The following is a 144,179-nucleotide window of genomic DNA, read 5'->3' as shown; positions in this document are numbered from 1 at the left end:
GGGAGTGCTCAGCATCTCTCAGAATTAGACAATAAAATCGTATCTATTTTTCTGGAGTCAATTACCTTGTAGATAAATTACATTTTGCCATGTTTTTCTATCCTAGGGTGAAAAAAAAAACAAAGATAGGAACAATAGGAACATAACTATCCCAGTCAAAAATCCCCAAATTACTGCCCTCCCATCCTAGAAAAGAAATAGTGTCAAATTAATAATTGATCATGCTTTGAAGGGAAGCATTCAAGAGACAAGGTCATGGCTCAGAGAAGCAATTTAAAAAAGCATTAGTACTTTTTAAGTAAATACATGATTGTAAAGAGAGGATGATCTCAGAAACCAGGCTAGAGACTGACTGTGACTGATCCATCAAGAGATCATTCTGCATAAAATAAAAGCTTAAATCAAAAGAGCATAATAGCCCCTGTTTAATTAATTAATTGGTATGCTCTGTGTATGAAAAATCACAGTGCTCTCTGGTCTTTCAGAAGAGGTGCAGCACTGAATCAATGGAAAAAATAGCAGTTTCAAAATCATTATAGGATATTAACCATTAGCAAAATTGAAGTATTTGTGCTTTAACAGCCTATCCAGGAGAAACTTGTTTGTCTCAATAAACATAGAAATGAGATAATTAAAAGATCTTCCTAACACTAATTCATATGTTGCTATTGAAACTCTTTTTGGATAAATGCCAACCAACCTAGGGAGACAGCCATTACCAGGGTGGAGTTGCATCCTTCTGTTTACATTGTCTAGCTTGTAGTTCAAAACATTCTTTTGAAAAGACAGGCAGAGCCTGGATTTCAGATTAAATCATGTACATCTAAGCATGTGAATGTGACTTAAAAACAAGGCAGCACACTTCCCCCCACCATTTTAGTCGCAAATTTCTCCTAATTCAGGAAATGATTTGCTTCTACAATGCTCAGTTTTGGAGAGCATAAGAACATGTAGTTGTTGTCAGATTTGGTTGCTGGATAATAGGGAAGCAAAATACACACAAAGAAAAATTTAAGAATACTCACAGATTTTTGTTTGACATGTTATATGGGTAACCCCGCTCTTCATAGGAAAATCATTTAGATATACCTGTCCATTAACATAGGTGATATTAAAAACAACCTGAAAGACAGACAGACAGACAAAATGAACGTATGCTTCTTATGCCCCTATGCTACAATTCTGTTTGCAGAGGAACACACTTAATACCGACTGAAGTCACACAAAACAATGTATTCTCATCCACAGGCAGAGCTTGTTTCACTGCATATTAATTCATTGAATAAATAGAAAGACTTGACAAACCTGCCCTTTGTGAAATTCTCCATTGGTTTTCAGCATCAATACATTGACTCTGATTGTTTCCTGGAAAACAATAATGGAGAGAGATGTAAAGTTTTGTAAGAAAATGCATAAGCCATTGCAAGCTACAAGCAACTTTGACACTCTATACTGACATAGAGACTGTGTAATACAATTGAGCACATTCCTAGACTATCTAGCAAACGGAGGAATACGCTTACTTCTTCTACGTAAGGTTTTTCTTTCCCCCTTTTAATAGATTAGTGAGAAAGAATGATTGCTGCTTTCTCTTAAGCAAAAGTATAATTTTAAAAATAAAGGTAAAAAGTAAAAACAAAGCAAAATGCTCAGGAAAATGTTATACAGTAATAGAGTGGAAACAGAATCTCTCGAATCAGCTGAAACAGAACAGACTTAATACAAGATGTTGTCAGATTCTCTACCTCTGTAAGGTACAAAAATGTTATCTAAAGGTTTGTTAAGTGTTCCACTTAAATTACATTTCACTTGAAGACTTAAGACATAATGGTAGCCTACTCTAAGCAAAATTCAGTTTTCTCAGTCTCAGCAGTAATCCTCATCCTTTTCTTTGGTTATCATTCCCAAATTATGCCACACAGGGCTCATCCAAACAGCTAATAGGGATTTACTTCCTGTTTTCAAACCCCAGTTGCTGTAATTTATTGCTTCTTCTATGAATGTTCGAGCGATGTCTTCTCTTTTGTCATTCTGTCCTCTCATTTCATCCTTGTAATTTCAGGGGCTCTTTTGCAGATGGGCCCTTAAATTTCCAAACTTGCCCCTGACAAAACCCATATACAAAATAACCTCTCTTGGAAACAGACAAAAGTAATGATTGCCACACTACTTTCCTGAGCCACCTCTTCAACAGCAATGGCAAACTCCCTCTTTGCCTTTTGGGAGCCTTAAAGGATTCTGTCTTCGTTTTCCACTGGAGGACTAGTCTCCAATATTTTCAGCATCTTTTTTAGCTCTATGTTTGTGTCACAGTTTTACACCTCACAGCTAAAAAGTAACACTTGTCTTCATAGAAAGTTGAATTTGCCAAGACTTGAAAAACAAACAAATAAAAAACCGACACACAATTCCCACCCCCACTCCAAGGTTTTTGATCGTCATTTTTAGAAAACAATGAATTCTACGAGGAATAAAATACATGAAATATAGAGCACCCAACACAATATAGTCACAGATAATGAACAGAGCTCTGAAGCACACCTGTAATACAAAAAATTCCTTACAACAACTGGCACTGATTCATTTGCCCAGGACTATCACAAACTGAAAAACATTCAAATATGATTCAAACAACATTCAGCAGGAATCAGGCTTTAGCGTGGTTTATAGTGTGGTTTATAGCGTGGTTTAAAATCCAGTACAGATAGCCTTTTGTTTGGAAATTACTCAACACTGATATTTCACCTACATATGTAAGTTAGTTGGAAAAGTCTTTGGCCATTGAGACTGAAAAGGCAAATCTCTTCCCAATGATTTTTCTAGGAAATGTTTATATTGACTTTTCTCCAAAACTCAAATCTTAGCCATTGAAAGTAAAGGAAAATCATCAGTTTAGTCAGATAACTGGAAGTCTATTACTGAAAATATAAATCAGATTAATAGAAAGATCACAGGATCCATTCTGTTATTTCTGTTATCTATAATTTCTTCAAACCAAATATTTTTTTAAAAATCCCCCAAACACTTAGCTCTTTATCTAGCACTCAGAGTTGTACTTCTTTTACAGCCTCACATTGCACAACAGATTACTAAATCTTTGTGTCAAGACTTCCTACGTTTTTCTATCTACTGAGAATTAAAAGGGCCTCAAGGATGGATTTTCCAGAAGTCTTAATCTTCCTTCAGTTTTTAAAGCTTCAAAGGAAATTTGAGCTCCTTTATGCAGAAAACATTTTGCAATCTTTTTTTCCAGCATCTCCAATGTGACTCACTGAAATTATAAGAAAAAGGAAGTGACTGATAGCCAATAACTAGTAAAAAAAAAAAAAAAGGATAATTTCCCACACAATTTTTTAAAAAGGAAATGCTGTGTTTGAAAATGAATGGGGGAAAAATGAATATGCTTACTATTGAGCATTAAAGGTACAAACTGAACTATATGTGATGGGGAGGTTTAAGACAGTTTTCAATTCTGTTATGACTTAATGTCCAAAAGCACAGTCATGAATTAAGGTATACAGGTAATATGCACTTGAAGAGCATTATGAGAGTGATGAAGAAATTAAAACATTTCAGTGGATCATTTCTATGCTGTCAAAGTTACAAAAAATAGATCATAGCACACAGACAGTTAAGACACCTGAGCTGATACAACAGTTTGCTGCTCCTGCCACCAAAAGACACAGAACAGCTCTCCCCTCTCCCCCACATCATCCTTCCCTCTCATTTGTGCCAGGAGTCAGTGAGCCAATTTAGCTCATTAAATTGGCAGGAAATCATTCATTTTATTCCTGGTCTATTTTTCTGTCAGTTCAACAAGCAAAGAAGAGTCAAGCAAGCACCAAAGACAGTGCAAGGGATGGGATGCAAGTATGCAGCTGGGAGGAGGGAGCAGGTCTACTCATTTTGGCAGCTACAAGCTGTTGGATTGGCTCTGCTGTATGGCCTACCATCCTCCCAATATCTCCTCTGATCAGAGCTAAGATGATAGTGCATCTCCTAAACTGCACAGGTTCATAAAACTGCTCACTAAATCAGAGAAATGTTTAGTATTTCAGTACAGCTGTTACGCCATGACCCTTGCTATTCTGTGTTCATAGGCAATGGAGAGCTCAAATTCTTGCCATTCTTGTGATCCTCACTTAGTTCACATTCAGATCTGACAAGTTCTTCTACTGATGACTTACCATATTCTGTACTGCCATCATGCCATGTCCAAATTTGTCAGGCTAGAAGCATTTGCTCCTGATCAATCATATGTTCTTGTTTTGCCTCTTCACTAAGCAGTCTCACAAGACTGTTGCCAACTTTGCTAAGAAACACTCCAAATAGATAACAAAGTTTTGGTGCTGTCAGGTAATCAAGTTTAAATTGTTCTTGCTCTGAATATACTCAGACTGATACAAAAACATCTCAAGGTCCCATAAAATCAGTAGGCTGGAAAGGACCTCAGTGTATAATCTAGTCCTGCTTGTCCAGAGGCAGAACCAACTATAGCTATCATTCCTGACAGATGTTCATTCGACTTGTTCTTAAAGCTCTCTAGTGATGTTCAAAAACTTCATACTCCCCTCAACTACTTACTGTAGTGCTCAAATATCTTTATTATTAAAAAGTTTTCCTTAATATCTAACCTGAACCATCCATGCTGTAATTTAGGTTGTTCATTACTCTTTGCAACATCTTCCTATGAAAAATAAGTGTCATCTTCAACCATTCAGTCTTCCCAATTTTATGTTAATGCTCCAAGCTAACTTTTTCTTGAAGGTCAGCTCCTCACTGCTGTCTACCATAGCTTCCCACTGGTCTTTCCTGAAATGCCGCACCTAAAACTCAATAGGGTTTGCTGTGACCTAACTACTATGGCCAATCTTCCTGACCCTATAAGCCCCATACTCAAATCTACATAACCACAAGACGCATACCAAACATACTGAAAAGTGGGGCAGGAGAGCCAGGGATCATCCCAGATGGCTCATTTTCATCCACAGCAGAGGATGTATGATACACAGCATTCCCTCTGCTAACAAAATCCCATTTGGTACCATCTTGATATCTGCTCAAGAACCATGTGTTGTTAATGCTCGTTGAACTGGGTGGAAAACAGACTGGGCAGGCCAACAAACCTTGAATCATGCTTTCCTGATGAGATGACTGAACTGAAAATCATCCTTCTTAGAACTTCAGTCATAACTCAAATACACATATGAAACCATCTCCATCTAACCATCTTTCCACTCTAGAGGTTAAAACTCACAATCTTATGAAACACCCTTTAATTTCAACAGAGGAAACATTTCTGTTACCATAATAAGATTCTCTACTTAGAAAAAACAGATTTGCTTTACAGATACCTCTTACAGCTATATGCCTCAGTACTAAGAAAAGCAAATAAGAAACTCCACGATTCATTTAGTGTATCAAGAAAATGTTAGGCCAGTCCTGTACAAATGAAGTCACCAGGAGCCAGACCTGGGCCCTATGCTTTAATCCATAATATTGCACTGCCAAGTTCTGGAGAAGCCTGAACTAAGAGTATAAAACTTACTGTTTATAGCTTACAATACACTTTTGAGCATTAATATCATCTTAAATTACAAAACTGCATGAAATTTAGATGAACCTTAAGATGTCCTGAATTCATCAATATTCACTAAAACCAGCCCCATAATTATTAATGCTGAGAAAGCAGATTTTTCTCCTGAGTTTTCCTAAGATTTGTCATCAGCATTGCTCCAGCAATGCTATTTACAGCTGTAATAGCCACAGTACGTGTAAAGAGGACAGCACTTCTACCACAACTGTATGACATTCTCGTCTAGGAAAGGGGACTGTAATAATAGTGTGGCAATATACCTTCCAGAATTTTTGTGAACTAATGAATTTTTGTGAACCTGAATCAATAAAGAGATGCAAATGCTGAGCATTTTCTAATGCCTTCTCTTTCACCTTGGGCTACAATGGGACCCAGGAGCATAAGTGGGGCAGTACAACTACAGTGGCAGAAGAGCAAAATGGGGAAAAGATGGCAGCAAGAAATACAAAGCATCTAACATGACTTAAAGGGGAATATTTACTAATTATCTTAGAGACTCTCCCTAACAACGCCGCGCAAATAAAGCTACAGGGCACATTCACCTAATTCTAGCCTTTTATGAAAAACGCCATGCAAGACAAAGTTGTTGAGTCTAATCATGCAGGAAACTCAAATGGATCTGTCTACAGAATCAGGGGACAGGAAAACTTCTTCCACAGGCAGCAGGTACTTGATGCAATGCGTCAATGTGTCTCTCTCTCTACAGTTCCTATCAGTACAGGATAACTGTTAAATCCTGAACAACTGCATTAGTCACATAAACCCCATCTACCAATTCAGCCACTACCAGCCAGCCCACTTAAAGCGCAGCTGTTCTCTATTGATGTTCTCTGAACAAGGCTTTTTCTGCGCTAGAAGGCTTGTGGGAAGTGCAGCAGGCAGCACTAGGAACAGATGGCATGATGCCTTACAAGATGGCCAGCTGTACAGAGAACTGGAAGGTCTACAATTCTCTCACAGCAGCTATGCAGACCCAATTGGGATATCCTGTTTGCAACAGGAAAATATAAAGGCCAAAGGCAGCTGCCAAACAGATAAGAAATAGTCAAAACTAATGTCTGTTTCTAAATTTGAAGAGATTCTGGGAAAGAATCTCTTTGTTAAAACGAACAAACAAAAAAAGCTACCATCGAAACTTGTATCACTTGAGTCTTGTCTGACCTAGTACGTACGTGGAAAATTGGCTCCAAAAAAGTCTAAGGTTGTGATCTGTGCCTCTTATAATTCTTCAGTCAGATTCAGAATATAGCTATGTTGTAGCATGAGCCTTCACTGTAATCAAACATAACTAGATTAAGAAATAATCATGGCAGCATCCTTGATAGGTTTGCAGGACAGTAATTACATTCCATCATATTTTACAAATTTTTAGTAAAAAATCTTCCCTAGCAAGGTTTGGCATTATTTGGCAGTATTTGCTTAAGTAACTAAAGCCAAACTAGCCTTGTTAATGCATCAATCTAACACAACGATGCTTTTGCTTTACTTTTATTTCCTGAACAAGCATATTCATATTCCTTCCTTGCTTTACAATGATTCTTAATAAAATACTGCTTATGCCCGAGGTATGCTAGAATTAATCACCTATGCTTTCTCTCTATTAAGTCATCTCACATTATGAATATTTTATCAGGAGTTTTAAAGGCAAATACTTAGTTTCACAACAGGAGATGGTTACATCACACTGCTTTTATTTAATCAAATATACATGGAAAGATTATGTGAAATCTTTCAAGTATAAGGTTCAGAACATGCACCAGGCTGTTAATAGAGAAACTGGCATAAAGCTATGAAAAAAATATTTCAATATGTCATTATTAACAGGTTTCTTCTCTGATTAAAATACATGACACCCACTGCATATGTATTCAAAGACTTGAGGTAGTGAAGACTACATTTTCTGTTGTGAAACAATCCAGCCTACACAGATGTTTCTTGCAACAAATAAATAATCTGAAAACAATGTTTTTCAGGCAACTAAATTAAAAAGAAATCTTGCAGGTGAGTAAAACATTTAGAAAGAAAACAGTTAAACCTATGTTATCAAAATGCAATGGAGTAAACAAACTTCACAGCACTCAATTCACTGTTCTTTTAGCCAGTTCCTATCAGCACAAATGTAAAACCCCAAATCTAATGCCTGACCTAGTATCAGAAAAATGTTGTTTCAATGCAAAGGTCAGCTCTCTTGTTGCATCGTTCCCTATATTTTTTTACTTCATCTAATATTAATCAATCTGTAACCCAGTTTTACGTATCCATATTTCACAAGGAGAAAGAAAAACCAAAACACATGCTAATGCTTAAAAAAAAGTCTCTATTTCAAAATGGCTTATTTAAGAAATGACAAGCATTGCACAACAATGGAGGCGTTCACATTCCAGAGCTTAACAAAAGCTTTTCAGATATAAAGAATTACATACACGTTATTCTAGTGTTTCAAGGTTGTTCTCAGCCCTTCCATTACAGTTTCTCTCTACCACCATAGCCTTTAACTTGGAGGGAAACTTCAGTATCATATACAAGTATTACAAAATGTGAAGCTATCAGTAGTATTCTGCCAGTATTATAGAATACACAATCACAGTATCCATCAAAGCAAAGCTAAAAACGGTGATTTTCTAAGAACAGGCAGCATCAACAAGTCTGCAGTCCCAAACCATTCTGAGGAAAGCTCATGTGCACCCCATTGCCATCCTTCGTTGAGCTCATGGTGTCTGAGTTTGACAGCACAGACACAGTTCCTGCTCTGCCTATTCCTGCTGCCAAGGCCCTTCCATTCCTGCCAGGCTGCCATTAATCAGTTCGTGTTCAGACATGAGCAATTCTTCTACTCAAAGCTCTCTTGAGACGTGCTGTTCCTTCTACATCAAAAATGATCCTGTATTTACTAAAATGAGTGCACAAGGAAACATAAGTTGGATTTTTTTTTGAGATTAAAAAAATATATTAACACCATATGTTCTCTTTTTGACTCTTAAGTGCTTTTCTGTGCATTACTCATACCACTATACTATCTTACCTATGACATTATATAGCAAAAAAGGTGCAGGCGCTCCCAGACTAGCAAAAGCTGTACTGATCAACACCTAAGCAGTGCAGCACAATTGGATGGTCTCAAACCAACCAACAGCATGGCTATGCACAAAAGGCATCTCAGCCCAGTTTGTAAGTCAGGTCTTACTAGCACTCTACAATTGTAGCTCTCCTATTTCTGACCGCAAGCTGGTTGCACACAACCAGCTCAGGCATCTCTGCACCACGCTCACTCACACTTTCCGATCCAAAGACAGCATGGGCAGATGTGCCTTCACATCTTATATGCCTGCCAGCTGTGATAGCTTCCACACTAAAACCTCACCTTAATAATGTTAAAGTGTGATAGTTTCTGGTAACAAGGTACGCAACAGTATAGATCTACATTCCATTGTTATTTTACGTGTCCTCTTGGTAAATTCAAGATAGCATTCCCTCTCTCAGAAGGGGGTAAGCAGAGTACCTGAGTACTTGGACACAGCCTTCTCTGCTCTCTTGAAGTCAGGCCTGACTTCAAGTATGGATGTAATTTTGTGGGTATTTAAAGATCTAGATCACAATTTTGAAATAAGAGTTCCTGATGCTAAGCCCACCTCCTTCAAATATCCAAAAAGAGAAGCAAAAACCAGGAAGTAAGCCCAGAAATCCTTTGCAGCACGGGATGTGTCAGGGCTGGGCCTGTGGCGGGCTTTCTTCGACAGGCTTTATTTTCACACACAAAAAAAAAAAAAAAAAAAAAAAAAAAAACTTGGGAGAGAGTCATAATAAATTCACTTGCACAACAGAAATTTTGAATTGACTGCACAAGTGACTACAAACCCTCTTACCTCTTTGTGATTTCACACTTTGAAGTTCATGACTTTTATAATTAGAGCATGTATATTATGATTTAAGCACAGGTACAAGAAGTACCCAATCCTTTTTCGTAATTCGAGAGGTCAAAACTCACCACCATCTCAGCACATCTTTTTATGCTCACAGAGAGCACCTCTAAATAGAAGAAAAAACTCCATTCTGCTCTTTAAAAAGCAAAACAAATTTGATTTAATACTAATCTTATTAAGATACAGCGTAGGTAGTGAAATAGGAAAAGAGACAGCACTATGCCTCATAATGTTCCAAAACCTTTCGTTGGTCCAACAAATTTTGTTGGTTCGAGTACAGAAATCATTAGGAGCAGATGTGGACTTAATAGTGCATATTTCTATAGCACAGAACCATAAAGATGTGGACAGACACATGTATAAAATATAAAGTAAATACACCCACATTAGATTGAAATACTAACAACTTCTCTTTTTTTTTTCCTCTCAACCTGTCGTGTACTTATTTCAGCATATCAAATCCTCTTGTAAACTATTAAAGGAGGAGGTGGAAACATTACATGGATAGTAAACTAGTTCGTGGCAGATGTGTAATTTTGATTTGCTGTACCATTTTTATACATTTTACCCTGAAAGGTATTTGAACAGCAGCACGAGGACTGCAGGTAGAGGTAACAGACCTTAACAAGTGCTACAGCTGGGAAAAGATCCTCACGCTCCACACACCCCCTTCGGGGCCACCACCTTCGCCTCCTTTTCCCAGCTGTGTCAGTGGCTCCCAAAGGCACTACCGCCTCCGCCACTTCAGCCCACGGCACGGCCGAGGCAATGAGGGCCACCCCCAGCACCCCGGAAGAGGCCGGCTCGCCCCTCCGAGGGGACCTCGCCCCGCCACCCCAACGGCCGCCCCAACCGCCCCAACGGCCGCGCGCCCCCGGCCCCTCCCCCCCGCCGGGTACCTGGCCGAGCGGCCGCGGGCTGGCGGGGCCCAGCAGCCCCGCGACGACCGGGGGCAGCATCAGCAGCAGCAACCGCCCGCACGGCCCCAGCGCCGCCTCCATCTTGCGACCCGGGAATTAAAACAAAGTGAAACATCAACAAGCGGCCGCGGCGACAAGAGGCGGGGCCGGCGGCGGCAGCGGGGAGGGAAGAAGCGGGGGGAAGGAGGGAGCCGGGCGGCGGCAGCGGGCCGCCAGCTGGGGGCGGGGGGTCGCGGCCCCGCGGGCGGGGCGGGCCGGGCCGGGGCGCCCGGCGGCTCTGTGCCAGCCCGGCACCATCCACAGGGCGCCCTGTGCCGCGGCGCCTCCTCCGCTGTCAGCTGAGGAGAAAGGGGCGGCCCCGGCTGCCGCACCCAGTTTGTCCTGTAGAAAGGGCCTTTCCTTTAGAAAGGGACTTTTGCCATTTTGTCCACTTCCGCCTCTTAATGGCAAAAGTGGAAGGCAAATGTCAACTCTGAATTTTTTTTTTTTTTTTTTTTTTAAAGGAAGGAGGGAAATTCTGTGAGAGAAACGGCCAAATTTGCGGCTTCCCGTGACTACTGCTCGAGGAAGGCAGGTGGCGTTCAGCCACAAGCTGCCTGTGGCAGGACGGCCGCAGGCGCCGGGGCTCCCGTGGCACCGGTACCCACAAACGAAGGAAGGAATGAAGATGTGAACAGCTAGAGTTCCCCAGTCGAGAGAAGAGAAAACTAAAGGAAACTTAAGAACAGCAGTCAAAAAAAAGCAAAAAGTCTCTGACAAAAAGGAAGCAGCCTGTATCTCTAGATCCTTGGTAGATATGAAGATAAATAGCACTATCTTTATGTAGAAAGATTGAGGTTATCTATTCGATTTTTTTAAAAAAACATTCTAATGTAATGGTAAGGACGGCAAACATTTTAGGAGTTTGTCTAGCGAGGCTGTAATACCACCAGGGCAGGGCAATCAACTACCTGTCCCGTTGAAGCAACCTATAGCCCAATTTTATATTGTTCTATGACTTAAGCTTTGTTGATGTTATGAAATATAATCATAAAAAAAACAGAAAGTGAATATTTTATGCGCTCTCTGCATTCATGAAACACTGGTTTAAACATTGGCACAAGCCAGAAAGCATTGGAAAATGATGCCTCAGAGGATCAGAAAATATCTTGCTGTTTTTCTGTGTCTGAAATATTTCCACCCTGGAGAACTGTTTGGGCTATTTATTTTAGGGTAGGGGGACATGTAGGGTAATCTCCAAATAAACTGCTAAACAAATAAAATGTTGATGTTGTATACTGTGCTGATTTATGTGAAAACCTCCTATATTTCATCACTAAATATTACCAGTCATTAGTTCTATTTTAGAGATTAGAAAAAATTTAGTACAAGTTGGTTAACTGAATTGCCCATAATCACACAAGTCAGTAATGGATGAAGGAATGAAAACACAAGCATCTTAATTTCCACTACTTTTTTTTTTTTTTTTTAATAATATTTAGTTTCTCTTTGACCTGTCCTAGACCTGTGGGATTTTACTCTATCATATCTACTGTATATGATAGACTAAAAGAAATCGGTAAAGGGCCTGCTCACTGTGCAGTCTCATGAGGCAGAAAACTACTTGGTAAGTCAGCTCCCCAACAATATGTTTTACTGAATCTCATAAGGGTCACACAAGTGTCTTGAGGGATAGAGTGGCTGCTATAAGAATGCAACTCTTCTTGGTACTTGCAGTCATTTGCATATGCTCGTGGGAGGACATTTAAATTACATACATTCCTAGCTGTTCGTTGCTCTCTATTCATAAATCAGAGATTGCAGATTGTGTCCCAACAGGACTGCTGAATCCTAGATAAGCAGAGCAATATCACAGTGTTTTCAAAATGTATGAGAAGCATTATTGTGCTATTGGATATATAAAAATACAGGAAAACAGAATTTATAAATACTGCAAATTATAAGCTGCGCTTCAGTTGACATCAAGGAATTAAGCCTCCCCCCACCCTGCCTCGCACCCCAGAAGTGGAATAGACAAATGCTTGTTCCTTTCTGAATGTCTTTGAATGCTTCAGTCTATAAATTTCCTGGCAGAATACATATCAAATGTTTTCCTTCTATGTTTTTCTTTTGTCTATGCTTTTTCTCCCAATCTTTTGCAACTCCTTTTCTTCTGGTATCAGTCCCTTTATTTTTAATCTGCTGAATGTTAATTAAAATTGCAAAAAATATGCATTAAAAATGCTTCTAACATACTTCTCACTTCCCCCCCTCAAATTTCCAAGTCTCCACTTGTCAAAACAGTTTAAATATTTAATGCAAATGGTAAAATTCCTACCTATGACTACCGTTGTTTTTAATTTGATTCCTTCTGTTTCTCCCCTGCCTATCACAAGTGACCTGTTCTCAGGTAATTCAGCAAGTACTCAGTGCTGGGACAGACTAGGAGCATAACAGAACTTTCCCTTTTGTCTGGGGCGCATGCCTTTTACATTCCTCTCATCTAGTGAATGTGCCCTGAAGTTTGTAACTATTAAAATGTGTAACATTTTGAAATATTCAGTACTGAGATTGACTACTGCTTGAGCTGCTGAGTATGCCAAAAGTGCTGTATTTCAGTGGTTTTATATTTAAATTGAGAGTGATGTTCCTGACTTTTTTAAGTGATCACACCCATTTTTCTCTGAACCTTCGTTACAGCTCTGGGTTATTAGAAGGCAAAAGCTGGTAAAAAGGATTAGAGAATTATGGTTTTATTTCTTTTATGAATAAAAGTAGCTATAAAAGGCCTGGCCTAAGCAAGTGTAAGGCTTTCTTAATAAAATGCAAAGCAAGAGTTCTTGAAGTTGCAAGTAAATAGTTAAACTTCAGCCTGTACAGTCCTCTATAAGACAGGTAGTGTTTAGCTCCTTCCGAAACTTTCAGAGTAATAAATGTGATGTTTGCTGTACTGCTTTATTCTATCAATAACTGCTATGCAGAATGTCTTAAAAACAGCCTTGGATCAATTCAGTATTGATGTACAGTGTGGAAATAAGCTCACACAAGCAATACAACAATGCAAAACACAAAACAGCTTTGAAAACTAGCACATTAAGGATGCAGAATATGTCTTCCTACAGTGTGACTCCTGATCCAAGAACCAGCACATTATGTTTACAGAACCCATCAAACAAGATAGTGATTAATAGAAAAGTAGGTAAACTGCCTGCCTGGGTATTTTTAAGAGTCCAGTTATATAACACAGTAATCTGACTTTGCTGCTTCTTAAAGAAAAGATCCTGCTCTTACCAACCCAAGTGCATCTCTTTGTACCCCTAGTTGTGCACTTCTGTGCACCCCTCCCCTTTCACTGGTTCCCTTTTACTGTACTGTGAGGCAATTCGTGGCACTAATCTGGCAGAAAATTAATTCGGCAATAATAAAAAGTCTTCTGCCAGATTAGTGACTGGAATTAACTCATTGTGCAACGAGTACAAGAGCTTGTTGCAGAAAAGAAATGAGGATTGTGCAGCCTGACGGGGAAGTTATTTGCACAGCAGGAGAAGCTGGGGGGGGGGGAGCAGGATCACCTCTTTCAAAGGCCAGGAGCTGGGAGAGTCAGCTCTATCACGTACACCCACAACATGCTGCGACCTAAATCAACAGGGAGTAAACTGCAGGAGCAGTATCACGTGCGGGAGCACGGTATCTCTCCGTAGCCCCTGAGTTTGCGAGGGGAGGTACGCCTGGGCGCTTGCTCGCCCGGAGGCAGACTGCAGCACGGCAGCAGCAGGGCCGGCCCGCCCAGGGCAGCGCAGCCGCTTCTCCCTGCGGCGATCCCCAGGCGCTCCGCGGCGGTCCCGGCGCGCCTCCCGGGCCGCCCCGCCGCCATCTCCTCCTCCGCGCCGGCAGGGGGCGGTGCAGCGGCGGCGGCGGCCCGCGCCCCGCCGCGAGGGGAGGGGAGGGGAGGGGAGGGGCGGCGGCCATGGCGGTGCTGCTGGAGACCACGCTGGGCGACCTGGTCATCGACCTGTACACGGAGGAGCGTCCCCGCGGTAGGGGCGGGCAGGGCTGAGCGGGCCCGGGGCGGTGCGCTGCGCTGCGCTGCGCTGCGCTCTGGCCCGCGCAGGGGAAAGCCCCGCGTGAAGCCGCAGGCGGGACGAGCTGGCTGCTCCCTCCGCCGCCCTTTCCTGTGCCGGCGAGCAGGCAGGCAGGCAGGCTCGTTTGGCGGCCCGCACGGCGGCCAGACCCGCGAGGGCCCGCGGCGTATTCCCTCCCCGTGGAGAAGGGGAACGTGTCTGGAGCGGCCCCAACCGCCGCCAGCCGCCCGGCGGCGCGCGGGCCGTTGCGCTCCCGCAACGGCCGCCGCAGCGCGTCGCGCCCAGCTCGGCCTTGTCACCTAGCTTGCCCCAATTTCCCGTCTAGCTGCGGATGCTCTTTCTTAAAAATCAGAGTGAAAATCTGGTGGTTTCGATTAAAAACACACGCTCTTGCCCACCCTGCGTTTTGACACGTTGTATAGGGACCACAGTGGTGGAACTAGATCCAAAGGAGTACCAGCGTTTCTGTTGCCATAACCGTCTCCATGGGTAGTTCACATATCCGTGTTTGGATTATGAAGTACCTCTTTTTTGTTTGGTGGTTTTTTTTTTTTTTTTTTTTTTTTTTTTAAAAAAACTAAAGGCAGTACACAGTTTTATTCTGAAAATGAGTAAATGCAATATATTCAAAACTGAAAGGCAATAATGACCTGTTGTTTTAGGTGTTTAGAATGAGAATGGGGAGAAGAAATGTGCAATTCTGTAGAACAAGCAGTCTTTAGGGTTCTCTGAATTGGAGAAAGACTTTATAAGAGGAAGAAATGTTACCTTCCCTTACAGCATCTCTGAGACAGATTTATAGATCATATGTTGATGAACTCCAGCACAGCCTACTCAGAAAACTCCTTTGTAAACATTTAATTGTATATCTGTTTTATCTAGGGGTTTCTTTAGTAAATGTCAGTATGGTTTCTTACAGCTTGTTTGAATTTTCTGAAGCTCTGCAAAATCAAGTATTACAACTATTGCCTTATTTATAATGTACAGGTGAGTGCTTAAGGTTATGTATATATATTTTTTGGTTTAAATTTATAATCAGGAAATCAGTATCTTGTGTGTTCTGCTTTGTGATAGAGGGATTTTATTATACAAACTGGTGACCCCATGGGAACTGGCCGTGGAGGGGAATCCGTATTTTGGTGAGTAAAGCATGTTTGTGTTATGTAACTGACAGAGAAGTCATACAGGAGAATAAGGCTCCCACTTCGGTTGTTTTCGGCTATTTCTTGGCGGACTTACTGATGGGAAGTAAAAATATTGATGCAAAAGCTTCTTCAGCTTTTCTAGCAATATACCTTTAATTCTTACACAGTCTTTGGCTCTCACAGTTTAGCGGGAGAGGGGCAGTATGCCATCTCTGACATTGGAAGTGAAAATATAGAAAGTTGTACATTGTTTTTCTGTTTATTTACAGGTTTGGTTTGGTTTTGTAAGATAAGTGTCATAGCTGACTGCTTTGTGGAAGGCAAAACACTCTCAATTTATTACTTTTGCTTTTTGTCACAAAATGTATTTAATTGTGAGGGAGAGAAACTGAGAAGCTGTGTTTAAATTCCTTTGTACGCAAGAGAATAACTTTGTTGCCCTAGATACTGAGTTCATTTTATCAAGCACTAGGCAATGCAGTGTATAGAGATCAGTAGCTCAGGTTGGACACTTTCATTAAGTCAGGTCTGGCATAACATTGTAAATGTAAAACCTTGGACGCATGGAACCATGGTGATCATGGAAGTAGTTTAATTGTGATAAAAGCAAGTGCAGGCCTGGCTAAGTAAACCAGGTAGGTCTGTCTCTGCACAAGGGGTAGCTCAAGTTTATTTTCATATTCTGTTCTATTACAAGAATAGTTTTAGTCATCTTCTGAGGCTCATTGGTATGGCAGGTAGGGAAGTATGGTGTTCCAAAAGAGTCACAGATTCTGTTTTACTGCTAGTATGGAGAATGACAACATAACTTTTCTACCTTTTCGTTACCACTGAGTTTAGCAGGAATGGAAATCTCACTTCTGCCACACAGAAAACTGATACAGGCAAACTTTAATTGGAATTCTCTCTTCGTAGATGCTTATACATTTTTAGCAAAATGGCTTTAAAATACACAGTTCATTAAATTTGGACAAATGTGTGTGTTGGTCATGCCTCTGTTAATTATGAAGTGAGACAAAATGAGTTGAGATCAGGATCAGACTTCAAGAACTAAAACCAACTTGTCCTATTCTGTATATTTTAGATTACTATGTGAAGCCCTGTGCACATGATGAACTTATTATGCATAGATTTAATGGTATTCAATTTCTTTTCAAAGAGACACTTGCAGTGTAAGTTATTTCTCTTCTTTTACACTATAGATTAGTTTATTTTGACAGAACCTACTCATCAAAATACGTATTTGCCTCTTGTCTTAGAAAACTGTTAGTTATATACTGCACTAAAAAAAAAGGACACACCCACCCCAACACCCGTCTATGAAATTCTAGAGACCTCAGAGGAAATTCTGGTTTTGTTTGTAATATAAGGTAAAGTATATAAAGGTACCAGTCTATAAAATTGTGCATGGATGCAATATAAATTCAGTTTTTATTCCAATACCAATGTCAGAAAATTTTAAATGTTTTGTTTACTGTTTTGCAGCACTTGTTTATCTGTCAATTGTTAAAAATTATTTTGCCTTGTAACATATTTATTATATATGTTTTCAGTAAACTATATGGTGATCAAGCTAGATTTTTTGAGGCAGAAAAAGTGCCAAGAATTAAGCACAAGAAAAAGGGAACCGTGTCAATGGTGAACAATGGCAATGATCAGCATGGATCACAGGTCAGCATGCAGTGTTGGAAGGCCTTGGTACAAATATGAGTAACTAAAATGGAAACTCCATAGATTTACAAAAGAGGAATGACAGTGTCTTTTCAATAACATCATCTTGTGTTGTGCTCACAGGCATGTACTTAAAAAGAAGGCTGTAGATAAATAGTTTATAGAGAGTTCCAGGTGCCAATAAGTATTTGATTACAGACATGGAAAAAAGTTAAAAAGCTCAAGTTAAAATTCTGTCCTAAATTTTATTAATTGTATTTGTTAGAATTCTCCCCTCTTTACTTTTTTTCCTTTGTTTCTTTATTTCTGTTAACACCTTTCTGTGATTTTGCTTATCTATGGAAAAGTCAGGAAAAGCACCTGTAGTTAAATGAAAATGAACCATAGATTTTTTTTTTTAATATCTTGTTATCATATCATCTCAATGTGGAAACCAACATCATACCACTTTCCTCTGTATGATTCCATAAAAGCGTGCCTTGACTGGTACAATGTACGTTTAAGGTTTTATCCCTGTACTGTTGCAGAATAATTTTTAAAAGTGTTGGTCTCTAGCATCAGGTGCACATAGCCTTCACTGTAGGGGTATTTAAAGCAGCTAGCCTCATAGAATGATGATATTTCTAAATGATTATTTTAAATGCATTGTCCTTTTATATATATAAATACCTCACATATGATATCAAGTATGTTTGAATTTAAAGAAGTTTTTTGTCTTCCATGATCAAAGGGAAGATTTTTAAAAAAGCCCGTGTTTGTTTCCAGCTAGAACTTGTAAAGTATGGAATTAATTTTGTTGCTTCTCTACGTTGTACTTGGAAAATTGATTGTTTGAGGGTTTTTGGGGAGGCTCTGATAATGTTTGTATTTATGTCTCAGAATGCAGCTGGCTTGTATGCATGTAGGCATATGGGAATGCAGTTCCCAGAAACATTAGTGCAGCTTCTTTCTTTGGAAACAAAAATCCCATTAAAGAATTATGTAGAGCTGTCTTACAAGCATAATGTAGGCTGGTTTGATGTAAACTACACTAACCAGTCTTAATTGTGTCACGGATAACAAGGAGCGAGGTATTTCCAATGAGATTGTAAAGTGTGGAGATACAATGGTTATGATCTATTATTCTTGCACATCTGCTTCTCCATCCCTAACTCATTACCAAGTGTCCTCCATTCTTAATTTACTGCCAAGTGTTAAATTGATAGGAATTTTTGTGTGAATCCATTGGATTCACATGTTCAGATGGTATGAATTTTCAAAGCTTCGCTGGGAAAGTGTAAGCTGCTCTCATTGAGTGGGTCTAAAGAGGAGGTAGAACACTGTATTTGTATTAGAGTACATTTCAGTTCAAGCTGAAATAAGTCAATGCTACTAGGGTCCTCTTCTCCTCTCTGGCATTAGCACTTGCCTTGACCCATCAGTGAGTTAGGCTGAGCAGTGAATCTGTAGAAAACTTCGGGAGAGGAAGGTTTGTGGTAACATGGGAAGGGAGGTCTGAGCTCATCTTGCAGCTGCCGAGAGGAATAGCTTTCCTCTTTCTGTCCCCTGCCTTTCACCAGCTGCGGTGCTTGTCACATCCTTTCCTGATCTTAGTCAGCTCACCTACCTGGCAGATTATAATGATCTGCTTTTCTCCCTGCTGCTCTTGTTTTCTACTATATTACTGAGTTGAGTCTGTTCACAGAAGAGTCCAATTAGCTTGAGCTTATGCAAACTTGTGAGGGACAGTGAGAGAGACTCCCCTTCCGAGGCAGCGTCTGTGAACTGTAGGTTGGCTTACCCTGTTATCACAGCTGATGGGAGAAGTCTAATCTTCTCCAACAGAAGTCAGGAAGAGATTTTTCCCGTTGGTTTTAATGACAGCAGTATCTTTGCTAAAGTAAAACTCAAGGCCTGAATTTTACTATTTACTCTTCTTATTTTTATCTTCTGTTGTAGTTTCTTATTACTACAGGGGAAAACCTGGATTATCTTGATGGTGTGCATACTGTATTTGGAGAAGTAACAGAAGGCATGGATGTGTTGAAGACAATTAATGAAACCTTTGTGGATAAGGATTTTTTTCCATATCAAGATATCAGGTATGACTGCATTAAATATCTCTGTTTCAAGAGCATATTATAATTTGACAAATTCATTAATCATTTTGGAAACTGAATTAATATATCAGTGTCTGATGACTAGCACAAAGTCTGCGTACTCTTTTATTTCCCAGTATTATTGATAAAATGGTGTATGATTCTATCTTAGGAGAACTTGGGTCTTCTTCTGAAAGTAACTTATATTAATTGATATCAGACTTCTATAATAAAGTTGTGAGCCTAAATCTGTACCTTTGTGTGTACATAAGCCTGTGTATTCAAATGGGCTCTGTATCTTCATAATCTTTCTGACCTATATGAGCTTGCAGGAACAGGGATAGAATTATTGTCCAGCCTGAATTACAAGCTAGTATGACCAAAATAATTGCTGTAGTTCTCTATGCCATTTTGTTATATTTTCTGGGATGGGGAGTTAGATGAAAGCAATGAGTGAAATTATTACTTCATATTAAATTTCATTAGATTATGTGTTAGTCTAGAAATAGCTATATAAAAATAAGCAACTAATAAAAACTAGCCTTTTATCTTATGGAAGCCTTTGTATGTGCCTGTATTGGCTTTCCAGAAGCATCAATATTAGTATTTACAAGCATGCAGTATGTTTGGCCATGTGGGGAGTAACTGAGGATCAGCAGGGCTGGTTTACTGTTATTGTGTAAAAGACAAGTTTTGTCTATGCATGTCTGATACTGGTCCTAATTCTGCTTTCTATTAGGATAAATCATACGGTAATTTTAGATGATCCGTTTGAAGATCCACCTGGCTTGTCTATTCCTGATCGTTCACCAGAACCTACTAAGGAACAGCTAGATGTGAGTGTTTTTGATAGCTTCTTGGAGAAAACTTAGCAAAAAGAACTAAATAAACAGGTGCTTGTTAATGGCCATCACAGACTTACTCAAAACAAGAATCCTGTCTTTAATTCCTTATCAATGAAATCCGTATTCTAAAGGAACTCTACGTTTTTTAGTGCAGTGTTAAAATGTTTTGTGTTATTTGGGGCTATTACTGTTCTTATTCAAATGCAGCTGTTCAATCTTTGAGGAAAAGAATAAAAAAAGACTTAGGTGCTCTCCCTGGTGAGAGGTGCACCTGTGGTGCAGTTAGGTTGGAAAGCCATATTTTACTTTTCTAATTACAGAACAGTAAAGCTGTCATTCAGAATGTTAACCTTTTGGCCTTAACTATTTTTCTGTATGTTCTTCTGGAAGAATCCAAAATTACTTTATTTTTTTAATACGAATTTTTTAGAGTATTTCTCATTTAAGAGAAATAGCAATAATTTGTGTTTCCAGTGTAAGTAATTCTTTGAATTACATCTGCAAGTATACATGGTGTTGTGGCTTATTTGTTCAGCCAGAATGAGTTGCTAAAAATCTATTTGTAATTATTCTGAACTTACTCATTGTACGTAGTTATGGAAGCTGCCGTGTGAAATTACCTCCTTGTATGGGAACAGCTATTTCAGTGAGTGAATAAATTGACTAGATAGTTCTTTTTTTTAAAAAAATAATAGATAATAGTTATTTATAAGATTGGACTAGAGCTTTCTTGGTACATCTGCACTCTAGTTAATCTCTAATGTACCCCTAGACCCATTAAACTGTGTAAGGAATTTAATAACCCACAGCCAACTGGGCAAACATTTTAATGCTTTACACTTATTCCCTTCCCCCTGCCCTTGTCTGAGGATATGGCTTTTGATGTAGAAATACTTGTAAGTAAGGTAGTGCTATGGAGATGCTGATGAGGAGAAAGACTTAACCCTGAAGTACTGCCTGGATGTGGCCATGTAAAAATAAAATTATTATTGTAATGTCCTCTGTTTAGTGTTTGAGTCTTATCAGACAACAGACTTTCACAGCATTTCTTATTTTCATTTCTTGGGCGAGCTGTCTAGAGCAGAAATTAGTTGACACTTGTGGTGGCATGTTAAGTATGAGATGGGAGTGTAAAAAAATTGAGAATAATGGAATGTAGTTCAAATCAATGGTGCCTGAAATTCACGAGGATGGTGTCTTTTCTTTCTCTTCTATTCTGTTTTTCTATTGTCCATTTTTGTCTATTTCTTTCTCTTCTATTTTCTTTTCTCTTCTTTCTGTTCTTCAGAATAGAAACCCATGATACAATGTCAAAGCAATTTTCATGCCTGGGGTAGGGGAGAAAATAGAGAAAGATTTGGAAACTCAAAGAAATTTTTTGGCTGTGACTGAGTATTATCCTTTCCCCCCCCCCCAATATTTTCAGAGTGGCAGAATAGGGGCGGATGAAGAAATCGATGACTTGAAAGGACGGTCTGCAGAGGAAATAGAAGAATTTCAGGCAGAAAAAGAAGCAAAAACTCGTGCCATTCTTCTGGAAATGGTGAACATCTCTATATTTACTTTTTAGATGTTATTTTTGTGTTTGTACATGTATTTGCATGTTATATATTAACATATCTAGAAGGATGCATACTTTAGCAGTTCAAGACAAGTGTTATCTTACCTAATGATGTCATGGCTCAGAATCTGTGCTATTTAATGTTTGTGATATAATGAAAAGAATTAGCATGAGCACTTGATCTTTGTTGTTGGGAGATTGTTTTATGATAAAAACAGTGACATTTTCAAAGCCAGGATTAAAAATAGACCTGTGGAGGCTTTATAAAACTTAATAGAAATGCATTTGTTTATAAAACCAACATATATAATATGCTACTGAATTAAGGTTTGGCATGTGCAGGAGAGTTGAGCTAACTTTAGATAGCTTTTTTCCCAGTATAAGTAGTTACACTGATATTGTATTATTCATATATATACATACATACATACATATATATACATATATATATATGTATATATATGTAATGTCTGTCTTCCTTCTGAAGGAATTGACATTGATTTGACATTGGTTAACATTGTGCTGTTCCTTCCAGTAGTGAAATGTTTGGTAGCTTCCAGCAGTTTTAAAATACATGCAGCAAAAAAAAAAAAAAAAAAAGTACAGGTTTCAAAGTCCACTAAAAAACCAAAAATGTTAAGCTTCTTGAAAGATGAATGAATCTGTCACGTTTCTGTAGAGTTACCAAATTCAAGTGGGTGGTAAGCAGTTCTGTGTAAGGTGTACTCTCAAGGTGATTCCAGAATGTGGTCACAGTGTTGCAGAAGATCTGCATGTGTGGACACTTGCTTTGCAGCACCAGTTTGACTTCTGATCTTCTGATCACAGGATAAAGTTAAGGTTGCAGAAAAATGTGAGTGGGTTATGTGACACTTCAGTCATTTTCAGTGAGTATTTCTGGGTAGTATGCAACAGGGAGCAGTGTTATATAAGCTGGAGACAATGAAAAAAATAGTAAACCATTAATTTTACTGCTAAACTAGTTGTTTCACCGTCTTTTGTCAAAACAGTAAATGTCTCTGAAAATACCATGTGCTTAAAATCCTATATATGCTCTTTTGCTGGAATCCATTTTCTCACTTGTGTTATTTTGCTTCTTTCCAATATGAAATTAACGTATGTTACCTTTTTATTAGCATATTAGCCAAAAGATTGAGACAAATTGATACCACTTGTCCTTTATTTGGGTTTCATAAAGAAGTGCTAATGTTTCACACCAGGTCTGTTATGTATGTCCTCTTAAATGTAGCCTGCTAGTTCAGGATGGGGATTTTTACCAGAGAATACAAACATCAGTTTTATATCTTACAAATAAAAATTGTCTCCTAGTCGGCATGAATGCTTTCTGCCTTCTGTGTATCCCTGAACAATGTTATGTGATTGTAACTTCTCAACCTTATCAAGCTGGAATAAGCTAAAATTCAGGATAGCTGTTGACAGTTCAAGGAAGCATGGATTTTCTTTAAGTAGAGGTAGGCACTGAGGAACAGGTGCAGCACATTTTTATTTTTAGAGAGACAGAATATCTGTTCATTGCAGGAAAGTATGCAAACAATTATGAAGTGTTTTCTGTGACTGTAAAAATTGGTCATTCACTTAATTTTATTCATTCTAGTGTCTCCAAAAGTACCTTTATTTTCACCTTTTGCTCTAACAAAAAAAGACTAAGCTTTACAGCAATTAGAACCAAGTATTACTATTTTATGAACAGAGAAAGTAAAGTAGAAAATAATTTGTGACTATCTTGAAATCAGTGATGGAATTGTATTAGGTGCTAAAGGAAATACCTTTTTTTTTGACCTTGGAGTGGGAAAAATATTTTGTTAATTTCTACTATTTTGTGATAGGAATGTATCTGAGGCTATCCAAAAGACACCTTGCCAATGTGTTTTTGGCAATAAAACTTAGAAAACTTTATGCAGAAGTGAAGTGGTGCCACTTTATGTATGCCACAGGTGGGAGACTTACCAGATGCAGAGGTTAAGCCACCAGAAAATGTACTGTTTGTTTGTAAACTGAATCCTGTGACCACAGATGAAGACCTAGAGATAATATTTTCGCGATTTGGTCCCATTAAAAGGTAATTATTTTAACCTAAAAAAAGAAATTTTCTATGTTGAAACTGAACTTGATTTCTATTGGTTTGTTTAGGTGTGGCTGCTGAGCAGTATTCTGGTGTGTCTGGAAAATTATCCCCTGCCCACATGTATTTACAAGATCACAACAGTGGTAACTGTTGAAGTCAGTCAGCTAGCTAAGTGTTGTGTCTGCAGCAGTAGCTGTAAATGAAAGTCTAGGGAAGCGTATGAAGAGGAAAAGCATCTACAATACTCTTCACAGCTCTCCTTTTCTCTCCCTTCTTCCAGTTGTTTCCAGCTCAAAGACTTCATGAGCTAGGTATGGTCTCTGGGAATTTTTCTTCTATGAGAATTTATCAATAGATAAATTAGATGAATGATAGAAGCTTCTAGCATCCAGAACACTCACTGTTAAGATGTTCCCTGTGCCTGCTTCCTCTTCTTGTTTTGAACTTGGTTCCTGGTAGTTTCAGTTGATTTCCCTCAATTCTGATATCAAAAGACAAACACCACTCTATCATATACCCTGAAATTGTCTTTTTTTCTGAATAAGGGCAGTGGCTTACATAATCAAGCTCTGTGGAGATTTTTTTGTATACGTTTGTTTCATTTTCTTAACCTTTTCCTGGTGTTCTGTGTTCATTGTGAGATGAGAGGACCAGAGCAGCACACAATATTAAAGGAGTTACAGATTTAAATGGCATCTTGGTATCTGCTTTGTTCTCAACTCCTAATTTAAAGTTCTAGGAATAATTAAAAGTTTTTTAATCTGCATTGTTATCAAAATGATATTTTCATAAAACTTTTATGAATTTTAGACTCTTACTCTTGAATGGTAACTGCCAGCTCAGAATCTGTTGGTTCACATGCGCAGTTAAGGTTTTTTCATTTGCTACTTTACTGCACAATTGGTCCTCTAACAGCTTTCTGCAAGTTTTCTCACTCTTTACCATCTTTAACAAGATTATCTTTCCTTTCTCAGTGAGAACTGGCTATTTACTCTTACTTTCTTTCATGTGTTTTCTTATCGATGCAGAGATCTTTCTTATGTTATGGCTGTTTAGTTTCCCTAAAAGCCTTTGGTGCAGGAGTTTATTAGAATTTCTGGAGATTTTCAACAGACTGCATCAAATGGATCACCATTAAGCATAACCATACTGACCCTTTGAAAGAACTCCAGTTAAGTTTTACATGGCAGGACTGCTCAGTGCAAAACTGTCTTGACCTTAATAAGTCCTGTTTATTCAGGTGCCCGCTAACTGTTCTGTGTTGATTTTTCTACCAAGTTGTGAAGTGAACGCAATAGGAATACAGGCCTGTAGACTCTCAAATCCTTCACTAGATTTGTTGAGGGTGAGGGATTTGACATTTTATTTGCCATCCTCCTGTCCTCCATCCTAGTATCATAAGCAAGAAGTTATATCAGAATTAGTGATTCTGTTTCATTTTTGAGTTTCTTTAGAGCTCTGGGATTTGTTCTGGATGTCCTAGAGATTTTTTTGCACTTTTTTTTCTTTTTTTTTTTTTTTTTGTCTATTGGTTTGTTCAATAACCTCTTCTACAGTTACTGCAGTTTCAGACAGATTCTCTGAAGGATTCCCCCGAAAAGGGTAGCAGCGCAGGATTCTTTGAGCTTCTTCCTCAGTAATGACTAATGCAAAAAATTCATGATGCTTCTTTGAATAGGCTTGTCGTCTTTTTTTATCTTGATCATCAGTTGTTCTGTGTATTAGGTCCTAATATGCTAGATGCTCAGTACACATGGGGAAGGTTGAAGTTTCACATTAATACTGCATTTCTTGCTGTTGTTGTCTGTTTGACCTCCCTCAACATAGTGCAGTCAGAATTATCATGTTACATGAAGTTTGGTAATACTGAGGCAATACTGTCACTTCTATTTTGTGTCTGCTGGTCCAGTACTGTAGGATTCTTGGTTTTGCCCAGTGAACTGCCTGGTAAGAAGGTGGATGCTAAGGAGGTGCCTGCCAAGGAGAGAAGTTTGTCATGTGATGCCTGTTTAAACTTTAATGAAGATGACTGAAATACCAGAATGTGAAGTTTGTTAGGTCTTGCATTAATGAAGTGCAAAAAAAAAAAAAAAAAAAACAAAAAAAAAAAAAAAACAAAAAAAAAAAAACAGGAACGCTGGAAACCAAATCATTAATCAGAAATTCATCCCCAGTTCTACAGTCCATGTTAATCACCTATGAATAAGTGCAATTACTACTCACTCAAGTGATCTCACGTCTGTTTTATTTCTGTACAGAGACTACCCAGGTCATTAGATGTCTCAGGATCAAGTATTAATAATACCTTTGAGGTATTTTCTACTGGTTTTTTTCTGCTGTTACACTCTTGTTCAAACAATTCTTGCTATCCTGCATTTTTTTTTTGGAGCCAAAAGCACTGACATTTTCATTTTATGCCAATTTTTCAGCTGTGAAGTAATCCGAGACTGGAAGACTGGTGAATCTCTTTGTTATGCTTTCATTGAGTTTGAAAAGGTACAAGTATTAGGCATACTACTGGTTTTAGCAATGCTGTCTATGGTTTTTAGGAATCTAGATTCAGCTTATAGAAGTTCATTTGCAATTTACTTCCATTAGGGAAGAACAATGAAATCTTCAAATGTGGGATGGTTAATGTTTTTGCTTAGTGACTTAGTCACAGAAGTTGCTGGTCATAAATCAGGTAGATGTTTAAGTAAAATAAATATATGCATAAGTTGTACTGGAATTAGTGGAGTGGAACAGGTTCCCCCCCCCCCCACCCCCACCGCAAGCACTTCAGGATTTTTGGACAGCTAAAGAAGGGATTGATAAGAGAAAAAGGAGGCAGGCTCCATAAAGAGATCAGGGAGTATAAAAGAAGGTAGATAGGGCACAGTAATGTAGACATCTATATGAACTTAAATGATCTGCGCTTTATAAATGTACTACTTTTAGAATATAATTGATGGTACAAATTCTCTTGAGAGTACATAGCTTCTTGTCTAGGTTTGCTAGTCTCTAATCTATGAGGAAAACTAGAAAAAGTGAAAGTTTGAGATTACTTTTCATTAACGTACTTGTGTACTTAAAATGGAGCTTGCATTAAACTATTGTCCTTTTTTCCTGTGTTTCAGTGCATCTGTTTGTCAAACACATTATAGCTGGATTGACAAATTATTAAAGTAGAAAAATGTAGAAATTAAATTTGAAATACTTACTTTGGGACAAAACACAAAGTCTTTTCTTTTTAATGGCATAGAGTAAGAACTGCTGTGATACAGGCAATTTTAGAAAAAAGTTTTATGGAATGTAAATTTAGAAAATTATGCCATTAAGCAGTTGAATCTGGATTTGAGCTCTTTAATGAATATTCCTATGAAATACTCATGACTCAAATTTTTCTGGAAATGTCAACATCAGGAGGAAGATTGCGAGAAAGCCTACTTCAAAATGGATAATGTGCTAATAGATGACAGGCGGATACATGTGGATTTTAGCCAGTCTGTTGCAAAGATTAAGTGGAAAGGAAAAGGTAGGTACACTTCTCATCCTTTGATTCTTTGGCCCTCATAATTTAATAAGCCGTGACTTCTGAACTATGGGTGTTACATAAACAGAAGCAATTATTATAAGCTTACATCATCTCTTCTTTAGGGGTATAAATTTTCCTGGCAATGTAAAACACCAGAGCCCCAAGGTTGCTAGCTTTTCTTTGCATTTGTTCCGTAAGAAAGAGAAGAAGAGTTTACTGCTGTTATAATTTCATTACATTACTATGGGCTGCTCTTTTACCAGATCTATTTTTGCAAGTAAATCATTTGTTCCTGTCTCAAGCTTTAAAAGTGATCTTTTTATATATTATTTACTAGCAACATAAAATGGCAGTGTGTTGTTCATGTCTAGCTTCTTTTCATTACTCACTGCATGACAGTTGTATTCAGAAGAAACTGAATATTCAGGACAAAGATTCCTTCTCCTCCCCCTCTCCCCTGCCATCTCCTATGGGTCGAGCATGTTGCTTAGCAGGCTGTATGCTATAAAATCCACCTCCAAATGTTAGAGGATATTTTGGGAGGAGAAGGACAATAGGATAGGTGGGCACATTGTTTTTTCAGTTTGAGATTTGAGGAGAAAATGGACTGGAAGAGGTGACTGCATGCTGCAGTGATGATGTTCTAGTGTGTCTTCATTTAGGAATGCAAGCAGCCTTCAGCCGTCTGCAGACGGTTTCCCTGGATTTGATACCAGCTACAGACACTTAGATGCTAGAATTTGCCCTGCACAGCACTGAGCTAATGCTGTGATCTGTACCATGCTATGCAATGCATCCTGTATTAATTGTATAAATGGAATTATTTTCTTTATCTGGGATAACTTAAGCCTGTATTGTTATAAATATTGGAAAGCTAACTGTATTGTTACTTTGTTGTGCTTACCTGGCACAAAAAAATTACCTAGGGGAAGTATTGTTCTTCCCTGTACAGTAGCTGTTTGCTCCTCACCTTGCTACTTAATACTGCAGTTTAACCGTCACCATTAGATGGCAGCAGGTTGTTACAGAATAGTATATTAATCAGTGAGCTCATATTTTCAAGTGAACATATGGAAAATGAAATCTATCATACCTCTCTTTAAATCAAGACAAGCATTTTTGATAGCTTAAGAATTCACATAGAAAACTATGGCTGTCTCAGAAGTTTCCCTTAGAGCGGCCCAGAGCAAAAACTCATTTAATAATGAAAATAAACTGTAGACATTCACAGTAACAGAATTTTGAGTAGCTTAACGTAGGACCTACAATCAAAGTAAGACAAAAACAGTTGTGATCAGTGTGATCCTGTTCCTGCTTTGTCTGCACTGGGCATGAGTGAGGAGAAAGTCAGCTTGTTTAATGTGACTGCAAACAGAGAAAGACAGAGTGATGCGACTTTCCTTTTTCTCTGTTACCCAAATGTTAATGTTTCTGGAACTGTATCCTTCTATGACTCCCTCTGAGGTTAAGAAGAGCCCTTCAATTTATAAGTAAAACTTGCTGATAGGTATGGTATTTTCATTGCTTTTTGAGATGGAATGAAATTGAATTTATTTTTCTCTGGACAGGTGGGCAGTATACCAAGGATGATTTCAAAGAGTATGAAAAGGAACGTGGCAAACCTTCAAAACTTGCTCTGAAAGAGAAGGTAAAACCAAGGCAAGAGTATCCTTTTCTGGTCAGAGGTGTGTTTTACTCCAAGTAGAGTTTGTGAAAACAGCCTAGAAAAGACTTCTTACTTTTAAAGCTTGCCAAATGGATGTGTTTGGGATCTGCTGCAAAAAGTCAGACTAAATCAGTGACTAAATCATGCTATGTGATCCTACTTGGCCTGTGGTGGTTTTGAGAGAAGAGAAAGCTGTAACATGTTCCAGGGTGCACAGGTTTTTAGAAAGGTGAGTTGTGGCCTGACTGTCCTGTTTGACAGGACAGAATTAAGTTATTTTAGCACATCTGATATTTTCAATGTGTACTATCTTGTTCTGACTGAATTGCATACCCAGTAAGTCTGGGTAAACCATCATGTTTGATAAATGGGTACTTGTTTGCTTCATGAATGTTTGTATTCTGATATTTATTGATATCAAGTAATAGGTCTGTCCTTAACTAACACTATCAGTGCCAAGTATGACCTTGTGCTGAATGAGGAAACAGAAGAATCTGAAACAAGTCATTCACACTTGGCTAAAAAACAAAAGAAGAAAAAGCACCACCACTCTGAAGATGAAGAGGATGACAAGAGAACCAAAAAATCTAAGGTATTCATCTCTTCTTGCATTAGTGATTTAAACTTCATACCAGTTCATTGTTCTGATATTAAGACACATCAGAAAAAACAATCTAATTTTGAACTGAGAACCTTGTATGCAAAGTCCTGTAAAATACAACAATTGTAAATGTACAAAAGGCTGGTGTCATTGTCTTATTGTGGAAGAGGTTGTCCAAATCTTCCTGGACTTTTGAAGCTTGGTGCATCTGACTGGCCTTTTGTTGAAACATCCTGAAGAGACAATGTAGTGTCTCATAAAGTAGGAGATCTTCAGCACTTTGAACCTGTTGTTCACATGTTTCCAGTCATAAACCAGGAGTTAATCGTATTTCATGACTGGAAAGTATTTTTCATTTGCTTGCCAGAACCATGTGTGCTGGCCCTCTCCAGTGTCAAATCAGAAACACAGTTTACTTGTATTATATGTTTATTTTTTTGCTAGAAATTTTGGAAGTGCTTGTGTAAAATCTGCATGCAGTTTGGTTGCATCTGTATTATTGAAACATACAGCGTATAGGATTGGGGCTGTGAGGGAGATCAGCAGAAAGCAGTAGTTTTGTCATTCATTTCTTCCATTGCAGCCTGTTAGGTCAGGGTTTTCAAGTTCCTGTGAACCTGAGATAGTCAAGATGTTGATATTTTATGGGAATAGAATTCCTCCAGTGATAAAGTGGAAGCTTAACTACTGTTGAAACTTGAGCATTAGGGAGAACCAAGCTAAGCAGGAAGGAAAAAAAATCCAGTATTTTAATGATACAAGCCTTGGTTATGGACGAGAATAAAACTGTCTTCTGACAGCTTTCCAGAAACTGATAAGGTTCCAGCTGCACTAAAAATCTTCTTGGTATTAGCTTTGAGTGCTGCTTTCAGCACTGAATACAGAGTGATCAACAGTGATTCTGTTGTTCCATTTCATCGCTTCTTGCAGTGATGCTAAAAACCAACTTCCCATGCACAGTAACAACTATTTTTGTTTCAGTGCCACCAGTGAGCCCTGTTGCTTGTTTATGATGTAATTCTTGTTGATGCTCAAAGTACTGTTGTTGCTTGTAAAGTGGTTCAGATGTGAACGTTTAGGTGGAAGAAGAATACCTGTTCAGGTAGTTAAAGTCTGCATCATAGCACATATGTGCAAGATGTCTGAATTAAGGAGGTTTGAAACTTTCTTCTGTCTTTCTGGCTGCTTGACGTTGCAGTTTTTTAACATTCTTACAGCAGGTACTTCTGGGTGTAGTCTCTGTTCTTAATGATTCAGAATTCCGCATGTGGAACTGAATTGTCCTCTTTTATCAGCAGAGAACACTTATATTATTCAGATGTCTCTTCCTCTGTAGGTGATATAAGAAGTGCTGGCAGCAAGAGGCTGTTATCCTCTGTATGTTCTAGTCATTACAAGGGGACTGTGAGACACATTAGCAGTGGATTTCATGTTGCAAAAAAAACTAGAACATTCATCTAGATCCTGGAAAAATCACCAAGAGAGTATTTCCTAGTGCCTGACTATGCTCCCTTTTTGTACGTTTTACTATTTAATCACCTTTTCCTCTTGGGACTTGTGCCTGTCATTTACTGTTGGTGTATTCTGGTATGTTCCTCTTTTCTGCTTCTTTACTCTCTTACTCACCTTTACATGTTCCAGGGTAAATGGAACTTTTTTCTCTTTATGCCCAAGATCACAGGTGGAGACTTACTTCTCTTCTCTAATGATGAGCAGCCAAGCTCCCTCTTGGAACCGGCAAAAGAAATATCTAAGAAGAATCTTTCTCAGCTTCTGCACTTGCACATTCTCATGAGTTTGTGGTAGCAGTATGTACTCAGTTTGGGTTAGGGAACTAGTAAGTGACTTGGCATGACCCTTGCCAGATGAAATCTGCAGGCAACTTAGCTGCCAAGTCCTGACTAGCGTTTATAAAAATCAATTGATCAGTCTCGCTCTGTCACTCTCAGGATTTATAATTTGGTCAGAATCTGGGGAGCTCTTATGGGAATCTTAGAAGGAGACATGCCTTGAGGCAGGGTATGTTCAGTGTGAATGCTGAAGTCATCACAAAGCATAATTGAATGGAAACTTTCTGATGAAAGGCAGCATTTTTAGCGGAGGCCAAGTGTTCCCCTTTTAATATTTTCAAAATAGTGTTATTTGATATAAAAACTTTAAAACAACATCAAAACCCACTGCAGTTACCAAAGGCCACCCTGGCTATGCTTCGTAGCTGAACTTCCATCCTTAGTCCATTGCATGGCAGAGTTCTTAGCTAACAGAGAACAAAGTCTTAAAATGGGAAGTTCTGGCAACTGAAACCGCAGTTGGTACTACCTGCTTCAGCTATGACTGAAGAAAAGGGGGTTTTATTCTCCAAACAGTTTCCATGATGTGGAGTTGTTTTTCTGTTCTCTTACTGTTTTATTTTTTCTTCAGTATATTTTGACTCATTCTTTTGTTAGTCTGACATCAATTTCCTGACTCTTCAGCCTCTGTGTTGAAGTTTAAGAATTTATTTTTGACTCTTGTGCTGCTTGACTTGATTCCAGAGAGTAGAGAAGAGCTAGGGTGTTGTGACTTGCTTTTAGTGGGTAACAGGATGTGGGTCTGGAGCAAGAGGCTGCACTACAGTGTAAGTTTCTGAATTGGATTTGCCAGAATATTTTGAATACTAGTCGTGCAGCTCTTTGAAATCTGTATTATGACATTTTTCCCGTTCTAGTTCTGTATTTTGGTTCCCTGGATTTTCCTAAGATAACTGAATTTTTAGAGGGGTATAGCTTTTCCAGGGGGCTTTTGTTAGTCTTAGGGTCTTGCTGACTTTGGGTTTTCTGTAGTTAGTTTTTGGCGCATATATATATGTACATATAGATAGATAGATATATGCCAAAATCATTGAATACATATATATGTATATGCATATATATGTATATTCTTCTGTTTTGAATCTCCTGTTCTCACTGCTTATTGGACACTGTTCTCTTTACGTTGAAGGTCATATTGATCAAAACCCTCCTCCTGAAAAGACTGTCTATTTGTTTGCTCCTTTAAACCTTTAACTAGCGTGTTCAGTGTATGTAGAGGTGGTGTATTCATTCCACTTGTGTAGTGGTGGTACTTCTACCTGATTTGCAGCAGTTGTGCACCTGCAAGTGCTTTTTAAAAAGTAACTGCTTTTCGCTAAGCCAGCCGTGAACTTTCAGAGAACTGTCTTACCCCCTTCTCTTATTCCTCCTGTGTGTTCACCAGCACAGTGCTGGATTAAGAATTGAGGTGATCATCAATTATTCATTAACTGGTAAGAAGCAGTGATTCTGGACTGAAAAATCAGAACTTTAGCATTGAGAGAGAACCTATTTTCAAGTAGGGATCTTCCTCTTCCAATGGGAAATAGCATGTTTCTGACCCAGGGCATAAGAGATTCAATTTCATTACTGTACTCAGCAGTGGGAGAAATTTTTGGTTATGTAGATAAATATCAAATCTATGATTTTTTTTGTGTTTGGTCCTAGGAGTTTGTTTGCTTATCTGACTGTAGTATTTGGGTATTTCTTCACTGTGAGAGTGACAGAGCACTGGAACAGGTTGCACAAAGAGGTTGTGGAGTCTCCACCACTGCTGAAGATATTCAAGGCCTGCCTGGATGCAGGGGGTTGGACTAGATGATCTCCAGGGGTCCCTTCCAACCTTAATGGTTGGAATGGTTCTATGGTTCGTGTTTGGTCTTTGGAGACCTCTGGCAATCTTGATAATCTCTGCTTTTTTGGTTAAAAGCTCTATTTGGAGTAGGATTTTCACACTTCTTTTGAATAAATAAAACTTGCTTGTTTGTGCATGCAGTGTGTTTCAGCTATGCAAATGGGAGTGCAAATGCCACAAGTATATTTAGAAAAACAAGAATTTTATCTGAAGCTGAGGAAGAAATACTATATAATTTAATGCAGATGAAGTTCATAGTGATTTCTATGCATTTAATAGAGTTTTTGTTAAAACACTCCCAAAGATGGTATGTATCTATTAGGGCATATAGTGATACCAAGCTTTAAAGTGATTGTACATTCAAAATGAAACTGTCTGATGGATTCTGAATAGCAAGCTGGACATGAATCTTTCTGTAGGATCTGAAGCCCTCTATTTTGTGTCTATATAACATCTTAGTTGAATGATAAAATATTTTTTAGCAGTGCTTAAAAATGTTGGGAGTTCATGCACGTTAAAGCTCAGTGATGTGTATTAAGAAAATAATATTGAAATCTTTTTGGTTCCTTGACTGTCCAGATGGAATGGCAACTTTTTAAATGGTCCTTTTAAACGATATTTTTACTTCTTAAACTGCAATGACACTGTGGCCTATATGAGTGTTGGTGTCTCCACATAGTCATTCTAGTATGCACTATATCATAGTGAAACATCACACTGGAACAAGATTATCTGAGCTATTAAGCTGTCTTTCCTTCATTTGTTAATGCACTGTCTCATTAGTTTTGTACCACTGAACTATTGCATTAAGTATGTTTTCTACTAGCAGCAACATCTTTATTACATGATCTTAATTTCTCTCCAGAGTAAACCCATTCTGCTCTGACACATTTAGTCAGTCTTCTGCATTACCCTTTTGTCTGTAACTGCATATCCATCCAATTCCTTTAACAGGATGCAGATCGAAAATATGAAGGAGAACACTGTAGAGAGAAGAAAAAGAGTGAGAAGAAAGACAGGCATCGTAGTCGCAGCCGATCTGAAGAGAGACATTACACTTCCAGCAAACATAAAGACAAATACAAAGAAGATTTCCGAGTAAGAGACTGGGATAAAAAGACAGACAGAAGCAGAAGTCCTAAGAAATCAAAAGACAAAGAGAGGTCCAAGTATAGCTGAAAGAGGAGGAAAAGATGCAGAGGGGAGCTACAGCACTGTTTTTTCCTGCATTTCCAATGTGCTGTCAGATGAATGTGTGAGTGCTGGATCAAAACAGTTACATTCTATTAGTAGTGTGGCCTTATGACTATGAATGCCCAGTGTACAACTGTTGAAGGAATGCTTGATTCTCAAATGATCATCTCAATAAAGTATTTCATGTTGGTGAAATGGTTTGAGTCTTTGATAAGGAACATCATCATCTAAAGCTTTTTGGAAATGTGAGCATACATGATCAAGTGAATTGTCCTTTTCCACTGAAAGAATTGCAGGGCATACATCCTGTCTACGAAGAGGTGTTGAGATTCCCCGTTACATCACATATATCCTCTAGCACTTTTCAGATGATATGGTAAAAAGTGTGATGGAAGAATTGGGGGGGCAGAAATGTCTTGTGCAGACTTGCTCCAAAAAGTTGGCTGATACCATTTGTACACGAATACTCAATTACATAGTAATTTAAATAGCATTATTGTATGTACATACATTTTAAGAATGTGTATGGTCTCTTTCTCTCCAGAGGAGGATAGGAGATCTTTTTACATTGATATGAGGGGAGGGGAGGCTGAGGAAGAACAGTATTTGTTTTCTCCTCCATGAAGCCTATTGCTACTTGAAGGCAGTCTGATTTAGTGAAAGAATTTAATTTTTCTTCTGTGATGGTATTTTTGCTGTAGTATTGCTGTAGTGTCTGGTTCTGTTGTAGAAATATTTCAGTGAAGTTTTAGAGCTTGATACCAGTCATTTGGAACTTGGTCTGCAGTACAATGACTAAATCTAAAATGCTAGGCAGCCAGAAGAGTCACTACCAAATTACTCGGCCTTTGTCAGCCAGTAGCAGTTCCACTTGACTTGGCTAGTATGTTTCAATGGATTGTCTGTAGAGGTTGAACTTCTGATTAAGATCTCTCTTCTACAGGAAGGCTAGTGCTAAAGGAACAAAAGAAGCTGTTTGCCCCATGGCAGAAAACTCTGACCAAGCAGGTCAAGCTAGGTGCCTGGAATATTCAGACTAGAACTGAGCAAGGACACTTCAGGGCATTGTGTACAGGAATGCACTTTTCTGAAATCTCTTACCTGTCTGGTTTTTTAAAGATTAAGTATACCTGACTTAAGAAGCTGCCTTTGCTGAATTTCTCTTTTCTAATTTTTGTGTGCTTTAGATCATGGAATTAGAAATTCAGAATTTCCATAACTAGATCCTGAGGAAATGATTATATGCCACTGGGGACTAGCAAAGGCCTGGACATTGCTTGGAGAGTCTGAGCAAGAGTTCAGAGCCCCTCTCCTGGAAGGAGAATAAACAGGAAACCTGTTCTTGGGAGCATGTTGGGGAGATGTGGGGCTGAGGACAGCTTGTTCCCATCGTTAAGATTTCTGCCTTTAATTCAGGCATAAGAAGACTTCTGAAGAACTGTGCTGTTCCAGGACGTGATGCATTTGGGGTAGTAGTATTGAGGCAACAGGCTTTCTCTAGCACTTCCTGCTTTTAGTCTACTTTGTTAAAGAAATAAGGTTTGTGTTGTCATATTGTCATCACTTCTTCTTTTTCACAGCATATTTTTATCATGTAGAAAACCTTGACCCAATTTGACAAGGGGGAGGAGGCACTAAAACTATTAAATTCTTCTTGATTTTATGAAAATGCAGTCATAGAAAGAAGAAATTTCCACCCTGAGAGGAAGCTGGATTTTGCTGAGCACCAGAAAATCATCTTGCAGGGGACATGATAGTAATTACTCAACTGCATGGAGAGTTTAGTACCTGTGGTACATATGGAACTTCTTGGTATTTAAAAAGACACACACCATATTCTTGGCATATGTGCTTACTTCTCAGTAGCAAAAATGACTTCTTTTCTTGCATCCTTTAATTCTTTGGCCCTGCTTTCCTAAGAGTTTGGTCAAAGAGGCCTTTGGATAGAAGGCAGTGTGCAGATTTTTACGAAGTCTTATAATCACAGCATAAAAAATGGAAGTAAATAGTTACTTCTGCATTATTGGCCAAATAGTCTTCAGAATAAAGGATTAAAAAATAAGTACATTCAAAAGGACTCAAATCAGTTTTTCAGTATGTCTCAGTGTTGTTAAAAATACACCCAGTATCTTCTGGTTGATGAAATTATCTGTTTTGTTTTTAAGCAGAAACTTCAAAATGTGGATGTTCAGAAAATTAGTTGACAGCTTAGAAGTTCCCTATTTGGAGGTGAGTAATTAATTTTAGGTACTGCTAAATGAGACTGAATTTCTGAATACTCTGCTCACACTGTGCAGGGGCTGTAGTTCACCTGGTCCACGTAGGAAGTACTGAGCATTCTGTGTTAGATGGGAGTTACTGCCACAGTCATCGGAAGTTAGGGTTGTGTATATGTGGTACTTCTGGAAATGACAAGTACTAACTGTATGGTCAGCTGAAACCACAAACATTTCATGTTATTCCTGCCCTAGCAGAGGTGGCTGTTCTAAGAGACCTTTTTATTATTATCCAGGAGTTGGAGAGTTGAGTTACTTTATTCTACTGACAGTTCTCACTTCCCTACCCTCATTTCCTTTTCGTCAGTGCTATCTCCAACCTCAGCTTCAGTATTGACCTTTGGTGCTTGTGGTAGTAAAAACAAACAAACAAACAAACAAAAAAAAAAAACTTAAACCCTTCCTCTATAACATACAACATTAAAAACGTCAGAGCAGAAACTTTAGCTTCTCTCCCTCATCTTAGCTGAAATCTGTTTGAAGGGAAATTCTTCATATGCTTTAGGCCCTCAGTTCAGAGGTTAGAGGCTTAAGGCAACTCCTTACAATTTTCTGTTGAATTCACTTATCTGTAACAACTTAAAAATATGGTGTAGATTTTGTATACTGTTGCAATACATGGAAAAGAGGAAGATAGAAACCTAATTTTCAGTGATGCATTGTGTTTCCTTTTGTCTTCTGTACCGCTCTGTAGGCTTGAGATGTATTTTACTAAAACCATATTATTAATGAGCACTGGTATTAAGGCACTAAAAGCAAATGAGAAAAAGCAGGGTTTTGCAATAGAAATCTCTATTTCTGTGGACATAATGCAAGTCTGTAGAAGTGGCACAAGGATTGTACACGAGTGGTATTCCAGTATGGATGACATAGTAAGAGGTTATCCACAAACATTCATGATATTCCTACCTTCATTTTGGTGTGTGCTTTGCCTGCTTGTTGTTGGCCTTATTGTTGATGACTTTGTGTTTTACTTCATTCAAAGATAACTGGCATGTTTATGAACCTGCTTGAGCATTAACGCAGGTCTTGGTTTGTGTGGGTTAGGGAGCTGCTGACAGATCACATAAGCTCTCTTCATCAAAATCCCATTTTGGAGCAGTGACTTCTTACCTTGCTCTTCATTTGAGGTGTGTGCCGTGAGTAGCTCTGCATAGTCCCATGCACTGATGCAAGCATGTGCCTTCATGCCTGGTTCTGGGCTACCAAGAATCTTTACTCTCTGATGATAAATCCATACTGTTTTTTTTTCCCCCCACTTGACCAAAAAAAGAGCCATTAGTAACTTGGACAGGCATTTTTAATTGCACCACTAAGAAGTGATACTCAGAACTTTCAAGAAGTTAGAAGCATTTCTGAGTCTGTTGTTGTTCTCCTCATTTTTGTTCGTCTCCTCCTCCTCAAGGCTGATGACTCATTATTCAGGATCTAAAACAGGTATATTATTGAAAATGGGATCACAATTTTTGCTTCTAAACTTTTTAGAGCATGGAAATATCTCTTCTGTTAATCACGTATTACATACAGAGGGATAGTAAAACCGATTTGAAAAATGTTAATTGCAGTGAGGTTTATGTAAATACTTGGTTAACATTTTTGTGTAAAACTTTTGGTCTAGTTACTTTCAGAACATGCCATTTCTCAGTTATCAAGATGGTATGCTTTTGGTTAAATGTGGTAGTTATGTTAAAAGGCGACAAAAAACCTTTTAAGATTTAGGTCTTTCAAGCATATGATAAATCACTGAAGCTGAAAGTTGATTCCAAGAGCTTTCTAAAATCTTAGGCTGAACGGTAGTAAACTTTTGAACTTAAAACTTGTTTGGGACTTTCTGGTTGTGAAAGGTACTTTCTACAGAAACTTGATGGAAAACACTTGAGTAATAGCAGTATCTTTTTGTATAAAAGGCAGAGGAAAAATAGGTATTAGGCAAAAATAAGATGAGTTCCTGCTATGTTGGATCTTAACATGGGATTGTAATTTTCCAAGAAGTAAAAGAACTTGCCATTGCCCGTACTGGTCGAACAGATGACTCTTAACAACTGCTGTTACATCCTCAGGACAGATACTCTGTAATTCACTGCAAGACTTGAGGATTTCAGAAGCAGTAATGTGGTAGAGGAAAATAGATGTTTTAGCTGCATTCAGGTTTACAGTTGCAGTTTTCTGAGGTGAAGACTAACCTATACTCTGACAACACAGAGAAGACATCACTTGTTTATGATTTTTCTATTCTTTTGCTTTTCTTTGTTCTGTCACCATATGTAGTGTTTACTAATATGTTTTTTGGGGCAAGGAGGAAAAGCAGTCTTTTGAAAAAAAATTTTTTATTTTTGAAAATACCTTTTTGAAAGATGCTGTCTATGCAACAACCTGAATATAGCATAGTCTGTCAGCAACTGATCCAGCAGTCTAAAAGTGCCACTAAGTTAGTGTAAATTTTGAGGGTGAATATTTGCCCCCAACAAGTGAAAATCTCCACTCTCTCCGGCAGAGAGAGAATTTCACCTTCAGCAAATGTCTTTGCTTTGCCTAATGTGTAAAAATCATATTTAAAATTGGGAGGGTAGCTTCTACTGGATAGCAATGTTTTCTTGTTCTAGTGAGGGCTAACCAAGAGATTAAATTGTGGGTGTCTGGCATGAAGGTCTGAGCCAAGCCTCACTGAAAGCACCTGCCCAAGGTCTATAGTGGGAAGTGTCAGTTTATGGAGCTCTTTAAAGTACTTCTGGCAAAGGAACAGCATTTAGTTAAGTGCTTGCTTTATCCTGGCTGTCTTCTGCTAGTTAGGGACAAAGAATTTTTACTGCAATACTACAGCTACTGTATTTGTTTGATTTTTCCCAGCAGATGAGGAAGACAGTGATAATACTTTTTTCTGTTGTAATGCAATAAATGGATGTTTCCTTTAGCAAAGCAAATAACCCGCTGGTGTGTGTACACCAAAACACCTGTGGTGTTCCACACAACCAGTTTCAAGCAAACTTTTTTTTCCATACTGAGGTCTAGCACAGTCAGGGAAGTGGTATTGCACAGACAACCTACATAAATGGTATGCTTCTTCTACAGCATGCAGGAGCAGCCACATACAAGGCTATTTTGCTTTGAGGTTGGCAATAACTAAATTTTCACCAGAAAGAATTGTTTCACGACACAATAAATTCTCAAATTTAAGCTCAACATAGGAACATTCATTAGTGTGAGGGTATTCCCCTTTCCAACTCTATCTATTTCCCTATTGAACAGAACAATATCACCAAGAAGCAATAAATCTTTGCACTGGAAGAACTCAGTGTGGTTGTCACTGCAAGGAAGCACAGCAAAGAAAGGAAGTGTCTTTGAAACCACATCCCTGGTCTCTCAGTGTTTATCTGTGCTGGTAAGCAAAAGGGTTAGAGATTTTTGCTTTTAAAAAATTAAATATGATTCTTTATTTTGCATGGTCTACTGTCTCTTACTAGTGAATGCTTAAATAAAAGGCACTTAACAGATTATTTTTTTTCCCAGGAAGAGAGTGTAAAGGTCTTCCAGGTTGGCTACTGTTTGAGTAATGTTGAAATCTTGTACTCATGGCTTTTTACAATAGCTTAACTTAGTTGTTTGTTAAAAACGAAAGGTGAGTGCAAAATTCTCTTACCTGATTTTCTTCTTGTTTCTTTTAATAAGCTCTAGTTTGTTCTTATTTTTGTAACAGAGGAGAACATTCCTCAGAGAAGATGGAGTTAAAATGATACTATGCAATTTCATATACTTTGCTTGGCCTTCCTGTGTTATAAATAACTCAGCAGCTTTCTCTTTCTTTTACAGTAGTACTTCTTAGTGTTGGTCTTGCAATGAGATATTTGACATTCTCTAAGTTAAGAACTGAGCAAAGACAATCCTTTTCCTTTGTGTAGGACAGTGGAGTCAAAGGCAGTAGATATTCTACTGTTATAGCTGTTATGGGCAGTAGAAAACTAACAAGTTTGTTTAGTTTTGGCCTTAGAAATATTTTCCCATTTTTGTATCTAGTAACTGCCAATCCTGGATCAGAACAAGTTTTGTGCTGCTCGTAGAAGCAGCAGTATGCAGGATATATCAGGTTGTGCAACGAGGGTGAGGTTGCTTGCTGGGATTCACCCACTTCTATGGTTGAAACAGTATGCCATGGCAAAGGCTCTTTCAAGGTTTTTTTTGTTTGTTTGTTTTTTCCATCCAGGGAGGAATTTTTGGCTGGAAAAGAGCAGGCCCCTGCTCCGATAAGAGTCCTTGTGATAGTGACAGAGGTGCTTTTACTTTCTTCTGCAGTGCTGTACCTCTATCATCTGAAGCACCGCATGCAAAAGGCAGTACTCCAAGCCGAGCTGTCTGCTGCATCTTAAGTGTCCCAGAGGTTGACTCCACCTTGATTCTTGAACCCTCTCCTCTACCTCCAGGTGGATTTGGGTCATTTGTTTGTTTGCAGCAACCTAATGAACAAGCAGAAGAAAACCTTAGGTTTCTATTGGGAAACACCTGTCAGTGTTTACTGTGGACAGGCTGCATCTCTCTGAAGGACAGTCTTTTAATTAAGAGGCACCAATAAGTTAAGTCATTTTTTTTTTGTTAGATATTTTACTGTGATCTTGCAGAGCAGGTCCTCCCAGATGTGGATGTGTTTGAGGTTTTGCAATGTTGGGTGCTAACCAAAATGTTGATTTATTTATTTATTTTTCAGGGCCAAGAATTTACCAGGCCTGGGGTGGGGGTGGGGGGAAGGGGGAAAAAGGAGGGAGCTGAAATAATTTGGTAAAACATCCTTGCAGGAAACCTTTCACCTGCCCCAGAATACGTTTTTTGACTGCCCAGCACTGTGGATTTCTGCCAGAAGAGATTTGGCTAGTTGTTGCCAGTGACTTGAAATAGAGTTGGAATCTCTGTTTCTGTTCTTTTTCCCCCTTTTGAAAAATGAAGTGAAAGTTTGTCAACCTGGACAGTTAAATGAAAGATCAGTCAGCCAAATGAGGAAGTAATACCTTCCTGCAGAATGAGTTCTAACCTGCTCACTGTACTTGTTTGCTTTTAGTTGACATCACCTTGTCATAAAGTCTCTAAATACAGACTGACTTCCTTGTGAGCACAGCACTACTCTGAATTCAGCTTCTGGCGTGCTAGTGGTGGGACGATATTGCTGGGACTCAGAAATAGCAGCTGTCAAGTAACGTGCAGAGCAAGTGGGACTGCCTGTGAGTACAGCCCTCCGTGGTGTTTGCTTCTATTATTTCAGCAAGTGCAGCAGGAAAGGAACGGAACGAAAAGGTAGTTCAGTTTTCATCCATCAGGACGATAAATCACTAGTCTGTTATAAAGACATTATGTTCATCTCTGTAATTTGTAAATGTAAAAATTCCTATTTATCTGAAAGTGCAGTAACCCAATTTATTTCAGAGAAAAAGCTCCTGGAAAAGCTCAAATGAACTTGTAGACTCAACTGATTGGGGACCTGGCTCTGGGGGACAAAGGAGGAAGAGGCAGCACAGATTGAAGTTACAAAGGGGAATGTTGCCATGGCATGGAGCCATGGAGCCTGTGCTCCTGTCCTTACTCCATGTGCACATCTGATTCAGAGGAGACCTAAACCTTCTCTGCCTTGACCCACACCAGGTCTTGCCTCACAGTTTCAGAAATGGAGCAGGAGCTGCCTCCCTGGCTGGTCCCCTCTCCATGCGTGAGCATTGAGGAAATCCTATTTCCCCTCAGTCAAGTTGATCCTTATTTACAGTTCTGTGGCATGAGGTAGTTGGAGGTGTTGCTCAAACAGGTGCCCTGAAGGGATCTGCTCCTGCCCCTACTGCTACAGATGGAGTATGTAGCTGGTGGAAAGACCGGGCAAAACCCATTTTCTAAAATAGTTTTAGCAGAAGGTTTAGAATATAACCAATAGTTGTTTGGAAAGCTTTTACAAAATTTTTAAATCATTATTTTCCAAATTTGTCAAAAGATGAAAAAGACAAAAGACCTTGACAAATCTCATAACTTCTTGGTCAATATTTTTTATACCTAAAGTGTTAAGATTGAGATAGTATTTTTGTAAACATACCACTAAAGATGTTCCTTCTAGCTGTGCTTGTGTATGTGAGCAGGGACACAACATTATAGAAACAGTACTGGTTTTTAAGCTAGAACATAGGAACGCATGATTACCTGTGGATAAATTTAGGCTGGAAGTGAGAAGACTTTGATTATTAGAGGTGGAAAAACAAGAGCAGCTTCCCAGTAGAGTTATCTGGTGGAGGAGGAGCAGAAGTAGGGGAGGAAATGCAGGTAGTTTAAAAATGAAGCTTGTAAGATTTATAAATGGGATTTTACAACTTCTACTGAACTCTGTGCCACACAGTTTTTCCTCCTGTCATATGTTTTTATACTTGTTGTAAGCAACCAATGACCTGTTGGACTTGCTCACTCTGATTGTTTACTAAAGCGTAAGTTAATATCTTTATTATCATTTACTTCTGCCTGTATAAGGGAGACCTCAGTGTTAGCTGTAAACAAGACTTTTCAGCTCAGACTTTCAAACTTGTTCTTTCTGTGGTAAAACTCTGCAGTCACAGTATTGCTCATTTTTAGTACTTGGCCAAGCTGTGCCAGTGGTTAACTTTACAGAGCTAAAGGCTGCTGCTGAAGGCTGATACTCCATGGTGCAAACCCCAGGTCTCAGGGCAGAGCTCAGTGTTTTCTGTGCACTGCCCCCGCTCAGCGACCTGAAGGGGCCCGTTGCTTGCACAGAGGGTCCCAAGCCTCACAAAAGAGTGCCTCTGACCATCGGAGGAAAGGATGCAGGCACAGACTGCATGTTCGAGGCTTTCTGGAGTGGAGCTGGCCCTGGATCAGAAAACCCATTCTGGTGAGCCACCTCCATTCAGCAAACGTTCGTGTGTAGTTGAGTTCTTCGGAAAGGGGCTGTTTGCTGCACAGTGAGAGGCCCACTCTCACAGAAGGTGGCCTTTCCACCTTCTATGGCTAGAAATCTGGTAAAATACTGAAGAATTAAATTGCATGTGCTTTCCTTTTAAATCCAGGACAAACTTACACACAATGCAACATCATACTAATATGGGAGAGTGAGCAGAAAAAAATGACTTAAAAAATAATAGTAATGACTTTTTAAATTACACATTCAATATTTTCTTCTAGACCTGAGGACAGATAGTCATTTCAGTTTTTCATTTACAATATTTTATTTACAGTATTTTATTAAATAATCTAGACAAAAAAGAGTTCTAGTAGTACATGTCGACTGAAATGTTTAGAGCTACTGACTTAACACCTGAAAGTAGGGTTTGCTACATTGCTAGCCCAGCTATAACAGTTTGAGCTTTTTTCAGATACAAAAATACTAATATGTTTCGGTTCAGTGACTTGTTATTTGAGAGCTAAGAAATCAATTAAATACTGGAAAAAACAGCAAAACTCATTTTCATCTTCAATCCATGAATTAAAAATAAGAACTAGACGTGAAAGAAAAAAAATACAACTTATGGATAACACAGTGTGTGGGGAAAACAGGTCAACTGACTATTGTTTAGAGGCAAAAATGCACATAGTAACTGCTTTTATGTATATGGCATAATCAAGATAGCTTTATTTTATTGATGCTATTCATTGTTTTTAATTGAGTTCCAAATTTCTTCTACAGAAAATAGCTTGAAGCTACAAGCTTATGTAGAAAAGCAAAGGTTTGAAGTAATAGGTAGGGTTATTAACTAATAATCGGGTTTTCCTGTTATTGGTTAAACAAACGTTAATTAGCTGAAGCCAACATAGATTTCCTCTGCCTCGCACTTTCCCTGGGATGGGGATTCTTACTGCCGTGGGGAGAAGCTGCATTTGTGTTCTCCCGTCTTCTCATTTCTAGTCCACTCGTGTCTTCCTCAAGGCCATTGCAGCCTCTGAGCACCTGGGGTGGCCCAGTGCTGGGAAGGGCAGGGATCAGAGCTGGCGGGAGAGAAGGAAGAAGTGGCGGATGAGCGCTAGAGAGGAGAGGATAAGAAAGATGCATGTGGGGCTGCCTGGCAGGGGGAGCATATGAATGGAGTGTGGTTGTGGCTTTGGGCTTGTAATGAAGGTGATTTGTTTTGTCAGTTAATTCTATTTTATATACTGGTTATTAATAAGGCTATTGACTTTGGCTTGTGCTATCATACAGTCTAAACCACAACAGAGGGAACCGCGGAGAGACTGCAGCAGCCCCAGAGTCACTTTGTTGGCAGGGATGGCCCCGGGAGGGGGGTTTTACAAGGTCCTCCAACGCTGTAGGTGGGGGAGCCTCAGGAGCTGGGGCTGGCTGCCTGGCATAGCACTTCACAGCTTGCTGCACCTTCTTCCTTGAGCAACTTGGACTTTACTGGTGAGCCATCCACACTAGTCTCACAGTTCCCACTGTGGATGGAGCAGCAGGGAGGAGAAGCAGGCCACACTAGTTTTTTACACATGGGTGTGTGTACCAGCCCTAGCTTTAATCCAGGTATAGCTCTAAAAATTGCAGAGAAGATATGAGAGAAGCTTTGGTGCAAGCATGCTAACCATGTCTGAAAATATTTTGCTTGATGGCTGAGTAGTCACTGCGTGTGCCCTTCTGTTGTCGCACTTGTTAGATTGAAGCAGTTCTGGGTATGCCTGCCTGTGCTGCCCATCATGTTCGTTTACAGGGTAGACCAGAAACATATATAGTGAAGTTCTGGAGAAGCTTGAGTAATACTTGCTGCTACCTTGGCACACTCATTTCTGAATTGTCAACTTCTCTTGACAGGAATCTAAGTGAAATTGAAACCACAATTGTGTGCTTCCAACCACTACCCTCACAGCTTTCAAAAAACAAGCAGCTTCTCTCTATATAAAAACCCTCACGAAAATAGAAAATAACAGGAAATGGTAAGTCAGGCATCACTGGAACAGATGACTGACTGAATTTCATAAATATGTCTGTGTGTAAACATAGGCATATACTAGGAATTGTATTAAATCTTTCAGAGTTCCAAGCTGCCGTACAAATAACACAGTTACTTAAATCACTTGATGAAATATGCTGTTTTTGCTAAGTTGCCATGGCATCTGAGATCATCCAGCAACATTCGACAGATTTTTATCTGTCGTTCATTAACCGCACTGAGCAAATTGAAAATCCCCAGTTACACCGTCTTTTATATCACTTCCTGTGAGATAAGTTTGAAGAACAAACTTACGCATACAATCTGTGTATATGTACAAAGAAACTTGCATAGCTCATGAAGCAGGATGACACCTGTCTGACATAATGCCTGGGGTATGACAAGCTTTGCGTGGAACACTCTGGTGCTTTTGTTTATAAGCGTGGACCAGAAAAATGCTTAAATATTGAAGGAAGACAGCTACTCTGATTGTCTCTTTGTTTTACACTGGACAAATAACTGAGATTGTACATTCTTCCTTAACATTTACATTTTGTTATTTCTAATCTTTCCTCTACCTAAAGCTGATGCTTGTGGATTGAGACTGTGAAAACAGAAATATTGTCTTTAAAGGCACGTAAATGCCTGCTAAGATGGCACTGGCTAGTTCACTTTCTAGCAAGGCAGTACCACCACGCTCCAGAAGAGTTCCTACAACAGGAGTGGAAGTGCACCAGAACAAGCTGGATTTCTTTTGCAAGCTGGGCTATGGTAAGCAGGACATCTGCAAAGTGCTAGAGAGCCTGGGCCAGGAGGCTCTGGAGGATGATGTTCTGAAAGAGCTGATTCGGATGGGGAGAAAACCTCAAGCTCTGGAGAGCCAGGTTCAGCCTATCCCACTAAAACTGGTAGCCCGAGGATCAGGTTGCGCTCCAGACATGCCACTATGGCTTGGCGAAGATGGGAGTGATTCCTCCGGTCACTTGAGACCCATCGTAATTGATGGCAGCAATGTTGCTATGAGGTAAGCTCTGATTTCTAAAGGGGATCTCTTTTCCTTAATAGCTTTTGAATTTTAAAGCTGATGGCTCAAAGTATTTTTTTTTCCCAAGGTGGGAAGTGCACTGATGTATTTGTTAAATAATATATGAATTACTATTTATTCCTTTTCTTTTTTGCGGGGATGAGGTAGAATTTATATTAGCCCTTTTGTCTCTATGCCCATAAATACACACACCAAAAGCAATCACTGGATTGCTCTACATTTTGACCTTTTGTAAGTTAACAGCTACCTAACTGTTACTGTTTATAGCAATATGATTCAGCAGCTCTGTTTCCCTTTTACTTCATCATTGATATTTCACTGCCTTTTCAAGTTGGTACCAAGGATCTCTAAATCTATGTGCCAAGGCATTTTCAGGAAAAACTGATGAGGAGATGGTCAGAACAGCTTAACTGACTTAAGAGGGAGAGGGAAGATAAAGACAGATGGCAGTATTCCCTAACAAAAATATATTTGTCTTGTTTTTGACTTGCAAGCCCAACCCAACAAGGTCCCTGTCTTGTGTATTTTTGTTGGGTTTTGGGTTGGCTTCATTTTGTAGGAATATCAGGAAATTGATAGTTGACTTCTGTGCTAAACAGTCTGTTTTCCTCCTTAGATAGTTCTGTTTCTGGGAAGTGTTATAACAATTCATCCTAGCCAATTATATTTCCTAAGAATATGTCCTGACACCGTAAAAGCACTCTCACTGATGTAGAGCCTGGCATTTCTATGTGGAGGAGAAGTCCAAATGCAGTAGTAGTTTGGCCTCTATTTACCTGAGCAATGTGAACTGTTATCAGCCCCTCTTGTGCCTGACAGTCAGCTTCACTTTCCTCTAAGCAAGGCCAAGACAGTCCTTAAATTTTGGAACAGAGTGGGAGATATCTTTGGTGTGATAAGATCCTATCCCCTCTGGTCAGAGGGCAAAAGAGACAAGCATATTCACAGCAACTGACCCTGGAGACAAAGCAAATTATGCCATCTTCTGGATGGAGAGAGAAATCCCATCCAAAAATGAGGGGATTTTCAGGCAGGGCAGTCCACAGGCAGGAAAGGTGGAGAAGACCAAGGAACGATAGATGCACAAGAGAACACTAGTCAGTTAGCCTCGGCTGAGCCATGAACTCAGGAGCAGTGTTGGGTTCTCCTGTCTGTGTTTTCACCCTAGACCACTCCGTACTGAGTCCTTGTTGCCTCTCTGAATCCTGCGATTGTGCCTTCAGACAGAGCAGCGGAGCTGGGCACCTACCGTCTTGTTTTAGGGGCAATAATACCTGTGACTGGCCATGTGCTCAGTCCTCCTGACTCAGCCTGTCCTGGCTGATTTATTTTGGAGCAAGCAGACGTGGTTCCCAAGATGGCAGGAGATACACCAGTTAACCTGAATGAAAGGGAAGATATGCCACTTGCCACTGAGTTGGATGGCCTGGAATAGGCTGGTGGCTAATGGGTCACTTTAATTACTCTGTGAAATTGCATTCCAGCTCCATTTTTCACAGTGCTCTAATCTGCTTGCTGTACCACCCTGCCCACTGTGCCAGCTCTTGCCTATGCACTTGCCAAGCAGAGATTATTTCAAACCAATGTTGTTGTGGATAAGTGCAGCAGCTGGCTTGACCTAACATGTCATGTCATATTGCTTTTCTATACCACATACTCAAAACGGGTTTTCAAGGAGCCACCCCTGCCTTTGGCATGTAAAATTAAAATTCTTATTGCAGAATAGAGAATTTCCAAGTAAGACGGAGTGATGCTTGCCTGCTGCATTATTGAAGGCAGGTGTTTGGCTGTGAATTCCTTGTCTTTCACCTAAGAGGAATTAGACGAATACTGAGTAGCTTTCAGTTTCAGAAAGGCAAATATTTTAGAGCTCTTCTCAAACATCCCCAACCTCTGTCTTGGGAAAGGCCTGATAAAGACCACTTGCAACATTTGAGAAGACTATAGAGCTTGCTGCTTCATGCTGAACTGACACAGCCTGGGAAGAGCTGTTTTCCTGTCTTAGATGCCTTTCCAAAGTGGTGTTGAATGACACTTGCCTTTGGCTAATGGGATGGGCTTGGTGAATTGAGTAAAATGAGTATCCTCATTTTAATATTTCTGGTTTGCTGCTGTCACATGGAGAAGGGCTGTTTGCAACATAACCAGGAAAAAAGGGTGTTACATTTCCCTACTGTAAAATCATCATCAACAATGACAAAAAATGTGCAGGAGAAGCAGCAGGTTATGGATGAAGCTCTAAAATGTTCAAAAGATAGAGTGTGGAGAAAAAAACATCTTGAGCTTTTTGTATTTCTGCCTTGGGATTGGTGTCTATGGAACATTTCAGAGCTGGCACTGAAGGCCAATTGTAGAGTGCAAGGTTTTGAAAAGGGTCTATATGCCTCAAGGTAATAAATTAATTGAATGATTTGGCAGTCACCAATTATCGATCAGCTTCTCCAAAACAAAACTTAAAAGGGAGCTGTCATAACCTTGTTCACTGCACATGAAGAAGTGATCTAGCCTGGTACCTGCAGTCATGTCTAGTTTTTAAGCTCTAATATGGACAGAGGCTTTTTATTAGGTGAGCTGAGGCCTGAAGTAGTTTCTTAAGTTCCTCTACTTTCTTATTAGAATGAATTAGTGTTGATTCTTGATGCTTTCCACCCACCAGGCCTAAAACACTGTAGAAGGGTGGAAAAATGTAACTACAGATAAGGGAAGGAAGGGTGTGATTACCTACTGTATCAAAATTAGAATACAGTCCTAGTGTCCGTGCCTGGTAAATCACTATTGCTGTTCACTAGTGTTTAAAAAAAAAAAAAGAAAGAAGAAGAAACCAGCATGGTGTTTGTTAGCCAACATGGATAAAGCATATCTCCAGGTACAGGTTACTGGGAAATCATAGTGCAGTACCAGTAGCTAAATTGCTTCCCGTCTGCTCAAAGCTCTATCTAATACTGTGCCAGTTGTATTTTTTTGAAAGTTGATGTTCTGACTAATTTTCTTTTTAAAAGGCTTGGAATGTATAAGTAAAGGAAAGAAATAACTTACTGTAGCCTAACTATAGACCGATTACCACAATCGCAGCCAAGCCAAATTGCTGCTCTGGTTTCTGTGAGATGGATGCCAGTGATTACAACACAACTAAGACACACAGTGTTGCTGGCTGGAGGGAAGGAGAGAGGACAGATTTAGGACAGGTCAGTCATGGCTCACAGATTGTGGGAGAGTGTTAGAAAGGTAAGCAACGAGGCAAACCTGTTGACAGGCAATATACATTTACCACGCAGGAGTTGAAAGGTTTTAAAGCCTCTGTTCTATTGCAAGGAAGATATTGGTGTTCAGTTAAGTGTAATATTGCAGTGCACCGTATGTGTATAAGATACTTCAGATGTACGAACAGTAGCTTTTGTTCCCCCATGTTTGGCCATAGCAAAGTATCAGCAATGGGATTAAGCGATAACACTGAGAAACAGTTCCAGGTGACTCTTCTCACTGTTTTGCTTGTCTTTCTAACCAAATACCTTATATTTGATTGTTTTGTCCTCTGCACTGGGGGTGCATCTAGAATTACAACCTTCTCAAATTTAGGAAAGTATAAAAAACCAGTTATTGTTAAAGCAGGCTGCTGGTTTACTGAACTTTGTTTCCTGGCACTGAAGATGTTTCTGGATTTCCTTTTAAAGGCAGTTATTTGAAGAAATCACCTAAACTTCAAATTTATCTGTCACCTAGATGAATTTGAAGGATTTACCTATCTTTTAAAAGCAAACAGAGCAGTTGTACTGGAATGGAAATTAGATGTGTCAAACACTTCAGGCAATTTATTATAAGTATGATTAAAAAACAAACAAAAAAAAAACTCCTATTGCCTGAGTATCAGTTAATAAATAACCAGTTTTCTTCCTCCAACCTGCAGTATTTTTCATTTGTGGTCACCATTACAGCACGATAACTTTTATTACATGTAAAACCGAGTTTTGATTTTTGAGGCCGATGAACAGAATCTAGACATGAATTACTGCGCGGAGGCGGGGGAAGCGTTTAAGAGCGAGGACATCTTTCTTAGCCATTCTGTTGCTGTAGATAGGTGTCGTAATTGAGCAAAGGAGCCATTACATGTATATTTTGCAAAAGTGAAAACATGAGTGAGATTGTGGAGATATCCAGGAAGCTCAAAGTACAAGGATGAGGTTTCTGTAAATAGTGTGAGGGTGTTTATTCATTTTGGGACCTTTGTGTAGAATTTATTTTCCTCCTGATGACTGGATGCAGAGCCTGTGCATTTGCTTCCTTGTGCAGAGGTGGTTAACCTTCCTTTACGTGTGAACTGTAGTCAGATTTGAGATGAGAGAATGACAAGCAGAAAGAACTTCGAATGGGGCAAAGAAATTTAGAACAGACACCATCTCTAAATGGTTTTGCTGGGCATGCTCTCTGTGTCTTGTTTTGAATACTAATAATTCTCTGGAATCTCTTCCCCGCCTCTGCTCTAGCATATACCCCAGGGATTTCCTACCCCTTGGGGCAAGCAAGACAAGCTACCAGCTAGGCCATGGGGCTGAGGCATCTGTGGCTGTCTCCAATGGGATTTTGTCCCTTTTCTTATGCCTCTGGCTGAGTTCTCCATATTTCCCATCCTGCCTTTCACAATTCTTGTTCCTCTATAGTTTGACTCCTGTTTCCAAAAAAGATCATCAGCAGAAGAATGACCTGCAATCATGTTTGCTGCTATCTATCTCGTGCATAAAAATCTTTATATAAGCCACTGTTGCAGAGGAGAAAACTTCCATATTTTGTTTCATATAGGAGAGCCTCATGAGTTTCGGCTCATGTTGGAAGAAACTCTCCCTCCTCACATCATTAATGGACGAGGCATGTCTTGGCAAGGGTCTAAGATCTTGCTCCTACTTTAAAATCCAAGTCCATCTAGATACAGATGGAAGCAACAGGCTTAGGTGGCAGGTGAGTCACAGAAATCGGGGATGGAATGCCTCTGTTTTGAGAGTATCCGAACTGCTTCAGATAAAATGGTTTTTCATTTCCCTGGAGGAGACGTTTGAATTTGTCCAACCAGGACACTCTACTCACGTCTAGGTATTGCTGTCTTGGAAACTGGCAAATGATGCAAAAGCTGTTTGTTTCTCCTTTTCATTCCTGATTCAATTAGAGAGAACTCTGTAAGCTTCCTGAAAACTTTAGCTCACCATACTTCCCTTTTTATAGCCATGGAAACAAAGAAGTATTCTCCTGCTGGGGGATCCGACTGGCCGTGGATTGGTTCCGACAGAGGGGACACACATACATCAAGGTTTTTGTACCATCCTGGAGAAAGGAACCTCCTCGACAAGACAGTCCCATCGCAGGTAGATTGGCATCCCAAGCATAATTTGATAAACAGTAGGGGCAGTTTGGAGACAACGGGTGTTAAGAGTCCAGTATAGTTTTGCCCTGTAAAGAAGATGAGCACATTGCATAAGGTATAAGGTTTGTACCACTTAAATTAGTCATTAATTTATTGCCACATGCATACTGTCAACCAGAATTTTATACAAGCCTTCGTTACAGTGCTTGGAACTGTCTGTTTCAAAAGCACAAGTGTCTGCTGGCTGAGTTACAGAAGAATGAGTTTGTTATAATGAGTCTACAGAGCTTGTAAGGCCATCCAGTAGACCATGATATTGTTTCTGAGCAGATATATGCCACGTGATCCAAAGGCAGTAGTATCTTGAGTGTTCACTACTGTATGACTATTTTCTGTTAGCCTTTTACAGGAGCTTGTAGCCTGATACAGAAGCTATATAGGTTTCTCTTCTGGGAGAAAGAAATGCATCAGCTAAAGTATGTGGAGGGTGGTGAGATTTACATGGTGAGATTCACATTGTGCGGAAATAGACCTGCAAAATTTGTGCCAGTAGCTTGAAAATAGAGAGATGTGATTGCAGTTAGAGATGAGAAGACTCAGGATCTGCCTTTCTCTGTAGCTCTGGAGCTTACAATGTGATAGGTAGGAATGACAGGAAGTCCTCAATGACAAGAGAAATTTCTTTTGGCAGGGGGCACCATGTTTTATCTCCCAGCAAGACTCATACCAGGGAGGGTTATGAGCATTTTAGCATCTACTGGAGTATAAAATGAATTACATGGATTCAGCATACCTCTGGCATAGTATTCAAGCCATCCTTTCATGAACAAGATTTAAAAATAGAAAAAGAAACACATCTTAAATGTTATGGTTAGATGTTTTTATAAAAGACCCAGAATTGAAGTTGCTGAACATCCTCTTGATGTCATTGCATCCGAAAATCACACTAAGTATCCTGTGCCAAGACATTTTTAGATTCCTGCAGGATTCTAGCACATGACTGAGACTTGCTCATTATTGATTGATTCATTTCTCTCTTCATTTCTCTCTTCTGTTTCTGCTGCTTTCTCCCTTCCCCCTCCAACCACCAGATCAGCACATTCTTGAAGAACTTGAAAAGCAATTGATTCTTGTGTATACCCCATCCCGGAAGGTGAAAGGCAAGAGGGTCGTTTGCTATGATGACCGCTATATAGTTAAAGTTGCTTACGAGAAAGATGGAGTCATTGTTTCCAATGACCATTACCGGGATCTGCAAAACGAAAACCCCGAGTGGAAATGGTTCATTGAGCAGCGACTACTCATGTACTCTTTTGTCAGTAACAGGTAAGAGCCAATTGGTGTTGAGTAATCTTAGATTTAACCGTGAGGGGCTAAGTCAGCTCAAACATCAGTACAGTTCTAATTGGTATTAGAGCACAAGAGTCTATTTCTGAAAGAGGAATTTACTGGAACTTTTCTTATCTCTTCCACAGTTCCTCTTTCCCCAGCTTTAGTCTTAAAACCCCATGTTGCTCCTCAGTCAACTTCTCTATTCGAATGGTAATGTTAGTGACCAGCTTTGCCTGCTGCCCATCCAATTTACCATGTTAATAACCCAAGGCATAGTATCTTTCCCATTCTATTTCATAGCAGTGTAGCAGAATGAAATCAATGAGAGGAGGCTGTCTGTCTGGCTGCATTTTTAATTGCCCTAGAGGACAGAACAGCACTTGTTCCTGTGCTTTTATAATCCTAATGTTGTAGGAAAAGGGAAATAAGAACCTGCCTTCTCCGACTCTTTAATTATACCCACTGAGGGAGGTTTTCCTTGAACTCGCACTGTGTCTATGAGAGTGAGTGAACTGTATGCTGCGTAGTTTGTATGTACTAACCTTGTCTGAGTTGCTTAGCAACAGAGATGCTTGTAGTTAGTTTAGCTTGGGAATTCACTCAGAAGTCCAGTGTGCACTAATAAGGTAGCTGAGATGCCTCCTCAAGGTGTAGCATACTCACTTGATTAGCACTGACAGTTCTCTAGCCACCAAAACTGTAGGGAAATACTTGGCACTGAATTTCAATTTTCTGATACTGTTTACAGAAATGCAATAACTAAACATCAATATACTCTGTTTCTCAAAGGTCCCATCTGTTATCTCCAACTATCAAAAGGCTACTTCCCTAGTTACTAATAGATTACAAGTATTTATGTGATATTTTTATTTCACAGGGATTACCAGATTTTCAGAACCCTTGCCATAGAAAGTCTAGCTGTTATTGTAAAGCATATATTTGAATAGTTTCAGAGAGACCTTCCTGTACAGCTTTGGGAATCTCTCAAAAACCACAGTCCAGAGGTGGAGGTTTCAGTTCCATTATGGAGCTAAACAAATTCCCTGACTGACTCCCCTCCCCTCCCTTCTAGTTGTTACATCCCTTCATGCCATTGCCCAGTGATATTTAACAGAAAACTAGAGAATTGTTGCACAGATGGGTGTGACCAAGATTAATTTGCAAACAAGTCTACAGATGCTAATTATTTTTCTCCCTGAAGCATCACATTCAGGTACTGGCATAGAAGAATGGCTTATTTGAACATATTTCTGATCTTGTGTCATGAAGCCTTACCAAATCATTGTAAAGACTCTGCACATGTATTGCACTAGATGATCAGCTCTAGCTCTGAGTTTAGTGGTGGCTTTAAACACCTTTTAAGAAGTATGTAGTAAGAAGAAAATGGTTGTGGTGGAAGTGAGCTGACTAGTGAGGACCAAAGTGCTATGAATACAGATGAAAAATTTGGTTAGCATAACATTTTCTGCTGTTTCAGGGAAAAAGGAAATGAAATTGCAATGTTTCTGGCTGCTGAGAGGCCAGAGGTATGCCAAGCCTTAATACCTTTCCAACTCCATAGAAAAGAACAACAGGCACATGAACTTCTGAAGTATTGTTGGGTTGACAAACAGGAGGGCACTGTCTTAAAAATGCAGCCTAATTCCTGGAGACCAGGCTCTGGAAGGATCACAAGAGTTTTCTGCCCTAAGCTTGTGCAATAAATTGTGAAAACAGTGTAGATCCAAAAGTTCAAGGTGTTTTTGTTACTCCTGTGCCCTTTGCTTTTTCAGGTTTATGCCTCCTGATGATCCATTAGGCCGTCATGGACCCACTCTTAATAATTTCCTCAGCAAAAAGCCAGTGCTTCCGGAGCCAAAATGGCAACCTTGCCCATATGGTAGGTTTCTTGCAATGCTGTGAATTGCTACCAGTCTTCCTCCTGGGCCTTGCTTCTCAACTGTGCCTTCCTTCAGGGAAGTGAAAGTGTTATTGCCACATGCTCTCCTACTTCAGGCTTCATGCAGTAGAGGCTTTGGCCAGAGCTGCTCAGAAGTGTGCCTTTTCTCCCACTCTTTTAAGTGGTTTTCAGCCCCAGCAAAGGCAGCAGCTATTTTCCATTCCTTCATCCTCACCCGTTCACAGCATCCAAAACCAGTGCAGTGTCAATGCTGACTCCTCTAGTCTGCACATGCTTTGCACATTACAACGTGGACCTGCATCCCAACTTAGGAAAGGCTGTCCAAATACCTTTCTTTCTTTTTTTTTTTTTTTTCTTCCTCAAGCAAATTTCCAGTAATTTGAGGTTTTCTCAGAGGAAAATTTTTACATGCTACAACAGGCTATTTTAAAAAATCAGTAGGTCTCCTAACCCATTGGCAAGTGCAGCAACTCGAACATAAAAACTTCAACCATTTTTTTCATTCTGATTTACATGGCAGGTTGTTGGCAAAACTCTGAGCCATTTACATCCTTTCACTGCTGCTTCACTGCTACTTAGGTCAGCAACATTTAAATCAGGGGGCAAAAGAATGAGAGAGGGAAAACAGCACTTCCCTCTCTTCAGAGTCTGTGTTCACCACATCCCTGTTAAATGCACAGTACTGGGGAAAAGTAGCAAGTGCGTTAATCAATTTTTACTGCAGTAACAATTTCCTGTTTGATGTTGGTTCTTTCAGGAAAAAAATGCACTTATGGCAATAAATGCAAATTTTACCACCCAGAAAGACCACATCAAGCTCAGCTATCAGTTGCTGATGAGCTCAGAGCCAAAATAAAGGTCTCATTAAGCCTGGGGAAAGAGGAAGAGAAGTCTCCCTACAGGATTGGAGGAGAGAATATACCTCATGATGCCTGTACAGAAATGCTGCAAGAAGCCAGCAGCTGTGTGGGGGATTCCTGCTGTGCAGAGTGGTCCAAGGGGAGCTATCAGGAGCAGTCAGCTGGTGCCTGGGCAAGGGGCCTGAACTCTGAAGTGGAAAAAGTGGAAATGGATCAACGATTGTTACAGCCAAATCTGCAGAGAGACCAACAGCTCATGGAAAAGATGTCCGCATTATTGATCAGTGATGATACGTATTGTAAAAAGAGGTCCATATGTACCTCTCCAGACCAGGAGGTGACAGACAGGCCTCATCACTGTTGCAGCTTCAGGCACAATCCATATTTGATGCCTCACCACACTAGCTTGGACTGTAGCTGCATACCAAGATGCAGCTTCCATCAGATGATACTTCCCTCTGCTCAAGTCAGGGAGCACGCAGACCACAGCTGGCCTCAGCATGGTTGCAGCATGCAAGTGCCAGTAAGGCTGGGTCAGAAGAGCCAGTATGTCCCTAACAGAGCTCAGCACATGCCACCTCCTGCAGTGCCTCCCAGTGACCCACTTCACTTCCACAGTGAGCATCAGCTGCAGCAGCAGCATTGTTTCCCCAGCCAGCCTCTACCTCAGCCCTTTCCCTTAGACTCCAGCAATGGTCCTGGCTTCCTCCAGAAAGCATATGCTTACCCAGATGCTGCTTACTGTGCTTACTGGCCTATCCGTGCTGCAAGACCACCTTCTGGCCAGCAAGCAAACATCCACAGGGAGCTGTGCTCCATTTTCCCATCTGATGAGGTGAATGAAGTCATGGCTTTGTACCCTGATCTCAAGGATATTGCTAGCTTAACTTTACTAATTCAAAGACACAGAAACTTGTGAAACCTCCAAACTAAACCTTTCCCCACAAGCACAAGTCCTGGGGACAGGGCTGCTATTCTGATACTTAACTCAGTGTTATAAAGGATTTGAAAGGCGTTATAGCAGTTCAAACAGTACATGTTAAGCATATACCAGCTGTGTTGTAGGGGCCACCAGAGCATCCCTGGCTAACAAACAGGTATGTGCAGTCCTGCCTTTGAGTGCAAATCAAGGCAAAGTCATTCCAAAGCCAGTGAATGAGATGGCTCACGGCCTAATTGAGAATGAGACAGCCTAATTGAGCTGATTGATTGGTAGCACCGAATCTCACTGTTGACTGGTTTCAGGATGGTATAGATCTTTATTAATTCCTTGAAACACTAGACCAGTTTTAAAGTCCTAGCACAGTAGTCCAGCTACTATAAAAGAGCCATTCCCAAAGGGTCCCTTTTTAGGGCTCTTCATGGGCTGATTATCACTAGCTTTCTGAACTAGCGTAAAAAATAATTTGGCATATTTCCACTAACAAACACAAGTCTGTGTTGTCTGCTCTAAGGTGACTTTGGTTCCTTGTTATTGCCTGAGGTCTTTAATTATTGAAGCAACTATGCCTACAGGCCCAGCCCTGCAAAACCAAAAGATTTGACTAGTTTTTATAAACCTATTCTGTGATTCTACTAAATTCCTAGTAGAGGTATTCCAGTACACTTGGAAACACCTACAGGTAAATTTTTCAGGGAATGTGCACAATATAATTCAAAGGGGGAAAGTCATCTTTAACATAAATCCTGATATGGGAAAAAGGCTCAGGATTGTCTTGGCTTTACTGAATTAACACAGATGGTAGCAAGAAAAAAAAATCTATTCCAGTGAACATAAAAACAATGGTTGAATTAAAGGTTAATTATTAGACCATATTTGATAATACAGCTGTTTATAATTATAAACATTTACCCTGTGTTCTGTTGGGACATACTTGATTTTTAGTAAGCTGTGAAGCTACTAACCTCTGCATTTTTTACTGAATTCTTTAGGCTATTGTTCAAATATTAAATTAATAATATTAAATGCCAAAAACTTTCTAGGATCAAAGTTTGTCAGTGTGACATGTTTTAAAAACTCTAGCACATAAAGCATTACAAACAACATTATCCTGCGAATAATGATGTGTTTATAAACTTTTTTTATTCCATGCCTCTCTGCACCAATGCAGAAGTCTAACATTCACATGGAAAACCTCGCACACTGCAGAATATGTCTATTAGGTTCTTCTCAGAAGAACCATCGCAAGCAATGATGATGTTTCCGAGCCCAAATTTAACTCTATTCCAGGCACCAGCAGGTTGATACCTCTAAATTGCATTTTAGAAAAGGTGAATTCAGGGACAGAAATTTGCCTTAGTAACATTATCACAGTATGCTTTTTTTTATAGTAGTGATGCTTTGGTCTGTTTCTTTCTGGAAACCACCAGCAGCTTAGTTTATTTAAAGAATCCTGAGGAAATAAATTGCATCAGTTTAGTTCACAGGGTAATTGGCTCCATGAAGAAATTCTAACAGGGTTGTGAGGTGTATGACTCTCTCTCTCTCTCTCTCTCTCTCTCTCTCTCTCTCTCTCTCTCTCTCTCTCTCTCTCTCTCTCACTCACACACACACACACACACACACACACACACACACACACATTTTCCACTAATTATAGTCATTATAAATAGTTTCCAATAGTTTCCTGGTTCAGACTAGTAAGTTTTGGATCATGAGACTGTCTCAGTCTGTAAGTTTTCCACAATGTAATACATAAAAATCAGAAATGACATTAAAACAAAACCATGCAATAAGTGTCCCATGAATTGCTTTGAAAAGTACTTGAGTACTATAACCATCTTTGTTTGTTCTGAAATAGGCTACGCAGTGCTTGTTTTTTCAACACATTAAAGTGGCCAGAAACATTTCCTGGATCAATTGCTTATATTGTGATTGTGCAAAATACAGGCTTATTGGAATGCCGAACCACTTACAGCAGGAGCTTCCCAAACTGCTGGTGTACATGTATATAGATGCACAAAGCAACGTGATGTGGAGTGAAAAAACACCTTCCACATTCTTAAACAGAGCAAGTTTTGAATGATAACAACATTCAGAAAATATATGCAATAGCAGTGGATATAACCATGTACATCAACATTTTTTACATCTGATACGTGCATTATATATTTCAGAAAGCATTTAAATATATAGTAAAACTAGCATGGTAACCTTCATATAGTGCTCTCAGGCTTGCAGATGAGATAGATATGTGCATAAGCCTCTCTCCTTTTCTTTGAGAGTGCACAGGAATACCCTAACATTTAAAAACAGATTTGTTATTAGTTTGCAACTCTACTGATTTTAGTAACTTATTTTGCTTTCATTTCTGTTTTATTTACTAGGGAATCTTACAGTAAAATACTTAGAACATGCATTCTGCTAAGAAAATGTTTGAGAAAATAAATCAAATTTTGGTGCTAAACAGAACTTGGTTTCTCTTGGCTCTTCTCCTAAATGAGCTTTTTCTCATGAAGTTGCTGTTTCAAGGGCAGCGCAGCAGCAGTGTTATGTCACTGAGTGCTTTAGAGCAACTCTGCCGTTGGCCAAAAGCCCACAGACAGCACAAGCCATTTCATTATTTCACCACAGAATAAGCATCTGGGATGCAGAACTTCATGCTGCAGAGTCTTTTATGCTTTCCAAGACAGTAGGATTTATTTTTTGGCTTTAGCAACCCGCGGGGTAAGGGAAGGGATGACTGCTAGCAGAAAGGAATAGGTAGCTTTTTCACGGATGTCGTAAAAACCTGTAGCTAGTTGTGGCATCTCTGCTGAGATGCGCTCAAGTCCAGCTCTTGCTGCCAAGTTGAAAATGAATCCATAAATCCCAGGAGGCTCAGAGACTTAAAAAGCCCTTGAAGGTTTTGGGTTGTCCAGACACTTTCAGAAGAAGATCTCCTCCTAGAGGTATACTGTTTTCTTTGCAGAGTTGCCAAAATAATCCTAAAATTAAAAAAGGTCCCCCTCTTTCCTTCCCTATTCCCACCCTTACCCAAAAGTTAGCAAGCCATAGAGGCCGTCCTTTATAACTGGCTAGGGACACTGAACACAAATTTTTCACTGAAAAGTCACAGGTAGAAGTCACCTGAGCAACAGTTCATGCTCCAGTGTAAAAAGAAGAGAAAACGAGCGCGGTTCTCCGACAGCTACACCCAGCACAGTCCTGTGCAGCTTGCAATACCTGCCCCGCTCAGCTGCTTGAATATACATACACCTCCCTCACAGGACATTGATGACAAGCCAGAGCTTAGATACCCTAGCAATTAACACCACAAGAAAGTCGATGAAGCGGATAATCTTACCCCATATCTGCATCAAACACATTGTATTTGCCAATTATTCTAACGTCCTTCCAATAGAAAATGGAAGGATTTAGAAGGAAATATTTGAACTAATCACAAGCATTTAAATAGAACAAGATAGGCTTCATGGTTTCTTTCCTGCTTGAAAGTGGTTGGATTGCTAGAAAAACCCAAGCAAGCCCTATACTCTACAGGGTGAGACAGAACATCTCTGCAAGATTTTTTTTTTTAAAAAGCCTTGTAAAAGCCTTTAACAAACAGACTTGTACCTTGGGTGTAGGTGCTTTACCTGCGTTATCTCTAAGATAGTCATTTAGATATTATCTTGCACTTTTTGCGTGGACTCTCCCCAAGCCAGGTGTCGGAACATCCCTGTTTTATTCCTAGAATTGTAACTAACTCACTTCGCAACCATAAGTCTATGCATTCACTCACATATAAAAACTGTTGTCATATTTACCTCAGATGTGCACGCTGGACTAAAATTTTTGGCATCTCAGTTGGGGGTCACCTTGTTGTTCAAGTTGGAGTCTTGCAAAAGAATTTTCTTGAGCCTGCAGCAAGACATACCAATTTGCAGACTCGGCAAACACAATCCAAACTAGGATACTTTTTTTTTTTTTTTTTAATCATCTTTCTATTGCTCTTTACAATGAGAGAGATGAATTTTCCTTGCATGTTTCCTGAGAGCCAAATGCACTGCCAGAAGCTGGTGCACAAATGAAACAAAACTGGAACCGCAGCAACTGCGCAGACAGCACACGCAAGGCAGCGGGCCAGGAGGCGACAGCGCTCGAAGGGCTTGCAGGCCTGCGAACACTGTAGTCAAACTAGACAACCTACCTCTGCCAATGAACGACGATGTCAAAATTGATCATAACCACATTGCCAGTCCCCACTCTGACCTTCCCTTGTGTCATAATTTCCACTTCTTCCCTAATTTTTTCCACATTTTTTTCTCCTGCTCTTACTGATCTCAGAATTTCTGTTGCGTCGTTTATTAAGCAAGTGATAAATTCCAATCCCAATTCCCAACCCCTTTTCTCCCACCTCCACAGAAGCCATGTACCTCCAACTTTATTTTGTTTTTAACTTGCTTCCTGCCCATCATAGGTATTCATAACTTTCTCTGCTGTGCCCCATACATCTCTCTCTCTCTCTCTCTCTCTCTCTCTCTCTCTCTCTCTCTCTCAAATCTAGAATTTATATTGTCATCCTCTCCCTTCACTTCCATCAGGTGTCCTCCATTCTTTTATTTTCATCAGCATCCTTCTAATAATAATAATAAAGAAAACTCTGCTGGCACCCCTTCCCATAATTATACTTTTTCCTCTTTCTTTTTTTTATATAGAGTACAGTATAAAAAAGTGGAGGTTTTGTTTGCTTATTTTTAGCTTCAAAACCTTTGGCCTGGCAGGGATCTGCTATACTCAGGCTATTTTCTCTTCTTGCTTTAAAACAGTCTTCCTAGCAAAGCTGCCTCTATCTTGATGCATGAAGGAGAGTGAAATTCACATTAAATTCTGCTTGTGCTGACTTTGTACAGTTTTCTCTAAGGATTAATTGGACACTAGCAGAAATTCAGCCATTTGAGACTTTTTGACTATATTAAATCCTACTTTAAAAACAACATTTATACTGTATAGGTGGTGGCAGGTGAAGTAAGTTTGAGGGAGTTTACTAACACTGCCAGTTTCATATAGAAGGCAAATGAGCACTTCAACATCGAATAGAGGACTAAAGCCATGAACTAGAAGCAGACAGCGAAACATGGATGGCATACAAGCAGTCAAATCAGATAAATGGGAATAAATTTTCTGTGCAAGAGCCAAGAGATATTGAGCAAAGTTGATGGCTCTGATGTGCCACCAGAGGGGCATCCGGGGTTCTTCTGGATTCTGGGGTTAGTTGCACCGAACTCGCAAGATCGTCATTCGCCAAGTGCGAGAACTTGTTACAGATAAGAGGTTATGACAAAGCCAACAGCATAGCAAAGCTGCAAATAGAACTGAAAATACATATACACGTATCAGAGCTCTACAGTTCGACCACAAGCGTACAGTACAGCGATCGCTCTCACCCCTTATGGGCCACCCCATAAGGTCCCGTCTAATTTTCCCCATTTTCTCCTCACCGCACTGCTGACGTGAGGGTTGTCCCTGCTGACAGGTGGGTCCTTGGGCAGAGATGTCTACGGTATGGGTCTGCAGTGTGTTGTTTTTGTCTGGTCTTGGGGTTGTTGGAGAGCATGCCCCTAGGCTGCAGTCACCCTTCAGCGTGGTGGCTCCGGTCCTGGTGCACTCAGGGGTTGTTAGCTGTTGGGGAGCGCCCCAGAGCTCCATGCTTGCCAGCGCAGCACCCGTCAATGATCTCCTGAGAACATCAACTTACTGAATTTAACATCTGCACTGCAGAGATTTTTAAGTAACTGAGGAAGACCCTAAATAGAAAGCTGTATCAACTATAACAACTGCTAATAAAGAGAACATACTACAATGTTAAGTATGAAAAACAGATCAAGATACCATCACTGTCTGGCAATTTCTTTTCCAGATAATAACATTTTCCTCATGGTAAAACTGTATTTTATTATATGGATGGCTCACTGAAAGAGCTGTAGACAGATAAGAACTGTAAAAGAAGATTAAAGACTAACCAACATTTACTAAATAACCTAGAAGAAGTAGTGCAGAAGGCAGCAAGTGATTTTACCACTTCAAATGGTAAATGGCAAAATGTACTCCATAAATAATAGCAAATTCTGCAGCTTCAGGGAAATTGAATACATAAATCCCATGAGAGCCTGACAAAAGCTAAGATCCATCCCATCACTGCTCCAAAAGCAGTGCTAAAGAAATTGCAATAGGGAAGCACACTTGAATATGATTTGTTATTGCCAAAAAATACACAGCCATTGGCAGACAATTATAAACGTTACTCAAAACTATCATTGGAATGAGAAATACTAAGTTCTCCCCACAGGAGGTCCTGTTAGGAAGAGACTAAAAGGAATACAGAAGCTTGTAAAAATGTTATTTCCAGCAGGGAAGCATTCTCAGATAAGAACTTCAGCATCTGAATATCCTTTTGCTCATAATGACTAATTCTGTAATATATGACATGTGGTGGATTTGGAGCCTTCGATTCGTTTTAAAAAGCAGATGGAAACTCTTTAAATGTTTAGAGCATCTTTCTCAAGTTACACAGGACACATTTAAGTCTTGCAGAAGAGGAAAGAAATGTGAATGTCAATTTAAACCAAAGTCAAAATAATAGTATTATAAAAAGGGAAAGAGAATGAATGTTCTAGATGAGTAGCAAGTTAGGATCATTTCCATCCATCTTTCATGATATTGCATATGCAGCTGGGGATGGCACTTGGAAAATACTGTTTTATGCCAGCATCTGCACTTTGCTCTGTGGTGTCCCAATGTTTATGTCTGTTCAGAGCTTAAGTAGAGTTGCTGAAGGAAAAAATGTAGATAGAATGCATCTCAGAAATATCTAGTAATCAACTTCTGTAAGATGTATATCAATCAGGTTACTATATATATTTTTTTAACACGATAGTTAAGTTCACCACAAGATGTCAATGTGGTAGCACTAGAAACGGTAGCTTTGATACTCAATGGTTTCACAAGCTAGTCCAATTCAGACAAGTCTGAGCAGCAGACTGTTCTTTACGGGTACGAAAAATGCCAGCTCCAAACAGGCATCATTATCCAGGTGAAATTACCCATAGGTTTACTACTAAGTAGTGGGCAAATATTTGAAATTGCAGAATGGCTACTTGGGGTTTTACAGGCTTCTGCATACGCTGCTGTTCAGGAGCCTGTAGCTTCAGAGCTGGCCCTGCAGCACGCACCGGAGGGCTATGCAGTGGGGTTTCCAGTCTGCTCAGCATTTAGAGACTTTGCCTCATGTTCACCTTGATCTCACCAAAGGGGCTCCAGGAGTTTGAAGGAGCTTCCTGTAGCTGCAGAAGAGGTTGAACCATGCCAGCCAAACAGACCCTCAGTCATCTTCTGCTAGTTCGCCTCTCCGTACCTGGAGCTGAAGTACACTATATTTATGCATCATTAACTTCAGCATATGTTTTGGGTTTAAATGGCTGTAAAATGCATACAGCAGCTTGGACTGCCTTAGAATATGCTGTACTGCCCTCAGGTCGCAAAGTAGGGAGAGACAGTTAAACACAGGATCATTTAACTAAAGGGCTTCAGAAAGCAGGTGATTCACAGAATCTGCTCTGTTTTCTACCTTTCTATTTTCTCCTCCCCTGTAGTTCCAGTTACCACTGTGCTGACATCTATTGCTCAGGATTTATCTCAGCTGGTCCCCAGGCTCCACTGCCAGGCTTCCCTTTTAAGGGAGCGACGCTGGAAAAGTCGCTCAAGGTTAAGTTCAGAATTCCAGGTTGGCACATTCTTAACACAAGCCAAAAATAAGTGTGAATGGGGATCTATTTTATGAATTTGCTGAGCTGCCAATTATATTTTAAAGCTGAAATTTGAAACTAGATTTGCCAGTTGGATAAGGATTATAGCCAACTCTAAGACAGAAATTAATTAGAAAAACTCTGTTCAAGTCCAGAGAGCATTATTTTACTAACTTTATCTCTAAGTTCTTTCCAGGTGTACTTTGGACAGTATTTCTCAATCTAAACACAGCAGAATCTTGACTAATCAAGTTTATTATCTCACATACATACCAAGAGTTATGCAGAGATTCAACAAGTTTTCCAGGCATGCAACTGTAAGACAGCATTAAAAAAATAAAGAAAGAAAGAAAAAGAAAAAAGAAAAAAAAGAAAAAAGCATGTACCAAAGCAATTCAAAACATCACCATTTCCCATTGCATTCACCTTCATAACTAGCAGACATATATTCTTTCTTTGCCTTTGGGAGGCAGGGTTACCATAGCTGAACTGAGGTACAGTTACCTAAGGATGAGTAACCTGACTGTCAGAGAGTTCTGTTTTCATTTTTAGAGATGTGGATGCACATCCAAGCAAAGGCCAGCAAACTTCTCACATGTCTGGAACAGAGACCACAAGCAAGCTTCAGCACACAGTTATCTGAAACCTGCCTGCAACTAGTTTCTAAGCACCTTGCCAGAATCACAAATAACTCCTGCATATCCAGCTATCTTGTCACTGGTTCAGCAGCAACATCAGTTTGAAGGCAGAATTTCCTGAGCCTCTTTATAGAGCTGCTATTAGCCCACTTGGTCAGTAGTTAAGATGATTCCCACCGCTCTACCATCCTCACTTTCCTTTGTTCAGGCCTGTACTAAATACTACAGCTACACTCGCTGGTTTCACAAATTGAAATGTAGGTTTTTTTATGTTCCAAAGAATGCAGTTTCTGTCCCATTTCAGGAGAAAAAGTTTTACAATTCTTAGACATTTTTAGTAAAATTGCTTTCAAGAGATTGCCATAGTGAAAGCAAAAACTGCAAAAGGAATTTGAAACAATCATGCATCAAGTGTAACTGATTCCTTAAAAAGTTCAAGTAAGAAAATACTCGATTGCACAGGTTATTAAATTCTAAGCTACACAGCTGCACCAGTGAACTTCCAAATAAAATCTTTTGGAGGACCTAGACGATGTAACAACATATGCATCCTTTGCCATATTACATCATTTGCCATATTACATCATACCAATACAGAGCTGGAAACACAAAGGTTGCACTGTGCCCACAGGGTTTATCTGGAATGTCCCCAAGTGCTGCATTGTGGTGGCCCTGCCTAGAAGCGCTGCTCTTCAGTGAAGGACACCTGAAGTGGGCAAACTGTCCTGAAAGCAGCACACAAAATTGCAGTAAAGATTCCCACAGGCTAGTCTTAATGTGATTTTGAATGAAGCAGGAAATATCAGCTCCTCCCAACTCAAAGAACAGGCAACTTCATACGGAGTTAAACTCAGAAATTTTTGCATGTTACATCAAGCCCTGCACCATCAAAGGTGCTAGGAAAAAGTCAATACAGAATGGCAGAAGAGTCAGCTTGAGAGCTCTCCATGATCATGCATGGTGCAACTCCAGAGTGGAGGTGTTAGAAAGGTGGGGAAAGAAAGCTCCATTAGCCCAAATTATTGGAGGATGATGAAAAAAACATCTGCAAAAAGTTGAAGAGCATGCTGGCAGTTATTACTGATTAAGGGCACCCAGAGGATACTAACCAGGCCTGTGCCCTAACAGCTGACAGGCACCTTCTCAAACCAGAAGGAAAAAGTATCCAGGAGCAGCCAACAGAAACTGGCATAGAGCTACTTTTGTAGCAAATTACAGTACAGCAGGGTTTGAGCATGGAGAATACTAAAGAAAAAAAGCACAGGTGGTGTTTGCTGTTTAGAGGATCATTACTAACAGACACCCAATGACAGATAAAATAAGCTGCTCAGCAATGAGATTTATGCTGCCTACCTCACGTTTTCATCCACAACTTCTTTATTGGTATTTTCCTCATTGGTCTTTTGCAAGTTTGCAGTTAAATGCTTTTACTCTTAAAAAAAGGAGAAAAAAGTTATGGTAGTAACAGCAGAATTTAGTAATCTAGTGCTATAAAATGGGCTGTATTACCCTTCTGAGGTGATACAATATTTATCAAAAGGTCAATCAGAATTTAGGGGAAAAAAACACAAATTTTCTTCTCATCACTTCGTAACATCTTCCCTTTAGCCTCAGAATTAAACATCCTACTGCACTAGCTAGAAAACAGCAGCTGTGACCAAACTAGAGGCAATGCTAAGATTCGCCATTCTCCAGCTCCCCCTGGAGAGGATGTGCCATTCTGAGGCCAAAATACAGAATTAAGAGCTCCACAGAGAAAATAAGTTTAATGGAGTTCAGCTCTGTAAACTAGTAATGAGGACACTTCCAGCTGGGATGGTGAAATCTCTGCTCCAAAGCATTACTGGTGCATTTTGTGTTAAAGATTCATAAGATGAGTTTCATATGGGAAGGTCAAAAAGAGATAATAGGTTGAAAGAATCACATAGCAGCCTACCACCTACTGGGGCAGTACTAGAACAACTGTAGGTATTTGAAAAAGAGAAGAGGGTGGATCCCCATGAGAGTGACAAATTAAAGTTCCAAACAGAGGTAGACATCAGTTCAGGTTTCGAACTAGACCACTGTATGCACTTAAAAACTAATTGGTACAATCCTGAGAGCAGGGTACAGGTATTGGCCAAAGAAAAGAACAACATAAAAAGATAGGAGAGTATCAAATAACAACATGAAATAATAAATCAGGAGATGTATGATATGCTTTTCAACATAACTACACAGGACACACTTTTGCATCTTACAAACTTTATATTCATTTCAAACACAGCTGGGATCTCAAAGAGGGAAGCAGGTAACTCAGTACTGCATTGCCTGCAACTGTGTCATGCGGCACAGCTCTGTCAGACAGTTGTTCTGGGGGCAATTATAAGTCAAATTAATAGTAAATTATATCTCTCCATCAAACTCTACTGTTGCTTCAAGAGAAATGTATTACAGTCACATTGGAAAAATGGTAAAGTTTATTTTTCAGAGAAAAATTATTGATGCATCTAATCATCTCCCATTTCCGAAAGTGTAAGTATCACAGCCAGGGCTGTGGGCTCTGTAGTAAAACGCTTCCTGGTGAGGCTTGTTGGGGCAGTCGTAAGATCCATGAAGAGAAAGGAAACTTTTAGCACTTGCTAGCTGGCAGTTCAGCTTCACATAGTCCAAAGTCCCGGGGCCATAAGGGAAGCTCCAAGGGGCAGAGAGCCGGTCAGCCAGCGCAGTGCTTCTGAGCTCCCTTCGTCTAAGTGACTTAATGTAGAAGTATCAGCAGGAGCTCAGCATGAGGGGAAAAAGAAAAAAGTAGGAATCATTATTAAAGAGGGAAGGCTTTTGTCATGATAAAACTATTTTCAGCTCACAAAATACTAACGTTGCATTATTTTCTTTCTCATCTACAGAGCATCTGTGCTAAAGATTAGAAAGCGTTTCTACGGCTAAGCATTACAGTACACAGACTGCAAAATCCAGGAACATGGATGACACCCTTAAGGATCTGATTAACACAGAAAACATTAAGAGAGGTATGTACCTCCAAACAAACACTTTCAGAAGCCCAAGAAACACTGCAAAACTGAGAAAGGCAATACTGCAGCTGTTTCTAGATGAACAAATAAAATGGACAATTTAAAGGTAGTTACAGATAATTCAGGTAACTTTCTCTAAATCACTGTACCAGTCTATAGCACAGCATAGAACTGGATCCAAACATCAAGTTCCAGTCTCTGTCCCTGAGGAGAGCATCTAACATCCTCTCTTTGACAGTAGTTTTTTTAAAAAATTTGGCTACAGAAGTTATTTTCATAGGTAGACAACATGTCACTTGTCAGTCCTTCCATATTGTGTCACTTGTCTCCATTGGAAGACAGTATTTTATTTCCTCAGGTTTCATTTCCATCTATTGGTTATGTCCCCAGGAGGGACATAAAGGAGGAAAAGAGTCATGGAAAAAATAAAAGATGCATACCAGCTTTAAATCTTCACTATAAATACTGGATATTCTCAACAAAACATAGTAAACTTAGCCTGAGTGGTTGTCAAAGACTAATTAAACACATAGGAAAAAGAAAACTGAAAAAAACAGAAGCAAAGACAGGGATAGAGATGGATGAAAGGACAGAGAATAGCAAAATCTTGCATTAATATTTTGCACACTGCTCAGAGTAGAGTTTCTTTTAGAAACAGTGACCAAGTGACATAATATTGCCAAGATAAACACTTGGCCTCAGATTGCTGCAGTGGTAATAGCAACTGTGGAACCTTTATAGTTTTTATTCAGTATTTTCTAGGATCCTTCAACTATTTTCCTGTCTCTCACCTCCCTCCTGAGAAGCAGCAAAAAAGTATGAAAACATAAAGGCTGTGAGAAAACACCTGCTTTTTTCGGACATGTTTACAGATGCTAAAAGGGTGCCATAAATCTTCCAAAATGAAACTCTGAAGCTGCTGCTGCTTCCAATTTTTGTGATCTGTTTTCCCAAGTCCTTCCAACTGGCAGGTCCCCCTAGACAAATTTAGTTTTGGCCAAATGCCTTAAGCGGCATTTCACCTTCTTTTTGCCACATTCAGCTGCTAGCATACAGGCTCTCAATCAGCTTAGGAGCCAAAATCATCTGATCAGTGGAAAGTGGCTCAACGCATCAAAGTATTTTCTCTTTTTTTCCAAACAGCAATTCCCCAGACTTTTCTGTGTGATAGTGAGCTATCACATATACCTATTACAATACCGTGAGACATTAAGCAAGTAATTCCAGAAGTGTGACTAATAGAAAAGGTCAAAAAAAGGGGAAGTTGAATGTAAGAGAGGCTTACAAATTAGGAAGTTAAAAAAAATTAAAGTACATTTATAATTTGTGGCTCACTACAAAGTACAGAGATGTGACCATGAATGAAGTGGTATCTTTTTTACCTCCAGCTGATCAGACTCCATGCCTACAAATATTGCTTTGCTTGTGTTCTTAGATCAACATAAGTATAAAAGCCCTATAAAATTAAGTATTCATTGAGTTTTGGGGTTGACAAATATACAGTTATACTTTTCTTATCAAGTTTTCACTTTAAATGAACATTCATTCTATCAGCTGAAATACAAACTTCCTGTCATAACAGAGAAACAATCAATATTCACTAGCCTTTTTTGAACTCACTTCTAGGCTTACTACCTCAATCAGAAAAACAACATATCTTTAAGAGTTTATTAATATGAACAAAAAAGCTAATCCAGCATTACTGATGCACTGGCCTTCACTTGAGACTATAACACGTGCATTTTAAAAGAACAGTCCAACCTCTGCAACCAGGCTCACCCAATTAATCAATTTTACCTTTGCAGGTCACTCTCCATTTCCTTTTGCCATGGGTAAGAAGCTTTTTACAAACCAGACAAGGTGTTCCCACTATACTTTTTTTTTTTTTTTTTAAGGAGGACTTTTTGAACTGTCTGTTGGTACATAATCAAATGGCAAAACATGAGACCACAACATCCAATGGAGACATTGCTATCAAGTGAGCAAATACGTAACAGTGACAGCTACATTTCTATCATATAACAAGAAATGGATTGTGTCAAACTGTTTTGGTGACTACACACATATCACTGCCTCTAAAGATTGTCTAGTGAGCTGGCTATTCTTTTCTGTAGAGATGCATGGAAATTGAATATTCTGATGCTGCTCTTCCATAACCTCACGGCTCTTCTACTGTCCTCATACAGCATTGTACAAAGTCCACCAAGCAATGAGCTGATGGAAACATATTGGTCGCTGTGCTTAGAATATAACTCGTGCATCAACTCAAATCAACCACCACAAAAATGAGGAACCCCCTAATGAGCAGCTATATAAAGTGATAAACTCCTTTAACTTACCAGTCTATTGGTACAGGTAACACAATTACTGACCAAGCACACAAAACCCCTTACGATAAGTTAGCATATTATGCATTTCTTTTCTAAGTTCCCAATTATAACATTAACAGGTTTTTCAACTTTGAGATTCCAGCCTCATGTTTGCCACATTTTAGTTTATATGTTAGACAGTGGGGTATGAGAAAAGCAACACTGTCCTTTTTCACATACGAAGAACTTGACAAGCTTTTTTTCCTTCTCCCTTTGTCTCTATCAGCCCTTTTCTTAACTCTGGACCTCAGCCACTTGCAATAAGGCAAGGTTTATCAATTAGAGCCTGGATGTAGTCTGCTGAAGATCTATTAAGATAAAGCCACATTAATAATACTTAATATTATTTCTCTCACACACTTGTTAGCAGATCAACTACATCAAAATTGTATTGGCACTATGCACCTGTAAAAAAGTGTGGCAAAATAGTTTGCAGTCACAGAATTTTAAAGCATAACAGAATGCACACACATAAAAAACAGAAGTAGGTTTAGACAAGCATCTCTAAGTTTAGTAAAGTATACTCAAGCTGCTATGCTATTTTATTCTCCTGCACTCACATGGAATACCAAAATACTTTATTATTTAAAATAAACTTGCACATAATGTGCAATTTGAATCCAGTTATATAACCAAACTTTCCTGTAACTATACACAGCTAGTAACAACCTGTATCAGTGAAGAGTATGAAACAATCTACTATGGAAAACAGTGTAGGCTAAACTCATGTCTATTGGCCTGTGCTTGTTATGTTTTGATTAAATATTAAAAATACCTGTATTCGATGAAAATGTAACAGTTTCCACTTACACTGCTGAGAGTTAACATGTCTGAGATGAAGTAATCCCTTCCGAGAGTTGTACCAGTGCTGTCTCCAATGGGAGGAGTACCTAGGAAGCTCGACTGTGGAAGCAAGCCTATCAGCCCCCTTCCCCCTCAAACATTTTGAATTATATGAAAATGGAAAAAAGTTTAAATTTAGCCTCATCTCACACCAGTCTTGATGTTCTTTGCATGCCAAGTATTTCTATAGTACTTAAACTTACCATAGAACCCAGAGCTCTCAAACATTTCATACCAATTCTCCCTGTTCTCTCACTCTCCTGCAATTTTTAAACAGTTTACAGAGGATATGGGCCTCACAAGGCATCTTTGACTAAAGAAAATCGAGGACTATCCCTCAACATTAGCAAGAGAATAGCTATTCAAGCACAGCCGTGCTTGAAAGAGGAATACTTTGCAATCATTCTGTAACAATGAAGAGAATCAAGAGTTTAGAATTAGCACTAATATTTTCTGTTCAAATTGCAAGAAAAGGAAAGGAGTTTTCTTTATGCATCAATAAATAACATATATGCAAAGTATTTCCTTGCTATTTAAACTTGTAACAAAATTCTTATAGGAGTTATCACAGTTTTACAAGATGCACTGAAGATGCTGTTAATTAAATGCACTGAAAATTTACTGCTACTGTTTTAGCAGTATTCTAATTTTAGAATGCTAAATAAGAACTTATCCAAAAGGATAAGTACTCTGTAGATTTCACTATTTGGGTTTTTGAAGGGATGGATTTTTTTTTGGTGTGTGTGTGTGTGTGTGTGTGTGTGTGTGTGTGTGTGTGTTAGAACAGCCTTCCCAACATCTTTAGTAGACTCTTATTTCCAGTCTCTAACGTACATTAAAAGTAGAGGAATATGAAAGAACTGCAGTATTGATCAGCATATTCTCCTTAAAATGGAAAAGGCATTCTCTCTGGACATCTACAACATACATTGGAAGTTGGTATTTCAAAATCGTAAAGCTGATTCCTAGTTCACACAAGGCATAAGTACCAGTTTGCACAGTTTCAAAAACAGTCTATCATTAGCTTGAGACAGATGATACTGAAGCTTAGAGTTGTTCCAAATGCCAGGGGCACAACACGCAACCACGCTCCTGGGCAACAGAGCGGCTCTAATGATTGTAAATAGCAGCAGAAAAAGTTTTCTGATTTCTGTAAAAAGCTAGCACATGTACTGGAGTCAGTTTTATGTTCTGCCACAGAACTGACCTGAATCTGCAACGTGATTACCACACCTTTGTCTGTTTTGCCACCTTCACTCATAGTTACCCCAACCCTGAACCTGCACCAAATGCTGAATATTTCACATACATCAAAAAAGAAAAACACTCCAAGAAAAACCCAAGAAGTGCACTTCTCCCTCCCTACTAAAGAGCGACATCATACATTTGTTTTTAGAGACCCCTGACAAATAGATTATAGAAATGTAAAGTCGTAAAGTCAGCATCTAAGACAAACCACTGATGTGCATGATACACAGTTTAACCTTACTGCATCAAACATTTCATCTCTTGTATTTTAGGAGGAAAAGGAGAAAATTCAGCAGTAAAATCTAGTTCTATTTCATCCTTTAGAATTTAAATCTTTAAAATCCTAACCTTTAAAAATACACAATACAGATATAACAATATACTGGGACCAAATTGAAGCAATAGAAAATGATGCTATACATAACCTAATATAGATACAGAACATAAAACCCTTAGTGGCAAAGGTAAAAATCTATAGAATAAAAGGCACCAGAGATGTAATTCCTCTTTTTCCACTGTTTCAAGATAATTATTGAAAATTGCCCGAAGTACACTTATACTAATGTGCTGATGGCTCTGTACAGCCATTAGTTAGAATGGCAAATACATATTTTTCTCAGAAAATTAGTAAACAAGTAAATACAAGGATTATTAAACACTTGAATAAGAAACAGAATTTACGTATTTCCAGAAACATGTTTTCCTACTCACTGCTGAAACAGCTTTTTAAATACATCTGAAAAACACTCTTGCCTCCTCACTCCAAATACTATTTTTCACGCTGTGGCTTCAGATATTTCGGCTGATCAATCTACGCAAGGAATGTTTTTTGCTGAATCTGTAGTTAAAGCTGTTTAAAGATGTCTCCAGAAGGGCCTTCACACAGCATCACTTTGTGCCAGCTCCACATATCAAACGTGTCTAGTCAGGGTCCAAGCGGGAAAGACATGTCCGGGAAAGCTCTGTATCTCATAGCTTTGTAACATGCATAACACGAAAGTCAGTATAAGCCCATTAGCCTAACCATTTAAATCCTTGAATTGTACTTAACGTAATAGTGCACAACTATTATGCACATCACCACCGAGTGGTTGCTATTTCAAATTAGGAAGATATTCTAAAAATGGTAACTCCTTAAAGCACGAAACAAGAAGGGCCTTTGTCTAGCTTATTACTTTGTGAAGAAATGAATGGTTCCTTAGTATACAGTTACACATAATCCTGTGCATTCAATTCTATGTAATACATCCCTTACACACACATGCACACGCACGCACGTGCACACACACAGGGATAGCATTAATAGAATAATGCATAGGAGGCAAGATACAAACTTCAATAAAACAAAGGCTTAATAAAAACCTGTGATCATAGGAAATCAACTTATTTTTAATACTGCTAAAACATTTTTAGTTGAATACTTTGCTGCTTCACAGCATGGAAAAAACAAACAAATCACGAAAACAAACAATAGAATATAATTTTTTTTTAATTTTTATAAATAACTTATCTGTTACAAAGACAGTTTACCCAGCTAAATCACAAAACCATCAACTCAAGATATCCAAATTAGGTTTTATTAATAAAACAGGTAAAAACTGATTTGTCAATCTTCACATAGAACTGCAGATGAAGCTGAAAAACAAGGCCTCGTTTTATAAACAAAATGCATTGAATGCAAGTGCTTTGGGTCTACTGCCTAATTACCTGGGATTGGCATTTTCTTCCCATATAAAAAAATATGCAAAGCCTTCAGAACAAAGGCCTTTGTGCATTCACATAGATCACTTGTAAAATTCCTAATAAAAATGTCCACTGGCAAATGTTTACAGTGGGTGACAGTCTACTTTGTCCCTTGCTACATTGTTAGCACTCCCTCCAGCCTCACTCTAAGTGCTGCTACATAATTCTTGGTGTGTTGTCTTTCATACATACTGTACTTTAATTCCATTTTCTTGATTTCAGTTACATACATTCCTGATCACGTGAATATTTTCCTTAAAAAAAAAAACACATCAAAACAGAGATGCTTGAGGTTGCTTCAGTGTTCAAGTCTGATTTCTCTTTTCCAGCCTTTATTTCAGTTGTCCTAAATATTGCTATCCTTGTTTTCTATAAATATGAGACTTCAACACAAAGTCAGGTTTAGAAACTGGCTGCCAAAACAGGAAAGCATTTAAAGTTCTTGAACAAAGCTGTATGCTGCTGCTGCTGTTGATTTTGGCACTGTATGTACTTCCCCAATGAATCTCTCTTCAAGAGTCTGCAAGATACCCAGCAGATGAAGCAAGCTTAAACAGGATGCTGATCTGTTGGTGGGTTGAAAGTTTCTTAGTTTAAAGTTTCCTTGTGCCAGACAAAATACTACCTTGTGTCACCCACCGTAAAACTCAGTGTACAGAGTGAACTATATGCATAACTCTTCCAACTTTTCCTGCATTTTTACCACGCTGCATCTGCAGGTCTTCACAGATCATCAGCATTTACAAGAGCAATGTACAGAATGAGCAGAGGAAAGCTATTTTGTGCATAGTTTCTTATTAATGCTCTTACTTTTAAGGCATCGCTTCTCTCAGATAAAAAGCTTAAAAAAGGGACATGATCGTGCTTAATCACTTAAAGGGAAAAAAAGAAAGTTAACAAAAGGACTATTACACTATACATACAGAAGTACAAGAAAATAATAAAGGTGAAGAAAAGAAATCACTTAAAGCAGGCTCTAGAGCTATGTACAGTAGGAAAAGCTCTGGGGGTATTTCACTGTGTATTGTACAGACAACGCATGCAGTTTTTCCTTTTCATCTTTAGATGTGATTGTACTGATTTTGGCTTCACAGAGATGTTTTCAGGGAAGACAAGGCAAAGAGTACCACTGATTTGTGAAGTTCCTCCCTTTATCAAAGGCACCATGTGGCAGCAAATAGTTTAAATAGTTAAATCTTGTTCCTTTTAGATTTCCTCTGTGCATGTAGTGTTTCACTGAAAGCTCTGAGAACAAAAACTCTAGCTTCTATTCTTTTCCCCTGTCAAAATTCAGTAGTGACATCAGGGCACAAAAGAGGATGGGCAACACCCAAGCACTGAACATGGTGTGTATTACTGGAATACTGGTAATACTGTACACGGTTTAGGCAGCCGGCAACTGAGTCTTTCAGCAGATTACCTTTTAGCCGATGAATTTCAACTGCCTGTGACACAACACTGAGGTATTACTAGCTCTGTGGGCTGACATTTAACATTAGCAAAATACCATCTTGTCACACCTTCAATTTTACAAAAATCCTACGCATAAATGCTTTTTTGCCCCTCAATGACTGGACAGTTCCTTGTAGGTTTGCTATAATTTACAGAAGATAATGGGCCTGTTGGCTCAGAAATGCCTGGGCATTTCACACTGTTCACAGCGATTTAAGGCCGGATGATTTAAAAAAGTACAGGCAGTACAACTCCACTGAGCTCCCTCATCTTCATCTGTGTCTGGAACAGTCTTTGGTGTTTTCACAATGGACCTCTGATCTGCGGCATGAACGAGAGAAGATAAGTAGTTATAACCAAGAACACCACGGAAAAAAAACTGAGATGATCTGAACTGTCTTGCTCTTGAGAACTGCATAGTTGTTACAAGTGACAGAGGTGGCTTTTAACCACTCCTTGAGAACAGCTTGGTAATTCAGCCAAGTGGCAAATGTTCAAATTACAAAAAGCAAGTTTCCCAGCTCTTCACCCTGCTTTTCTTTTGGTTTCAGTTTAAAGTTGTCATACGCAAACGAGACGAAATGAAGAAATTAAAATGGGGAACACGCACAAAACTTAAAAGGACAATATGGAGCAGTCTAAAATTTCTTATCACATGAAGTATGTGCTCCGTTAGCTTTTGACATATTTAACATTTTGACCCTAGAGAGACTAACAGGAGCTGCTCTTCAAGTCAGAAAAGTAGTCAGATACACTAAAGCAAGCCAGTGTCTTTCTCTGTCATGCTCTGTAGCACTCTTTACAAGTGCATCTTTTTGTATGATATGCAAGAAAACAATCTTTGACTATTTTAGAAGAATAAAGATGACAAAGAGTGACTTCTGAAGTTAAGGGTTCCTGGTTTAGGCAACTGCAGCAAAGTCTCTTACCAAATTATTTCAACTTGAGAACATCTCATTAGCAACCACCCACCTACTACAATTGCCGAAAAGTGACAGAGACAACTTCCTGAACTACAATGATTCATATCACAACTGCAAAAAGAATTATTTATCATTCTTTTGTGAACAGTGAAAAAAAATCTGGTTATTATTTTTAAATTTACTGAGGAGCTAAAAAGTAGTACTAATACTTTAATCTTTTCTTTCTTTAAGAGAGGCTTTAGAGAAACCAGTCAGAGTTAACTTCAAATTTTCAAAACAGATTTTACCAAATTGTTGAACACAAATTTATGAGATGAGTCAATGTGAATGTCAACAACTAATCACAGACAATTAAAATTCATCTTCCTCTTTGATGGGAAAGTAGCAATAGTATCTAGATTTATGTACTGTAAAGGGAACAACATTATTTACAGAACTTTTCATAAATTCTTTTTACAGTGATTTCTCATGGTTCAGTTGTAAAACAACATGTCTAATATGACTGTATATGGATTTGATTTTATTCAGTATTTTCACTAACAGCTTGGATAAAGAAGCACAGCAAACTTAAAATGCATGCATGACAAAAGCAGTTTGAAGGAGCTGCAAATAGTCTGGAGAACAAAAATACCAATTTACATAGGCCATTTTGAAAATACAGAATGGTCAGAAGCCTGTAAGATGAGATTCTGTAAGGACAGTTACTGCTAACTGATCACACACACACACACCCCTATATTACATGGGAAACCTCCTGGACAGAAATACTGGACAGCAACATTTTGCAATTTCTTCATCTGACAGTTTGCTTATAGGTCATAACATGCTATTGCAAACCGGTTTAACTCCATTCTCTGCTTTATGTAACACACAAGAGGCAATTATTCTATTTTGTTAGACATCCTATTAGGGCAAAAAAAGTAAAATGCAAAACTCAAAAAGAGAAAAAATATTTAAGACTAACGAACTTGGGAATATAATACGTAGAGGAGAATATCCCTCTCCCTCTACAACTACCTAAAGCTGTATTTAAAACTACTATGAAGGGTTTCAATGTAAAATTAATACAAATTTTACAGAAGCCATAAAATCCTCCCAGTCTGGGTAACCAAACCGAATTATTGTACATATAAATAAATCCACCCTTCACCAAGAACAATGATAAAGTCCTCTCTGCAAGTTCCACTCATCCCTAAGCAATAAATCTTATGTTTGTTTTTAAAAATGGATTTCTCCATTTGCTTAAACTACCTCCCAATATATTAGCCATCTTTAAACATATTGTATTTAATATACTTCTCTTTCTCAAAGGTGTCAACAGAGAGGAAACAAAAGCATATAAAAGTATATTTACCTTCAATGCAAATAAAACAGGAAAAATTGTAAGCTTTTGAAAAAGTAATCTATTTCATGATTAACATTTTAACTAGATTCACAGGAAAGAACACTATGTAAGATGCATGTCAGATTTTAGTATGAAAACCAAATTTAATAGGTACAGTACCTTTCGGTTTTGGTGGCACTGGACCAAGAAATCCAATATTATCATAAAAATTATGAATAGCGCTGGGATTAAAATGTGGTCCTAAAAATGAAGAAGAAAATGCAACAGTATTTAAAAGAAACTTTGTACAAAAGCAGATCATTTCTTTTGGCAGTAATTCCAAGAGATAGTACTACTATTCACTTATTGTCATCAAGGTATCAATGTAGACATGAATGAGACATTGGTGGTGTCAGCAATGCACTTAAAGAATTTTATTTTCTAAAATATACAATATAAAGTAAAGACAGAAACAGAAACCAGGAGCCCTGACTCCTACTCCCTTGTTCTTAGCTGACAGACCAAACTCCTCAAATATCCCTTTTCTTCCACTTTCTCATTTCAAGGCATTTTGTTCAGATATTTTGCCTGAAACTTTTTTTTTCATATGGTAACTGTATTGAAAGAGGTGTGTGTCTATTACGCAGTATACTATATACTTACTGGAACTGCTAACACCTGAAACATAGCCTGAACACACAGATATAAAAGCATCAATATATGCATTTTGAGTATTGGATTTTACGTGATTTTCACCTAAAAGGAAGGCAGATTTTTCAGTGTACCTTCAGTACACCTGTTTTACTTTCTCCTTATCTGCAAGTACACTGTCTGAAAGAGAACCTGCAAGGCTCATAACTGATTTAACTACTTTTTGCTGCCAAAAGCAGAAAGTACTAGTCCTCCTCTCTCGGTACCCCATTTGTTCCTTCCTGTGCCTCTCCCACACATCAGCTGTAGCAGGCTTTTCCAGCAACCCAACTTTCTGGGATCAGTGAGCGGAATCAGCTCTGCAAAGGGTCTAAAAGCTAATACAGGGCAAGAGCACTTTAAGTGGTAAGTGCAAGGAGCAGAGAGAGAGAAGGACCTCCCTTTTGGCAGCCTGTGGATTGGCTCGGCTGTGTCCTAATTTCACACTCATGACCAAAGCCTGTGTTCCTGCAGACAAGGAACGTGGAAGCAAGAGCACGCAGTGGAAGTTACAGTTGCATTTCATATTTGCTAACTAGAGATGCTGACTACAAGACAGAAGAGAAAGATTAGAGGAAACACATATATGCCTATATAGAGAGTTACTTCCCCCCACTTTGATATTGAAATAACCAAGCAGACTATTTCCAGCATTTATTAAATAAATGGCATGACAAGTTTCTCACTTCTGAGCCAAGAATGAGACAGGAATGACAGTGAAATTAGGAAAATAATAAAGCCAACAAAGGCTTAAAATACAATTACTTTCAGAGTTTCATTCAAACTAACGTGATAATTTTGCAAATAGCGTGTATATCCATCATTTATAACACAGCTGCTTTGGAAACATGCAGCCGGTGAAAGGAGAGAGAGAAAAATCAATGTTTACAGTTGCTGATGTACTAAGAACATACTGTACCTCTTGCTTGAAAAAGATCAATTTCTTTGGTTAGGCAATCTATGTCTATCTGCAGCTGTCTGTTACAACTTCTTAACTGTTGCATTTCTTCCAGCTGAAAAAATAAATCTGCCTGTTAGACTAATTTTTCCCATTTTATTATCAGTTATCATTCACACGTAGGTGGACAGCACTTAGTTATTTTTGAAGTGAAGACAAAAGAATCTTCCCTTACAATGACTCACTGAATTTTCTCTTATCAGACTTCAGAGCTGATCGAGCAATCCCGGATTGTGGTTAGAGCACAGCCAATAGTCCACCAGATCACTGGCATACCCTCTGGCACTGACAGCTGGAGTATTAACTAGTTTCTCTGAGACTGGTATACTGACGAAGAATAAAAAATAATTGCAGTCTCAACCTTTAGATCACCGGGCCTTTAAGAACATCAGGAAAGACTACCAAATAAAAACCTTTTATGACTACCTTTAAAAGCAACACTGCACAAAGCAGTTGGTGGACTGAAAGGCTGTGGCTAAATAAAGCATATTTAACCTCTAAATTATGCTGCCCACCACTGTAATTCTAGGTATAGTATCTATAACTAAATTCAATTACTAAATTCAAATTATTTAATTAATCTTTTTTTAATGACAGACCATGCTTGTGGTTTAAGCTTATAGCCTACAGGCGTTTCAACTTACTGATGGAATTTGAGAAACAGAATTCGATCTTTTCAGGCGCCTTCGTGTTAGATTATTCTCCATTTCATTAACCTCTGATTTTAGTTTATCCAACTTTTTCTTTTGAATCTCAAGTTCTCGTTGAAGTCGCTCCATCCTCGCTTTCTGGTGTACCAGTAAAGCTGCAATACATAAAGTCCCATTTTATCTAATTTATTATCCTTTACATGGCAACATCAGATAAAGATGAAAGTTAATATTCTTTTCAAAGGAAAATAGAGACAAAAATATTTCCACAGATTACTTTTCCATTCTTTTTACAAGAAAAATCTCTGTCATAAGACAAAAGGAATTTAAATGCACACTGCATTAAAATACAACGAGAAAATACAATGAAAAAGTCAACCAACGTAATAGACGATCACCTAAAAAACCACCTGTAATTTATAAAACAAACACATACCCCCAAATTCTCTTTTTCAAGATGTTTTACCAGAATGACTACTAGAAACTGAAATCAAACACTTCCTTGCATTGTATTCAACCCAACCACTGTCAAACACATAGTACAAAGCTGTTCCCTAAGAGATGCGTCTGCTATAGAATGCAATATATGCTAGGTACGAAAGAAGATTTTGATTTTTATTGTGATTGGGAATCAAACACAACCCAGTACTCTTTTCACAGCAGGTTATAGCAAGTGAAACCAAGTCAGAAAACACTACAAGCAACACAGCTGGTAAACATCAGCTACATTTATCACAGAGGCTAGTGTATATGCCAATTTATCCCTAAACTATCGTGCAGAATGATTAGCTCAGCTTCTAACTTCTGATGCTGCTTACTATTCATAAGAAAAATCACAGTGAATGACACCTAATTTAGAAATGATGAAATTAGCATATAAACACAACTTTTTAAAGCTATAAAAAACCCACAAGTAGCAGAATATGCTAACAAATTCATACTCAAAAAGTTTATTTCATTAAAGGTAGATGTCACCATATGGGTATATAACATTGCTTGAAGCAATAACTGCTTTCTATGTAAATGAAAAAAAAAATCTCAAATAAACCAAACAATCATTTCAACTCGTGTATCTTCATTCATTCATTAGATAACTAAAATCCATTTGGGCTGTAATCGGTTTCAGAAACTACTGGCACCTTTAAAGCATTGCAGAAATTATTAATAAGTAGCAATGCCAGGTATTAAAAAAACCACTGGATCTCTGCCTCACAAATAAAGACTCTTGCTGGCATGTGAGGTTTAATTTATCACAATTTCTTCTGGTATGAAAAGTTTAAACATACTCTAATTTGGTTGGTTACGTTCTCTCACTAGCCGCAAAGAAAAAAAATATATCAAAAAGATGAGACTTTCCATATCTTCAGCAGATAGAACTGCCATTTGCTGCTATTCCTGCCCATTCATTCATTCACGCATTGTATTTTGTCTTTGAGAGGTTCTTCAAACAGAGGCACCATGCCAAACTATTTGCACCACGTCATAGTAGCGCAAGGCCTTAGCCAGATTCAGCCTGGGCCTTCATTTGAGTCATATGTTAAAGATACTGAAACGACAGTGCAGTTTCCTTCTCTTTTTGTTCAATTTAGAGATGTTTACAGACCTATTCAAACAGCCACTAGCCACACTATGGTTAAAGCTGCAGCTGTGCTTTGATGTAGTTTAACAACGTGACAACTGAAATACCAAGATTCAGATTTTTGTTCAAGACTGAATTCAGATCAGGTAAGGAGTCTCAAAATACAGTGTGCTCTCTCAAATGGTCTTTCAGAAACAACCGAAAAAAGGAACTTTTTTCCATTTCTGAACTTAAAGAACAACAAACGTAGCTGCAACTATGAAGAAAGAAAATCCAAGTCTACTCTACCCCTACTCTTGCTGGGAGAGCACAAATCTTTTTCCTTCTACATTTGATTTCCACGTTTAGGTAGAATCTTCTATTTTCATTGCCTTGGTATTACTGTTAGGTGACCTCCTCAAAGTCCAGGCTATTGGTTTGGTCCTTGATCTACAGCAATATAGCTGTGCTCTACAAAACAGACTCGGGATCCTTGCGTAGACGTGTCAAACTATTAAAATAGGCTGTTCATTATCTACGAACAAATCGCACAAGGTACACAGAGAAGAGCACTGTCAGAATACACCCAGGACACCTTATAGCACGCATCTAAGAGTAAGACTAAGGGCAAGGCTGCGTCTTTGGAAGACTTTGCATTCTTTGTTCTCTTCTAGCTCTTCTTGCAAAGAGAAAGCAAATGCAACTTTATATTTCAACATCTTCCAAGTTTGGGGGCTTCATTATGGAAAGACACTGACAGATGCCTATGTGCTTTTCATTTTCATGTCACTTTTTAAACACAATCCAATTCATGCTCCTGTCAGCTTAGTGACTATTTTGACTATTCCATAATTTAAAATCCCAGTGAACTTTGCACTCTCATAACAAAATTACTCTTATAATTAGAGAACAACCACCATTTGACACTGTTATATCAAACTTCCATTATTAAAAATAACTTGGAAAAGGGTCTGACAAGCCATTGGTTCAAGTGATGGCTTTTACATAATATTTGATAAACTTACTTAACTACCGATTTGGCAACTGTGGGGAAAAAAAGGGGGAGGAAATCCCCCTTGTTTCCCCTCTTGCACTATGTATTAACAGAAGAAAGTAATTTTTTAGCTCCCTCTAGTGTTGATTAGAGCAAATGAAAGTGCTAGCAAACAAAACACTGTAAAGCACATCCCTGAATTGAATGTTATTCGGCTAGCATTAGTTTACATTGTCCATCAGGAGGCATTTAATGGGCTTTGACAGCACCATTTTGCTTGCAGGAATGAGCCTCTGTCTAAGTGGGTAGCACAGACACAATCAAGTTTGCTCTGCATTGGCTAACTTGAAATACAAGCAGAAAGGCTCAGGCTTACACTTGTTTATTTAGACTTTCTTAAAGAGAAGCTATTTATAAGCCTGCTAGCAGAAGTAGTACAAGGTCTGCCTCCTTGATTCCTTATTAGTGTACTACAATCCGAACACACTTCATGTTTGGCTTTTTAATTATGTGCAAATAGGGCACTGTGTGCACATTCAATTTCAGCGTTTTCACATTGATCAAATTGGTGGGAATGGTTCCTTTTGATTCTATCAATTCTCTGGCAGATGCCACTGTTTTTCTCATTCAAAGTGTACACTTTCTACAGCAAAGACTGGGTACCATAGATAAAGGGAGCATGAAACTCTGGAGGACACAGGGTTATTGCTGCTTTACTAGATTTCTTTTCAAACAAGTATTGAATATAATTGTAAAATTGAAAGTTTGTACATAAGCAGATTTGCAGATGCTTTGAAAAAAGGTAAACAATTACTGTTTTAGAGTGTCTTTTGCTATCTTAAGCGTTTCTAAGAAAAGGGCAAATCTAGGAACACTAAATAATTTCATTCTATTATAGAGACCTACGAGTAAAAGAATTCTGGTAGTTAGTGACAGCAAGTATATGAAACACTGAGGACAGACTTGTGTATGTGCATATTTTTAAAATCTGTATTTTAAAGTGCACAAAATCTGTCATTTAACTGATTTTAACAGTTTATATCGATACTTTTGTTATGTCTTTCCAATATGCTTTTCACTCAATTTTTAAAATACAGCACTAGGCAAGAGTGGGGCCTGATATATAGAGTCAAAATAAAGCAGTATGTTTTCTCAAATCACATCATGCAATGAATGGTAAGGTCTCTTGGAGCACAGGGTACAGTGCTATTCCACTCAAGTCCTTTTTTTTTTTAAAAAAATGTACAGATTAGAATGTTTCCTGCATCATTTTCTCTTTTTAGAAACTTTAAAACTTCCAAGAAACAAAAGTGAGAATTGTGAAAAATGTCAAGTTAACAACTGAAGAAACTAGTTTAGTATATTTACAAAAAAAAAAAAAAAAAAAAAACTTTGTAGAGATGATTAAGTCTGTAAGTATGCATCCTCTCCCTTTCTCTAGTTAAAGGGGGAAAAAAGAAAAGAAAATATGTCAGACAGTCTAAAGCTAAGTAGCATTGAAATAAGAGACCTCTACTTAAGTTCTCTAGTATGGAAACATTGAGTTAGGAATTTAATTATGTAGTTATACATTTTCCTGATAGGATTGCCTATCTTTTCCATTATACAGAGAGAATAAAGTACTAAACAATGGTTTAGTCTCACTATTCAACATATGCTTGCATGCATATTGACTGAACATATAGATCTCTTTCTGAGTATGGAACTGTCAGCTTCTAACAGGATCTATGTTGTTCATCCATCAGGCACTTTAGAGCAATAAAAATTAATTATATTATCTATTAAAATCTCTGCTAAGTAATGAGGCACTGATAGTAAGGAACTGATACTAAATATATTAGCATCAAAATCTATCCATTTTAGCTGTCCTGTCAGGCCTGCTTCCAGCATTATTTTTCCAGTAGCATTAATATCAATTCTTACTGATTTCTTTAGTGGATGAGTGCTGTCAACATTTCCACAAGTGAGTCTACAGGATCTAAAGCTGTAATCCCACAGAGAACCATACAATTAGCAACTGCTTCTGAACAGTTCGGTTACAGAGACTTTCTCAGTCTGGCAGCAAACAAGACAAAGATCAGTGGCAGCCTTCTACTACCTGCTATGTCACTGCACAGAACAGCAGAGAAAGACATGGGAGAAAAGCAGGAATGTAATCTCAAAGAAAAAAAAAAGCAGAAAAACCTATACAGATCATAACTGAAAAAAGCTCCTCAGATAACTCTTATTCTGAAATTTCTTAATTTCCAGATCTTTGATTTCATCATTTTGTAACTTGCATACATACATAAGAAAGGTGTAATTCTGTATCTGATAAACCTCCGAGAAACCTGGAAAAATGAATTTCATTCAGAACTAAACCGACCTTCTTGTGAGTCAATGTGGTTTAGATTTTTCAGATTCACAGAAGAAGCATCTCCCACTCTAACCAAGGAATTAACTGTAGGTTTTAGACAAACTACCAAGCAGACAAGCCCTAAGCTTTACCAGAGAGTCTCATGGGTATAGGCTGACAGCAGAATGGTATTCTTGAATCGACAACTGCCACAGGTTCTGAGAGAAGCACAGAACCCTCCAATGGCCAAGAGTCATTTTGCTCTTGACAAGACTGGAGTTCTCTTTATCCTACTTCATCGCCAATCTGAAATCCTTATTGCAGATTATGCTTTTAGATTACTGTTCCTATCCTGCCTTTTGCCATCAAGCTCAGCTCCTCATACCTAAGCATTCTAGTAAGAGACACTACCTCTGCCTGGATAGGAATCAGGTGATGCAACAGAGAAAGGAATATTCCTGCTATCAGTTCTTCTGCTTTTCACCAGAACAACCGTAGTGGCAGGCAGCAGCACCTTCAGATAGGTCTAACACACCTTCTTTTGCTCCTGAGCTGGACTATGCGTATGAATTTTTTTCACTGGAACAAAGCAAAACAGATCCTTTGACACCAAAGCAATTCCACCTACAGCATTCCTTCTATCCCAAGCCAGTTGCAATTTTATCTGCCAAAATAAGGAGCATTCTGGGCAGAAATGGAAAAGTTGATGAAAACGTATTTTTCTTTAATCCAGAGTCTCCAGAGAAACTACTCATCTGTTCTGACTAAAATTGAGACAAGCATTTAGCGCAGAAGATTTCTGTACATAGTCTGACAAAATTATAAGCAGCTTAGAACATGGCCTAGTGATCAAAAGTCTCAGATAATTCTGAACACTTTTAATGTGCAAAAAGTATTAAAAAAGAGAGAGAGAGAGCCAAGCTTTGATGCAATAATTAGGACTTCTAGATATCAAGGTCTTATTGATACATCAATCACCTATTTCTCACATTTTGAAAGATCAGATGTAAAACAAAAATTAAGTACTGCAATTCATGCAACAAAATTGAAGACAACATACCAGAAACTTGAATGTTTCTAAATGTAAAAAACTTCGGAAGCACAAGTGTACTTCATGTAGTAGTGATAGATACAAAGAAAAAAATAAGGTGTTTTCTAAAGGTTATCACAAAGACAGAATGCTACAGCCCACATCACACACCTGTACTTGATCTGAAAGCTGGGGTTGTATGTTAGCTTTAGGAACTGGACCCCACAGTAGATGCATGCCAGCCAATGCTTTTGATCTCTAGGCTACACAGCAGAAATGAGCTCCTCATGCTTGCTTCAGATTGACAAACTGGATGCTGATACCCTACAGCCTGTAGAATTGTGCAGGAAGTCAGACTACAGTAGCCATTGCTGTCAGGCTGACAGAGATGCAGAGCTCAACCTGCTAGAAGTCAGTCCATCAGAAAGTCAGAACAGGAGAAAGGGACACCCTCCCACAATGAGTAGCTATCGTGGATGGTGCTTGAGAGCCAAGTTCATGATATATTTAAAAGAGTAAGGATGAGATTCATCTTGCTTCATTTCTGGACATCTAAAGTCCTCTAGGACTAAAACATACAGCCAAGTCTCCCTTTTCAGTAATGGAAGAAAATGCTACCACCAAAAGGCAATTTGTCTTACTCATCCACAGACAAATCACTTTCTGAAGTTCTTCAACTCTCCCTTGCTCAAAAAAGACAATCTAGGACGATTAGTTTTTTTTTGCTTTGGACAACTAAATTTTAGACATTTGAGTTAGGGTGGGATTTATCTCACCAAAGATATGATTACCTCCAGTGGCAGAGAAGTTATAACAGGTTTTTATTTACCTCATTACTATAGTACTCCAGATGTGGACCAGGTTTCTACTGTCCTGATCACTGTACCTACACAAAACAGAAAGGCTAAACTAATTGAGAATGCTTATAGTAGTCCTGGAACAAGCCAATTTTTAATACTGATTTAGTTGCTAAGTCCAAAGACTCATTCTAACACTCACTTGACATCTTTATTAACCCGCGAGGGTTTTTTGCATAAGCCTTCAAACTGGTAAAAAAACCATGCAAGCAGAAGTAAAAAGATTAATGAATTGGGTTGCTGTATCATATATTTTAAGCTTTATCCTCCCTTTACACCAGTGATCATTTAGAACAGCTTTCTTTGATGTGGGGTTTCTTCTTGCATTTAATTATGTAGCAGAAATAAGTACCAGAACATTAAGCATTTTATTGTCAAGTACGCACAAGTAAACATCGAAGCAAACATTTCCTTCCACTAATTGCTTTTGAAATCTGTTTCTGGCTTCTTAAATAACACTTACAAGAAGAAGAAAAGAAAAATCCAGTAGAATATCAACTGATTCAAAAATCTGTCAGTGAACTTGTAACTTTAAATTGGCACAACAAATTGAACAAGCTTAGATGTTTGTTTCAGGACAACATAGAAATGAAGAAAGATGCTATGACTCAAATTCATTAACCAGGTAACATATCTACTTTAGATAAAAAGATGAATTATCTCCAAATATCCAATTACAAGTCTTCAACATTGAAGCTGCATAAAAGACTTGCTTATATATATTTTAATTTAAGAAATGTTTAGGAATGCTAAAGTTGAAGATACTGTATTAACATCACAAAGGTCCATCAACTGTTTCCTTCTGTTCTGTAATCTATGTGCTGAACTGACAACCTGGTTAAAATCTCTACTATGGACATTAAGAATATTACCTTGTGTGTAGGCAGCATCATCAGATCCCATACTCAATTTCCGTGCATCACTGATCCTATCCACATGTGCTAAAACAGGGTCAGCAAGATGCTGGATACCCTCTGGTTCAACATAGTGATCAGGAAGGTTTAGAAGGTTTGTAGGTTCAAAGGTTGGGGATACTACCCCCGGAGAAACTGCAGGGGGCTTATTTGGAGAAACTGTAATTTTAAAAGTATATTTTGTGTTAGGCTGCGTGACCACCACTCGAGGAGAGGTTGCAGTGGTGCTGTTGCCCACTGCTCGACTCTTGGGTGGATGGTGATGAATAAATGCAGGACCCATGCTTACTTGACCAGACATATTCCTAGAAGTTGTAGATACTCCAGGGTTTGTTGATATGAAAAGCGTGGGCTGGTTCCGCACAACTTGATCATCTCCTGTTGTGGCATTTGCTGAAATGTAGACCTTAGGTTGACTGCGTGTGATCACTTCATCAGTATTTGGTGGACTGGCCGATATGTAAACAGTGGGCTGATTTCTACTTAATGTCTGGCTGTTGAGGGAAGAGGGAGTAGTGGAGGTGCGAGGGCCAGTTGAGCGCAACTTAGAAGAACTGTTCCTTTGTGGTGGTTCAAGTTTGATTTCAATTTGGTTTTTGCGAGGTCCTGTGGATATATTCTGAATGTTGTATTGGCTATGAGTAGACGATTGTGAACTACCAGATGAATGAATCATAGGAGCTTGTGGAGTAGTAGGAGAACTGATAGGCATATAGACATGAGAAGTCTGGTGGCCTTGCTGATTTGGCTGTGTTGAGTGTTGCGATGAGGTATGTGGCGTAGTATTGGATGTAGGAAGAGTAGTCCAGGGACTTGGTTGAGAAGGCTGGTAGACTTGCTGAGGGTGCATGGGATTAAACTGAGATGCCCAGCCTGGCTGCTGCTGTGTCTGTCGAGCTGTACCACTAGGAGCTGTGATGTAAGGCCTAATATAGATAGAATTTCCCTGTGGACTGTTAAGAACAGGAGGAGGTACACCATGTATGTGCAAAGATGTAGGGGTATTGCGGCCAGGCTGAATATTTGGGGCTAAAGTTACCATAATGGGGTTGAATCTGGGTGTTTGCTGAGACAAGTTAGATACTCCCTTGCTGCCTAGGTGAAATCCAAGATGTTGTCCTGGATTAGAAGTACTAACTGTATTAGCCATTCCAAAGACATTAAATCCTTGCGGAACCTGTGCAGGTGCTGTCTGTGGTTCCTGCTGAAATAGTTCATTGTTGGGCTGACTGGTTTGAAGGTGTCCATCACTAACACTGTGAGCTAGAGTCCTACTTCCATTCATTCTACTTCCTTCTCTTCCATGGTGATACACGTTCTGTGACTGCAAATCCAAATTAAGAGATGTCATGTGATTTCGTAGTCCAGGAATCCCAGAATCATCCGAAAAACTTAGGTCTCCTTCACCGTAGAGATACTTCGTGCTCTCCTGAGAGAGAACTGCACAACAGGCATCCAAATTATTGTTATTCTATAAAAAGAGACATAAAAGTTTGAAGTTACTGATAAAATACTGTCATGGTTAGATATATATTTATTGAATCATCATTGAAAAGTTAATAAAGCAGCATCACATAGAAAGCTTTAGGTGGTTTGCCAGCACAGGAGCTACACACGCACAAGGGGCTTGCATGTGAAGCTTACTATTTTGAGAACTGTGATTCAGTCATTGGCACCAAGGATGGAGGTCTGCATGGTTGCTGAAGTAGTGACAGCGAGATCTTGGACCTTGATAAGCTAACACAATATGATATACATATACAGTACAGTATATCATACACAGTATGATATACCTTTGACGAATACTTTTGCTATTCCTCCCCAATTTCAGAATAATCTTCAGCAATGACCAAGTTTCTGACTTGAGGGGGAAAAATAACAGAAGGAATGGTTTCACAGTACCTGTATATTACTGGTAAATAACTTAAAAACAAACACGTTCATTTCAAAATGTTTTCCCGAACTTTTCAGTACTTGTTATATGTTAACTCTTGCTGCAGATAAGCAGTAAACTTTATGAGAAGAAACATGCAGACCAAGAGAAAAGCTGTACAGGAGTACACAGCTTAAACTTTACATAAAAATTCAGTTTATACATATACAGTACATGATTGCTTTTTCACAAGACAAAACTATTAATGGAAAACTCAGGAGACATTCGAATGTTCACTTTAAACCACTGTTTTCAAAGCTTTTTCAAAAATATACTCGCATTATATAAAGTTACTCTACAAAACCTGTAACATGATGACTTAAAACAATAAACCCCCAACTCTATACCTAGCTAATATGCCTTTTAAGAATATTTAAGTAGTAAACTGCTGATACCTCTTCTGTGTGTCCACAAATGTAATAATATTGTACCTAGATTCCCCAATTTAGTTTTCCACATAAGGACATATGAATGAACATGCATAGATAGCATTTCAGAATGTTCTGCCCTGTTCATATTACTTTTCTTACAAAAAAATCTGAAGAAATAAAGGTTAATATCATCAGTCAAAAAAAGCACCTGTTATGGCCCAAACACTATTAAAACTAAACAAATGCATATCAACACACAAAATCAGTCACTAGAAAGAATGCAGGTGATCACAAGAAAAATGCATATGCGATAGAGTAAAAAAAAAGTTATCAGAAGTTTAAAGAATACACAAGCAAGATAAATTAATCCATGCTACATGCTTTGTATGAAGTTATTTTTGTTAAAGCAGCAGACAGTAGCAGTCATCCTCCAACCAGGATGAGTGCTCACAGACAGAGGTTCAGGCACACCAAGACTGTCTCTAAAATGTTTAACAAAAGAAGAAAAAGACAGAACATAACAGAAGTGGGAGAACAAGGCAAAATTCCACTCACAAAACCAAAACTGTCTTGATGGAGGCTAGACGCAGTTCTTAATTCTTAAAAAACAAAAACCAAAAAACAAAAAAAAACAAACCCTTAAAAAATATCAGGATTCCCTGAAGGCCATCTAACTAGTCAATTACGGGTAAGAACTGTTGCAGAAGAGTCTTGAGAGATATGAAATGGGTCAAATGATAGTATGCATATTGGTTCTAGTGTGAAACAAGCACGAGAGGGCAAAGAAATTAAATGAAGTTAGTTGTGAAGAAGGGTAATGAACTTAGAATGGTGGGTGAGTAAGAAAAGAATAACCCTGTATTTGTTGAAAAGGAGAAAAGGGAGCCAGAAAAGGGACAGAGGTAGGATGCCACAGAATAACAAGCTAGAAAGACCTTAGAGGCAGAATTTTACATGAACTTAAGTGAATTAAAATTATTAACAGAAAGGCCAAAAATACCAAACAAAAAAGGAATAGGCCAACCTTGAAAGGCCCTTACATTCAACTTGAATGCATTTCTTTGGACATTTTTTTTTTCTTTTTTTAAGACTGCATCTAATCAATCCCAAAATTTCAGTGGCGTCAATGAGCAAATTGGAGAACTCAAAGGGGAAATAGGGGCACATGGAACCCCGGCATCTTCTGGTTGGCAGAGTTTCAACCGCTTCTAGCTCTTTATAGATCACAGAACCGGTTGATGGCAGAATTGAGCATATTCCAGCATAACAATACCCCTCATCTTAGCTCTGCCCATGTCTCAATTGAGTTTAAAATGTTGGCACCCTGAAAGAGAAAGAAAAAAAAAAGAAAGAATAAGAATGTTGGAGGGAAATGAGGAAGCAAGGACAGGATGTAGGCTCGAGGAGCAAGTGGTTACAAAATGCCCCAGACATGAAAAGAATAATGGGCGACAATGCTCCGGGAATGGGGAAGCTGCAGCGAGACCCTGAAATGAAGGGCAAGGGAGAGGGGAGAACTGAATATAGGAAGCTTGTTGGGAAGAATGGAGGATGCAAAACTTCCCAGGAACACTCAAGGCATTCACAGCCCAAGAAAACAATAATATCTTACACACACAAAATCACACATGGTTTAAATCATTTTGTTTGCATATTTTAGATAGCGGGCTATTCACCTTCAAGAATTTCATAGTCTGTATCTACTGAAGTTTTTCTTTTTAGGCATGTAATACTGTATACAAGTCTTCCTTTGTAAACATGCTAAAAAGATTTCTCTAAAAAAAATTTCAAAGGACTGAGGTGTGTATAATTTTCCTACACAGTTCATAATATGAAGAATTTTTTCTGTTTATTTCAGGTTTTCTTTTGGCATTTTATACTTCCTAGTTTAAAAACAAATTCACCCTACCATGTGATGCTTGCCATCACGAGTTGCAGGCAAAGCAAATGAAGCCTTTCTTGTATCTGAAAAGGTACTTAACTAAATCTAACTTAAACAATAGTTACTACATTTATCAGAAATTCTTTCCACTATGTTACAGAATTCTGGACCCAGGCAGTGTTCCTGTAGTATTGCAAACAGATGCAGAAGTGCTCTCAGATTCTGCTTTCCAAACTTTACCACCAGTCCTAGTTCAAAATTTCCTGGTTTAAAAAGTTTTTTTTAATTCTTTTTAAAATTAACTTAAAGTGGTAGCATAGCTAGAAAAGCTAGAAACTCGCTGAATCACAGAAAAAAGAACTCACGAAATTTCAAAGAACCAATCTGAAAAGATTTTGCTGGCGAGTCTTAGTTCAACCTTGCTTAAACTGGTATGTTTTTAAATAAGTTTCTAGTGTATGAGTCAGTCTAATAATACTGCATATAAGCAACATTACCCAGAATCATTTTTTCTTTAAAATTCATTCATGAAAGCTCCCCCCCTTCAAGACTCCAAACTTTCCTCCCATTTCTTTCAAAGTCTGTGATGAGCAACATCTTTTCCTCATAGCTTCAAGGCTCCCCTTTAAAAAAATACCCACTACATTCAATATTACAAAGACTGCTGAGTGTATTAAGAACCCAGCATTCACTTTTAACTCTATCAAGAGCTATGTCCAAAAGATGAAGACTGAGGCATTCACTGTCTAGTCCATCAACACTACTCAATGAGCAATTTTTGTTAGAACAATAAAATTGTACTTGTCATATAAAAATTACAGATTAGTCCTCCAGAGAATTAAATATAAAGACAGTGGCATAAAATTCTGAGAACAAATACAGGCAGTCTATGGTTTGGTTCAGTTTCCTTCCGCTGAATATTTAGAGGGAAAGGGTTGGAGAAAACCTTAAACCTCATAAATCCCCAGCAGAATTTTGCCCTCTTGCAAATTAAGAATGATCACGGAATTTTTTTGAGAAATACAGTTTTCACAAACTCTCACTCTGGTATGAATGTAGAGTCATGATAAAGTCTTGAAAATACAAATATTAAACTGACAAATTCACATTTCTACTATCTATGATACAAAAAGGAAAAAAACATTATCTGGAGGCATGTGTGCGCGTATGTATGTATGTACATGTGCGTGTATATATAAATACATTTATATACAAAATACTGTCTTTATTTTGATGTATACATAATCTTTATACAGTCTGTCTCTCTCTCTCTTTATATATGTGAAAAGACAAACAACATTCTTAACATCATAACCATATCTTAGCCACAAATGTCATAACAAAAGTCCAGACATGGCTAGCTTCTGGAAACTCATGGCTCATTTTTTTCCCAATCAAGTTGTGTATACTGATGATCAACATGACTATTCAGGTAATACTCTATTACCCAGAGTACTGAAAGGCTGGAAAATCTTGGATAATGAAAAAAACAGTCAATACAGGTGCTGTGGGAATCACTGGCAAATGCAAAGCAAACACATTTAAGTGCACAGAGTTATGAAAGCCTATCAGCATTTGTTAGTTCCAAGCACTCAAAAGTGCCCCTATAACATGCTTCCTCAAGCTTTAGACAGGTATATTAATTCATCTGCCAATATAACTAATCAATATATGATGATGATATAGAAAATAGAAGTGGTATAAAATACAGGGTACATGAGAATATCGACAGTGTCAGAACAGGAAAGAGACATGCTGATCTGGCAGGCCTTAGCACTAACTGCAGCACCAGAAAAACATGCTTTACTAGTTCCAAGCCTAGAAGGAACCCATAAAATAGATTAGCAGCTTTGACTCCAAGGCTAAAATAAAACAAGCTAAGCCGATCCAGAAGCCGAAGCCAAAGCCGAAGCCAAAGGAAGCACAGGGCAGAAGCATAACATCTTATCAACCCAATCTAACACGGCTAATGCTAAGCTACAACGACCTAGTCCTGCCTCATATAGGGTAATCCAACACAGAGAACTTGTGTAACTGCCTGACACTCTTCAAGGGCTCCCTGTTGTGAAATGTGTGCAAGGCCACTAGCACTGGCCCTGCTGGCCAAAGGAACTGTGGAGAGGAAAGCATGGGGTCAAACCGGGCGCAGGCAAAGGCTAATTCCATGTCTGACGGAGACTGGGTGGCAAAATTACTTCTCGACCTGCCCTGATGCTCAAAGCAAAAAAAGCTTCATTCATGCAGTACTGCCTTAATTGTCCCTCCTAGATACAAGCTGGCTTTGCATTTCTCCTTCTGCCACAATTCATTTTGGCTCCTGAGATGGCCAAAAGGCACTAGCATTCTGACTGGCAAGATGGTACTCTCCATGCACATACTGCTTCACCTTGGAACGATCCTCATTAGATATGGAAAGAGAGGCAATTTAACATTTAGTTTGCTCTGCAAAATAAACAAGTTGGCTGTTTATATTTGTATCATTTAAAAATGGAAAAAAATAATCTGCTTTCAAGACAGCCACCCACATATGACTAGTTAACATTAAAGATGAGCATTATCTCTTACATACACAATCATAAACAGAACACTGACCTGTAACATGCATCTGGATACAACACCTTCAGGTACCTCAGGAAATTTCTGTCGCAGGTCATGTAAAACCTGAATATCAATTTGCTGGCTTCCTTGGGCCATTCGTATATTGCCTGGTCAGGATTTTCTTCAACAGGCAGTTCTAGGCCTTAGCAAAAGGGATACTCATCTCTTCTGCCCCAGCATTTTCTGGAAGAGGAAGGAAAATCTTAAGACACTGTGAAAGCAGATGCTTTGATGTAAAATGTTTTTCCAGTTATTAAATATGTCTATTTTTAGGTCAACATTTTCCCATTCCACAGCTCTGCAAACTGTGGACTGCACAGGACTGCAAACTGCCCTTCAGACACGCATAACATTGAAAACTACCCATTTATAGCACATCTCCTAATAATTTTCCTTCTTTTTTACATCTTTAACATTATAAAATATATTCAAAAAGACCCTTGATTTAGCAATATATTATATTCAAGTTGTTGCCTCCGCCTGAACAGATCTCTCAGACTTTTCTGTCAAAGCATCTCACACATGGCTAAACAACTAACTTAAGATGCACTCAAATCAAGGTAAAAACACCTCCAGAAAAAAGGTCATATGAATAATCTGGATTTAATTTTGGAACTGATTTTATGCACTTATTTTTCTCCCTTTTCCTCCCTTTTTTTGAGGGGAGGTAAAGAATGGATAAGACAACTAGATTTTTGGACAAATTACACTCCTGGTTAAGTTACAGATCAATGTTTTTGCTCCCTTCAGTATTCCAAAACACTAGATGCATATCTGATTGCACAAGGTCTCTTTAGTAATTTGCTCTACAGATTCTTGTCTTACCTGTAATAGCTTCCCTGATACTTTGTTAGACCTATAATTTCTCTCATGCTTTGCCTTCACTTAGTTTACATTCTACTGTTTATTCACTGGAAAATCTGAAGCTACATTCAAGGACAGTGAGTACCACACCTTTGTTTTACACTTAAAACAGGAGCTATAAATACACCCACGCCCCTTTACCAGCACCTACAAACTAAATATAACAAGGATTTCCCCCCACTTTAATGCACTTAAAAGTCTTTATCTTCTGAGATAAATACAATTAAATTCATTTGGGATTTAGAGAAATTATCGTAAAATCTTCGCATTCATCTTCCTATGCATACACTTAGACCAGCTTCATTTATTAAAACCACCACAGAGCCAAACCTAAATTTGGGAATTGACTTATTTTTCTTAGAAGAGTCACTTGCAAAGGGAAGTCACAGGGAGCTTCTCTCTTCACTCCTTTCCTCCTTCCATCTCTGATTTGCTACCGGACACAAACTTCTGTTCCTACACTGTGCACTGCACTGCTTTGCAATCAAAGGGTTTCTCACATCTCCCCAAACTGAAGTGCAGAAGGGCACAACCATTCACTCGCAGCGAGTGCCTAGAGCAGAGAACTGCCTCCTGCTCCTGCTGGGCGCCCTGCACAGCACTACCCCAGGCACATCAGTCTGAGCATTTCCCCAACAACCCACCCCACCGGCACACTCGCTGTACAAACTGAACCTGCGTGCTGGTCTTTCTGTACTGCTGTGCCCTAACAGGAGGCCAGGAAGAAGTTAATTGGGGAGAATTAGCCCCAATTTTCTAGTCATCTGCTACTGTATTTACATCATTTACAGTTCCAGTGTAGTGCAGTGCAATGGTACGTTATGACTTTCCTTAAGCCTGAAAAGCTGGAGGAAAACTGCAAAGAATTCGTGGGAAAGTGAGAAACATGATTTCCAGGAGAGATCACAAGATAGGAGCAGTGCCTTTCTATGAGAGCGATTCCACTACAAGACCTTTGAACTCCTAAGTTTTCTGTAGTCTGAGATGAACTAGTAATTAGTCTAAACCAGAACACTTTCAGCAACAGCTGAATCTGATCTAAAAGGCAACAAAATAATCAGTTCAACTTCCTGCCAATAATATAAAAAAAGATCTGAAAAAAATCAAAATATACATTACTCTGAGAAGTCCATATATATGTACCAGCTCTGGAAAAAGGAAAGTCATCTAATTATATAGTGAAGACAGTACCATGAATATTCCAGAAAGTATCTGCTAATTATTTTAGTCCCATAAATCCCATCCTTTACAATACAATATATATTTAATTAAAAGCACAGGCAAGGATAGAGGCTTTTATTAGAATATTCAGAGATGCTTTGATAAAAAAGATCACAATCCTACCCATAACTTTATAATTCATATAATAATATTCCACTCAAAAACGATATGACAACTTCAGAAAAAAATCTGTAACACATGACAACCATTAACAAGACCGCGAAATCAGAAAACTCAGATGATAGTATTACTCCTTCCCAGAATACACACTATGTATTGTAATAATATTGTAAATACTGAGTAAGCATTTCCAGCATCCCTTCTTCTCCGTATACATTATTACCGGAACCAGAGCAGCCAAACTCAAAGAGTTAGAAAGCCTGGTTCCATTCATAGTTGTAAAATTAAAAAATATCTGGAAAGAGGTGATTAATATCAAGATTTGGGAAAACAGTAGGCAAGACAGATTCTGCAAGAGTCTATACCAGAAAATTAAGAGATGAGTACACTTTCAACACTAACAGCCGAAGTATGACTGCAATTCAGGTAGATACAACTTCATTAATCCTGCATAATTATGCCTTATATATCCAAAGAGTGCCATTTCAGAGTGCTAGAGAAACACTGCAGGAGACTGCTACACAGCAGCAGCAGCTGCAGCTCCTGCTATCAGTACCCAAGATCACTAATTTAAAAGTAGCACAAATATGCCCATGCAAGCTGTAGCACTGGACAAGCATAGGAACTGCTTCATTTTGAACAACTCAAGATACATATTTGAAGAACAATTATGCTTAAAAAAAAGAAACAGAGGCAGCAAATCTTAGCCTACACAGATGAAAAAATCATCTTGGGTAGAGAGAAACATAAGCAAATATTTAATCTGAAACAAAAGTAGCAATTTTTTCTTTTTTAGAACTAGAAAAGGTGTCAGGATTTTGCTGTGAACTCTGTGTAGAAAAGCTACACTAAACAACATTTAAATTAGTGTGGTTAAAATAAGGGATAGGAATTGCTATAGTTAAATATATGTAAAATCTTTTCATGATTCTAAGTATTGGAGAGTTCCTTTCCTCCCACCTTCACGTGCACCTGGAGAAAAGGTTAGCATAATATACCTAAGTATGTACATATACTGTTAAAATAATGCTAAAACAAATAAATTTATATTTGCTCAGATTTAAAGCAAACAGTTGATAAAAGTTTGGGAACAGAGTTGCATAATAGTTGCTGCAGCGCAGGGGCGGGCAGCTGCTGCCCGCAGCAGGCCCAGTGGAGGGGCTGAGCTAGCCGACCATCAGCCGCACCGCACACCTTCCCATCAGCTCGGTGCCTCCACCGTGCGGCTGCACAAACTCTGCTGAAAACTCTTTTAGCAGCTCTCTGCCTTTGTCGTAGATTAACAGGGGTTACAGATCCCTGTTCAGCTGCTTGAAGTATAGGCCCTTTGGTAGAAAACTTGAGCTAAGCCAACTTAGCTCTGAATTCTTACTTTCTCAGACTGAAAAAAGCTAACTCTGCGGCAGTGGTAGCAGACAATTTTTCAAAGGAATGAATCAATATTTTACTAAAAAGGCTACTCATTTTATTTCTTCAATGATTTAGAATACCAGACAAATCTGAGTAGTAGCAAAACAATACCACTGATCACAACACTTTTTAAAAAGAACTATTAAGAAAAATGCTGTTCTGCAGAGAAACACAAACCAAGAAACTAAAAGTTCCAAAACTTTAGCAGTTAAAACGGTACCGAAATGCTTCTCTAAATAAAATTCAAAACAAGCAAAATCATAGTAAGCCCAGAAAGATAAAGGCTACTAGTCACAGAATGGAAATTGATTTGTTTGTCTTAATTCAATATTAAATGCCATTTTCCCATTCCTCTTACAGTAAGTAAACCATGAAAAAAACTCATAGCATTGAACTTAAAAACAAAACAAATCTCAAACTAATTCTCCTAAAAATTTAATTCTAACCTATATTAAAGTAACCCATACCACAATACACTGTATCATTATCAGAACAGTAAGTTCTATACTCTTTACTACCCATACAGTACTAAAAAGCTTTTAATTACTATTTATATACACTTCCATCTTCTGCTTTGCCAGTGTGATTCAAAGCAGTGTTTTCTACCCTGAATCTGTGATTAATATACTTTTACAACTCTTAAAATATGCATGCATCTGTATCTACACGAAGAGGACAGAACAGATGAACAAAAACTTAAAATCTAAAATTGGAACATTACACACAGCTACCTCACAGCTTCACTTTAATAGAATTTTTTATTTAAAAATATTTTATTTATAATTCCAGCTGATTTTTCAGTGTCTGTAGACTTGATAAATCACACAAAGACCACTGTTTCTGAATTCACTATCAAGTCTTGAACATCATTTAACTATTACAATAATCACCTTAAACTTCAGAAGCTTTTCTGCTTCTTCAAGAGGCATCATTGGTATCATCCAATGTTTTCAAAATGCAGTTATTTGAGAGTAGCATGCAGTACAGTGTGTACGTGACAGCAGAAGAGAGAGCTTATTTTCATTATTGTACTTTCAAATTTCAGAGGCTTATCACCAAGAGACTGCATGCAGATAGTGCAGGAAAAGCTAGAATTAATACCTATGCTATAACTTTAATAAAACTACTATGAGAATATTTCTATATGCAACTTATTGTCTTGATCACAGAGAAATATACTCAAAAATCCTTTAAATAGTGTATCCAGCACATCCACAAAACCCACATATTTTATTATTTAGTTTCAATTACAATAGGTAGCTATACAACTTCATAAACAATGTAGCATATAAAAATACACTTGTATTGTATTAGTACTAAGGTCTTATTCCAACCATCTCTTAAAAAAAAAAAAGAAAAAAAGAAAAAAAAACAGACCAAAAAACAGCACTACCACAAAACTCAAAGATACTTTAAGATTATTGGTAAATTCAAATCAACCTTACAGGAGTTGTAAGTAGCAGGACAGAATTAATCATGAGGCCTCTCTAGTACAGACACATAAAAACCCCAACTTTCACTCAGTTCTTGATGTTGCACAAAAACTACAAAAAGGACTCAGCATTCATCTTGCTAGATGAAGGAACTCAAAGTTATTTTGACAGTCGCAACTCTAAGAAACAAACATAGTGTTGTTGTTAGCTTCGGAATTCAGAATCCAGCAGCAGAACATTCAGAATAATGTTAGAAAGTTTCATGTACTAGCAGAAAATAAAAGGCACAAACACAAGAGAGAAGAGCCAAGACTGCTAGTAATACAGTATATAAGAAAATGGTACCTGCGAGTAATACAGTACATAAGAAAAGTGTACCAACAAGAGGTGAGGCAAACTGCTGGCAGCAACAATTTGGTTTCATTCAAAGACTCAGGCATAAAATAAACTATAGCATTACAAAAGTATTCAATTAATTATCAGTAGAAGCAGCAGCGAAGAAATATAGCAATGGTGACTCAGACAGAGAACTCCTCCTACAAATGTTAGAAGTGAAGTTTAGTGACAAAGGAAAACTTCTAATTGCTAGAGTGCAGTACTATATGAAATCACTACTGTAATAACAGCCATTTACTAATCTGTACTAATGCTGCCTGCAGACATTTCAAAAGATCTTTAGCAGTGTGTTTTCATACTGCTGAAGATGTAAACGCACAAGAAACATCCTACTGCCCACTTACGCTAGAAACGCTAAATAAATAGAAGAATTAATTAGCAGACTGCTGGCAAGATCCCCAGATAATTTAAAGGGCCTGGCAATTCTAACATCATGGAACATAAGTGTATCTCCTGTTGAAGTTCTGCTCTGTGAAAATTATAAGTAACATGTGTCATCTCCCAAAGATTATCAGAACCATGACAGTAGTCCATACATTAAACTGCTTATCTTGTTTAGCAAGGAGGTTAAAAAGACCTCATGACATGTATGATTTGAATGCCAAAGACTAGGCTGTAAAAATTCTAGACCGACAACTACTAAGAAAAGAAAGGAAATCCCTTTTTTTAGATCTTCTCTCTTCTGGCAGAGCAGACATATTTGATGGACCAGAGACAATTCTTCAATATAAACCTTATGTTTAACGTCACAGACTTTTCACAAAACACTTAAACGCAAGTGTTCTTCAGAGTGAATTCAATCAATACTACTTCAATGAAATAGATATACCTCACAAAAACTAAACAAAGCAGCTGACACAATGTGCTATTTTATTTGTGTTTTTTGCTAGTTCCCAATGTTTTCTTACTGCAACCTCACATACAAAGTTACCTTTATGTCATCCAAAATACCAAAGGTAATTCAGTGCACATACTAGCATACTAACTGGATTAAACAATTTCATTTGAGTTTGCGATGCACTCAATCACTGAAATCCCGTTTATGAACAGTCTTTGGAAATTCACAAAACACTGCAGCAGTAAACAGCATACCCCTCATATTCCCCCAAACCAAATCAATTAAACCTTTATACTTGGCTTTATACTTCATCTGTATCTAAGTAAATTGCACAGGTTTTTCTGTACTTTCCATCCAATCCAACATACTTTACATCCAATGTGAGCTGTTTTACAGGATTCTTTTAGAAGATGAATTGCTCTGGATACTGTTTTGTTATTCACTAGTATGGGAAAAAGTGCTGTAATAATTCATTTAAAATTTTATTTTAGGAACTTAGCTGTAAATATAGGGAGACTTATTGAAAATGGCTCTGTAAATGCGAAAACAAGAGCGCATTTCCTTGCGTTATGGCTGATTTTATATGTTGCATGTAACTGCACCAAGTTAGGTGCAACAAGTTGCAGTGTAAGACCGGCAGAGGTTGCTAACATGCCTGCTGAGATAGCAGCCAAGGGATTTCCAGCATTTCTTCTGAAAGATGCAAGACATGCAGAAAGACAGCAGGAACAGATAAGCAATTATAAAGATGACTATAAAAACACCCCCGCTGCATTTATTTCAGGTTCTTTCACTAGGACTATGTGCCCCCTTCCATTCTCCCAAACTCTTCACCTTTTTAACAGATACTTGAAAAAAAGGGAAAAATATTTTTTTCTTTCCCCAAACCTCTATGTTTGGGGAATGAATGGTACTTTACCCCCTATATTTAGCTACCCTTCCCCATGAGCTCACACAAATACTTACCAAAGCAACAGAACAATGATAAATATTAATGATTTCCTGTGAACCCTGTTTCTCAGCCTGATGCATGACTCCAAGTTGCTAATTCAATCACAGATCAATCTTAGGTCAATTTCCATTGCGTATTTGCTTATATTGAAGAGCTTAGATTATAAAGTACGTCAGGTATGGATACTGCTATCATTTCTTTCAGCTTTTTTCCAGTAAGTTTTCTTTGATCTGTACTTAGGCTGGTAATCACATCATAAGCTTATGAATCTCTGTCCAAAAGGAATACCTGCATGGGATCTCACTCCTCTGACATGCTCTGCTCACCTCTTGCAATCTCTCTCTCCAATATCTTACCATGACAATTTACATACCTATTTTTCCTTTCTCTCCTTCCTGTCCTCTACTTCCAAGTCCTTGTTAAATGGGAGAACTCCCACCTTATGTGGCTGTCAAACAGAAAATCAAGAGGAGCCACCGCAAACCGAAAAATCAGGCAGGCAATGCTATCTTATCTTAAAGAAACTGGCTTCTAGCTCCAGGGAGAACTACACAGCTTTAGCTAAACCAGCAGACTGACCACCTTAATACCAAAACACCCAACAAAACAGCACCCCCCATACAAAAAAAATTCAAGTAGTATAAAACTAAAATTGTACGATTCTCTGAGAAACTATAGTGCCAAATACGTTTAGACATTAAACAGCAAGAAATAATGTAGTCACCTTTTTCCCCACGTTTAACCCAAACATGCTTTTCCCAAATACAGACATTCAGAGTCTTATGTCAGGCTGCCTGAACACACTATTTTTCCCCCGTAAAATTAAGAGAATTGTGTAAGGGAGAAAATATTAAAGCAAGACACTTCACCATAGAGTCTCATGTTCTCTCTGTAAGAGATTAAGAATCGAAACGATAGACTACAAGAGCTCAGCATGCATCACTAACACTTTAAATGCACATCTTTAAAGAAACAGTGCATGAACCAGTCAATGGAAATGGGAACATTTAAAAATTCTAGCAGAACTTATTTTATAATATATTCCTGAACCTTTTTGTGGCTACCTCAAACCATTTTTAACAGTCTTTACATTATATCTACTTAAAATAGCAAAAAATTCCTATCAAAAAGAGAAGTTACCCTCGACTTCTTACTATCCATCTCCTCAATAAAAGTTAGGCTCATTACAATTAGACTATGGTTCCCAGGCCCTTCCCCAAATTACTGAACAGTGATATTTCTATTTAGCTATTTGCTGAGTCTCAACTCTGCACTGTTTTGAATCCACATGAGCACCAGGGACAGTATATAAAATTGCTTTAAGTCACATGACCATAAAACTGAAAAATTAGAATCACAGCACAGCATTACCAAGAGTTCGCCCCCAAAACACCACTAGAGTAGACTAGACCAAAAGACTGGAAACAAGTAATTAATGATGGTCAGCAACAGAGGAAGATGGAAAACTGCAATAGTTCACAGAGATAATCTGTTCCTAAGGATGATTTATTTTAAGGAAACATACTTGGAAAGTATGAGTGAAGCATGAGTTGATTTTTCCCCCTAAAATTCATTTAAAATATTCATTCATAGAAATATAAATTTATTTGACTGTTTTTATAAAGTCTTTTTTTTTTAACTTCTGGCCTGAATGAACATCGACTATAATGGGTCCCATAGCAAAAGTGTGCACATATTAAATATTTAAAGAGGTTCAATCCATCAGGTATTTCCTTGGAAAATATGAACATTTATATAATTACTAATTATTTTTCAAAGAAAATTAGTTAGTTGGGGTTGTTCTTTTTTCATGTTAGAAAAAAAATTAGTTTATTTTTACCTCAAATTCTTTCAATTTTCACTAGGTCAGTCATGTTAACCTATGCACATTACGTGTTTCTATTCAGGGATTTTTTTTTTCTGAGCTTCTTTTATGGGGAGGGTGGTACCTACAGATTTACTAAAAAGCAAAGCTACTTTTTCTTATTGTGGCTCTAACAAAGACTAACTTTTTTCAGAGCTGGGCAAAAATATGGTAACAAACCTTAGACACGAGCACCTTAAACATGCTGTTTCCCACATCAACACAAATTATTTCTCAAGAGCATGGTTTCACTATACAAAATACATCACTTATCAAGCTTGCTCCAACATACTGTTATAGGTGACAGTTTGAAGTTTGACCTATTTTTCTGCACAACATGTTCACAACAAAAACTTCATCTGAAAGCTTTGTCTGAGATTAGGGTTTAATTTCATTTTTACTAGAGGTGGAGGTGAGGAAAGAAAAACACCTCTAAAATGGCTGAGAATGTATTTTGAATTCTTTCTACACTCTCAGGCAATTTAAGAGCAACACTTCTCACTTGTTCTCATTTCTACTCAGTTTTTCCAAAACCATTAAAAGCTCTGCATCACAAAAAATTAGCCTTCAGGTTAAGAAGAGATCACACTAGTCCTTCAGAATCAAATTTCATCAAATTTCTCTCACTGAGTTCAAACGAAGAGGTCTACAGGAAAAAATTTAGGAGATGCTGGTTTTCTTCATTTTTATTCCTTGAAAAATGCAGTGAAACTGTAATTAATTCATGTCAAATAAATGGTGCTTTGGTCAGTACTCACATGAATCTGAAAATAGGGTCTCTAATTTCTTTATTTTAAGATTAAGACCACTGATTACTTTGCATATCTTAAATACAGTAATTAACTGAAAAGTCTCCCTGGAAACTACCTTGCAAATCTATCTAGCTGAAACATTCTCCTCACCTCAGAAGCAACCACATGTTTTGCATATGCCCTGCAGCACCTATAACATGGCAGCTATGGATTGGGAGTGAGTGATATGGAAATGAAACAGATCACAAAATAAAAAACCCGCCATATAATCCAATCAGGGCTAATTTTGCTAGCTATATTAATGAAACCCAGACTAACTCTCTAAGATTGCAATCTTAGCATTCTTCAGGTCAATTTTACTCAGAAATCAATTCTTTCCACCTTTAAGCAAATTTATTCTTTCTTTTTTTTTTCTTTTCTTTTTTTTCTTTTTTTTTTTTTTTTAATGCAGCTATACATTTCTTCCCATTTTTCAGCTCTCCAAGACATGAAATATTCAACATCGATTCAGGGGAAGCGCAAATTGTAAGTATTAACCTGCATGCCCCCAATGATGGCTATATGAGGTTTCTTTTACAGATCAGAAATATAAGAGAGCTGCAAGGTACATCCCACATTCTTCCCTTCTGCACCCCACAAGTTTCCCCTATGGCTGCAACACAGAGCCATAAAGACAATCCTCTGTGAACTCTTTAAAGTCTATCATCAAACACAGGCACTGGTATTTTGAAGACTACGCATTATTTCTAGTGAAACTGTTCTGATGTTTGGAGAGAGAGAGGGCAGTGAAGAACTTAGACCAAAACTATCATTACGTGCCAAACTGAAGAATCAGAGAAAGAGGCAGGATGGAAAAATGTACTTAGGTATACCCCCCTCCCCCCGGCATTATTTGGTCCTCCCAGAATGGAAGGAACGGAAGTCTGAGCCTTTTTGTAGTCTATTTGTCTCATTCTCCCAGTATACACAACTGTACACACAACCTTTTCTCTGAATTGTAATGACAGCTCTGAATATAGTACCTGTAAAGATCACCAGGCCTATTACATATCAGAAGACCACATACTGCAACTTTAATAACTCACTCCTACCACTTATCCCCACCTATTATTTTCTCTTATGTATGTCCCTAAACATCATCAGCTTTGAGTCTGAAACGTTTGTCCAATGTGCTACTACTTACCAGTTTGTTAAACAGGGTACACCTTAGTAAAAACTGCAAAAGCAACCTAATACCTCAAGTCAGAAAGCGTTAGGTTTGTGACAAGCAGCATGTACAAAAGGCTTTGTATAATCACAATTAAAAAGTAGGGCAACAAGTGCCTGAAAGTGTTATATGGTTTACTCCCATGCTCTTACTTTCATGAATTTTAATCACTACACACAAGAATAATTCTAAAAAGAGCTGGCTCAAAAACAATTTTTTAAAAAATACAGTTTTTATACGTTAGACTTCAGTTCCAATTAGATCAAAGTTTTCCTTAAACAAGCTGCTCCTAAAACTCTGCAAGCATTCAGAAACTTGTCAGTAATCCACTGCCAACAGCAGCAATGAAATTGATGTGAATGCCAACTTCATTCAATAGCTTCAGGAATCACTACAATAGTTGACTTTGGGCCAAAAAGGGCTACCCCACAACCCAAACACACAGAAACATATCTCTGAAGCTCCTGGCTCCAAGCACGCTCTCAATAATAAAAAACCTACACTTCAGTGAGAAGCAGAGCCTGAGTTTTCAGACTTCTGGCTTCACCTCTGAGAAACTGCAGCTGCTTCAGAGTTGCTGATCTGAATTCTGGAGTGACTAGTCACTGGAATATCACAGGTCTGCTCAACATAGACCTCTCCTAAAAATAAACTGTTTGTATGTAATTTTGAAAAGACAGTCACACAACGAATTAAAAGAGAAGAAGTAATGGGAATGATTTGTAATTGTATTTTATAGCATAACTATGAGAACCAAATCCACACTGAAGTACTCAAATGCAGTATAATTACCTGCTTTCACACTGAGAAAACAACAACTTCTGTGAAGTGATACATTTATGCCTTAACATACACCCATTTTTGAGACCATTCCTGATTACAGCATTGCTACAAAGTTCCTCACAAATAAAACTTACGCAAAGCTGTCTTTCCTCAGTGTATCTTAGCCTTCACTCTAAATGGAAGAGCAAAAAGTGTCATCACTTCAATTCAGAACTACATAAAAGAAAATACAGTTATTGCAGCCTTACAGTGAGAAGTCTATCAGAGATGCACTTCAAATAACTGGTATGCTCTTGTGAGAACTGTCACAGTTAAATATGCTAAAGAATGACCTATGGGGATGTAATAATCACAAAAAATAGTTTGGAAAAGAATCTTTGATCTCTTAATTAAAAGTACATTATTGTTTTTTCCTACATTGCCAAGTCATTTGTCTTTACAAATGCATGCAAAATACTGAAAGTGCAGTAACAGTAACTTGCATGCATCATATAATACTTTTCCTGTCATTTATAATGATCCTCAATTGTTGGATGCAAAACTATCACATCATCACGTTTCACAATTCTGTGGAAAAGTCCGAGAATTAACTTTATGTCCTTTTAACTTATCCTCATTGACAGTGCTATTATATTTCTTCAAAGTTTGTATCAGAACATAAGCAAGTGAAATGTTACTGTGACACATCGTAGCTGCTTATCAAGTAATTATGCTTGGGATATGTTGGGTTTTTCAGTTTACAGCAGGAAGCTTTGGGATGTGCCAGTACCCATTCAAATGTCTGTACAGCAGCCACTGACATCATTACAAATTTCAAAGCTTCCATTATGAAACTCAGCTTTATAGTGTTTTGTTTATGACTAGGTTGATAGTGGTAAGACTTCTTACTGTGTATCACACCGATACTAAAGTAAGCACCTCTAAAAAAAACAAACAAAAAAAAAAAAAAAAAAAAAAAAAAGAAAAGATCCATTACCCTAAAATGGTAAGCAATGCCACCAGACTTTCGAGGTTTTTTGTACCTATTCCAAACAATGCTCTTTGAAACCTGGATACATGTTTTGCTGTCTGGGTTTTATACAACTTAAGGTAACTATAAACGCAGCAGGGCAGGAACACAGGTGACAGATGAACTGGTTAACCTAAGATCCAACAGAGCTCTTCAGCAGTTTTCCATCATGATACACACAGAGCGGTATTTAAGAATGTCCAGGAATACTGTTCATATTAGTCTTGTGAAACCAAATACATGCTTGAACCTCCAAGATGTTTATAATTTTCTGAAACAATGCTGCTTACTCAGACTGAGTTCTTTATGAAATTAAAGAATTTATTTTCAAGACAGTAAGAGTGGGATATTTATTTGGCTTTTTGTGAAAAAGTCTGTGAAATGATACAGCCACTAGGAAAATTATGGTACTTCCCAGGGAAATGGGAATTTCTTATTATTTTTTCCTCTGAGTTTACATCTTCCAGAAAGTTACCATTGTTCAGAATATGCTTTTAATGTCCTTTTAACTGTTACATAGACACCAGAAAGCCATTCCACTGCAAGTGTTAGTGACAACCTGCAGTAAAGCAGCAACAATTATTCTGATAATTTAATGATTTAATTAGTAATCTTCCAGCTCTATCTTGTAGATAAGTCTAAATAACTACTACTACAAAACTACCATATTTATAGACCTAATTATTGAGAAGTTGAAAAATGACCACACTTTTATATTTAAATATGTAAACATGTCAGAATTACAGCCTTACCATCAGCAGCCAAATATTTTTTCCTTTTGAAATACTAGAAAGAAATATTTTCTAACATATTCTACCAATTCACCTTAAACAGCTCAACATTTTGCACACCCAAGTACAATTTTTTGATCTCTCAAGTTAATGTTCTAACAGAACCATTTCCAGAGTTGCTTTTACACAATGTGTTCAGGGAGAAAAAAACATTTCAGTAAGTACTATGTGCAAACTGTTATGTCTAAATTATGTTTCAGCATCAGTAGAAAAGCAAAGCAAATTAGGAAATTTAGAAAAAAAAAGTTCCAAGAGAAATCAGCTTTCGTGAGGAAAGCAAGGAAGCAAGACAAAGTAGGATAGAGACCACAAAAAAAGATGAAAGTGTTTGGAAGAGTTTTAATAGCTAGCAACTGACCTCTTGGAATAACTGTCTAATACTATGTCGTCTATGTTACGTTTTAGACTCTTATCTGTACAACTGAACTGATGAATTTATTAGAAGTGAACATTTTTACTAAATGATACTGCAACATCACATTAATATCAGTAAAGATTGCAAAGAAAAGTTCAGTATAAGGATTCTAAGAATGATTTGTTTTTAGCAACTTAACATTTTCTACATTTATATTTAATTCAAAAACTAAAATATAATATATGCTATAATAGAATGCAAGATCCATATTAAACAAGATGATCAGAATCTGTAAATCCTAGGTAAAGTGGGTTCTCGATGTCAACTGAAATCACAGCCTTTCTTCCAAGGTTTAAGAGATTCTTCTTCTAGAACTACAGCAGTATCACAACACGTAAATATTCGTCAGTCAAAACTTTCCCAATTGCATGTCAGTGACTTCCAAAAGTAACTGCAATCCTTTTACCTGCACCAAAATCCAAGATTGATCTAAGTTACGTAGTAACACTTTTTTTCCCCACAACTAGATGAGGAGACAGTCTGTATAACAAGTTGCTTCTATACCACTACATTACAAAAATCTGTTCACAAAATCCTAGTAGTAACAAGATATACCAATGGTTTGCTTGTTCACATTAAATGTTGTGCCCTTCCCCCTCCACCCTCCACGTGTTTTACGTTTCCTTACAGGCAGCTCTATTTTTCCAAGGACAGAAATAACTGTTATTTATATATTGGCCTAAAGGATTGTTATAGCTCACCTGGTGCACCAACAATAAGAGATTCTGAAACAGGAAAAAAAAAAATCATTACAAGTATTTTCAAAAATGAGAAGATGACGCTTTCTTACTGCTTTGACTGAAAATGAGTTTAAGGGGGAAAAAAAATCATAAATCAAATGCCTGCCTTTCTCTCTCAGGCACTGATAGCTTACAGCCTATTTGCACGTTTTGTAAGGAAGTTGTTTTTTTAATTACTTCCCTGATAAGTTTGGAGGAGAAACAAAAAGTAGTCATTAATTCAGTTTCCATTTTTTTTTTTAACTTAAGTTTCTATTTCCTTAGTGGTGCAACCCCAGTCTAGACAGTGAGTCACTTTGGCACAAGCCGGCCACTGCAATATGGCCCAGCAAGACAGTGGACAAATACAGGAAATGAAGAGCCGAAAGTCATAATTCAACAAAGCTTGGCCTCCCTCTTAATAAACTGACCTACCCAGCATAGGGGCAAGGAGGAAAGGAGGAAGGAGAAAGACCAAGACCTGATACGATGCATTTTCATTAAGCTTCAAAATATGGACTGATTTACCTCCTTCTTCCACAGCCCATTCCAGCACAGGCAGGTTTTTGTTTCATTGTTTTAACCAAAAATGTTTATATGATAATTGGGGGGAGGGGGAGAAGGGAGGAGGAGGAAGGTAAGCGCATCTTTTGATTTCAGGACTGTTGCACCTTTGAAATTCTCTCCAGTTTTTCAGAACAGCTGAGTCGCTCTAACAATCAAGAGCTGATCTTCCAAGTGAAGCTGATCCTTCCAAGTTTGCATTCTCCCCCTCAACTCCACTGCTCATCTGACACTTAGGTGAACTGATTCACCTTACATGAGGGAAAAACAAACAAACCAACCCCCCCCCCCAAACAAACCCATTAAAGGAAGTAATATTTCATGGTAGTATTTTGAGCTGAAATATCTTAACCAGGGATCAGAAAGCACCTGGTTTTCCAAGAGTACAAATGCTTCATGGGGAACAGAGTAAGGAAAAAAGCAGGACACACAAAGCATAAAAGAGCTTTTTTGGCAGCACTGAGCTTTCAGATCATACTCCTGCTGCTGTCCTTTTCTCCCTCCCTGTCTCCAGCCACCTGGATCTCTAATTCATTATTACCAGCAGTGATAGAGGAAACAAGCTGGCAGAACTGCAAACTTAGACTGGCTTGAACTGGTGTGCAGTCCTGCTCTGAGCACACCCTCTCAGAAGGCTGCCACAGCACTATCACCCCAGTTTGAGGCTGGATTCCAGCTCCTGCCTTTGTAACACTAACAAAGCTTGCTGATTACATTCACGTAACTTCTCTTCCTTTTTAGAGATACTTAAAAAAAAAAAAAAAAAGCCTTCTTAGGATATTCTTCTTAGATATTTACACTCCCTCAAACTATTTACAGACATGTGTTTTCTTAGGTGTAATTCCAAGGTGACAACTTTTATACTGGACACCACAATTTTCAGAGACTAATTCTCATTCAACTCAACTTTCAAATTGTTATTTAGAGACACTGACCTTCTGCAATCTGGTGAATTTCTTTTTTTAAAAATTCCTCTCTGTCTATTGAACCAGGTAGGTAGACAGTTCATCTGTGTTTTAGATAGCAGATGGAACATAACATCAGAAGTGTTAGTACAAGCCCATATGAGTTACTGATAACAGTGGCAGGTTGTTGTCTAAAGGGACAGACTGAAATAGGTTGACAGTTCAATCCTGTTACCAAGAATGAGGTCTAAGGTAACTATAAAACTCCAGTCATAAGCAGAAGCTGGAAAAAGAACACCACTAGGTCTGGAAAACTGATTTTGAGGGAATGACCTCCCCTCTCCCCCAACTCTCAGAGTTAAAGGAATCTTTTATTCTTTGTAATGTTTCCAGAGTAGAGGAATCGAGCAGGGGCATCCTCCATTTATTCTGTTGCTCTAATATTTGTCCCCACTGCAGCAAGAATAACACTAATGCTAATGCTTTCAAATGCACTTATGACACAGTGTCCAAATCTCAAGCCATACATTTAGGAGAGAAAGGATTATTTCTGGAAGTCTGCAATTCAGATTAGATGCAATGACATTTGACAAGGCAAGCAAGAGAGGTCTCTAGCTTGAGGTCTTGTTACCAATATTTAAGAACACACTTCCAACAATGAGCATATTAGAAAGCTTTTCAAAAGTCTTAAACTCTCTTAACAAACTCTTTCTACAATAAGGCTAACAAGAACAAAACTACACAGAGAATATTCTGGTTGGGTCTTTGCCTTCACAGCCACGTTATGTCAAGTACTGTTCATCATACCATACACACTAACAAAACTCAGACCAATGCAATACCTGAGTAAGAGGCTTCAAAAAAGCATTAATGTATTGAAGACAGAATCTAGCAGTGATTCTTCTGTATCATTTACAAATTTAGAGGGTGTCTGAGTCATATTATTACTGCTAAATTGAAAAAAAATCTCTATTTTAAATAAATCTAATTTTTGATTTCAGATATTCTGTTATTCTTTATTATATGTTAGATTGCTTTGCAGTATTCAACTGATACACCTCCTGCAGAATTGTCTACATCCATAGTGACTTCAATCAGGAAAGACATTAAATATACATCCAGATAAAATAGCATTAAAGTTGCAAAAATAAAGTACCTGGAAGTTAAGAATTAGTAACATCTCAATTAAGTCATATGATGTGTATTGGCACACACATCACAAACGCCTGCCCAATAACATGTAATTATTCTGTGGCAATGCCAGGATTAGTATCGCAGTCCCTGAATTTCACACACTGGAATGCAACCAAAGAGAATTTCTCTCTTCTTGTCATTCTCCAACTTATTCATTATTTTGCTTTCACATTCTGCTAAGAAAAACATGATAAATCTAACTATGATGTCTTTCTAAAAATTCTTACCAATACAGTCTCTTTGCTGACGTTCTCTTCAAAAACACAGCAGGAATTTTAACGTGAAATGACATGAATTTTCCCAGGTCACAGGGTCAAAACCACAGATTCCCCAAATCCTCAGGAGACACTTAGAAGAGGATTCTAACATTCTGCAAAAATTTATAGCAAGGGCCCTCAAACCTGCGGTGGTCATACTAGTGGTGAAAGTTCCTGGTTGTACATAATGTACACAAAAAAAGCCTGCTCAAGCCATATTTATATAGCATTTCACTGTGATTCACAGACTACCTTGAGAACAGCTGGTTTATACAACTCTCTGCTCAAAAGAAGAGTGTTGGAAATGAGAATTCCTGAGCACTCCTGCTGGTTTTAGCAGGGTTATCATCTGCTTAAAGAAAAGCAAAAAGACGTCTTGAGCAATCTGAGCAAGTCTTTAATTTATTATCAGTTAAGAACAGTATGATTTAAGAGCAAAATAAACTCACCACATAATATCTTCAGTGGTCATCCCCATACAGTATAAAAACTCAGTTACCTGGATCTAAAAATGTACGTTACAGGCCACAAACAAGTTTAAACTACTTGAAGTAGTTTGAAACTCCTGTAGCGGAATCTGTGATCCTGTTTACATGAAAGTCATCACTCAAAGTATTAAAATGGATCATCACCAACCAATAGCTGCAGGTTTGGACTGTTAGTGCATTGCATTAACAGAGGAAAGCAAGCCGTTTTACTTCCTCTGAGCTATCGTGAATATAATCTTCCTTACCACACAATTTTTTGCTTTTCAAGCAGCTGAATTACCATTCAAAGTCAAAGACTTCATTACCACAAGTTAAATCCTTTCATTTACATCACAATGCAGAAATGAATAAAGTTTAAGTTACTTGACTTGCATCTGTAACTCAATATCATTAATTAATCAATTGATTAAGATTATACTGTGGTACTCTATCCTTGAACATCCAGAAGTTTCTTTATGAGAAACTAATGAACCACATCTTAATATTTATAACTTAAACAGATTTATACCAGATACAGTTTGATGGTTAGGACAAGATGCATTTAAGGCAGTTTAAGGACATGCTTCTCCGAAGGACAGGATCCCACCTCTTTCTCCATTAGTACCTGGGCTGGGCATTTCTACTTTGTCCCTTCAGCAAACACTTGCATAAAGTATGAAAAAGTTAAGTAGTTATTCAGAATAGATCTTAGTCTACCAGTTACGAAAAAAAAAATAAAAAGTAAATTGAACAAGACAGGGAAACTGATTTAGGTTAAAATCATTACACTGCCATTCAAACGCTTGTGCCAACATGAGCAATAGAGATTAGAAGCACCACTATTGGCTAAAACCATTCTTAGAACTATGGTCTGAAGATGAAAAACTATTTCATAGAATACTACTACTTGCCATCTTTCCTGCTGTTCAATCCTAGAGTAAAAGAGTATTATTTCATGCCAAAGAAATAAACTTTTGGAAGGGCTGTTTCAAAAGCATGCATAGCAAGGTAGGGGCTCTATTCTCATTTACATTCCAAATGGAAGGAACACAAATTTAACACTTAAAGAGCTTTCAGCTGGAATTTCCAACCTTAGCTGCAGTATAAATTACTTGCAGAAGACTAGCAAAGCATTTTTTTTTAAAAGTACAATTTATTGGAGGGGGGGAGGAGAAAAGGGGAATAAGGGTAGGGGGATTAGAGGGAAACTGATGCCCTTAACTTCAAATCTCCAAAACTACTTCCAGACAACAGAACACAAAAATAGTTCTACTTCATATATACAAGGCTTCAGAAAGTATCCAAACAGTTGCTAAACAGCAGCAGGCTATGGGCATCATATCATATTTTAATGTTTCACTGACTGTATGCTAGAGAAGGTTTTGCACAATTATTTATCAAAATATTTTTTCAAAGTAACTATTTAGCCAGATTTTAACACAAGTATAGTTTGAAGACCTACCAACCAAACACTACAGTTATAGCAAACACAGAAGTTGTTAGTGTCACAAGCAGCACTTATCTACATTTCAATAGTCTACAGTAAAAGACGATATAATCAAATACAAGAAAAAGCTTTTACATTTTGGCAGTGTGCTTTTCCCCTACGGACAGAACAGGCTGTCCCCGCAAAACTACTATTTACCAAACGTGGCTCAATGATCAAATTACACCTTCTCTGGCATTCAGCAAGTAGTGAATGCATGTGTCACAAAAAGCCACAAGCAATCCAACAAGTTCAGAGCAACTCCAAGTGTTCTCTTTATTTTCCACATACTCCTTCAAGAAAACACTTCAATTCCACATTGTTTATGCAAATAGCATCTTACTTATTTTCCAAATCTGTATTTCAAGAACAAATTGTTTAATTTAAACTCAAATAATATAATATAAATTAAATAATTTATATAAAATAAATTAAATAATCAGTCCAGGATAGTAATGACACTGATCATAACGCGTCAGTGAAGCAGGAATTTACCTTCAGTTCACACTGCCAAACTCAGGCAATGATTTATGGCAAAAATGTATTTGCAGAAAAGAAAAAGAACGTTGCTAAAACTGGGATTGCGCTCATCCAGATCAAGAACTCTGCAGGTAACACCCATTACACTTTTTCTAAGGACTCATAGCTTTCTTTTGTTAAGCTAGATGCTAACATCTATTTTAAGGTATTAATGCAAATTAGTCATTTTAACATTTACTAAAGCACTTAAGGCTTTAAATAAAGGGTTCCCCCTCCTCCTAGAAGAAAACATTACTTCAAAGTATTTTTAGCTAAAAAAATCTACCGGCTTGGGTATGAATGAAGCTGGCCAGTCAACCACCTAAGAATTTCTGTCCAGTTCTTCAAAGTAATTTCAGAATTAATGAGCTGAACTACTTATCAATGTCATGCTTTCCCTTTTGGGAAAGCAGCAGGGAATATTCTCTGAATATCTGTCCCAAAGCTCTACAAACCCTTTCAAACCAAACAAAAAGGCTGCTCAGTGTTGTAGCTACAAACATCCAAGTGCCCACACTGCTGTTACTGGATCTGTCAGCTGTGTCCTGTAGAAGCACCAGAGCCCCTGACATATCTTAGCCAGGGAGGGACAGAATCACCTCGAGGTGACTTTTGTTCTTTCTAATACTCAATTTCCAGACTGCTTATGAAGGATGAGTCTGTTGTTCCCATTCTTGCTCACTGTGTAGAATCCCTATGAGAAGACTCCAGAATACCCTGAGGTATCAGACCTGCACAGCTAGTTGTCTGGCAGTAAGACAACTTCGCATGATCCTTTATTAATGAGAATTGAGACATTTACAGTGAAATTACATGAGAAAGTTGAGATGACAAAGCTTCAACACAAGATGCTGTCTTTCCTTCTCTTCGCTCTGATCTCAGACATGCAGTTGACACTTCTCTTGCTCTAGCTATGATAAGAGCTTTTCCCTGTGCCAAATTCATATCATTATCCTACTGGAAGAGGATACCTTTCTTCTGCCTAATTATGTTTTATACTTCAGTAGTAATGAACAGTGTTGGGTACATTCACTCTAAATGTATCTAGTGGACAGTAGGGCACACTGGCAAACATCAGCACATAAAAAAACTGAAATTGGGATGTTCTAAACTCAGAGAGCCACTGCTAAACTGAGAAACAATGAAAGAGACTAACATTATACTTGCTTTCCAAGAATCATTGTTAAAAATCTGAACTATGGACTGAAAGTCTGACTAGACCAAAAAGCTGAGTTTGGATAGCTGTATGAACCATACACTGTATGTATGTACACATCGTACCATTTTAGCAGCTGGCATCAGATCAGTGGTATGATGACCTGCTTTGCATATTTCACCCATAGTATCTCCCTTGAAATCACTTATTAAACTAATTCTGCAACTAGAATAGGTGCATAAGAGCAATGACTAATAAATCCCTAATAAAAACACTTATAGGAAACATGTAAAAACACTACTCTAGGCTCTCACTGATGAATAACAAATTCCAAATGCGTTAAACACTGATCTGGATTTATGCAGCCTTTAACAGACTAGGATTATCCTATCTAAGACTGCTTCTTCTCAAACCACCTCCAATAGCAGAAACAGATACTAGGATATTTTTGATAAAACAGTGCTGATTCAGATGTTTTCTAAACTTGGCTCTACAGCTCTGGACTACTCTGCAATAAAAATAAGCTCCATTTTCATAGAATCACAGAAAAGTTTAGACTGGAAGGGACCTCTGGAGGCCAATACCCCATTCAAAGCAGGATTAACCTCGAGGTTACGTGCACAGAGCCTTGGCCAGTCAAGTTCTAAAGGACTCCAAGGATGAAGATTCTACCAGCTTCCCGTGAAATCTGCTGCAGTGTTTAACCACTCTCATTGAGAAAAATGCTTGCCTTGTATCTAATAGAGATATCCCTTTTTGCAATCTGTGACTGTTACCTTTTGTCCTTTTGCTAGACACCTCTGAGAAGAGTATGGCCCTATCTTCTCAATAACTCCCGTAAGATAACTTAAGACCAACATTAAGTCCCCCTTTAGCAGTCCTTTAACCTGGAAAAGGGACTGTTAAACTGAATTCCCTCAGCATCTCCTCATATATCTCTAAGTATCCTTGTGGTCTTCCACTAACCTTGCTCCAATTTGTCAGCATCTCTCCTGTAAATGGGATGTTTACTCTTAAACAGAGTAGCCTCATGCAGCCTCATAAGCACTGAACAGAAGGAATAATTACATCTCACAACATGCTGGCTAATGCTCTTTCTTACATTCAATCTGCAAGGCCCCTTTTGCCTACACTTTGAGAAGACTGAGGTATTATGAGATAGTTTGAAATACAGTTAGCTGCTGTTTGAAGTGGTTTTCATTTTACAAGGTTAATTAACTTGAGGCTTGCACAGGGATTGTGTGTCAGTAATCATACCGTAAATAAGTAAAACAGTTTTCTAAAAAATGTAATTAATACAGAAAATTTTCTCTACTTACTTTTACATTTGCATTATGCTCAACATTTGAATGCATCTTAGATTATTTTGTGAATGCAAAACCAAAACCTGGAGAAAGGTATTCAGGTTGGCAACTGCCTACTTAAGGACTTGAAATGGGAAAAAACAGACAAAAAAAAAGTTATGGGCCTGAGTATACTATAAGGAATAGCTATATAAAAATTATGGGCCTGAATGTGTTCTGTGACACTGAGCCCAACTTCAGTTCAAACTTTTGTGCTGAGTACTTCTCTGCTACTGCAGGGCTCTAAGTAGATCCATAACCAGTAGCTTATCCAAGCCCCAACTATTTTTTTTTCCATAGGCCTTTATACCTCTCTTCAGTGACTAGATGTGTACATGCTTCAACAGAATTTAGTTCCATTTGGATATGGTCTATTGCTTCCTAGACTAGGCAGATGTCCCCTCTAGACAGAGGGAATCCATTTCAATATTTGAAATGTAAATTTAAATAATACCAATGCCAAAAAAATCAAAGCCACTGCTAACAATGTTTTTCACAGTAGAAAAGTTTTAGATGCCAGTATAGACAGTAGAAAACATTTCTGCAATACCACGTATTACAATATAGAAAAACTACCAAGCTCTTCAGTACGGCTGCCATATTTTCTTTTGTCATAGCAGCTGGCAGATCTTGCCCTGCCCCTACGGATAAACGTAGGATGACCACCTTATTGGTTAAGAGAACGATAAACCTTAGAAGTGAAAGGGCAATTAGATACCAAAACTGCCTACTTAGAGTTGTTACAGGCACCAATCATTCGAAACTAAAGGAAAAAAAAAAAAGTTTCAGACGGATTTTTAAACTCTCCCCCACCCCAACCACCCTGCCCTGAAAAGCGGCTTCTTTCCAATAAGGAATGGAAACTGCTATACTTTCCATGAAATAAAAGTTACCACCATGTTGCAAATGAATGGTTGGTTATGTTAAATGAGGTGGTATAGTTAATTCCTTATGTGGAAAAAAAATGATTAAAAACATTTTGAAATGCTGTGGCTTCCTCTTATTCTACAGACCTTCCAGAAAGCCTAGTTATGAGACTTGAAGCAAACAGACATGCAATTAGTTTTGATTATTTCATGAGAAATCTTAGAGGAAAAAAACACATACAACAGCCTATCAAATACAATTAGAAGAATCTTTAAGCTTAAGATGTTTTTCTACCTTACCCACAAAGCTATCTTCAGCTATAAAGAAGTCAGTAACCTATCAACAGAAATAACCTGAAAATTTCTGAAGGAGGAAGTCTCAACAAGTTACTCGCTTTCTTAAAAAGGGATAGTTCAAGTGATTTGGCCATTGAAGAATCAAACGGCACAAAGTGTCAGGGATTCCTTCAATTCTGCACAGTCTGCAAATGACTGGCCTCTCACCCTCCACAATTATATAATAATGCTAGTGACATTGACCAGAACCACCAAATCGTTTCATTGGGAGCCACAGAGGATACAGCAGCTTGTTTTTTTTTTATTTTTATTCCCCACCCCAATTATTAACTTAGAATTATGAAATACAGCAATGCTAGCTGTATATGTGTATAAATATGTATATAAAATATACACTATAATAATGTAATGTTTCACAGTAAAAACTAATCTAACAGTAAGTTACTTGAAATGGTCTACAACAACAAATGCTTTTCAAAAAGCATGCCTTATTTCCTGTCTCAATTGATATCGAAAAGGAGACAAAAAGTCAGTACTTCTCATCATTAATTATTATAATGCTATAAAGAAACCTCCCTTACAAACAGTGGAAGTTAGTAATATATTCCTTACAGATTAAAAGGCAAAGGAAACTACTATTACAGTGACATGAGATGGTCCCCACATGCTTTTTCAAGTTTCATGAAAAATCCTGCATAAGTTTTCTTTATAGTTTCTGAACAATTGCATAACTTTCCTCAAATACCAGTGATTCTAGCAAATTCCACTTTTGCACAGATACTCCAATTTCTCTTCACTGCTTAGGAAAGCTACAAGGAGTCAGAAAAACACTGTCTACAGAAAACAGATCTGTGTTTTCTTCAAGCCATAAAATGTACAAGTTTAGGAGCTGCTTTTTAAGCTTTCATTAGAATGAAGCAAAACAATTTGCATAATTAAAAAAGCTATTTCCAGTTGTTAGCATATAGTTAATAAACTCTTAGAATATGTAAAATGTGGATTTTTACTGTAGCATGAACAATTACAAATCAGTTGGGAAATGCAAGTTAAACTTTAATGTTGCTGACAGTAATTAACACCTGACAAAAGTGTTTAGAGTAGTCGCTCATTTCAAAAGTTAAGATTTCTCATTTCCCATGTAAGTGTTAAAAAGCTCATTCCAAATCAATAATCAAAAGCAAATTTGGAAAGAAGGTATTCCAAATACTAATTATCAACCTAGATTAATAAAACTGTTTTGCAGCCACACGTGAATGTAAGCATAAGTATCTATCAATTTAAGACAGTACATCTATGAAATATTGCAACAGATTATTTTTATCTTACAAAGGTTGAAGGAAGCTCGTATTAGCTGAATGGTGTGTGGATATAAAGAAATGTAGCAATGTTTTTTTTTAAAATTACTCAGAATAACTAAATGTTTTTCTTCCTTGTATATCACATGCAGTAAATAGGAAGAATTACACATTTTAAAGAAAAACATAAAAAAATTCTAGTTCTTAAACTATTCCAGTGGAGGCACTTGTCTTTTCTCCATCTATATAGCATGCAATTGAGAACTGAAGTAAACTGATACCTAAAATAATTAAAGAAACAGATCAGAAATTAAGAATCTAATCACCCAGAGTGCAGGAAATATGAGAAGTAAAAAGAGTAAGTTTCTGCACAAAGAATCAAATGACAAAACATTCTGACAGTTTCTTTCCTGAAGTGGACCCACAGCAGCATAACACCTCTGTGCAGATATGTAGCCAAAAAAAAATTCTTAAGGAATCTCATATTATCCTCTGAAATCCCAAACCTCTCCTTAAGAGCTCTTAGTTTCTTACTATATCTACTCAAGAACTGTGATCTTCATTTCTTGTAATATTTCCTGCTACCCTCATCTTCAAAAAAAAAAAAAAAAAAAAAAAAGATTGCTACTTATCTTTCCTTATCTGCTGCAGTACCAACATAAAGATGGAAGCAACTGTATCATTTTACAGAATTGACAGACAGCTTCTGAAGCTATGCATCCATTATATATTTTGACAATATCGCAGTATCAAAACAAAATAAAAAATGGAGTACTCTTCTCCATTTCACAAGTAAAATGCACTATTCTGATGAAAGTTGCACCTGTATGAAGTATTTTGCACCTGTATGAGTATTTTGCCAGCATAGTATAACTGTATCAGCCAAGCACCCAAAACACAAAGATTAAGCCATAGTCTCACATGTACTTTCTTCACTGCAGTACCACCTTAAGCAGCCCTGGCCTCACCTGTGCTGGCACAACTGTTTGTGCAGCTGAGCAGTGAGACTGGTCAGGGAATTGATCCAGGTTAAAAATAATATTTTTCTGATGGTAAATTCCACAATCTACTTTGCTGCACAGCCACCTGGAACATTAACTAGTTACACCAATGCAACAGAGGGACAAGGCAGGAATAAGTAACTCAGGTCAAGGTAGCTTATGCCAGTACTGACATGGAAAGAAATGCTCATGAATCTACACCCATGGTCTTTAAATGTTTTGGCATTAAGCATATTATCCAAAGAGCACAGAATACAAAAGAATACTACCTTAAAAATCTGTAAAAAATGGCAGGAGGTTTCCACTTACTTTTCAGGAAATAGCCTGCACGGTTTATAGGGAATTCTCACAGAATTTATTATTTTAAATATAAGTGATTAAAAATAAAATACTTGTTTGTGTGCAATAAATTTATTTCATTATTTACCGTTCATTCACTGGTTTACCTAATGCAATAATTGGTATCGGATATCTCTACCCTTATTGCAAACTAGCAGGACTCTACTGCATTTCTTCTCTTAACAAATCTCTATCCTGAGCAGGGCAAAGGGAGAGGAAACTCAGCTGTGATATAAGACAATAATATCTGCTCATAGCCCCTTTATATCTAATTACATTTTCTATGCAATGATAAAGAATTAAGAAAACCCTAACGCAATTCACAGTACTAGCTGCCCTATTTTTCTAAGGGATACAGCCCTAGACCCTTGACAAGATTCTATCTTTCAAAACAAACTTTTCTATTAGTAATTTGCCTTATTTCTCTCTCTCTTTTTTTTCTTTTAAGTCCAAAGGAACTGCAGGACTGAGTTTCCCATGAAAAATTATGAATCCTCATTCCTTGCTGGTTTTGAGAATCACTACATGAACAAGGCTTCCAGAAAGGTGCTGGCTTATACTATGTTAGCATGGTACGAAAGTCACAGGAAGCACATGCCCGTGTTTCAGCCAAAAGCCGCAGCATCCTCTTGCTCCTCCTGATTACAGCAGAGTTTTTGAAAGGACTGCAGTTAATACCTGAAAGCAAGTGTATGCTTTAAACTTTATTGAAAATAATAAAAAGTGTTAGGAGTCTGTTGTTCAAGTTCATATAATATTCGCACATGCATCTTTCACCATGGGCAACAGTATTTTTCTTTCTCAAAAAGTCCTACAACAGGTAGTTGAGCAAAAAAGTTTGCTGTCACTTGACAGAGGGTCCTTTCCAAAGACTACTACAGAGCTCTTAAGTACCTGCCCTGAAATTGTATTCTGCACTACACCAACTGTTGCAGGCTGATTCCCAAGAGGAATATTTAACAGATTGTCATTTATTAAAAGCTAACAAGTTATTTCAAGCTTAACTTTATTCATCTTTTGTCCTACACCTGCCTCATTTTTCTGCCCCTCCATCCTCCCACTCAATCCCCTTCAACAGGTTGCTGCTGCTGCCACCTACCGGAAGAGGTCTCACTCTCTCTCCTCCCTGCTCCCTTCTCTCTGGTTCTGGTGCTCACCAGACATTTCATGAAGGCCGTTCCACATGTTAATAAAACAAAGTTACTCTTTTGGGGAGCTGTAGTATTTTTCTAGCAAACTGAATCGGATAATAGAGGGACCTAAGAAGCACGCTAAAAGGAGCATATATTTAGAAGAGTAGGGGCTGGGGACCTAGGAACCCTGCTAATAGAAGGGAACTGTTAGATCAGCTCAGTAGTCTCACATTACTTCACCCAGTTATCTTCCAGTTATACAAAATAACAACTGTAAAACTTTGCAGCCAATAGCTAAATAGCATGCTGCTAGTTACAAACAAAATGACCATTAGGATTTCCCATCCTAAACAAATATCTAACTATACTAATATTGCTGACCGAAACACTGAAAAGTTGGTTTCTCAAGTCTACCACTTTCATATATACTTCAAAGATGCTTGAACCATTCATAAAGTAGAAACTGTACGATGATTTTAGGCACCATGTATAATTCTGTCTTACATCGTTTTGTGATTAAGCTACAGTCTTAAGTACTTAATATGAAGATTACATATTTGATTCAACACTACCAGTGAATCTCCAAAGAGTTGAGACAAATTACTCCTTTGTTAGTCATTTCGCTAGCACATACCAAGTCTGCTAAGAGAACAGAAAGTAACCCCCCAACTCAAATGCATCTTTCCATTCATCTCCCTAAAACTTGAATTAAGCTTTAGTTGCAAATGAGCATAAAATTTTAAGAGACTAAAATGAAGTTAGTCCCAAGTGCTAGTTATTCCACAAACGCATCCACAGAAGAGTTCTACCCCAACATGACAGAAATCTGTTACTCATATTATGAGGTTACCTCAAACAAAACTTGCCAAGTTACCTGAGCTGTATGGGTATCTAGTAATTTACAGAAATAACAGTCTTAAGCTTCGCACCAGAAGTACAGCATTTTTGCTCAGACCTGCATTTTGGCACTGTGTTATGAAAAATCTTCAGAGCATCTAATCTAACAGCTGAATAATTTTACAACTATAAAAACAAGAAATGTAATTTTACAACAATTATACTTGATCCAAAATCATCAGCAGCACGAAGCTGACTAGAACTGTTTATAGTTCTCATTTTAAAAATAGGAAACCACCATGAAAAAAGGGCTTGTTGTGACAACATAAAAGTGATGTTTGCTTTCCTGAAAGGCTTCAGAAAAGAAAATAAAGGAATTCTCACTAGCGTCATTTCTTCTTCTTCTCTCTCAATCTGTTCCATTCATAACAAGTAGCAGTTATTTTCTTTAATGGAGCAGATTAAGCATTAGAGTCTAAATTTTTGAAAATTCTGAGGTATGTAGCAGGACACTAGGCTCCACATGGTTTCTGCCTGACAGCGTTAGAGTAAAACTTCCCTGGAAGCTTGGGAGATCAACCAATTGTAAACACAGCAAAGACTTTTAGCTTCGCATTCAGTGGTAACAGCGTTCTACCCAGCTGACAACTTTATCTGACATTGTTTCACCTCTTCCGAAGCAAGGAAATGACTGCCTTGGAAAGGAAGAAATTTGACTCACACTCTCAGTCTTATCTTCATTTCTCTTCTACCTCTACCTTTTATGTCATCCAGAAGTCCATCCATTCCGAAGATTAAAAGTTAAAAACCTTTTAATCCTCAAAAAAGATTGACCTAGAAAACCAACACTTCAATTACCCTGCATCCATTTTTCCCACTTTCTCTTCTACTAGAATTAAAGAAGAGCACAAAAAGTTTCACTTTCAAATCATAATAGAAGTTCCACTGGCTGCAATCAAAAAGACCAAAGATCTACGGATGTTGTTCAAAACAGCCCCGTTACTATAGACTGGAGGACAAAGCTAAGAGAGGGTATAATGAAAGAAGAAAGAAGGGCTTCCCTCACCAGGCACCCAGGAAAGGAAGAATGTGGAAAAAAGCTCCCGAGAAACAACCATTAATAAGAGCTATGTCACCCCCCATTTTTCTTAGTGTTTAAAGACTACTATTGTAGGCCTGGGAAAGGTGTGCATCAGAAACAAATAGCACGGCCCCAAAGTCAATGGGGCCCATAAATTTAAGTTGTAAATGCAATATTCTTGGTTTCTGCTGTTCACACTGTATGATTTCTACTTTGTTCACTATAAACAACAAAAACAACAAAAGTTTCCATACATTCCATGTAAGTCAACAAAACTGAAAATAAAAAACAGTCATCATTTCTTCCATCTAACAGAAACAAGCTGTAAGATACTCAGTATTACATAACTGCAGCCTTAAAAAAAAAAAAGGAAGAAAAATTTATGGACCTTTCAGCCTTGGCATAGAACACAGGAAGAAAAAAGAATTGAAATAGCAGACACTTGGTTTAAATTGCAGACTCTCGAAGAGTAACAGTAGAGTTAATGCCTACTAGAAGAGTCTTCCTCTAGACTCTTCTCCAGCATTCCTCTAACTTACATTTTATTGATATGAAACCTATTAAGTACTGCTTAAAAATCCAAGGTCTCCAATACAGGAAGTCCAGCGTGCTCTATGAGAGCTGCTGACCCAGCTCTCCTCAGGATCGGCATCTGCTCATTTTACTGGCTCATCTGCTCAAACTCCTATCTACTCCAAAATATCATAAGGTATGAACATGATTCTAAGAGTTAAATCTCAGCCTCTCCTCCTTTAATTCCAGCAGTCTTCAACATTTCAAATTTTATTCCCTCAATCCAAGAAAGAGGTGATTTAGTTAAAGGAAGAAAATTGCCTCAGCAGCTATCTGAATCAATCTGGATGATGAATTTAACATGTAGGAACAAATAAACAAGAATTATCATAGGTCCCTTGTTTGTCAAGGAAATAAAAAAGGACCAAGTAAAAACAAAACAAAATCATGACTAGTAAATCAGGATTAAAAGTCTCGGAACAGATTCTCAGAGAAGACCCTCCACACTGTTGTAGTCTTGTGTCCCTTTCTAGCTATTTGCTCGAATACCGATAAAAGTCATTTAAAAAGACAAGAAAACACCTTGAATCGGGATATAACCTTAAAAGAAAGAAAATAGTTATTTAAGTATAATCTAAAACCAGTTCATTAGGATTATCTTCTTTCTTTCGAACCTTTTGTTTCTTTGGAAAATCTGGAGAACCTAATTTTGAGCCTAATCTCCTCCTTTACACCTTTCACATGCAACATTTCTTTCTGCTAGAAGAAAGCTGAAGAAAGCTTCTTTAAATGAAGAAGCTTCAATTAAAATACTCTATTTCACACATATACTACTTAAAAAGCACTCATACTATTTCAATCCAGAAAAGCAAACATGCAGAGTTGTTCTAATGAAGGCAAATGGTTCTCAGTTATTTTAAGAACGAGGGAAACTTTTGTAAAACAGAAGCTTGTTTAAAAAGACCACTTTCTGACCAAACTAAAAACTTAATTTTGTATTTGATCGCTATGCTTTAAGAGATAATGTCCAAAGATCTAATAATAGAATATATCTTCAATTTTTGTGCATTACTATACTTTATTTAACCCATACTTTACTGAAAAATGACTACAGTTACTATGAAGAAATGCTTGAACTTCCTTTGCTAGGCTTATAATCAGAATGAAACTCTTTCCTTTTCCCATTTTGCCACATGCATATTTTTCCATGTACGCTTAGAACTGGTGTGGCAGCACAAGCCTCAAGACAGCATAAAAACAACTAGAAGCATCCACATAAAAATGTCAGAATCTATTAGAAATGATAAATACAGTATGGATAGCTGTGATACGTAATATACTCATACTATCATAGCAATTCTAATACAAATATAAGTGTATCTAATAAGAAAATTAAGTCACCTATTCAAAAATACTATGCAGTGTCTCACATACTGCATGCCCAGTTGCTATTCCACCCTCTTCTCACTTGATACCCTGTGCTCTTGTGGTGAGAGGACAGCAGACTGCAATCTCTCTTCCTTTCCCATAGCAGGCAGCATTTTCTCTTTCTCCAACTCAATACACATGCAAGAGCCACCGTGACTGAGGAACTTGTTGATGAGGAAGGGCGTTGTGTTAGTATATGAAATCCTGTACAATGTGAGAAGAAATTCAGGCATGATCAGTGAAACTTTGTCATACAGTTCCAGGATGCTGAAGTCTGTCATGGATAACTCCTATTCCATGGTTATTTGATCAGCTGAGAGTTCAGCAGGTAACAGGAGGTTAACAAAAAGAAAAAAAATCCACCCACTCCTCCTTGAAAGCGTACTGTTCATTTTCCAAAACATAATTTTCGTTTTTCATAATATGATAGTATCGTCTATCACCACTGGTTAGTAAAAAGAGTAAAATGATCACTTGTGACCGCTGTCAGGCACCTGGGTCTTGAAGAGAACAAAAGTTCTACTTCCCGCAGAAAGAGACGTGAGCAGAATGAAAGGCCTGTTGCAACTGAACTAGTGGGAATGAAATTAGATAACCAAAGCTGTTAAGTGCCCACGATCTCCAACTTCCCTCTGGTTTTCTAGTTATAGAGCAAACAACTATAAGACAACTTCTGCTCAAGGACCCTGAAAGACCCACTTTGAGAGTTACCTCCATTTATTTCATGTGATTTTAGGTGTAATTTGCTTGCAACCCTCATGCTATTCTTTCCTGGTCAAGAAACCTTTACTGCTGGGTTGCTATTGAATATTTTTCCTTCTTCCTCTCTTTACAAAACTCAAATAATTTCCTAATTTCATAGGAGAGGTGTCATTGGTAAATCTAGCATTTGGGTAAACACCTATTCAAAGCCAGGCTCTGTAAGAAAATAAATTACATTTTTAATCCTACTTACAGATTTGACTTTCTGTTTACTGATGTACCATTTACTCACCATGTTTCAATGGGAGTAAGGCTAGATATGGCAGCCACCCCCGAGAACGCTGTTCCAAAACAATTCAGTACTGCCAGTCAGTTCCCTTACTTCCAGGCCCTCTCTCCTGCCTGTGATCTGAGCCAACACTGACACTTATCTGGTCCTGCAGCAAGTCAGTTCAGGGAGCGACACAGGTGTATGAGCATGTGTGTGCACTCATGCATGCACAGGCATGGAATTAGTAGGGTCAATTTTCTGCTACTTTAGCTTTCTGAACTAGTTTGCTTTGTAGTCAGAGGAATGCCAGGACCAACAGAGAAAGTGGCAGAACCCATTCAGATTGATTCACACATCATACCCTCTCCCCTGGCTTTCCTGAAATTAATTTTGGGGGAGGGAGAGAGGCAAGGTTATACTTAACACCAAAAGAGACTTTTGTGATTTTACATTACCTTGTCACTAAAGTAAACATTTAGGAAGTGAAACTGCTGGCCCAACTACACAGGATAAGTGCCTGCCAGTTGTTATAAAGAAGGAGCAATGTGGGCCAGAGCAGTTAAGAGGAAGGAAGGGAAATACAAATTCTACAGGAACAACCCAGAAAGGGTTAATAAGAACAAACTACTTCCTTGAGTTGTAAGCAGCTAATTAGAAACAGCTGTGATGAGACAGCCAGGAAAGCAAGAACAGGTGGAAAAGTCTCAGTAGTCTCATACCAAATTTCTAAGAGGGAAGCTACCAGTAGGAAAGAAAAATCCTCAACTATTTAACAAAGAAATAGAAAAAAGAGTGAAAATGCAAGTCCATTTTCCTGCTAGAAGGGGAATTAAGACTCTTGAAAATGAAGGGGACCCATATTAGCATGAGGCCTACAGCTGTGCTGCCATACTTTTAAGATATAAACTTGAGCTGTTAGTCTAAGTAGGGTTATCTTCACCTACTGAAACTGCACTGGCAGAAGGTCCTATGGAACAGAAGACTACTTTGACGTAATAGCTGCCAGGGAAAAGGGAGCTAGAGAAGGATGGTCATGGAAACTAGGAGCTGTTTTCTCTTTCTTCCCTGTTGGTTTTGTCCTAATGGACATTAGTTTGGGAACTAAGACTGGTGCCATGCCACTTGGGAGGAAGCTTCTAGTTTCTACTTATTTTCTGCTGATTTCCTAGTAGTAGGGTAGAGAACAAACAAAATCCCACTCATCTGGAAAAAAATAATACCAAGACAAGGGAACAGACACCGATGGAGAATAGTCGAACAGGAAGAGCCACGGCAGCTCTGGTACAACTTCTTGCTTTTTCCTGTTGCTTTTCTTCAGTGAGCATATTTTAGATATAAGGAGAGAAAAGCAACAGACATCTCTGAACAGCTATACCTCTGGCTCCCAACTATTTTTCCTTACTTTCTTTAGAGGATAAGATCTAGATCTCCAGGAACTGTTAAGACATCATTTTAAAAAAATCCAAAACATTGGAACCAAGATTCCATACCTGTCTTTTCTCCTGCTCTAAGCACTTCCTTGCAAACTATGGGCAGGAGGGCAGAGGGAAAACGTAGAAATAAATCATCATTAAAGAAACAAAAAGACCCCCACAAAACAAAACAACACAACCCCCCCCCCCGACTAAACTTTCAGGAAAATTTTGCTGCTGGATTTCTAAAACACCACTAACTAGCAACAGCTAACAAACCTTCCTTAGTATAGGAATACACATTTTGAACATTATCAACACATGTCAAAAGCAAAAATATATTTCACTAGTTATTAAAAAGATGCAAATTTTGTTACTGACTTGCAGATTATTCTAAAAATGAGAGAATATCCTGCACCATTTATCACTTACACTTATTTTCTTACTCAGATTTTGACTCTCCTCTGTGCTTTCTGGATATTATATTGCCTTACAACTTTAATTAGGAAATTAGCAGTGTTTAGCGTTCATCTTTTAATTTTTTAAGAAACATCTTTTTAAAGATATAACAGTATCTTTTATTTTACCTTTATCTACAAAAGGAGTTAAAGGCTGAAAGTAGCAGGAGTACATAGAAGCAAGAAAAACTGTTAGCCTCACTGTTTAAGTTTATTCTTCTATCCACTGATAAAGCCAGATATCAGGTATTTTCAGAAAACTACCGATAGAGCTGAGATCCCCCTGTCCTGCGATAAGAAATACTTAACTCCATGGGGAAAAAGAAAGGCTGCTAGGCTGGATAGTTCTTCACACTTAAACATAAGCTTCTTGTATTTACAACACAGATAAAAGGCCTGTTAGAAGAAGCAGACAACTTCTGGAAGAGCAAATGAACAATTTCATGTTGTGGTAAAAGATTTGTAACTATTATTCTTAACCTTATATTTGAGAGGGATTCAAATTTTCACCCATTCCAATTTTCTCATGCTTTCCCCGTAAAAATACTAAGCTGTGGGTTATGGGCAGGGCTAATTTAAAAATGCAGATGTGGACTTCTCACAGAAGCTGGCAAGAACGTAAGTATGAATAAAACTGTGCTTTAATTTCATGATAAAAGTACATTTTTCCCCCATAAATGAATAATCAATAAGTATTATTCCTTTCCAATAACAAATAGTTTTATTCTCACAACAGATTCAGATAGGATGACAAAAGTGTCTTAAGTTCAGAAGACATGCAATACTAGGCTTCTGTTAAATCAACTTAAAATCATAGCTGGTCAATGCACATAGGCCAGAAAACACAACTAAGACAAACAGAGAAGCTGTACTCTAAAGGTAAAATGTGAAAGTGCTTTTGAAATCAGTGAATTTTTGACAGTCTGTAAAGTCACTGTAGGCATTCTCCAACATTCATCGACATGACAGTCTAAGGTGATGACTTGCCCTTATCACAGGCAGGCAGTGGCTTGAAGTCACACAGATAAAGCTGAAGTATCATTTTGCTCCAAGATTCCTAAAGACTTCAAACCAGAAAACAACTTTTAAGCAGAAAAAAAAAATCATGCTAATATAATCCTGCCTATTTTTCTAGCTAAAATATGTTTCCTAGTGTGAATTGTATTATGTTGAGTCAAGCTGCAGGTCTCGATCCCATTACGTTGGCAAGAAGTTCCCTACTCATTGATGGAGAGTGGAAAAAACATTCCACATAGTTGCCATTGGCTCTACACTGAAGAAACACAAGCTACAGTTTGGCCTGTTCTTTTGGCCAGTTTCAACAGGAAGGAAGCCTGTAACTCCATCAACTCTGCTAACACCATTAGGTGATACTTTGACTTCAAGATACAAGGAAATTCCCTGTGACAGAGAGTAACTAAAATCTACAACAAAATAAAACAAAAGAATGATAAAAACATTAAAAACTAGGAGGTAATGTCAACTTCAGCACCTAGGTAAGGCTTAATCCTAAACAGTTGTGCTTCTCACAGAATTTTGTACACAGATGTGCATTTACATTAAGCTTCAGTTTGAAAAAGTTGTTCAGTACCTGTCAGCCCAGAATCTGAACACAGTGACCAAACTAGTAACTACTCTGCTTTGTTTTGAAGTCCATCCAAAATCTGCAATTTAAAGAAAATATCTACACACTAATTTTAATTTACTCACTTTTAAGTGAAGCTTCACATTCACTAATATGGCTGAATATCACATTATATGACAATTTAATAGATTCACCAGTTTCCTGTCATAATCATTAAAGGTTACAAAAAACTAACTCTCGTCCAGCTCAAATAATAATCCTTTGTAGTATGCTGGTGAAATGGGAGTATCTTTACAAAACACCCATTTTTAAATCATTTCAATCACATCTTTCCTCATACTTGATGATGCATCTCTTTTCTAAATCATTATCTCAACCTTTCCCTCTTTCTATAATTTACCCACCTCCCAGCTGTTTGGCTTGTCTATTAGCCAGCTTTTCACCAGTTTCAATGAAACCAGAATTTCCTACTGCAGTGCAAAACTGGGCTGCTACATTTAGAGATTAAAAGAAAAAACCTTCTAGCCATTCTTACTGAGAAAGAGAAGACCTTTTTGATTCTTACAGGCATCAAATCTTATATCTCACTAATGGTATGCCTGTTTAAAGCATCTGAGATGCCTTGATTATCTCCAGATAACAGGAAAAGAAAAAAAAAGAAAGAAAGAAATCACTGCTACCATCTTTCACCAACGTACGCCAGTAGTGAAGATTTCCGACAGCATGTCAGAACCCACATACATAGGCTTTGCTAGAGAAGCCAGTTCAGCTAGTTCCTGTCCTACTTTTTGAAGGGCTAACTCTTAATGTGCATCATTTAAGTGATTCAGCTGGTGACTCTGTAAACAGCTGCACTGATAGGTTGGAAGACAAATTCTTGCTGGAATTACCACTTATCTATCATAACTATACCTGTAGATCTACACCTTCATGGGCTTTCCTCAGCAATATCATCTTAAAGAATTCTTATCCCTTCCTCTACTTTGCTATACCTCAGTGGTATTGAAAAAAATCTACTTGTGGGATCATACTACAAGCCAAATGAGCAAACTAAGAGGAAAGAATGGCAAATCCACATGCCAGCATTGCTGCAGAAGTGTGAAACATCAACCTGTGTACAGTTATATGAAAATGCTGAACTGATCTAATGACTATCCAGCATCCAGAAGGAGGCAGTCTCCTTGATGAGATCACCTCACAAATGGAAACAATAATGCACTTTTTTGATTAGTTTTCTACCCAGTTCATAAACTGAACTAACTCACAAACAGATGAGACAAGTTGGCAGAGATGAGCTCATGACAGTGAAAGAAACAGTGAAATCTTTCCCTTTCAGTCACAGCAAGCTACCAGACTGGCTCAGATGCATGAAACTGCACTCTAAATGTGCCACTTCACTCTGCTTCACATTTCTACCTGCTACCGAGCAAGCATTCTTCCACCAGCATCCCACTGGTCATTCTTTGAACTGCAAGTTGCATACCGATCCCCAGTACTTATTTAAAAGTCCTTGGTAATCCATATGAGGATAGAAACAATCATTTATTACAAATGCTACTCAGAGCCGTCAATAGGATCCAAGAAACTGATCAAGCGTCATTCCTCAGCTGCTAATTAATCTTGCTTTCCCCACACTAAAGCCCCCAAAGACTTTAAAGCAGAGGTACTATAGACTTCTGTAAGATACACTTTCTATTCAGAATATTACCTCCCTGTGTTTGCACAAAAAAGCCGCAGACACTACTTCTGTTTGTTCTCAGGTTAAGGGGGAAAAAAAAAAGTGGTTTTGTCACATCAGTGAACTAAATCAGAGCATAAAAGGATCTGACAACTACCAGAGTTGCTGCAAGAAATGAAAGTACTACTGGGAGAACTGATGTCTTCCTTTCAGCCTGGAAACCACAGGGGTTTTCAACCTCATGTGGAAAAAAGAAACAAATAACGGGTATTTTCTCTGAACCTTGCTGCCTGACATATCACCTGCCAGAAACAAGAGGCTGGGGAAAACATAAGTTTCCCCCGTCCAAGTGATGGTTCTTTCTTGCTGTTTACAAATTATTTTATTCTCCTTCATCAGAAACTGTGGAAGCGAACCCTACAAGTACTGTACTTCCTTACGCCTGGGAAAGAAATACCAAAATGAAAAACCAAAATGTACTTTTTTGAAGAAAAGCAAGAATTAACTCTTTAATGCATGTAAATGTGAATGTATACATTACAGGCCTAACTCAGATATAAGAATATAGATAACATTGCTTTAAAATTGCTAGCAGTCAGATTTTTTTTTTTATTGTATTCAACTAATTTTACAAGAAAGGTCTCATTCCAGCTGAAGTTCTGACTGTCAAATCACGGATATGAGCTACTACCATAGACATAAACAGACTTGCCAACTTTGATTGACTTGCAGAATCACAGAATTGTTGAGGTTGGAAGGGACCTCTGGAGATCATCTGGTCCAGCTGCCATGCTCCTGCAGGGTCACCTGGAGCACATTGCCCAGGATCACATCCAGATGGCTTTTGAGTATCTCCAAGGATGAAGACTCCACAACCTCTCCGCACAACCTCCTCCGGGGCTCTGTCACCCTCACAATAAATAAGTTTTCTCATATTCAGATGGAACTTCCTGTGTTTCAGTTTGTGCCTGTTGTCTCTCGTCCTATAGCTGGGCACCACAGAAAGGAGAATGGCCCCATCCTTTTCACATCCTCCCTTTAGATACTTATACACATTGATAAGATTCCCCCTCAGTCTTCTCCAGGTTGAAAAGTCCCAGCTATCACAGCCTTTTCTCATGAGAGGCTCCACGTCCTTCATTATCTTTGTAGCTCTCCACTGGACTCACTCCAGTAGATTCATATCTCTTGTATTGCAGAGCACAGAATTGGACACAGTACTCCAGATGCGGCCTCACCAGGGCTGAGTAGAGGGCAGGATCACCTCCCTCGACCAGCAACACTCTTCCTAATGCACCCCAGGATACCATTGGCCTTCTTGGCCACAAAGGCACATTGCTGGCTCACAGTCAGCTTGTCCGCCAGGACTCCCAGGTCCTTCTCTGCAGAGCTGCTTTCTAGCAGGTCAGCCCCTAGTCTGCACTGCTGCATGAAGTCATTCCTTCCTAGGTGCAAGACCCTGCACTTGCCTCTGTTGAGCTTCATGAGGTTCCTCTCCACCCAACTCTCCAGTCTGCTGGCATCCATCTGAATGGTAGCACAGCCCTCTGGTGTATCAGCCGCTCCTCCCAGTTCTGTATCGTCTGTCAATTTGCTGGGAGTACACTCTGTTCCTTCATCCAGGTCATTGATGAATAAGTTAAATAATATCAGACCCAGCACTGACCCCTGGGAGACATCACTAGTGACAAGCCTCCAAACAAACTTCGTGTCACTGAGCACAATCTTCTGAACTTTGCCTTTCAGCCAGTTCTCAAATCCACCTCACTGTCCACTCATCTAGCCTTCACTTCCTGAGCTTGCCTATGAGGATGTTATGGGAGACAGTGGCAAAAGCCTTGATGAAGTAAAGGCAGACAACCTCCACTGCTCTCCCTTCATCTACCCAGCCACAGAAGTCCATCAGATTGGTTAAGCATGATTTCCCCTTTGTGAGCTCATGCTGACTACTCCTGATCATCATCTTTTCCTCCACATGCTTAGAAAAGGCATCCAGGACAAGCTGTTCCCTCATCTTTCTGGGGATTGAGGTGAGGCTGACTAGCCCATAGTTCTTGAGGTCCTCTTTGTCCTTTCTGAAGTCTGCAGTGCCATTAGCTTTCTTCCAGTCCTCAGGCACCTTTCCTGATCTGCATGACCTTTCAATGATGGAGAGTGGCCTTGCAAGGATATCCACCAGCTCCCTCAGCACTCATGGGTATCCAAGGACTTGTGGACGTCAAGTTTGCCTAAATGATCTCTTACCCAATCCTCCTCCACCACAGGAAAGTCTTCCTTTCTTCAGATTTCTCCCTGGTCTCCAGGGTCTGGAATTCATGGGGGCTGGTCTTAGTAGTAAAGATTGAAGCACATAAGGCATTTAGTATCTCTGTGTACTCCGTATCCTTCATCACCAGGGCCCCTGCCACACTCAGCAGCAGGATCATGTTTTCCATGTCTTCCTTTTGTTGCTGATGTATTTAAAGAAGCCCTTCTTGCTGTCTTGACATCCCCTGCTAGATTAAACTCCAAATGGGCCTTGGCTTTCCTAGTCCTATCCCTGCATACTCAGACGATGCCTCTGTATTTGTCCCAAGAGGCCTGTCCCTCCTTCCACCTTCTGTGCACTTCCTTCTTCTGTTTGAGTTCTGCCAGAAGCTCCTTGTTCATCCATGCAGGTATCTTGCCCTCTTTTCTCAACTTCTTGACTTACCTCTATCATAACTGATTTCTTGACTTACCTCTACCCTAAACAATTACCAACAAACATAGGCTAGTGAGGTTCTAATTCATGTACTTTCATAATTCTCAAGATTAGTCTGAATGATTCACACAAGTCGTGTCAAAATGGTCGAATTACAGCTATTAAAGACAATACTGCAGTAAACAATTTTAATCAAAACAGACAAAGTTCAAGGTGATTGAAGAACTAACAAGCATAATCTATAAAAGATAACACAAATACTTGGTCTGCTTAATATCTTTGTCTAGCTCAATACATGTATCTTGGAAAACATTTTATTATTCATGGTACTGCAAACCCTTCTGAGACTGACTTATTAAATAAATATTTACACAGTGCCTTGTACAACAGGGCCTAATCCAACTCAAGTTCTCTAGCCAATACCAAAACATAAATAAAAATTAATAATTTGGTATTGGCAATTTTTCAGGCAAAACATCTTAAAATATACAGTTTGAGGCAAAAAAGATCTTATCCCTGTTTATCAAAGACCAGAGCAGTACTTCTAAAAAAAAAATGGCAAAAATGAGGCACTAAAATTTTAACGGAAGCAGCTTCACAAGACAATGTGAAGCACACAATATGTGAATCACATAATGATAACATGAAGCCTATTGTATTTCTGTTAACTGCTGAAACATAAATGTTATGAAAATATACTGATAAAAAATGATAAACAAATAGATGCATCAACAAACAAGTTGCCTTAAAAAAACCCTCTTACAAAGCAATTTCCATTGAAAATGCACTTTAAAAACCTCCAAAGGTTTTCCTAATTACCCTTAAACTCAATGCTTCAACTTTGTCTAAGTCATCTATAAGCACACCTAGTAACAACAAAGCACCTTCTTGCCCACTAAACAAAAGATGCACTTCTAACAACAAAACTTCAGTTCTATTTGCTGCAGTATATTTCACATATTCGAGGGGGTTCTCATCCATTTCTCCTAGCATTATCTATAAGATAGAGGTATACTATATAAATACTTATTTCAAGGTCCAATGAAATACACACATGCACACACACATATATAAAAATCTTTACTTGAAAGCATATTAAAAAGTAAACTATTTCAGGTTTATATGGCTTATCTTCACAGATAAATTTATTAGACCTGGAGAACATCAAATAGATCATTGTATGCAAGTGCCTACAGAGGCATGACTGAATTGTACTGTAAGTGCAAGACACTCAAACATCTAACTCAAGTTAATCAAAAGAAATTCCAAAACAAAATGCAACAGTAAAACAAGGCTTTTGACTTAAAGTATTTTGAAAGAAATACACATTTCTTATCCGGCTTAAACAACTCCCCCCTTACTCATGCACATTCTTCACCCATTCTGCTACATGCACAGTGCACATATATGCACATAGGTGGTTGGGCAATTACACGTTGAACCAGACTGTTTTTTGGTGGGATCTGTTTCATACAACTATACAAACACATGCAGACACAGCAGAAGAGGCTCTGTACCACCTACCATCTAACAACAGCCCCACCCCTCAAGAGTTTCTACCACTGTTTGGAAATTAGGCACTGTTAAAACATGATCCTAGCAGCCCAGCAGCCTGCTTAGCTACCTTACATATCTCACTTGGGTTCCTGTGTGATCTTCATCTTCTCAATAATCTACTGTAACACCATTTCTATTTAGTAAACCAAAAACAGCAGCTGCTGCTAACTATTTTCTTAAAGGAATTGTCCTATAAATAGCAGAACTAATAAAGCCCTATTTCCCATAGATTTGCATTCCGTTTCTGCCATGCCCCCATGTTGCAAGTAATCGCATTCCACCTCTATCCCAAATGCCTATTATCTTACCCCTCTTTTCCGAGCACTAGCCACAATATACTTAACCTCTCATGTCCTCTAACTTCTCCCTAAAAAGACGTAGCACACATCATATCTAATTCTTACCCAGCAGACAAATGTTTGCTGGTCAGCTGGCAGACCAAATTGCAAGTAACTTCTGAGTTTATCCAAACTTTCTGCAAAAGAGATCTTTTTATTCAGTGAAACCATCTATTTTAACAGAGCTTGTTAAATATTATTAAACTTAAGGTGTTTGAGACCTTGTCCTGTGGCTAATTTTCCCCTTGCTGAAATTACTTGATGAGTTCAAATTTTACTAAGGTATAGGACTGAAAAAAAACATAACTGCTCAAGATTTGTGTCTTTTGAAAAGCAAATTAAATATGACTATACATATATGCACAATATAAACTGCCAAATTACAGTCTGGAGTAACATTTAAATGTTAAAGAAAATCCTCAAAAACAGTAATCTGTTAAATTTGATATCACCATCAGTATCCTTATGCTTCTCCATTAGCTTTTTTATTACTTCTGATCTACTTCCTGGTAGGCAAAAAAAAGACAGTGTAAAAGGATCTGTAAAAACTGAGAGCTCTGAAGTAAGTACCCGAAAGTGGTTAGACAAAACTGAAATCTAATCTCTTCAAAGGCAACTCTACTTCTCTTAAAAAGAAAAAAGTCATGAAAAAATAGATATATCCCTGTATCTTACCCACATGTGAACAGTTGATTCAGAAGTCTAAAGTCACAAAAAATTCTTTTCCGTCTAACTATGTAAGGTTTCTTAAAGAAATATTTACATTTTCTATTTATCCTTTTAGTAACTATTTGAATATACTGACCGTTACCAAACACATGTTAAAGGAGGTGTAAAAATCTCAAAGATAAAAATGCCTCTACAAGTTTTGTGAAAGCTAGCAGCTGCGCAGACAAAAGAGACTCAAATTAGTGCCTTTATTAAGGGAAAAGCAGGTGGAACTCTGCCTTCTCCATTGGCAGCCCCAGCAGCCCAACCAGTCAGCATACATGTAACACCAGATTTCATTAATTGTGGAATAAGCTTAAGGTTACTTGGATAAAAATTCAAATACTAACCTAAGAAAACTGTAAAAGAATTGAGCATATATAATAGTTTGGATTTTTTTTTTTTTTAGGGGGGGAGGTAAATTCTAGAAAGTGTAACAATACAATGGCTAATACAGATGCAGGCTTTTTTTCTCTCTCTCTCTCTTTTTTTTTTTAAAGCATTAGAATCTACTACATGTAACCAGTAGAGATCTCTTTTTTTCCAACTGCCATTAGATGTTTCTGAATTAACACTGTTTTAAACACTAATGAGAGTACAAATGTCACATCCATTCTGAAACATTGATTTTTAAATAAAGGAAAAATTAAATTCCACCCATAGTATAAAACCAGGATTTGTATGATTTTTAAACCACTCATCCTTAAAGAGAGTGAAATTCGATCTTCATCTACAGTCAGAATAGAAGAGATATCAGTTTTATAGCAATATGGAAAATGTATTATACAGAGCATTTGTCTAAGAATATAATACAGATTTTAATCAAGAAAATCTTTTTCATATAAATCTGCAGCCAGGTATAACTTTGTTAACATAGATAAAACTATTTAGCACATTACCCTAACTTATACCTGATTTCTTGACACCAAAAAAATACCTAAAACACACATCCAAAAAACCCCTAACTACATCCAGGCAAACAGCAACAAAATCTTTAGAGATCCCTTTCATTCAACAACATACAAAGTTCCAAGAATACCAAGATATCATGTATGCACAGCACAGATCACAATATTAATTATGCCAAGTAACTTCACTTGGTTGACTATAACCTGACTACTACCGATTAAGGAAATCCAAAGATAGCATAGTATAGCTAGAAAGAACATCTGTATTCTGTCTGGAATACCTTTTTGTATGAGCTTGCTGGGCAGGTGTATAGAGTTTAATAATAATAAAAAAAGTTCCCAACTTTACTTAGAGTTGTAATTATTAGATAGGTCTGCAAAAACTTCTGCTAGAGACAGCATTAATTATCACAGTAATTTTTTTGATAAGCATTCTTAAGAGAGGGTCAAACTGAAACAATCACTACACTGAAACTTCTGATTGAAGTAAGAAGTTACCAAAAAATCTTACCCAATTGTGAATCTGATTGCTTTCTCTCTCACAGTTGCATTTAAATATGCAGGATACAATCAGTTTGTTAAGCAGGGTTCAAGAAATCTTAGAGCATCCACCAGCATTTTTCCTGTTGGATACAGAAAGCATATACTTATCCAATGGAGATCACCTACTATGTAGTTAAAAAGAAAAAAAACAAAACAAAACACCAACCTTGAATCACTGTATATATTAATGGAAAAAGCTTAACTTTCATTTCAATCATTTAAATATTTGAGTTTTGAGTACAGCTTTAAAAAAATCCAGTTCTGAATCACTGGAATTTTTGTTCTATTTCCTGTAAAAGCACCAACAGCAACATCGTTCAGCATTCCACTCGCAACAGTTCAGAAAAGATCAGCCCGATCCCTCAAGTCCTAAATTTACAGTCATTTCATAAACTCTAGGTCATATCTAACCAACTTATTTCTTCCAATATTTCCAAAATAGAATTCATGGTAAGAGGGGATGCAACTTGCAAATGGATGAAGAGCAATCCAGTTTTATGTTTCAAAGTACTTACTCACATACAGTACTTTGCCAAAAGCTAGCAAATATATGTTTGCTGAGAAGAATAATCTTTTCAACAGATGACAGATATACTTCTACAAGGCTTGAAGAGCATACCTTGGTATGGCACACAGTTATCTGTGAAGCCAAAGACCATTACAAAACAACACAGGACCACAGCCTTCAAGGCAAGGCCACAGTGTGTGGGGGGGAATCACTGCTTTCTTCCATCCTGTCACTGCTGGAAAAGAGAAGAAATTTCTACTGGGATACTCTCATAGGAAAATCAGTCCTTTTCAAGAATTCTATTTTTATATCAGTAGATATAAAAACCCTAGCTTCTCTCGTTGTTGAAAAGGAAAACAGTTTACATTTCACAAAGTCTTCAGAAGCTGGTGTAAGGAAGGGTAATATAGCAAAAATATGGCACCACTCCTACATGTAATAATAACAGGGAACGCTTTACCAAGCCTCTTTCAGTCACCAAACTGGGATGACCCAAACTCTAAAGAGTATCTCCTTCTACAGCTTCTTTCTCTCTCTCTCTCTCTTTTTTTTTTTTTTTTTTTTTTGCCACTTCTAGGCTCTTCTGTGAAGGAGCACTAGAAAAAGGACTTTTCTTTCTCTCTCTCTCTCTCTTTTTTTTTAATTGAAAATCAGCTCAGTGTTTATCCTGCTACACTACCATTCAAGGTAGTATTTATATGGATGAGCCTCCATAGGTTTACTATATGGATAAAATTAACAGCCACAAGTGACTGAAACTTTCATTTAAATAAAATGGCAGAACTTACTGAAGCTGATGACATGTGTCTCCTAATTCGTCATCAGAACTTCCCTCTTACCAAGGGTATATACAAGATTCGAATTCTGAGGTATGACAAAACCCAGTTACAATCATCCAAATAAAAGAATAACTGAAATATATTCATATAAAATACAAATGCCTGGTTATCTGGGAGATCATTAGCTAAAGTGAAAACTATTTCTGATTTCAGGAAATCAAAGCCAATCATAAACACAGTGCTATTGCTATGGAGTTGCTAGCCTGCTATTATAGCCCATCTGCAATACAATTTTACAGTGTCTAAAGTTATGACACAAAAAAAATTGAATAGCCTTTTAGAATGACTCAGTATTTAATATACACTTTTTAAACATCTACATAAGTGAGACTACCAAGTATTATATACAACACCATTCTCATTGTTCTATGGTTAAAACTTCAGAAACAGTTTTATTCAGTCTGTCAAATACCTTAAAATCAAGGCACCAAAAACCCATGCACAGCAAGGATTAGGTTTCAAACGTGTTGTTTTCTGATTGTATTTTTTTTCATTTGTGCTTGCTACCACTAATATGGAAACACCTAGATGTCTTGGGCATAAACCACGGCCCGCTGTGCTACTAGGTGAAGTGCAAAGAACACAGAGTCCCTGCCCTGAAGGCCTTACAACATCTAACAGGACTTAGCATTTAAATTTTTAACATGAGCTTTTCAATGAATGAGACAAAGTACAAGACACCTCTGCACAGTGTTCCCAGGTCTTACAGAGGGATAAAACAGAAAAGAAGTGAAACTGTATCCATCTCTTCTCTTCAAAACCCCTCTTATCAGAAACATTTCAAGAATTTCTACTCAACTATTAAACTAACTCGAATAATGGAAACTAACGTCCCAAATATACTATATATGGAATCAAACTCAGCCAACCCCCCCAAAGACACCACACACCAAAAATCGCACCTCTGACACTTCGTTACTCATCCTCAAATGGCGGAGTGTGGCCCCGCGCACTCACACCTGTCACCTGCCACGCGCCAGGCCACCCCGTCCCCCGGCGAGGCAAGCCCAGCCTGCTGGCAAGCTGCTTCCTCTCCCGCCGGCGCCGGGGAAGCCCGTTTCTGCCCGCGGGACGCAGCTCAGCGGGGTGCCCCGCTCCCTCCGACACACGCACCCGGATCCCTCCCCGCATGGGGGAAGCTTCGGCGCCTCGTGAAGAAAAATAATTTTCCACCTCTCGCTGGACACCCCGCCGGGCGGCAGCTTCCCCTTCCCTCCCCGCCGAGGGGGCTGATTCTCACCGGGCCGGGATGAGCGGGACGCTGGGGGCTGCCCCCCGTTCCCCCCCAACCCCCGTGCAGAGGCCTCCCTTCCCCTCGCCCTGGCAAAGCCCGGGGCGAGGACAGGGGCTCCGGGAGCCGCCGGGTCAGCGGCCTCGGGCCCCCGGCCCCTCTCGGGCCTGCGGGCCGGGCCAGCCCCCCGCGCCTCCCTCTGTAGCCCCCGAGGGATGGGGGCAGCCCCGCCAGGAAACCAGCCCGGGGAAGCGCAACCAGGCCCGCCTCGGCGGGGTCAGCCTTACCCTTCTTCTTCTCCTCCTCCTCCTCCTCCGCCTCCTCCTCCGCCGCCTCCCCCACCAGGGCAGCCGCCGCCACTACCACCGCCACCAGCGCCGCCGCCGCCTCCGCCCGGCAGGGGGGACCCCGCCGACCCGACCCACTCCGCAGCCTCCCGCCGCCGCCGTCCCGCTCCGGGGGAGGAGGAGGAGGAGGAGGAGGAGGAAGGGAAGGGGGGTGTCCGTGCTGCCGCCGCCGGCGGGCGAAGCGGGGAGGCCGGGGTGGGCGGGTGGGTGGGTGTCTGCGGGCGCCGCTCCCGTCCTCAGCTGGAACCGCTCCGGCTCCGCGCCGCTCCCGGCCCCCCCTCCCCCCGCTCGCTGCGCTCCGAATCAAAATAGTGCCACAATATGGCGGCCGCGGCGGCGGCACAGCATCGCGAGACCTTGCCCCGAGGGCTAACGGGATGCGGCGCGCGGGGGAAGGGGGCGGGGCGGGCGCCAATGGGCGGTGGGCGGGCGGGGCCGGGGGCGAGGCCGCCGCCGCCGCCGCCGCCGCCGCCGCCGCCGCCGCCGCTGCCGGTGCTGCTGCTGCTGCTGCTGCTGCTGCTGCTGCTGCTGCTGCGGCGCTGCACCGCCGCGCCGCACCGCGTGCGGGGGTTGCGCGGGGAGGCGCCGCCCTGCCGCGCGGGGCGGGGGCGGAGACACCGCCGCCGCTGCCCGGCCCGGCCCGGCCCGGCGCGGCCCTCGCCGTGCGCGCGCCCGGCTTGCGTGCGGTAACGGCCGCCTCGAGGGCGGAATACCCGTTAAAATGGGCTGAGGGGAGAAGCGCAGCCACCGGAAAGGGTAGCATCTGCTGGGGGCGGGGAGGGGAAGAGGAGAGGAAAAGTTGAATTAAAAAAAAAAAAAAAAAAAAAGTAGACCTGAAATACTAACTCTGAGGGGGGAGTGGCAGGAGCTCTCAGTGTGGAGGACTGGTGCGTTCTCCGAGCTGCCAGCTTTGCACAGGACACAGTGTTTCCATCGTCGCACAGAGGTACAGCACAGCCTAGTCCGACCCGTCAGATGTGGGTCGGACTCCCCCGCAGATGGGAAGGCTGATGCCCTTGACTGCAGTGGGGCATTCGAGTAGGTCTTTGTATTTCCCTTAAGTATTATTATATTTCCTTTAAGTAAGTTTCACCTTAAATGAAAAAAAAAACAGTGTTCTGATGTGTTTGTAAAATCATTCAGTAAATCAGTTGGGGATTTGGGAGTGATACCCAAATAACCCATAACAAGCATTACACCACTTTCCCACTCCCTTTACTTTCTTCCTACGTTCTCTCTACAATTAGCAGATGCTGACACATGCTGTCTGACAAAGGACAGTCTATATTTTCATTCTTGGCTAATCCTAGTCTGTATTGTACAGCTAAAGACCAAAATACTTCAAAAATAATCGTTGCCATCTGTAGCAGAATGAAACTCTCTGAAAACCTGCAATCTAGAACCTGGCAGGGAAAGAGAGATGGTGGGACTTTGAGATTTCCCCATACAACAGTGGTACTGTGAATAAATCAGCAAAAAGAAAGAAGTTTCTTTTTCCATCTTGTAATTGCCACAGGCACGAATGATTTCCAGAGCGTTACAGATATGTGAAAGGAGCTACATAGGAAGGCCATAGTCACCCTGAAACCTTAAGAGCTGTGCAATCCATTGCAATGGTGTGGTGAGAAAAACTATGGTGGTCCATAGTTTCTTCCTAAGACATCAGCTGTCAAATTGGTCTATTGACAGCTATAAGATTAAATGACATAAATAAACTAAGG

General features: G+C 38.6%; 4 protein-coding genes across 9 annotated transcripts in view; 2 read left to right on the top strand and 2 right to left on the bottom strand.

Moving 5' to 3' along the window:
- Positions 1–10,666, bottom strand: part of GINM1 (glycosylated integral membrane protein 1) — a 20,347-nt gene extending 9,681 nt beyond the window's left edge. Inside the window, exons 1-3 of the mRNA XM_062573722.1 lie at positions 10,416–10,666; positions 1,306–1,365; positions 1,026–1,122 (exon numbers count right to left, since the gene is read on the bottom strand). Of these exons, the coding sequence (XP_062429706.1) occupies positions 1,026–1,122; positions 1,306–1,365; positions 10,416–10,517 (259 nt within the window). The 5' untranslated portion in view covers positions 10,518–10,666. The remainder of the gene's footprint in view (positions 1–1,025; positions 1,123–1,305; positions 1,366–10,415) is intronic.
- Positions 10,667–14,371: 3,705 nt separating this feature from the next.
- Positions 14,372–34,737, top strand: PPIL4 (peptidylprolyl isomerase like 4). 3 transcript variants are annotated; one of them, XM_062573719.1, is made up of 13 exons: positions 14,372–14,452; positions 15,417–15,484; positions 15,572–15,636; positions 17,196–17,313; positions 19,252–19,394; positions 20,131–20,227; positions 21,663–21,779; positions 23,753–23,877; positions 26,313–26,379; positions 27,286–27,397; positions 28,966–29,062; positions 29,517–29,655; positions 34,303–34,737. In XM_062573719.1, exons 1-13 carry the CDS (start codon positions 14,383–14,385, stop codon positions 34,525–34,527), a joined length of 1,443 nt encoding a protein of 480 aa, XP_062429703.1. In that variant the 5' UTR covers positions 14,372–14,382; the 3' UTR covers positions 34,528–34,737. The 3 variants fall into 3 exon arrangements, with proteins under 3 accessions (XP_062429703.1, XP_062429704.1, XP_062429705.1); XM_062573720.1 differs by lacking the exons at positions 15,572–15,636; positions 17,196–17,313; XM_062573721.1 differs by lacking the exons at positions 14,372–14,452; positions 15,572–15,636.
- Positions 34,738–46,341: 11,604 nt separating this feature from the next.
- ZC3H12D (zinc finger CCCH-type containing 12D) lies at positions 46,342–58,116 on the top strand. The gene is made up of 5 exons (XM_062573717.1): positions 46,342–46,727; positions 51,960–52,099; positions 53,190–53,424; positions 55,203–55,309; positions 56,088–58,116. The coding sequence occupies exons 1-5, from the start codon at positions 46,345–46,347 to the stop codon at positions 57,107–57,109; spliced, it is 1,887 nt and encodes a 628-aa protein (XP_062429701.1). The 5' UTR covers positions 46,342–46,344; the 3' UTR covers positions 57,110–58,116.
- Positions 58,117–74,586: 16,470 nt separating this feature from the next.
- On the bottom strand, positions 74,587–142,471 carry TAB2 (TGF-beta activated kinase 1 (MAP3K7) binding protein 2). 4 transcript variants are annotated; one of them, XM_062572367.1, is made up of 8 exons: positions 142,399–142,438; positions 139,502–139,613; positions 95,230–95,418; positions 88,410–89,922; positions 80,758–80,918; positions 80,075–80,168; positions 78,646–78,726; positions 74,587–76,539 (listed from the first exon to the last, which is right to left on the bottom strand). In XM_062572367.1, the coding sequence occupies exons 3-8, from the start codon at positions 95,329–95,331 to the stop codon at positions 76,394–76,396; spliced, it is 2,097 nt and encodes a 698-aa protein (XP_062428351.1). In that variant the 5' UTR covers positions 95,332–95,418; positions 139,502–139,613; positions 142,399–142,438; the 3' UTR covers positions 74,587–76,393. The 4 variants fall into 4 exon arrangements, with proteins under 4 accessions (XP_062428351.1, XP_062428350.1, XP_062428352.1 ...); XM_062572366.1 differs by lacking the exon at positions 142,399–142,438 and adding an exon at positions 141,783–142,042; XM_062572368.1 differs by lacking the exon at positions 142,399–142,438 and adding an exon at positions 140,153–140,175.
- Between the last annotated feature and the right edge of the window lie 1,708 nt (positions 142,472–144,179).

The sequence above is a fragment of the Rhea pennata genome, chromosome 3 (assembly GCF_028389875.1).
Source record: "Rhea pennata isolate bPtePen1 chromosome 3, bPtePen1.pri, whole genome shotgun sequence".
NCBI lineage: Eukaryota > Metazoa > Chordata > Aves > Rheiformes > Rheidae > Rhea > Rhea pennata.
Note: the sequence above shows the minus strand (reverse complement) of the source record. Positions and strands in the feature narration are given on the sequence as shown.

Bases quoted from the DNA above. Each gene is read 5' to 3' on its own strand.
- PPIL4 (XM_062573719.1), top strand. From the start codon at position 14,383: ATGGCGGTGCTGCTGGAGACCACGCTGGGCGACCTGGTCATCGACCTG. The intron at 14,453-15,416 runs GTAGGGGCGGGC...GGTTTCTTACAG, and splicing joins CACGGAGGAGCGTCCCCGCG to CTTGTTTGAATTTTCTGAAG. The intron at 23,878-26,312 runs GTAATTATTTTA...CCAATTTTTCAG, and splicing joins CGATTTGGTCCCATTAAAAG to CTGTGAAGTAATCCGAGACT.
- ZC3H12D (XM_062573717.1), top strand. From the start codon at position 46,345: ATGCCTGCTAAGATGGCACTGGCTAGTTCACTTTCTAGCAAGGCAGTA. The intron at 52,100-53,189 runs GTAGATTGGCAT...TCCAACCACCAG, and splicing joins ACAAGACAGTCCCATCGCAG to ATCAGCACATTCTTGAAGAA. The intron at 53,425-55,202 runs GTAAGAGCCAAT...TTGCTTTTTCAG, and splicing joins TACTCTTTTGTCAGTAACAG to GTTTATGCCTCCTGATGATC.
- TAB2 (XM_062572369.1), bottom strand. From the start codon at position 95,331: ATGGCCCAAGGAAGCCAGCAAATTGATATTCAGGTTTTACATGACCTG. The intron at 78,727-80,074 runs GTACAGTATGTT...CTTCATTTTTAG, and splicing joins TGATCTTTTTCAAGCAAGAG to GACCACATTTTAATCCCAGC. The intron at 76,540-78,645 runs GTACTGTACCTA...TTCATGCCGCAG, and splicing joins AGTGCCACCAAAACCGAAAG to ATCAGAGGTCCATTGTGAAA.